The 144,179-nt window shown below is 40.5% G+C and overlaps 4 protein-coding genes, 1 long non-coding RNA gene and 2 other non-coding genes across 7 annotated transcripts; 3 read left to right on the top strand and 4 right to left on the bottom strand.

The window, feature by feature from the left end:
• Positions 1-33,209: 33,209 nt before the first annotated feature.
• LOC141588993 (small nucleolar RNA R71) lies at positions 33,210-33,316 on the top strand. Its single transcript, XR_012519955.1, has one exon. It is a non-coding gene; the product is annotated as a small nucleolar RNA R71 (small nucleolar RNA).
• Positions 33,317-41,139: 7,823 nt separating this feature from the next.
• On the top strand, positions 41,140-41,246 carry LOC141589353 (small nucleolar RNA R71). Its single transcript, XR_012520295.1, has one exon. It is a non-coding gene; the product is annotated as a small nucleolar RNA R71 (small nucleolar RNA).
• A 10,439-nt stretch (positions 41,247-51,685) lies between these two features.
• Positions 51,686-52,990, bottom strand: LOC141658818 (uncharacterized). Its single transcript, XM_074465616.1, has 2 exons — positions 52,571-52,990; positions 51,686-52,382 (listed from the first exon to the last, which is right to left on the bottom strand). The coding sequence occupies exons 1-2, from the start codon at positions 52,710-52,712 to the stop codon at positions 51,775-51,777; spliced, it is 750 nt and encodes a 249-aa protein (XP_074321717.1). The 5' UTR covers positions 52,713-52,990; the 3' UTR covers positions 51,686-51,774.
• Positions 52,991-60,764: 7,774 nt separating this feature from the next.
• Positions 60,765-63,095, bottom strand: LOC141586940 (uncharacterized). Its single transcript, XM_074408351.1, has 4 exons — positions 62,710-63,095; positions 62,491-62,606; positions 61,962-62,363; positions 60,765-61,099 (listed from the first exon to the last, which is right to left on the bottom strand). Exons 1-4 carry the CDS (start codon positions 62,849-62,851, stop codon positions 61,031-61,033), a joined length of 729 nt encoding a protein of 242 aa, XP_074264452.1. The 5' UTR covers positions 62,852-63,095; the 3' UTR covers positions 60,765-61,030.
• Positions 63,096-64,611: 1,516 nt separating this feature from the next.
• On the bottom strand, positions 64,612-67,970 carry LOC141658817 (uncharacterized). Its single transcript, XR_012549452.1, has 3 exons — positions 67,895-67,970; positions 67,187-67,316; positions 64,612-64,927 (listed from the first exon to the last, which is right to left on the bottom strand). It is a non-coding gene; the product is annotated as an uncharacterized LOC141658817 (long non-coding RNA).
• A 10,512-nt stretch (positions 67,971-78,482) lies between these two features.
• On the bottom strand, positions 78,483-88,028 carry LOC141586939 (G-box-binding factor 4-like). The gene is made up of 4 exons (XM_074408350.1): positions 87,027-88,028; positions 84,621-84,692; positions 80,720-80,749; positions 78,483-78,882 (listed from the first exon to the last, which is right to left on the bottom strand). The coding sequence occupies exons 1-4, from the start codon at positions 87,789-87,791 to the stop codon at positions 78,802-78,804; spliced, it is 948 nt and encodes a 315-aa protein (XP_074264451.1). The 5' UTR covers positions 87,792-88,028; the 3' UTR covers positions 78,483-78,801.
• A 5,783-nt stretch (positions 88,029-93,811) lies between these two features.
• On the top strand, positions 93,812-95,904 carry LOC141588278 (uncharacterized). Its single transcript, XM_074409726.1, has 6 exons — positions 93,812-93,956; positions 94,040-94,099; positions 94,159-94,304; positions 94,411-94,543; positions 94,664-94,977; positions 95,866-95,904. The coding sequence occupies exons 1-6, from the start codon at positions 93,812-93,814 to the stop codon at positions 95,902-95,904; spliced, it is 837 nt and encodes a 278-aa protein (XP_074265827.1).
• The last annotated feature ends 48,275 nt before the right edge of the window (positions 95,905-144,179 follow it).

The following is a 144,179-nucleotide window of genomic DNA, read 5'->3' as shown; positions in this document are numbered from 1 at the left end:
CTCGATAGATACGGATGCCTAGAATTCTTTGTGCCTCTCCCAGATCTTTCATCTGGAAATGGTTTTTCAACCATACTTTCACCGAAGTTAAGAGAGGTATGTCATTCCCAATCAGGAGTATGTCGTCAACATACAATATTAGGAAGACAATCTTGCTCCCACTCGACTTGATATATAAACATGGTTCCTCGACCGATCGAGTAAATCCATTTTCTTTAATCACTTGGTCGAAGCGATGATTCCAACTCCGAGATGCTTGCTTAAGTCCATAAATGGAACGCTTAAATTTTCATACTTTCTTAGGATGTTGTGGATCGATGAAACCTTCGGGTTGCACCATGTACAACTCTTCCTCCAAAAAGCCGTTTAAGAAGGCGGTTTTCACATCCATTTGCCAAATTTCATAGTCATGAAAAGCGGCAATCGCTAAGATAATCCGAATGGAACGCAGCATGACTACGGGTGCAAAAATCTCATCGTAGTGCAAACCTGGCACTTGGGTGAAACCTTTAGCAACTAGTCGTGCTTTATAGATATCTTGTTGACCTTCCACAGAATGCTTTATCTTGTAAAGCCATTTGCATTGAAGGGGACGAACCTTAGCAGGTAAGTCAACAAGATCCCATACGTTGTTCTCATACATGGAGTCCATCTCGGATTGCATGGCCTCAAGCCATAGCTTTGAGTCAGAACTAGTCATGGCACCTTTATAGGTTGCGGGTTCACTACTCGTTAAGAGTAGAACGTCATCTATGTCATGTTCCTCGACCATACCAATGTATCTGTCTGGAGGAATAGAGACTCTTCCCGACCTCCTAGGTTCCTCAGGAATATTCACCGCAGCCGGGATTGAAGGAACAGGTTCCTCCAATGGTTGCTCGGTGTTTGGTTCTGGAATCTCCGACAGGTCGAAGGTTCTATCACTCTTTGCATTCTCGAGAAATTCCTTCTCTAAGAATGTCGCACTGGCCGCAACAAAAACACGTTGTTCGGTTGGCGAATAGAAGTAATGACCAAGTGTTCCTTTAGGATAACCTATAAAGTATGTCTTGACCGATCGCGGGCCGAGCTTATCTTCAGGTCTCCACTTGACGTAAGCCTCGCAGCCCCAAACCCGTATAAAGGACAAGTTAGGGACCGTTCCCTTCCATAGTTCATATGGAGTCTTGTCAACAGACTTTAGACGGACTTGATTTAAGTATTAGAGCGGTGACAAAACAAAGATAACCCCATAATGAATCAGGTAAAACCGTGTGACTCATCATGGATCGAACCATATCAAGTAGTGTTCGATTTCTCCGTTCGGACACACCATTCAACTGAGGTGTTCCAGGTGGAGTTAACTGTAGGGCAATCCTACAGTCCTTTATGTGTTGATCAAACTCGTGAGAAAGATACTCGCCACCACGATCCGAACGCAGTGTTTTAATCTTTCTACCCAATAGGTTCTGTACCCTATTCTGGTATTCCTTGAATTTCTCAAAGGATTCACTTTTGTGCTTCATTAAGTAGACATAGCCATATCTACTTAAATCATCCGTGAAAGTGATGAAATACCTATAGCCTTCTCGTGCGGTGATTGACAAAGGACCACATACATCCGTGTGTATGAGCCCTAATAGGTCAGCAGCGCGCATTCCAACACCTTTGAAGGAAATTCGAGTCATCTTACCGATGAGACATGATTCACACGTGCCAAATGATTGAAAATCAAAGGCCGAGATAGCTCCATTTTTAATGAGCTGTTTTACGCGTTTCTCATTGATGTGTCCCATACGGCAGTGCCATAGATACGTTTGATCTTTGTCACCAACCTTTACCTTTTTATTCATTACGTGTAATATTTCGGTGGTCTGATCTAAAACATAAATTCCGTTCATGGAGACTGCCTTGCCATAAATCATATCGTGTAAAGAGAAAATGCAAGTATTATTCTCTATTACAAATGAAAAACCAAGTTTATCAAGTGCAGAAACTGAAATAATGTTTTTCGAAAGACTGGGTACGTAATAGCAATCATATAATGATAACTCAAATCCGCTAGGAAGCTGGATCACATATGTTCCCCTCGAGACGGCAGCCACTCTTGCTCCATTCCCGACACGCAGTCAACCTCACCCTTTACGAGAGGCTCGAGATTTCGAGGCCCCGCACATGATTACACCGATGAGAACCACAACCAGTATCAAGTACCCAAGTTCCGTAACTTGCGTGGTTAATCTCAATCATATGAATAAAAGTAGAAGAAGAAGACATACCAACAGTTTAACGCGACCGCTTTTATGTCCTCATGATAAACAGGACATGTGCGTCTCCAATGCCCGATCTTGTGGCGTTGATGGCATTCCATGTTTTCATTCTTGCTCTTTGTCGCGCCTGATGAGGTGCTCGACTCACCAGGCCCACTCTTACCCGAACCCGACTTCTTGAACTTCGCCTTACCTCTCGCTAGGTTTGCCCGAGCTTTGCCCTTACCCTTTCCCTTGTTTGTCACAACGAGAACATCCTGTTTCATGCTCCCACCGAACTTCATGTCCTTCTCGGTGCATGAGAGGAGGAGTGCGATTCATGGGGAGTTTTCTTCAAATCATTCATATAGTAATTCGCTCTAAATTGCGAATAACCATCGTGGAGTGAGTGAAGAATGCGGTCGATCACAATGTTCTCGCTGATCTTACAATCAAAGGTCTCCAGCTTCTCGACATTCTCAATCATGCTGAGAATGTGTGGGCTAACCGGTTGGCCCTTCTGGAGTCTCGCATCAAAGAAGCGAGTGGTATGCTCATAGGTCACGATTCTCGGTGCTTTTGAGAATTCCTTAGTGAGCGTGGTGAAAATCTTGTTCGCACCATGGGCTATGAAGCGTTTCTGCAAATTGGGTTCCATTGCAAAAATGAGTACGTTTTTAATCGCACCCGCTTCCATACAGAAATCATTAAACTTGGTGATTTCAACTCTCTAGCCGTGGGACCTGGGTTTGCCGGGATGGGCTCTAATAGATATTTGAGCTTCCGTCGGCCAGCGCGATTCCGTAATGCCGCCTCCCAGTCCGCGAAGTTTGATCCATCATTCTTCAGTCGAGTGGACTGATTCATCTGATTCATGAAGATCCGAAGCCAGGACTCACGGTCCAATGTGGCACTTGGCATTGGGTTATCAGTAGAACCAGCCATTTGATATTAGCAGTTTAAAAATTTCGTGATCTACACTGAAAAAGAAAGAAAAACAAAACGAAATAAGCAACTCATCGAGGTGATTTAAGTCTATTAAAAATTCATTTTAAACATGTAGACTCTCGCACTTGCATAATTGATCTCCCTCAAGAATGATACAAGTGATCCCAAGACTCAATTTCTGTAAACTGATAAGCCAACTGTTTAGCTAATTCTTCCGTAAGAACTCTTGGTCGATAGATTTCTGTAAATCCTATCTATAGTCCACCATAATCACAGGATCGTACGAGTGATCATAGTGTTGAGATAAAATAGGTCAATCGGTTCCAACTTACCCGACGTAGAAGGGGTCATATTATGCCTACCGACGAAGAAGGGACTCATTGGAGTTTGACCTATAAAGACCGTTCTCAATTTTTGTTTATACGAGGAAGATCCCATCAACTAAATTATAATTCATATTAAGTGAACGAATAACTAGCGTCTGCGTGAATGAATTAATTTGGGTGATGGCTTAAAAACGTGTGACATACGAGTGTCAAAGAAAACTAACTCGTGACCTCTATATGTGTCAGTTTTCATGCAATTATTAGGTGGTTTGGTTTTTAGGCGGAAAATGATGCATACTATCGTTACGATAAAATAAATAATTGAATGCAATACGTAAATAAAATTTCCTAGTGTGGCCTATCCTAGTAAAATAAAACATAAAACAACTTTGGAATCCACCGTTGGACCCGAGAAGCTTGTCTTGATGTTCCATCTTGATCCATGTAGCGGGAGTGAGCATCAGGTCACCATCTTTGGTCTTCTCAAAAATTACAATTTAAAATTACAAATATAAACCTATTTACATTCTAATTAAAAACTTGTAATTACAAGTGAAAAATCCAAAACGGAGATACGAGATCTCAAAATACAACCAAGACCGTGTTCCATCATTACGGTAACACGTTCTACTAAGGCCACACTAAGTTACAACTGATTGCAAAATAAATAAATACGTAATAAAAGGCATTCAAGGCATTCAACAAAACGACAAATAAATGCATCAACTAAAAACAAATTCATTCGTGACATAATTCCGTAATTATGTTAAATTTATCCAAACCACCTTTTAATGATTAAAATTCATGTGATAAAACTGCTTCTATCAATTTAATTTTAATCTAATACAGTCCGTTACTTTAAATACGCTTTAAAATAACTTAATGGTACGTGTGTGAACCGTTTCACAATCATAGCGAGTGTACAATATCCGTATAAAGTACATATTATGGCCAAAAGAAAATTTAAAACAAAAAGAATAAATTTTCAAAGCTGCCAGAACAAAAATCCCTCGATCCAGGGACATAAGTGCTCGATCGAGGAACAAAAGGGCTCGATCGAATGAGGTTGCCATTCGATCGAGGGGTTTGCCAATCAGGAGGTGCTCGATCGACTTAGTCGATCGAGGACCTATATCAGCAAGACTGTTCGATCGAGTACGAGGGGGTCTCGATCGAGTAGTCAGGATTTAAAAATTGGTCGATCGAGTACAGCAAGGACTCGATCGAGTCAAAACATGACAGAAAAACACTCGATCGATTGAAAAACATGTTCGATCGAGAACAAAAGTTTCTGGAAAACTTAAAACCCTCGTGAAACATTTTGTCGAGACAAAATCAATTGTAATTTCGATCAAAAACGCATCAAAACAAATTTGACAATTGACAAAACATGACATATTGTTATAATCTCTGTATAAAACAACAATATGCATAAAAACAAATCGAAAACAAGATGATAAAACCGTGTAAAACATGTCACGGTTTCAACAAGAACAAAAACCGAATCAGCCGTGTATACATGGCACGGAATTCGAGACAAAACAATCGTTTCAAAATCGTTTTTATGAAAAATCACAATGAAAATTTACGTGGCCTCGCTCTGATACCACTTGTAGGGTTATATCCGTATAAGACCCTCTAAATTTAGGACTATAACGTAAATTTAGCATGCGATTATCGTCATAAAACATAAAAACAATAGAGAAACGATAAGGAACAAGAATTAACCTCGGGTCCTTTATAGTGCGGCGTAAAGAACAGAAATCAAACGAGATTCCCTTCTAATTGTTGCACCCAAGATTTGTCCGAGATATGCCCTTGTGCTAGAAGTTGTTCTCTGATTGCCTTGCAATATTGAGAGAACTTGTTGTGAGGTTTTCGAGATGTGAGATCTAGGTTTCAGAGAGAAAAATGTCTCCAAAACCCTAGTTTTCTGTAAAATGAAATTGTCTAGGTCAAAAGGAGAGGGAGTCTCTCCTTTTGTTAACCTCGGCCAGCCGTGGGTTTTCATGGGGAAGTGGGCTTCCCCTTCCTCTTAATTTTACCTCGTGGACCGGCTCATAAATTGCTAAATGTATATGACGCGGTTTATTATAAATCGTCATCGGTTATCGGCTATTAAAACATCAACTAATAACACGGGTTAGTTGAAGTATTAATACATGTCCGACAAAGACGATATTGTATAATTAATTCAATATACATTAATTAAATATAAAACGCTTATATTTAATTTTACGAATTAACTGGTTAATTCGCCTTAGCCCATGATATCTAATCCGTATTAAATATAATATCTCAACATCACATTTTGACCAATTACTAGTCAAATAACTCGGACTAACTGGTTAGTCAGATTTGGCATCTACATGACTGTATTTTCATACCGTCACGTCTCTCAAACGTATCCTATAGGTGTGACTTTTAGGGACCAGTTGATCACCGCCATCTGTATGACAATAACGTCAAACTTATCTAGCAAGCCAACCGTTATTGATAAACGTGGATCAACTGATAATAATACCAAAAGTATGCCCTTTGATCCTTTTAGAGGTTTATAAGTCCTTGCACTAACTGTTAAGGACACCAACCCCAACAGTCAGGAGCACTTATGTAGCACCTCCCAGAATGGAAACAGATCAGGTAATTCTAGACCCTAAGTACCCTGACAGGTATGTTTTAATAGGATCTGACGCACCAGATAGTGTCAGGCCTGAACTGGTAAAATTCCTTAAAAATAAGTCATCTTGGTTTGCTTGGTCACATTTTGATATGACTGGAATTAGCGCTGATGTAATTACTCATAAGCTAAATTTTGACCCATCTTTTAAGCCTGTACAGCAGAAGAGACGCAAATTTGCAAATTTGAAAGAAACACCATAATAAATGAAGAAGTAGAAAAACTCTTGGATATGGGGATGATCGGGGAAGTAATGTACCCTGAGTGGCTGGCTAACGTAGTTGTTGTGCGAAAAAAGAATGGAAAGTGGAGAGTCCGTGTAGACTACACCGACTGAACAAAGCCTGTCCTAAAGATCCATTCCCCCGCCTCATATTGATGCCATGGTAGACGCAACAAAGAGCCACGAAATGCTTGACATTCATGGATGCTTCCAAAGTGGATTCAATCAAATAAAGATGCACCTGCCGACCAGGAGAGTACGCATTCATTACAGGCCGAGGCATATCTTTGTTACACCGCCATGCCTTTCGGCCCGAAGAATGCGAGAGGCAACGTACTGCCGCTCAACGTGATGTTTAAAGACCAGATAGGCGAGATTATGGAAGTATACATAGACGATATGGTGGTAAAATCCAAGAATGCAGAAGACCATGTGAAGCATCTAGAAATAGCATTTGAGATATTAGAAAAGTATAATATGAAGCTAAACCCTGCAAAGTGCCACTTTGGAGTCTCTACAGGCAAATTTCTTGGATATATGGTCACAAAGAGAGGCATAGAAGCCAGCCCTGAACAGATAAAAGCTATCCTAGAACTGCAGTCACCCAAGTCTGTCAAGGATATCCAAAAATTGACAGGGCGGGTAGCTGCCCTGAACCGCTTCATATCAAGATCCTCTGAGAGATGCAAAACATTCTATAACCTCCTCAGAAAAAATAAACAATTCCAAAGTGGACAGACGAGCATGAGGCACCTTTCAGATCTAAATCCTATTTATCATCTCCACCCTTATCGGCTAAACCGAGAAAAGGAGAACCTTTGTCGATATACCTATCTCATCATCGACACAAAGATCGCCGATCCTGGTGAAAGAACAGATCTGGGACAAAGAACATCCGATTTACTATGTAAGTAAAAGCCTGTTAGATGTTGAGTTAAGGTATGGACTACTTGAAAAATATGTTTTAGCTTTAATTAAGTCATGTACCAAGTTGAGACCCTATTTTGAAAGTCACCCCATTATAGTCAGGACCAACCTACCCATAAAATCTGGCATCTGCGTAAACTCAACTTTCCTAGCGGGATGGCCAAATGGTCGGTACAAATAAGCACATACGACATCTCCTTTGAACCCGGGCGTGATCAAATCGCAGCCCTAGCAGACTTTGTGGTGATTTTAGCCCTAACTGGAACCGGGACCTAATAAAAGAGGTCAACCAACTAGAAAATAAAACCCTAGACCAAGAATGGACCATATTCATAGGTGGGGCATCCAACGCCAGGGGGACAGGGTTAGGACTAGTACTTAAATCACCACAGGGAGACGTGATAGCTCAGGTTGTAAGCTGCGAGTTCAAAGCTACCAACAATGAAGCAGAATATGAGGCCCTGATAGCAGGCTTAAAGGTATGTCTAGACCTCGGTGTTCAAAACCTAAAGGTAAAAACGGACTCACTCTTAATTGCTAATCAAATAAAGGGAATTTATACGGCTAAGGATGCAAAAATGATTTCGTATTTAGAATATGCAAAAAACCTTACCGCTAAATTTGCTTTATTTGACATAGATCAAATATCAAGAGACTTGAATACCTGGTGATGCTCGCCAGCCTAGGTTCGAATTTCACCCCCACTACTTTCAACAAAATACCAATTGTGCACTTACTAGAGCCAACTATTAGCAAACCCGAACAGTCAATCCACATCATCACAATCGACAAGAATTCTGGACTAAACCTTATTATGATTGGTTTCTCCGAGGAATACCGCCTCGAAAGACATGAAGCAAGGGCTTTTAAAATTAGAGCTTCAACTTATGCTATCATCAATAACACCTTGTTCAAGAGATCGCAGGCTGGACCCTACCTAAGATGCTTGGAGCCTGACGAAGCCAAACTAGTACTTCAAGAGATACATGATGGACACTGTGGCAACCATAAAGGAGGAAAGAGCCTGGCAAGCAAAGTTCTCGTGACAAAGCACTCTGGCCTACACCGAGGGCCGACCGCCTGGAATACTCTTCAAAATGCAAAGCCTCATGCAAATTCATGCACCAATCATACATCGACCATCTCAACTCCTTCATTCAATCTCCGCACCCTGGCCATTTATAAAGTGGGGCATGGATATTGTGGGAAAATTGCCTGTAGCTCCAGGACAAAAAGTCTTCATGTTAGCCATGACCGATTACTTCTCCAAATGGATTGAGGCTGACTCTTACAGGCAAGTAACCGAAAAGGAAATAATATCCTTCATCAGGACAAACATTATTTGTAGATATGGAGTCCCATCAGAAATAGTATGTGACAACGGAACTCAGTGAGTGGGGAAAAGGACCCAAGCATTCTGCCAAGAATGGAATATCAACCTGGTAACATCGACCCCTGGATACCCAAAAGCTAATGGCCAGGCAGAGTCAAGCAACAAGGTAGTTATAAGCTGCCTAAAATAAAAGCTGAAAAGAAGACGAGGCAGATGGGCTGAAGAACTTACATTAGTACTATGGGCAGACAGGACAACTCCAAAGACTGCAACAGGCCAAACACCATACTCCCCGGTGTATGGCTGTGAAGCTGTCATTCTGCGCGAAGTACGGGTACCAACATCCAGATGCAGCCTAAACAACGTTGAAACAAACAAAGACCTGATGCAAGATAACTTAGTCCTGACAGAAGAACTAAGAGACGCTGCCAAAATCAGGATGGCATCATATCAACAAGCAGTTGCCAGGACTTACAATAAAAACGTCAGGGTCAGGGTCTTCAAAGAAGGAGACCTTGTCCTACGCAAAGTATTTCCAAATAAAACAGAAAAGTCAGCAGGCAAACTAGCTCCCACATGGGAAGGCCCTTACTTAATTGACTCAATTGTCGGGACAAGGAGCATACAGGCTCCAAACACTAGAAGGGGAAATGATCCCAAGATCCTGGAATGTAACTCATTTAAAATTATTCCATATGTAAAGATCAGGCTACAATCAGGTATAAATTCAATCATTACTCAACCCAACATGCTATGTGATGAATTACATGTTTTACATGCCTTCTCTGTATTTTATACCTGTTCAACTAACCCATCTATTTACTTTTTGAATCCTGAATAATTATACATAATAAAAGATTATATGCATATATATTCAGGATTGAGGGCTACTCTATTATACACTCCTGAAACAAAAAATTATGCACTTAACTGTGTCAAACGAGTTGGTATCCACCACCAGATACAGTAAAGAGTCAGGACCAATCAGGCATGAAATAATTGCCTGACCTGACTAGGTTTACTGCCACTTATTACAACCGGCTGGACGCAGCAAGACAGGTGCAAGGGTGTTTTATCCCGACCATCAGTCTAAATGCCCTCTAGACAGGCCGAATACCAAGCCCTCCAGCTAGGCAGGGGACATAAGCCCTCCTGACAGGCCGGATTTCTCACCCCTTCAACCATTATAGCAAAACACTACACTTGGTTGAAATACTCATGACAAATTGAAACGAAAATAATGTGCAGGTTATTTAAGCAGAATAATGTACAGATCATGCAAACGAAATATTTGACAGGTCCAACAGGATGAAACTCACAAATCAAGCAAAAACAAAAGTGAAATCAGCCAAAAGAAGGCCATCATGCCTATATTAATAAACCTTTACCTCCTGGGGCAAAGGCGCCAAAATATTCATAAAGGCCAGGGAGAGTCCCCCTGACCCAAGACAGGAAAATAAAAATAATGTTTGTCCAGGGACATCCCCCCTGGATGGGCCAAAATACCAACTGAGAATTAAAAAATATTACTGCTTCTCCTTAGAAGCAGCAGCATCAACAACCTGCTCCCCACTCTTAGTCGGCTCAGCCTCAACGTCCTGCTCCCCTGGAGAGTCAACCTCCTGTTCATTCTCCAAATTGTGCAGGTCGGGATACTTTGAAGAAGCAAAAGCCATCTCAGCTGCAGGGTCCCATTTGGCCCTGGCCTCGACAGGCTCCGACATAGCAGCCGCCCTTCCCTTGATATAGAAATAGAGGGAAGCATCATCCAGCTTGAACTCCAAGTCATCCCTCTCCTGGGTAAGCTCTTCATTCCTATCCAAGGCCTCTTGCAACAGCCTTTGCCGCTTGAAGGCGCCTCGGTCTTAGCAAAGATCCCTCTCGGCTGCACCCTTGCCAAGTCAGCAGCTTTAGCAGCCAAGTCAGCTCGCGCAAAATCCAGCTCAGACTTCAGCCTATCATAATCTGATCTCATCAGTTCAATTCTGGCCACCAAAGAAGTAGCCTGATAGGCATTATGGAGACAGGTCGCAGCACCCTGGTCAAAAAACAAGAAAAGTATGAGTAACTTATATCAACAATAGAAAATTACCAAAACAAAACAGGAGGTTAGAAATTATTCCAGCTTACCTCCCTCACAGCAGCCAGGGCACCAGCCAACAGGCTGACTGAGTGATCTACTGAAGCAACTGCCTGAGTAGCAGTCTCAACAGGGTCAAGGGTGAGCATGACATCCGATTTAGAAGCTACATAGTCCCTGATTTTCACCCTAGCAGCCTCCATATAATCCAACCTGGCTCTCACCTCCCTGACCGGGGCAGAAACATCAACATCTTCAATTCTCCTTTTAAAACACAACTTGTCTCGGCAGAAGGGCAGGCAGTGCGCGATAGTGACCTTGGCGACGGGACCGCTCGGTCAAGTCAATGACAGGTTCAGTATCCCCGCTTCCCTGAGGACCTTCCTCCTTGATCTTAGCCAGCCTGGCTGAAAGGTCAGCCATACCAAACCTGGCAAGGCGAACAGATGACCTGGTAGCTGCAACACAAAATACTGTATCAGCAATACAAACCAAACATTATCAGGAAGCCCAGGTAAAAAGAAAGGAAAGATTAAAATAGACTTATCGCTGAAGTGCTAGCACCACCCCCCTGACGCTTTAGCCGCCCGGGAGCACCATCGGCCTTCAAACAAATGAGGAAGGTGACCAACCCCGCAACAAAGAGGCTGGACCTCTCCAAAGGAGGAATAGCAAGGAAAGCGAAACATTAGGAGTGGGGTACTCGGTTTGATAACCCATCATCAATCGCACACATAGGAGGTATGATTTATTATAAATTTCATTTCATTTTTTACTAACAAATAAAATATGCAGGGCAAAGAAAGAAACCAAAAGACTTACCAGCCACGCAGGCCTCATGATTAAAGTACGCCAGGCCAGGACCCACGGAATTGGTCCTGACAAACATGTAGCCAGCAGCCCCGACCCTTATCATGGCCACTTTGTCTAAATTACTCGGAAGAGGAGTGGTAGACGCCCGACCTTAAAACTTATACGGCCAGATCGTTTGTTTTAACGAATAACGGTCTTCAAGTCATCAAGAGAAAAAGAAATATTGTGTTTTTTACAAAGGTTCTCAATAGAACATACAACCTTCCATACCATTGCCATCAATTGATAAGATGGAACACCGATCTCCTTAATAACCTCAGCCATAAGAGGAGAAAAAGGAAGCTTACAGCCTGCCCTAAAAGCCCAGTCATGGATGCAGAACCAACCAGACAAGCCCAGTCACTATAGGAGAATCCTCGAATCCGACTTCAAAGATCGCAGGATAATCCCTTATCCTTCAAAATTTTCTCGAACTCAGGCTTCAAACGGTTTGCAGGAGACTGATCTTCGTTTAAAGCCTTCGTAGGCTTGAATTGAAAAGCACCATGAGATATTGAGATCATCTCCAATGGAGGGTCACTCGGCTTATTTACTGTGGGAGATGGAGCAGCAGAAGAAGTAGGCAAAGTTTCAGAAAAAACTTCCTCAGGATTCTGAGGAGGAGGAGTTGCAGGAACCGCTGCCCTGGTAGATTTTTTATTTGCGGCCATTATTTGAAAAATTATGGAAGATTGATTAAAGATTTGGGAAGTTAGGAATTAAGAAAACTGAAGAAAAGAATTATTGAAAAGAGAAGATAAGAAGAGATTGCGTTGATGAGTTCAACATAATGAAGCACACAAATATTTATAGTGAGGAAGATTAGGATTTCAGCCGCAAAATCATTAAGGAAGTTGCAGTAAATAAACCACGCGTCAAAATTGCGAAAAAGAGCCGTTACGAAAACCGACCAGGGAAAATTTAACCGTTGGGTGATCTTATCAAAATTGAAGTTATCTCCTCATTTTTTCGTCCTGGCACTACCAATAAGGAGATAAGGGGCAATTGTTAGGCCTGGAAATCCGCAAAACGCCCTGATCAGCATTTCATCTAAACTCGATCCAGGCTCTCGGGTGCCAGCTCTCGGGCACATGAAGATAGGCGCCAGTCCATGGAGAGGACAACGGTCAAAATATCAGGATGATATTTGATCATATCCGCGTATATTAATGGAAATAAATACGCAGCATTAAGTATAAAGATCATGCAGTAAATACGGTAATTAAGAGGGAGATATTCAGCAATTATTACCAGCAATTATGGAGAATATTCAGCCTTCAATGCTTGATCATACAACCGTTCAAGATAGGAAAGCTATATAAGAGACACTTTGAAGATATTGGAGACACATCATTCGTACACAAGAAGAAATATACACATTACTTAGAGAAATACAAGCATTGTTATTATCATATCATTATTCTCCCAAATCATATAGTGAAATCCTCTCTTGGCTTGGTGCCCGAAGGATTTTCCACGTACAAAATTGTTTGTCTTATCATTGTTGTTATTTTATTTATAGCTCAATATCGTAACCTGACGACCTGACCAATAATCTAATTAGAGCTAGTTAACCCTGCACAATATCACTCTGACCTGATTTCGCCCTGCGCAAAATCCACACAAAACATCATGCAACGTTGGAAAGTGGCGGGGGCATTACAAAGACCAAAAGGCATTCTACGGTAGGCAAATGTAATACTACGTATTTATGAGTCTCTGGGTACTCTATCGAGTAGGCCTTACTCTGTCGAGTAAGGGTGAGTTGCGTTTTAAAATAGTTTCTGACCTGTTGGGTACTTGATCGAGTAACATGGGTACTCGATTGAGTAAGGGGGCACTCGATCGAGTACCTTAGCTACTCGATCGAGTAGCCGGTTTACGGGGAGTTAATTCACGGGTTTTGTTAATTATGCGATTAAAGTATATAATACTTCCATCATTGTTCTTAAACACTTTTTCAAAACCTAATTACTGTCAAGAGAGAAAACAAAGTATGTTCTTCGCTTTAATCGCTGATACCCGTCGTTGTGAGTACCAAAAATAAGATTTATAATTTCCTATTAAGACTAACCTAGGCTAGTGGTAACAGGGTCGAACCACAAGGAGGCAGATGTAAATTCTAGTTGATTTATATTCAGTCTAAGGTAACAACTGTGGGGGTTGATTTGAATTGGTCTAAAGCTAAGAGTAAAAACAGTAAACTGAAAAGATGGCTTAAACAGATAAAGAAAGGGTACTAGGATGGTCGGTTCATTAAAGCTTCGGCGGCAGCATACTAAACAGGTCTAAATCGAACACAAGTGAGGCGGGAAACAAGAGGTCCTCTCGGTCCACTCTTAACAAATAGCATCTTTCGATCTCGCTATTGGTCCCTAATATCACTAATACTGACTCTCGTCCTGAAAAGTGACTAACGGTCTAAACTATACCTATCTTTCGATCTCAGCACAGTTTAGTCGATTTAATTGGTGGTCAAATAACTTTCCCTATTTTCCGATCTAATGGGCCAGCCATAAATTAAGCATCTAACTGGTCGCATGCATTCGATTAGTTAAATACAACATTAAATTCAATTAAAACGAAGAGTAACCTCACGAGGTCAGTCGATCGACCGAAAATGTCAGTCGATCGACTGACATGCGAATCAGGCCGTGTTCAATACTTTGCCGCCTATGCTAAAACTCGCCTACATCCTAGCACAATCTATTTAGCTACTCATGCTAAGGGTGAAAACAATAATAAAGCAAATAAAGTAAACAGAGGAATTCATGCTAAAAATAGTAGAACAAATAATTAACATAAACAATGATAACGGTTGCGGGAATCTACTTAGCAATTCTATACTATTGATGAAATAAAGATGAACTAAAAATAGGGCAGGAGAATACCAAATTTGCAGAGCTAAGATTGATAAGAACCAAAGATCCAATGCTCAACAATAATCCCAAACCCTAATTAACTATAAAGAACCGTATGTGAAACTTAATGTAAAATTACTGAATAAAACTTGATAAAAGACTTGATTTTTCCCTCGTAACTGAATGTTTCTAGGTTACGTTATATAGCAATTAACGTAACTTCTTATTTCCTAAACCTAGCATCATGGGCTTGCGTTTCCTCAGTCTTTTAATTCTCGTCTGGACTAGCATCGTGGTCGATCGACGATGTGAGGGGTCGATCGAGCGCTTGGCGATGAACGAAAGAGCTTCAGAACCGAGGGTTGGTCGATCGACTGAAGGTGATGGTCGATCGACTGCTTGAGCTGCTACTTGGCTTCTTAAAACTCGTGGACTTATCTTTTGGGCCTTGAATTGCGCACCAAGCTCGTTCCTCAGGTGAATACTTCACGTCATATGCAATGCAGGATACTCGGGGACGGATTTAGCTCGATTTCCGCTGGATTCTTCACATTTCTGCAATAATGTACAAAATACGGAAGTAGACGGAAATAGGGAGAAATGCAGCATAAACTACATGAATGAACTCTGAAATGCGTGTAAAATGGGATGTAAAACATCATATAAAAGACACGCATCAAACTTCCCCAAACCAAACCCTTGCTTGTCCTCAAGCAAGAACTAGACTCGATCTAATGACCTAATGGAACGAGTTCAATCTCAGAGCGAAATGCAACATGTAAAGCCTAACCAATTTAATGCACAACCAACAATCAATCAGCAAATCAATCATGCAAACGAGTTATGAAGCCGTCAAAAACCGCTGAACCGTCATCTTGTAGAGACTTATCAAATTGGACTCTCACGGGTCGCTCAAATCACTCAATAAGTACAGGTGAATATATGTAAGATAGAAAGAAGTAATTTTGTAGTGACCCTCACCTAACTACGACCTATGAAGACATGCCAGCAATAAAATATGAAAATGATCTCTATGACCGTACATATGCATTCCAACCAACAAAATGACCATGACACATGCCGAGGTATATATGGGATATGTGAGGTATGGGTAAGAAGAGGCAAAGCATTTTATGGTAAAGTAGAGGTACAGGTGATCAAGCTAGTACCAAAACGGAACCAAATGGCAACATCCAACTTCTTGCTCATAATCAAACGAAACGGTGCTATAGCAAGCACAAAACTCACAATCTCCAAAATACTAAATCAATAAACTCCCCATAGGATATGAATGAATCATGGGAGCAAAAATCGCCAAATAATAAAGACTGAATCATACGAATTGATTTTTCCTTTTTCTTTCTTTCGAACTCCAGTCGATCGACTATAAATGGCAGTCGATCGACTGCTTCTACAGTACAGAACTCTCTTTTTTTTTCTTTTCCGAATTATTTTTTCTTCTTTTCTTTTTCTTTTTCTATTTCTTTCTTTCCTTTATTTCATCTTCCCAATAACGTCTCAATAGAGCATATGCCACCAAAAATGAGTAACAACCCCAAGAACACAGACTACTAGCTTGACAAAGGACAGGCTAAATGTAGGATGTAGTAAATGGGACAAAAAGGGATATTTTTGGCAGTGTGGAGTTTATGGGTAAAATGAGAAAAGGGGACCTCTACCACATGTGTCAACAAACCGCAAACCGAACGCATACAGGTAGTCAGTAGATCAAGTTCATATTTATGCAAATTAAGGAAGCATGTCTCATAAGGAGTACTACTCACATTCCTAGATAAACCGGTCATGAATGTCACCAGTTATAGGCTCTAATTCTCAGAATATATGATGTAGTTTGCCAATTTTCTAAGTCAAGTCTCAAGTTCAGCAAGGAAATTAACGAAAACTCGTAGACTATGCATATATGATTCTACTAATAACATGATGATAAGCAAGGCTCAGGCAAAACAGGTGCAAAATGCAATATCATCCTTGAAATACTACCGTTCCGACTCGACCTATATGCTAAAATAAACGTGCATTCTATGGAATTTTTGAAATTTTTTCAATTTTTTTGAATTTTTGTATATATAAGAGAAATGAAATAAAATAATGCAAAACAAAATTAAACGTGAATGCAAGCAAATGATATGCGACGCAAAACCCTTCCCCAAACCAAATCGCACAATGTCCCCATTGTGCAAAATCATGTAATGAAGAAAAGAGAAATGGGAATTTGCGTATATTGAAATAAATAAACATGACGTGAAGTGGAAATTGGGAACTCACAAGACTTTAAGCGCAGCGAAGGAAACCTCCCCAAACCAACGTGAGCTAGGAGGTTTCAGTAGCCAGCAGTGCTACCAATAGGTACCTGAAAGACAAGCAAAACCACGCATAAAACCGAGAAAGACAATAATGAAGCGGTAAATTGTGCACAAATGAGAAAATCAGAAGAAATAAATAGTTTGACGGAAAATAAAGTGGAGTAGAAAACTCCCTCAAGTCCGCAAATCGACCAAACACAGCAGGGGAGAAGTCGTGATCAGATACAGCAGCGTCCTTGGTCGATCGACCAAGAGTGGCAGTTGATCGACCAGATGAACAGGAACAGAAGCTCCTGGAAAGCGCAACTCAGTCGATCGACCAAGGTGGCCAGTCGATCGACTGAAAGTACTGCTGTACTTCTTATTTCTTCGTATTTGCTCAATAGCTTTGAGCAAATGAGGTCTAAAAACCTGCAAATGCACAATAATACGCGCCCAAAATTGCGCAAAACCCAGAATAAAGTCTAAAGTACTTAAAAATCCTAAGCAAGCGAAATAAAATGCGAAGTTTTCGCGCACACAAAAGCAATAAAAATAAAATGTCTTAACAAAAGCAAATAAAATGAAGTTTATAACGAACTCGATCAACTAATAGTTGATCAAGAAAGACCACGGTATGGCCCACTTCGTCGGCTTCTGGCTACTAGAGGTAGCCTCAATGGTGCTTATCTGAGCAGCTGCACCCTTCTTAGCTTCCACGTCCGTATGGCTCAACGGATCAACACTCTCATCATCTCCCCAGTCAAGGATCTCTTCGGGCTTGTCAGAATCCAGATCAGACTTTCTGGCTTTAGCCGGCTTGTCATCAACAACTTCATCAATGCCATAGCTCAGGCAACCAAGACCTCCTCTTTGAATGATCGGCTTCTTTACAGCTGGCACAACTTGCAGCGCTTCCTTCCGCAAACCAGCTCCTGCATTATCTAAAACAACAGATTCTTCCTCCTTCTTGCTCCCAATCTGGGGCGGAGGGGTTAACACAGAAGTAGTAATAGAGACAGGCAATTCAGGAAGCACAAAGTACGATTTCTTTTCAGAAACCGTGTTACACGTTACCGGCCACATGGGGTCCTTTTTCTTAGCCGGTTGGGCAAAGACAATAGAATGCTTGCCTACTTTGAAAGTCAAGGTACCAAGACCGACATCTATGACTGCACCAGCAGTGTGCAGAAATGGCCAACCCAAAATAATGGGAATATGAGCATCCTCGGGCATGTCAAGGACAACAAAGTCTACAGGAAAGAAAAACTTCCCTATTTGGACAGGGATGTCCTCTAGGACTCCTATGGGTTGGACCGCAGATCGGTCAGCCATCTGAACTGTCATGTCTGTCACTGTGAACCTAGTCAATTTAAGCTTCCTAGCTAGACTTAAAGGCATGACGCTTATACTAGCTCCTAAGTCACATAATGCCTTCTCAATAGAGAAGGTACTTATTTTGCAAGGAACAGAAAAGCTGCCCGGGTCCTCTAACTTATGGGGTGCAGTGTGAGATAGGTAAGAGCAAGATTCTTTAGTTAGAGCGACAGTGTGAACATGTTCAAGCGACTTTTTCTTAGACAATAACTGTTTCATGAACTTGGTGTATGCTGGCACTTGGTTAACTAACTCAAGGAAGGGTACCTGAACATTCAAGCTACGAATAACTTTCTCAAACTTACTGAAAGATACCTGTTCCTTTGTCGGCACTAGTCTCTCCGGATATGGGGCTGTAAGAAGTACCTTAGCCCTCTCCTCTAAGTTACGCATGCCGGCATCCGTGGACTTAGGCTGGAAGTCCACTGCTTTCTCCTTGTTGAAACTTGAACCTTCCTCAGACCGTCTCAAATGTGAGCCATTGACCGTCATTGGGTCCAACTTCGGAACCGGGACGGACCCATCAGCACTCGGGTCTGGCCCTAACATTTTCGGAGCTGTCGTGCCCCGAAACAAATGGTCCCTCAAGTTGTCGGGCATCGGAGGACGAAATTCCTCGCTATCAACAGTAACCTTGTCGATCGACCACTGTCCTCAGTCGATCGACCGTTGTCTGCATTCGAAGCTCCTCAGAATTGTAACGTGTATCGGTCGATCGGCCAAAGGTATATCGATCGATCGACTGATATACCTGGTAGACGCCTTTTTCTTTGAATTGTTCGTTGAAGCTTTCTTTTGACTTGTTTCCGGCTCATCTTTTTCAACAGCGTCCTCGACCATGGCAGGACCATCAAGGGTGGACCCACTCCTCAAAGTGATGGCATTTAAGGTCTCCTTTTGGTCAGTTTGGGTCGGTAAGTGCCCGGGAGCTCGAGTGTTACTTTTGCTAGCCAACTGAGCGATTTGGCTCTCTAGTAGCTTCATCCCGGCCTCTCATGCTTGGGACTCTTTTAGCAACAAGTTCTTAAGCTCGGAGAATTCAGACTCGATTGTTGCTCGCGGCACATACATAGGGAGGTTTCTGATATTGTTGTTCCTTTTGATGAGGGGGCACATAGGGTTGCTGCTGCGGCGGAGCTTGAGTTGGGTTCAGGACATTTTGGCTCCTCCAACTCAAGTTTGGATGGGTGTTCGGCTCATAGTAGGTGTTGGTCTGCCTATAGTGTTGAAAGGCGATACAAGACTCAAAGGGACTAGGGCGGTTCTTGAAACGTGTCCCTCAACTCCACACCTTTCACGAGGCACGAAAGGACCGTCGACACTTTGCATTTACTTGGTACATCCCACCTTTAGAAGCTCCTCCTAGTTCATACTTGTCAAATCTCGCAGTGAGAGCCTCAAGCGCGAACAGAGGAAGATTCAGCAGCTCTCTCTCCGGTTCCCTCTGGAATTACCATACTCGGCCTTGTGGGTGGCTAGATCGTCAATAATCTTCCACCCCTTGGTTGCTCCCAAATTCTCAAAGAAATCGGCCATTGGGCGCAGATCCAAAATGGCCCTCCGATCGTCGTACAACCCATTATAGAAATGATTGCACAAGCTCCATTTTTCGAACCCATGGTGCGATATGGTTCGCACCAGCTTCTTGAATTGGACCCATGCCTCGTGGAAGTTCTCATCTGGCCCTTGTTTGAAACTAGTGATTTGGGCTCTAATAGCAATCGTCTTAGAAGCGAGAAAGTACTTCTTGTAGAATGCCAATGCCAAGGAATTCCGATCAAAATCCCATGAACGGCTCGGTCCAGGATCTCGATACCACTCCTTTGCGGATCACGAAGGAGAAGATGAACATGGTCTCCTTGATCTGGTCTTGAGTCACGCCACCAAGGTGGGGGTATGGAACAATGATGTCAATAAAGGTCTCCATATGCTTAGCGCATCTTCATTTGCGCTCCCGGAATCGGTTTCTCTCAACCATGTTGATGTACGAAGGCTTTGGTTCGAACTTCCTGGCATCTCCCGGTAATTCGAACCCCTTATATAAATTTTCTACTGTCGGCTCGAATGACTAGCTATACTCGCTTCCTCGGCCATGACTGGAATTTACGGAGAAGTAATCGATCGGCTAAAGAAGTGGAAACGGGTGAAGAATGTGGGTCTTCTTGAACAGTCGTTCTCGTAATAGCTTGACAGAGTACTCGGCTCTTCCTCTCGCTTGGTAATACCCTTTGTGTTCGTCTCAACTCGCGCAAATATTTCTCTATCTCAGGGTCAAATGGTACTAGTTCACCACCCTGTGACCTGCGCATAAGAAGAAACTACAAAAAGAATATAAGAAGAGTTTAAGGAACAGAAGTCCCTTAAACTAGGAAAGACTAAAATTAAAACAACTAAAATTAGGACTATTGCTTCCCCGGCAACGGCGCCAAAATTTTGATACCCGTCGTTGTGAGTACCAAAAATAAGATTTATAATTTCCTATTAAGACTAACCTAGGCTAGTGGTAACAGGGTCGAACCACAAGGAGGCAGATGTAAATTCTAGTTGATTTATATTCAGTCTAAGGTAACAACTGTGGGGGTTGATTTGAATTGGTCTAAAGCTAAGAGTAAAAACAGTAAACTGAAAAGATGGCTTAAACAGATAAAGAAAGGGTACTAGGATGGTCGGTTCATTAAAGCTTCGGCGGCAGCATACTAAACAGGTCTAAATCGAACACAAGTGAGGCGGGAAACAAGAGGTCCTCTCGGTCCACTCTTAACAAATAGCATCTTTCGATCTCGCTATAGGTCCCTAATATCACTAATACTGACTCTCGTCCTGAAAAGTGACTAACGGTCTAAACTATACCTATCTTTCGATCTCAGCACAGTTTAGTCGATTTAATTGGTGGTCAAATAACTTTCCCTATCTTCCGATCTAATGGGTCAGCCATAAATTAAGCATCTAACTGGTCGCATGCATTCGATTAGTTAAATACAACATTAAATTCAATTAAAACGAAGAGTAACCTCACGAGGTCAGTCGATCGACTGACATGCGAATCAGGCCGTGTTCAATACTTTGCCGCCTATGCTAAAACTCGCCTACATCCTAGCACAATCTATTTAGCTACTCATGCTAAGGGTGAAAACAATAATAAGGCTAATAAAGTAAACAGAGGAATTCATGCTAAAAACAGTAGAACAAATAATTAACATAAACAATGATAACGGTTGCGGGAATCTACTTAGAAATTCTATACTATTGATGAAATAAAGATGAACTAAAAATAGGGCAGGAGAATACCAAATTTGCAGAGCTAAGATTGATAAGAACCAAAGATCCAATGCTCAACAATAATCCCAAACCCTAATTAACTATAAAGAACCGTATGTGAAACTTAATGTAAAATTACTGAATAAAACTTGATAAAAGACTTGATTTTTCCCTCGTAACTGAATGTTTCTAGGTTACGTTATATAGCAATTAACGTAACTTCTTATTTCCTAAACCTAGCATCATGGGCTTGCGTTTCCTCAGTCTTTTAATTCTCGTCTGGACTAGCATCGTGGTCGATCGACTGATGTGAGGGGTCGATCGATCGCTTGGCGGAACAAGAGCTTCAGTAACCGAGGGTTGGTCGATCGACTGAAGGTGATGGTCGATCGACTGCTTGAGCTGCTACTTGGCTTCTTAAAACTCGTGGACTTGTCTTTTGGGCCTTGAATTGCGCACCAAGCTTGTTCCTCAGGTGAATACTTCACGTCATATGCAATGCAGGATACTCGGGGACGGATTTAGCTCGATTTCCGCTGGATTCTTCACATTTCTGCAATAATGTACAAAATACGGAAGTAAACGGAAATAGGGAGAAATGCAGCATAAACTACATGAATGAGCTCTGAAATGCGTGTAAAATGGGATGTAAAACATCATATAAAAGACACGCATCAATCGCATTGTTAGCAAATCCCGGAGCTTGGAAGGTCGAATCTCACCTTTCTTTATACCGTTGTGATCCTTGCGTCGAGGGTAAGACCTATATACCGTTTTTTATAATGTTTCTTTAAAGTTGGTTAAACCCTAATTTGGGGAATTGGGGGTTTTGTAGTATGTTATGCTTGGTAGTGATTATATGTTTGTATGTTAGGAGGAGGATTCGTAGAGGAAGCTTTTTGATATCAGCTGTGAGACCGTCTGATTGTTGTGCTTTCCAGGTAGGGTTTCCCTACTCAGTAGTATTTACATAATCTGTGGTGATTGTGCTGTAGTTAGTGATTGTTGATTGATTCAGACGGTTGTTGATGTTGTATTGTTATTGTGATTGTTTGTCTCTGGTTCTCGAGATGCGTTCTCGGCTGAGTGGAGTCACTTGCGGGAGTGGCTTCACGCCCTACTTTCGCCCTCCGTGGAACCCGCCACGGGAGGGGATGTGCAGATTAATGGGACAGGGTTATCGCTCGGTATAATGAGCGGGGATTTGGTGGGTACGGCTGCGGTCCCCCACTGGCAGGGCTGGTCCAATGGACAGTCGGTGATGAAGATTGATTGGAGTGGGTGATTGTGTGTGACTGCTTGAGCTATCTTGATTACTGTATCGTTGGTTGTATATAGATGTGTGAATAGTACTGACCCCGGTTTATTGTTTTAAAACCTGCGGTTATCCATTCGGGGATGGTGAGCAGATATTGAGCAGGTATGAGTTGAGTACTGGGATAGCTGGGATGTGCCACGATCTGATGTTAGAAGTCTTCCGCTGTAGCTTAGTAGTTTTCATAAACATTTCAGTTAGATCAGTAGACTTTTGATTTGAGAACATGTATTCGTATTTTGGTTTGGTTTTTGGATTGTAACCTTTCACTAAAGTATTTCTATTTAAACGTTGTTTCATTATTGTTTATTTGATTATCATTGCCTCGGGTAACCGAGATGGTAACATCCTTATACCTGGGTGGTCCTGGTAAGGCACTTGGAGTATGGGGGTGTTATAAAATGGTATCAGAGAGACGATCCTGAAACCTGTAACCAATGAACCTAATGAATATAGGGAGTCAATTAAAATGAACCCGGGGTAAAGGTTGTAGGAGCTAATGCAAAGGCTTGGGAGACGTCCTAAAGTCGCGAACTTGCCCTACAATTTTGAACCGGTCACATGGGGGGAATATATGTCAAGTCGTATGTGTTGTTTGTTCGTTTGTGTGTGGATGTGAGGAAATATGTTGTAATTGTTGGATGTTTGGAGTAGAAAAGTTGAGAATATGAATGAAAGATTGATGAGACATATAGAACTGTTGTTGGAATAAGGAGCATGTTGGATGTTTACTATGTGGCGTTTGATAACATGATATAGTTGTTTCGTTAATCATATGAAGAGTTGAGTAGCATAGTATGCTTAACTATGATATAATGTTGTGTTTATAAAGTTGTTTTATATGTTGGGATATGATATAGCATGCGGGTAGCGTTTTTGAGTTAGCATGACTCGATCGAGTGGGGCTGACTTGATCGGGTGGGTATTTGACTATTTTGAATCCAGAATCGTGTTTTTGGGCACTCGATCGAGTACCTCGGGAACTCGATCGAGTATGGGGTCACTCGATCGAATAGCCTGGCTACTCGATCGAGAATGTTAGAGATCAGAAGGTTTGTTTGGGGTCTGATGTCGAGGCACTCGATCGAGTATGGTGGGCACTCGATCGAGTAGGTTTGAACACTCGATCGAGTGTGTGCTGGGCAGTCCGCTTTCGTGTTTTGAGGTTTTAGTGCGTATGTTTATATCTACCCTTTCTTATATAGTTTCAAGATGCCGCCCAAGAGAAACGCTTACTATGCGAGAGCTGAGACCATGAACATAGATGATGTTGTTAAGATGTTGGAGCACCAAGATGCTCTCACTGAGGCTTTAAAGAAAGTGAATAAGGATAAGGATAAGGAGGTTGATCACTCTAAGATCAGTCTCTATATAGCGAGGTTTAACCCAAAAGAGTACACGGGAACCAAACCTTCTTGACAACTGGCATCGTGAGATGGAGAATATACTAGACCTGGTTCACCGTCCTGATGAGATGAGAGTAGAACAAGCTGCGTTCTACCTGAGGGAAGCAGCTGGTAAGTGGTGGGATATGGTGAAGGTGAGTGCTAGGGAGATGTATGCGAACCAGGGCTTACCTGCTATACCTTGGGAAGAGTTTCGGAGGGCTATGAGGAAGGAGTTTGTACCGGAACATGTGAAGAGTAAGCTGAGAGAGGAGTTTGATGGGTTTAAGATGACATCTGACATGTCTGTGGCTGAGTACTACAAGCAGTTCAATGAGAAGTCTAGGTATCTTTGAGGATATGGGTTTGAGTAAGGAGAACCCGGCGCCGAGGTTTGAGAGAGGGTTGACACCCAAGATTATGGATAAGTTACCCGTGGGAGTCCTTACCGATGTTAAGGAAGCTTATGAGAGGGCTGGGAGAGCTGAGAGGTTGGTGGAGATGGCTCAGGAGAGAGTGAGTGAGAAAAGAAAGGCTGAGAGTGAGGGTGGTGGCCAATCTAGTTATAAGAAAGGCAACCACACCCAAGCTAGAGGGTTTTCTTCTGGGTCAGGATTCAGTGCTAGGGCTTCCTTTGGGCGTGGCCGTGTGAGTGGTGGTGGTAGTTGGGGGATGACCTGCTATGGTTGTGGTGGTGTGGGCCACAAGAGACATGAGTGCACGAGTGCACCGGGAGCTTTCCAGGGATCGGCTCGGGGGAGCTATTCTCAGGGACCTGCACAGAGTTATGCGAGTAACAGACCAGGTGGGTCATGGTCTAACCGGGGAAGTCAGAGCTATCAGGGTGGAGGTAATCGCAATGGCGGTAATTCCTATCAAAAACCAGCTAGGAACAACAACACCAACCAGGGGTCGGGTGCTAAGCCGACCACATCACCAAGATCTTGTCCGGGAGGTGGACAAGACCGATGGAAAGTCATGTTCATGATGGACAAGAAAGCAGCTGAGGAGGATGCACATGTTATCACTGGTACTTTTCTTGTTAACGGTATTCATACCTTTGTTTTGTTTGATTCGGGGGCGTCTCAGTCGTTTGTATCTTCGAGTCATGTTAAACGGTTGGGTTTGAGGGTATATGAGTCTGTAAGTGAGAAAGTTTTTATACCTTCGGGTGAGTCTGTATCATGTGGGAGGTTGTTTAGAGATGTATCTATGATAGTTGGGCAAGTTGATCTACCTGTAGACTTGATTGAGTTTCCTTTTGACGATTTTGAGATGATAGTCGGGATGGACTGGTTAGGAAAGTATAAGGCTAAGATAGACTGTCATCAAAAGAAAGTGTCTTTGAGAGGGCCTAAGGGTGTTAGTGTGTCTTATCGTGGGTTTCTAGTCAAACCCAATGTTAAGTTGATTGCAGCTGTCACCTTGAAGTCTTATCTGAGGAAGGGATGTCCTTTGATCTTATGCCATGTGAGATATGACCGGATAGAGAGTCCGACAGTTGATCAGATACCAGTGGTGGGAGAGTTTGCAGATGTTTTTCCAGAGAAGATTCCGGGGTTGCCACCGAAGAGGGAGATAGATTTCACCATTGAGTTGAAATCGGGGACGGGGCCAATCTCTAAGGCACCGTACCGGATGGGTCCTAAAGATATGGAGGAGCGCAGGAAACAGTTAGATGATCTGATAGAAAAGGGATACATTAGACCTAGTGTATCGCCGTGGGGAACACCAGTTCTTTTCGTGAAGAAAAAAGATGGGAGTTTGAGGTTGTGCATAGACTACAGGGAGCTGAACCGAGTGACGGTGAAGAACAAGTATCCTTTGCCAAGTATAGATGACCTGTTTGATCAGTTTAGTCGTGCATCAGTCTTTTCCAAGATTGATTTGAGGTCGGGGTACCATCAGGTGAAGATTAGAGAGATGGACATACCAAAGACAGCCTTCACGTCGAGGTATGGTCACTATGAGTATGTGGTGATGCCGTTTGGGTTATCTAATGCACCGGCTGTGTTTATGGACTTGATGAACAGAATCTTCAGACAGTTTTTAGACAAGTTCGTGGTGGTGTTTATTGATGACATCTTAGTCTACTCTAAGACTAAGGAGGAGCACGAGGAGCATCTGAGGATTGTGTTGCAGACTCTGAGGGAGCATGAGTTGTATGCTAAGCTGTCCAAGTGTGAGTTCTGGTTGGAGAAAGTTGCTTTTCCGGGGCATGTGATCTCTAAGGAGGGAGTAGCTGTGGATCCGGCAAAAATTAAGGCAGTGACAAAGTGGGAAGCACCAAAGAATGTTGCTGAAATCAGGAGTTTCTTGGGTTTAGCTGGATACTACAGACGGTTCGTGAAAGATTTCTCCAAGATAGCTAGACCTATGACAGCTTTGATGAGTAAAGAGAACAGGTTTCGTTGGGATGAGAGTTGTGAGAAAGCGTTCCAAACATTAAAGGACCGTTTGACCACAGCTCCTATCTTAGCATTGCCTGAAGGGATCGAGAACTTTGAGGTTTATACAGATGCCTCAAAGAATGGGTTGGGATGTGTGTTGATGCAGAACGGTAAGGTGATTGCCTATACTTCTAGGCAATTGAAGCCGTATGAGGAGAACTACCCAACACATGATCTAGAGTTGGGTGCAGTGGTGTTTGCTCTCAAGATATGGAGACATTACCTTTATGGGACGACCTTTAAGGTATTTTCAGATCACAAGAGTCTCAAGTACATCTTCACTCAAAAGGAGTTGAACATGAGACAGAGGAGGTGGATGGAGCTCATTGGCGATTATAACATGGATATTATCTACCATTATGGGAAAGCCAATGTTGTTGCAGATGCTTTGAGTAGGAAGAGTGTACATTCCTTGTGTACAGCTCTATCTTTGATGAGGTTGAGAGATGAGGTGGGGAAGTTTGGGATACATATGATGCAGAGAGGGGATGTTGTGGGAGATTTGACAGTGCAGCCTGATCTTTATGATGACATTTGAGGTAAACAGGCTTTGAATCCTAAGATGGTTGATACCCGTCGTTGTGAGCACCAAAAATAATATTTATAATTCCTATTAAAACTAACCTAGGCTAGTGGGAACAGGGTCGAACCACAAGGAAGCGAATGTAATTAAAAGTTGTCTAAATTTAGTCTAAGGTAACAAGTGTGGGGGTTGATTTGATTTGGTCTATAGCTAATAACAATAAAAATTAAACTAAAGAAATATATTAAATCAAATATAAAGAAGGGTACTAGGATGGTCGGTTCATTATAGTTTCGGCAGCAGCAAACTAAGTCGATCTAAATCAAACACATGAGGCTGGAAAACAAGAGGTCCTCTCGGTCCACTCTCAACAGATAGCATCTTTCGATCTCGCTATAAGTCCCTAATATCACTAATACTGACTTTCGTCCTGAAAAGTGACTAATAATCTAAACTTTACCTATCTTTCGATCTCAGCATAGTTTAGTCATTTTAATTGGTGATCTAACAACTTTCCCTATCTTTCGATCTAATGGGTCAGTCACATCCTAAACATTCAACTAGTCGTGTGCACTCGATTCGTCAAATAAAGAATTAAAACAATTAAAACGAAGGTAAAACCTCACGTGGTCAGTCGATCGACCAAGTATGGCAGTCGATCGACTGACACGCGATTTCAGGCCAAATTATTCTAATGCCGCCTATACTATAGTTCCCCTACATCCTAGCACGAATAAATTAGCTACTCATACTAGAGATGATAACAACAATGAAATTAACGAAATTAACTATTGAATTCATGATTAATACGGAAAGATAAATAAATAACATAAAACGATAAAATTGGCTTGGAATCTAACTAGCAATTTCTATACTATCAACGCAATAAAGATGAACTGAAATAGAACAAAAGGAATACCGAAATTGCAGAAGAATTGTAACGGAATGATTAGAAGTACGAACGAAAATTCGATGCAAACCAATATTCCAAACCCTAATTATTGATATTCTAAAACTGAATGTAAAACTAGATAATAATTCGATGTCTACTCTGATGTTCTAGGTTACGTTATATAGCAAACTAACGTAACTTTTATTTCCAAAACCTAAAATACAATGGGCTTCAAGTTTCCCAATCTTTTAATTCTCGTCTGAAGTAACGTCTTGGTCGATCGACCACTGGGACCGGTCGATCGACTGGGATGCAGTGTACAGTAGCTTCTGGATCCCGTGGGTCGGTCGATCGACTAAGGGGGCCAGTCGATCGACTGCTTTAGCTAGTACTTGACTTCTATAGTCTCGTGGATTTGTCTTTCGGGCCTTGAAATGCGCACCAAGCTCGTTTCCTTAAGTGAATACTTCACGTCAAATGCAATGCAGGATACTCGGGGACGGATTTAGCTAAATTTCCGTTGAATTCTTCACATTTCTGCAATAATGTACAAAAACACGAAAGTAGACGGAAATAGGGGAAATGGTAGCTTAAACTACACAAATGAGCTCTGAAATGCGTGTAAAATGAGGTATAAAACATCATATAAATGACATGCATCAAACTTCCCCAAACCAAACCCTTGCTTGTCCCCAAGCAAGAACTAGACTCGATCTAATGACCTAATGGAACGAGTTCAATCTCAGAGCGAATTACAACATGTAAAGCCTAAACCATTTTAATGCAATAACCAACAATCAATTAGCAATTATGAATCATGCAACCGAGTTATGAAGTCGTTAAAAACTGCTGAACCGTTAACTATAGAGACTTATCAAATTGGACTCTCACGGGTCGCTCATATCACACATAAGCACAGGTGAATATATACGAGGATAGAAAGAATTCATTTTGTAAAGACTCTCACCTAACTACGACCTATAAGAACATGCCTGCAATATAATATGAAAACAATCTCTACAACCGTACATATGCATTCCAACCAACAAGAGACCATGACACATGCCGAGGTATATATGTGGATATGTGAGGTATGGGTAAGAAGGGGCAAAACATTTATGGGAAAGTGGAGGTACAGGTGATCAAGCTAGTACCAAAATGGAACCATTTGGCAACATCCTTCTTCTTGCTCATAATCAAATGAAACGGTGCTATAGCAAGCACAAATCTCACAATCTCCAGTATAAAAGTAATCAACTAACTCTCCATAAGATACTAATGCAACATGGGAGCAAACATCGCCATAAGATAAAGATTTTGAATTATGCAAATTGATTTCTTCTTTTCTTTCGAACCTCAGTCGATCGACCAGAATTGGAAGTCGATCGACTGCTTTGAACAGTACAGAACTCTCTTTTTTTTTCGAATCATTTTTCTTTTTTCTTTTCTTTGAACTTCTTTCCTCCTTCATTCTTTTTATCCAACAAAATGTCAATAAGAGCAAATGCTACCAAAAACTAAGTAACAATCCCAAGAACATAGACTACTAGCTTGATAAGGGCAGGCTAAATGTAGGATGTAGTAATGGGACAAAAAGGCTGTTTTTGGCAGAGTGAAGCTTATGGGCAAAACGAATAAATGGAAACCTCTACCACATGTGTCAACAAACCACAAACCGAATGCACACAGGTATTAAGCAGATTAAGTTCATATTTATGCACATTTATGTAACATGTCTCATAAGGAGTACTACTCACATCCTAGATAAACTGGTCATAGATGTCACCAGTTATAAGCTCTAATAACTCAGAAATATGATATAGCTTGCCAAAATTCTAAGTCAAGTCTCAAGTCCAGCAAATAATTAACGAAAACTCGTAGACTATGCAAATGATTCTACTAATAACATGTCAATTAGCAAGGCCTAGGCGATAAAACAGATGCAAATGCAATGTCATCATGGAAATACTACCGTTCCGACTCGACCTATATGCTTAAAATAAACGTGCATTTTATTGAAATTTTTGAGATTTTTCAAATTTTTTTTGGAATTTTGTTATATATATGAAATGAAATAAACAATGCAAACAATGCAAAACAAAAATGTAAACGTGAATGCAAGCAAATGAAATGCGACGCAAAACCCTTCCCCAAACCAAATCGCACAATGTCCCCATTGTGCAAAATCATGTAATGAAGAAAAATGGAAAACGGGAATTTGCGAGAAAATTAAATAAATAAGACATGAAGTGAAAATCGGGAACTCACAAGACTTTAAGCGCAGAAAAAGGAAACCTCCCAAACCAAACAAGTTAGGAGGTTTCAAAGAGGCAACAGATGCTACCAAAAAGTACCTGAAAAGACAAAAGAACCACGCATAAAATCGAGAAGGCAATAATGAAGCGGTAATTACGTGCACAAGGTTAGAAAAAATAGAATAAATAAATAATTTGACGGAAGATACAGTGGAGTAGAAAACTCCCTCAAGTCCGCAAATCGACCAAACACAGCAGGGGAGAGGTCGTGAACAAGTACAGCAGTGCAGGGTGGTCGATCGACCACATCACTCAGTCGATCGACCAAGGTGAAGGGAACAGTAGCTCCTGGAAACTGCAAACTAGTCGATCGACCACATAGCTCAGTCGATCGACTGGAAATACTGCTGTAACTTCTGATTCTTCGTATTTGCTCAATTACTTGAGCTAATAAGGTCTAAAAACCTGTAAATGCACAATAATACGCACCCAAAATTGCGCAAAACCCAAAGTAAAGTCTAAAGCACTTAAAAATCCTAAGCAACAAAAACAAATGCGAAGTCTCGCGCACACAAAAGCAATAAAAAGAGTTTAAAAAGCAATAAAATGTTTGTAAGGTATGTGATCAACTAATAGTTGATCAAGAACGGCCACGGTATGGCCCACTTGGTCGGCTTCTGGCTACAAGAGGTAGCCTCAACGGTGCTCATCTTCTCAGCTGCACCTTCCTCAACTTCAGCATCCGTAGAGCTTGACGGATCAACAGCTTCGTCATCTCCCCAATCAATGACCTCTTCCGCTCATCAAAGTCCAAGTCGACTGTCTCACTTTGGTGGCTCATCTTCAAGCTCCTCATCGTGCTATAACTCGGGCATCCAAGACCGCCTCTCGAAACGATTTGCTCCTTCACACCGAGCAACCCGCGGCTCTTCCTTCCCCAAACCAGCTCTGCCGCATGTCCAAAACAATAGAATCTTCCTCCTTCTTGCTCTCAGTCTGGGGCGGAGGTGTTATAACAGGAATAGGAATAGAGACATGCATATCAGGAAGCACAAAGTATGATTTCTTTTCAGAAATCGTATTACAGGTGACAGGCCACATGGGGTCCTTCTTCCTAGCTGTTTGGGCGAAGACAATGGAATTCTTCCCCACTTTGAAGGTCAGGGTCCCAGAACCAACATCAATAACTGCACCAGCAGTGTGCAGAAATGGCCTACCTAGAATGATAGGTATGTGGGCATCCTCAGGCATATCTAGGACTACAAAGTCTACAGGGAAGAAAAACTTCCCTATTTGCACAGGGATGTCCTCTAGGACTCCTATAGGCTGGACCGCAGATCGGTCAGCCATCTGAACGGTCATGTTTGTAACTGCAAACCTATTCAATTTTAACTTTCTAGAAAGACTCAAGGGCATGACGCTAATACTAGCTCCTAGGTCACATAATGCCTTCTCAATAGAGAAGGTACCTATATTACAAGGAACGGAAAAGCTACCTGGGTCCTCTAGCTTATGGGGTGCAGTGTGAGTCAAATAAGAACATGACTCTTTAGTGAGTGCGACAGTATGCACTGTTTCAAGTGACCTCTTTTTAGAAAGCAATTGCTTCATGAACTTCATATAAGCGGGCACTTGATTTACTAATTAAAGGAAAGGTACTTGTACGTAAGACTACGAACAACATTTTCAAATTTATTGAAAGATACTTGTTCCTTTGTCGGCACTAGTCTCTCTGGATAAGGGGCTGAAAGAAGTAACTTAGCCCTCTCCTCTAAGTCTCGCATGCCAGCATCCGTGGACTTAGGCTGGAAGTCCACTACCTTCTCCTTATTGAAGCTTGACCCCTCTTCAGACCGTCTCAAATATGAACCATGGATTGACATTGGGTCGTGCTTCGGAATCGGGACGGACCCCTCAGCACTCGGGTCTTGCCCCAACACTTTCGGAGTTGTCGTACCCCGAAATAAGTGGTCTCTCAAATTATTGGGCATTGGAGGACGAAATTTCTCAATATCAGCAGTGGCCTCGGTCGATCTACCACCTTGCTCAGTCGATCGACTGAGGTCTACAGTTCCAGAAGCTTCTGTAACCCGCACTTCAGTCGATCGACCGGGTACATCGGATCGATCGATATACCCGGTAGACGCCTTGTTCTTGCTATTTTTCGTTACAGCTTTCTTTTGACTCGGTTCCGCCTCATTCTTTTCAGGGGCATCCTCGACCATAGCAGGCCCCTCCAGGATAGACCCACTCCTCAAATTAATGGCATTTAGGGTCTATTTCTGGTCAGTGTGAGTCGGTAAGTGTCCCGGAGCTCGAGTGGTACTCTTGCTAGCAAATTGAGCAATTTGGCTTTCTAAAAGTTTCATTCCGGCCTCTCTAGCTTGGGACTCCTTTTGCAACATATTCTTCAACTCAGCAAAGTCAGAATATTGAGATTGTTGCTGCTGCGGCACATAGGGAGGTTTTTGATATTGTTGTTGCTTATGATGAGGGGGCACATAGGCTTGCTGCTGCTGCGGAGGTGGAGTTGGATTTAGGACATTCTGGCTACTCCACCTCAAGTTGGGATGAACGTTAGGCTCATAGTAGGTGTTTGTCTGCCTATAATGTTGAAAGGCAGCGCAAGACTCAAAGGGACTAGGACAATTTTCTGAAACATGTCCCTCAGCTCCACACCTTCTGCAGACGAAAGGACCGTCGACACAGCATTACTTGGTAAATACCTCCTTTTGAAGCTCCTCCCGATTCATACTTGTCGAATCTCGCATTGAGAACTTCAAGTGCGGCTACGATGAGATTCAACACTCCTCCTTTGATTCCCCCTGGAATTCCCATACTCAGCTTTATGGGTGGCTAAGTCATCAATGATCTTCCACCCCTTAGTCTCTCCCATATTCTCAACAAATCGACCATTGGCTGCAGCATCCAAAATAGCGCTCTGATCGTCATACAGCCCGTTATAGAACTGATTGCAAAGACTCCATTTTTCGAACCCATGGTGCGGTATGGTTCGCACCAGCTTCTTGAAACGGACCCATGCTTCATGAAAATTTTCATCCGGCCCTTGTTTAAAGCTCGTGATCTGAGCTCTAATGGCATTAGTCTTCGAGGCAGAGAAGTACTTCTTGTAAAATGCCAAGGCCAAAGAATTCCAGTCGGTGATCCCATGAGCAGCTCGGTCTAGATCTATGTACCACTCCCTTGCAGCATCACGGAGTGAGAATATAAACATAGTCTCCTTTATCTAGTCCTGGGTCACACCGGTCGGTGGGGTATAGAGCAGCAGTAATCGATAAATATCTCCATATGCTTGGCTGCATCTTCATTTGCAGCTCCCCGAATCGTTCCTCTCAACTAAGTTGATATAGGAAGGCTTCGGTTCGAATTTCCTATCACTCCAGGTAATTCAACCCCTTGTAAAGATTTTCACTGTCGGCTCGAATGACTTGCTATAGTTGCTTCTTCACCATGACTGGAATTTCTGGAGAAGTGACTGTCTCACCAAGAAGAAGCGAAGCAGGAGATGTAGGTGGATCTTCTTGAGCAGCGTTCTCGTAGTAACTTGACAGAGTACTCAGCTCTTCCTCTGTCGGCAATACTCTAGATGATCGTCTCAACTCGCGCAAGGTCTTCTCAATCTCAGGATTGAAAGGTACTAATTCACCACCCTGTGACCTGCGCATAAGAAGAAACTACAAAAAGAATATAAGAAAAGTTTAAGGAACGGATGTCCCTTAAACTAGGAAAGACTAAATAAAAACAACTAAAAATTAGAACAATTGCCTCCCCGGCAACGGCGCCAAAATTTGATACCCGTCGTTGTGAGCACCAAAAATAATATTTATAATTCCTATTAAAACTAACCTAGTCTAGTGGTAACAGGGTCGAACCACAAGGAGGCGAATGTAATTAAAAGTTGTCTAAATTTAGTCTAAGGTAACAAGTGTGGAGGTTGATTTGATTTGGTCTATAGCTAATAACAATAAAAATTAATAAAGAAATATATTAAATCAAATATAAAGAAGGGTACTAGGATGGTCGGTTCATTATAGTTTCGGCAGCAGCAAACTAAGTCGGTCTAAATCAAACACATGAGGCGGGAAAACAAGAGGTCCTCTCGGTCCACTCTCAACAGATAGCATCTTTCGATCTCGCTATAAGTCCCTAATATCACTAATACTGACTTTCGTCCTGAAAAGTGACTAATAATCTAAACTTTACCTATCTTTCGATCTCAACATAGTTTAGTCATTTTAATTGGTGATCTAACAACTTTCCCTATCTTTCGATCTAATGGGTCAGTCACATCCTAAACATTCAACTAGTCGTGTGCACTCGATTCGTCAAATAAAGAATTAAAACAATTAAAACGAAGGTAAAACCTCACGTGGTCAGTCGATCGACTAAGTATGGCAGTCGATCGACTGACACGCGATTTCAGGCCAAATTATTCTAATGCCGCCTATACTATAGTTCTCCTACATCCTAGCACGAATAAATTAGCTACTCGTACTAGAGATGATAACAACAATGAAATTAACGAAATTAACTATTGAATTCATGATTAATACGGAAAGATAAATAAATAACATAAAACGATAAAATTGGCTTGGAATCTAACTAGCAATTTCTATACTATCAACGCAATAAAGATGAACTGAAATAGAACAAAAGGAATACCGAAATTGCAGAAGAATTGTAACGGAATGATTAGAAGTACGAACGAAAATTCGATGCAAACCAATATTCCAAACCCTAATTATTTATATTCTAAAACTGAATGTAAAACTAGATAATAATTCGATGTCTACTCTGATGTTCTAGGTTATGTTATATAGCAAACTAACGTAACTTTTATTTCTAAAACCTAAAATACAATGGGCTTCAAGTTTCCCAATCTTTTAATTCTCGTCTGAAGTAACGTCTTGGTCGATCGACCACTGGGACCGGTCGATCGACTGGGATGCAGTGTACAGTAGCTTCTGGATCCCGTGGGTCGGTCGATCGACTAAGGGGGCCAGTCGATCGACTGCTTTAGCTGGTACTTGACTTCTATAGTCTCGTGGATTTGTCTTTCGGGCCTTGAAATGCGCACCAAGCTCGTTTCCTTAAGTGAATACTTCACGTCAAATGCAATGCAGGATACTCGGGGACGGATTTAGCTAAATTTCCGTTGAATTCTTCACATTTCTGCAATAATGTACAAAAACACGAAAGTAGACGGAAATAGGGGAAATGGTAGCTTAAACGACACAAATGAGCTCTGAAATGCGTGTAAAATGAGGTATAAAACATCATATAAATGACACGCATCAATGGTTGAGTGGAGAGCTGGAATACAAAAAGGGACAGTGCCCCGATTCTCTAATCATACAGATGGTAGTTTGAGGTTCGATGGTAGGTGGTGTGTCCCTAATGATGAAGAGCTGAAAAAGACAATCATGACAGAGGCATATTGTACACCGTATTCAGTACATCCAGGTGGTGACAAGCTATATAAGGATTTGAAGAACACGTTTTGGTGGCCTGGGATGAAGAAAGAAACAGCTGAGTTTGTGGCCCGTTGTTTGACATGCCAGAGAGTTAAAGGGGAACAGCGACGACCACAAGGTAAGATTCAGTCTTTAGAGGTACCTGAGTGGAAGTGGGAATCCATTTCTATGGATTTTATCGTGGGTTTGTCGAAGAGTCAACAGGGTAATAATATGATATGGGTAATAGTGGATCGACTGACCAAGTCAGCTCACTTTATGCCAATGAAAGATACATGGACTAAAGCACAATTAGTTATGGCTTATCGAAAGAATGTGCTAAAGTTACATGGAGTCCCTAAGGACATAGTGTCTGACAGAGATGCGAGATTTATCTCAAGGTTTTGGAAAGAGTTGCAGGAATCTTTGGGAACAACTTTGAAGATGAGTACAGCTTTTCATCCTGCGACAGACGGTCAGACTGAGAGAACGATCAAGACTCTTGAGGATATGTTGCGAGCTTGTGTGATGGACTTTGGTGGTAGCTGGGAACAGAGGTTGGATTTGATAGAGTTTTCTTACAACAACAGCTATCACACTAGTATTGGCATGGCACCGTTTGAGGCTTTATATGGGAGGAGATGCAGGAGTCCGATTTGTTGGGACGACATCTTTGAGAGACAAGTGGTTCTAGGACCAGAGATGGTACATGAGATGGTTGAACAGATAAAGATGATCGAGGAACGGATGAGAGCAAACTCGGGATAGGCAAAAGAGTTATGTAGATCTACATCGCCGGGATATAGAGTTTCAGGTTGGGGACAAGATTCTTCTGAAAGTGTCTCCTATGCGTGGGGTTATGAGATTTGGGAAGAAAGGCAAGCTGAGTCAGAAGTTCATCGGTCCTTATGAGATCTTAGAGCGAGTGGGGGAAGTTGATCGTCTGGCTTTACCGGCTGCGTTAGAGAGAGTGCATAATGTGTTTCATGTATCGCAGCTGCGGAAGTATATGAGTAACCCGTCACATGTGTTAAAGGCATAGAGCTTAGAGCTAGATGTGTCTTTATCATATCTTGAGGTACCTAAGCAGATTCTTGACCGGAAGGTTAGGAAGACTAGGAGTGGTGAGACAGTTTTGCTTAAGATCCTTTTGTCTAACCACGAGACTGAGGAAGCTACATGGGAGGCAGAGGATGCCATGAGAGAGCATTACCCTTTCCTTTTTTATCAGGTATGTATGGTTACGGGGACGTAACCTTGTTTCTTTTAGGGGAGTAGGGATGATCGCAAAGAGTTTTTAAGAGTTTTTACCCCTTTTTATGTTATGTCAGTATGGTTGTTGTCGTTGAGTCGGGTTGAGTTTGGGTTAGTAACATGTTTTATGTTGAGTTTTGTTTTGGTTGTTGAGTCAGGAGTGCGTAGTGTGTGTCTTTGTTTTGTTGTGGTTTAAACTTCGGGGACGAAGTTCTTTTTAAGGAGGGAAGACTGTAATACTACGTATTTATGAGTCTCTGGGTACTCTATCGAGTTGGCCTTACTCTGTCGAGTAAGGGTGAGTTGCGTTTTAAAATAGTTTCTGACCTGTTGGGTACTCGATCGAGTAACATGGGTACTCGATCGAGTAAGGGGGCACTCGATCGAGTACCTTAGCTACTCGATCGAGTAGCCGGTTTACGGGGAGTTAATTCTCGGGTTTTGTTAATTATGCGATTAAAGTATATAATAATTCCGTCATTGTTCTTAAACACTTTTTCAAAACCTAATTACTGTCAAGAGAGAAAACAAAGTACGTTCTTCGCTTTAATCGCATTGTTAGCAAATCCCGGAGCTTGGAAGGTCGGATCTCACCTTTCTTTATACCGTTGTGATCCTTGCGTCGAGGGTAAGACCTATATACCGTTTTTATAATGTTTCTTTAAAGTTGGTTAAACCCTAACTTGGGGAATTGGGGGTTTTGTAGTATGTTATGCTTGGTAGTGATTATATGTTTGTATGTTAGGAGGAGGATTCGTAGAGGAAGCTTTTTGATATCAGCTGTGAGACCGTCTGATTGTTGTGCTTTCCAGGTAGGGTTTCCCTACTCAGTAGTATTTACATAATGTGTGGTGATTGTGTTGTAGTTAGTGATTGTTGATTGATTCAGACGGTTGTTGATGTTGTATTGTAATTGTGATTGTTTGTCTCTGGTTCTCGAGATGCGTTCTCGGCTGAGTGGAGTCACTTGCGGGAGTGGCTTCACGCCCTACTTTCGCCCTCCGTGGAACCCGCCACGGGAGGGGATGTGCACATTAATGGGACAGGGTTATCGCTCGGTATAATGAGCGGGGATTTGGTGGGTATGGCTGCGGTCCCCCACTGGCAGGGCTGGTCCAGTGGACAGTCGGTGATGGAGATTGATTGGAGTGGGTGATTGTGTGTAACTGCTTAAGCTATCTTGATTACTGTATCGTTGGTTGTATATAATTGTGTGAATAGTATTGACCCCGGTTTATTGTTTTAAAACCTGCGGTGATCCATTCGGGGATGGTGAGCAGATATTGAGCAGGTATGAGTTGAGTACTGGGATAGCTGGGATGTGCCACGATCTGATGCTAGAAGTCTTCCGCTGTAGCTTAGTAGTTTTCATAAACATTTCAGTTAGATCAGTAGACTTTTGATTTGAGAACATGTATTCGTATTTTGGTTTGGTTTTTGGATTGTAACCTTTCACTAAAGTATTTCTATTTAAACGTTGTTTCATTATTGTTTATTTGATTATCATTGCCTCGGGTAACCGAGATGGTAACATCGTTATACCTAGGTGGTCCAGGTAAGGCACTTGGAGTATGGGGGTGTTACAGCAAATGTACCATAGGAACATGTAAACGTGGTCTTCTCTTGGTCATCCGGGTGAATGGGTATTTTGAAGAACCCGGAATATCCATCTAGGTAGCAAAAGTATTTGTGACATGCCAACCTTTCCAACATTTGGTCAATAAAAGGTAATGGGTAGTGGTCTTTCTTGGTGTCTAGATTTAGTTTCCTATAGTCAATGCACATTCTCCAACCCGTCACAATTCTAGTTGGAATTAACTCATTTTTATCATTTTTGACTACGGTGGTTCCTCCTTTCTTAGGAACCACTTGGACCGGACTCACCTATTTAGAATCGGAAATCGCGTAGATAATTTCCGCATCTAACAATTTAAGCACTTTCTTTTTTACCACTTCTTGCATGTTAGGATTTAGTCGTCTTTGACCTTGGACATATGGTTTATGATCTTCCTCAAGATTGATTCGGTGCATGCAAAATTCGGGACTTATGACTTTTAAATCGTCAAGTTTATAACCAATGGCTTTCTTGTGAGACCTCAAGACATGAAGCAATTTAGTCAATTGACTCTCATCTAATTTAGCACTAACGATTACCAGACACATCCCCTCATTATCAAGAAAAGCATACCTCAAATTGGAAGGAAGGGGCTTAAGCTCGGGTTTTTGTACCTCAACATCTTGAGGTGTAGCAACCAAGCCTATAAAGTGTGAGCTCTCCTCCAATGATAGCTCCTCTCCATCCAATTCTTGCTCCAAAGCATCAATCTCCTCATTTCCAATCTCATCGTCACCTGCAAATGATTCTAAAAGCAAGAGTGCCTCCAAGGGATCTTTAGACAAAGATCGAGGTGTAGAGTCTTCTATAACAATGTCAACAACATCCAAAATTTCAATAGAATAACAAGACTCTTCTATCATAGGACTCTTCATAGCACTATTCAAGTTATATGTGACCTTATCGTCACCCACTTCCAATGTAATTTTACCGTTCTTGACATCAATCAACGCACCCGCGGTGTGTAAAAATGGTCTTCCCAAAATGATTGGGATTTGGGCATCTTCGGCCATGTCAAGAACAATAAAATCAACCGGAATGAAAAACTTACCAACCTTAACGGGAACATCCTCCAAAACTCCTAAAGGGCGTTTTATAGAACGGTCCGCCATTTGCAATGTGACATTAGTGCATTTTAAGACTCCCATATTAAGCTTAGCACAAATAGAGTAAGGTATTACACTCACACTTGCACCTAAATCGCATAAAGCTTTATCAATTTGGTAGGTGCCAATTGTGCATGGAATAGAAAAGCTACCGGGATCTTTTAACTTAGGAGGGGACTTGTTTTGCAAAAGAGCACTCACCTCGGCGGTGAGAGCTATTGTTTCAACCTCATCAAAAGTCCTCTTCTTAGTTAAAATGTCTTTCATGAACTTAGTGTAAGATGGAATTTGAGTGATTAATTCGGTAAAAGGAATGGTTACCTGTAAATTCTTCACAACTTCCATGAATTTAGCGAATTGGGAATTCTTTTGATGCTTTGCCAATCTATGAGGAAATGGCACCTTGACTTTTTCCGGAATCTTTGCTTCAACATCTTTCTTTGGAGGAGCATCCTCCACTTCCTTGACTTTCTCAACAACAACAAGTGGGTCATCCACTTTCTTGGGAATTTCTTTAATTTCCTTATCATTTGGAGAGACCTCCAACTCAACAAGTACCTCCTCATCATATTTGGGCATGGATGGCCCATCATATTTCGTACCACTTCTTAAGGAGATAGCGTTAAGGGTAGCATGTGGTTGCTCACCTTGAGGGTGTAGTTGACCCGATTTCCTTGAAGAGCTAGATGAGGCCAATTGAGCCATTTGTTGCTCCAACATTTTGATTGCGGCATTTTGAGCTTGCTCATTCTTTTGGATTTGAGTCAACAATTCCTTTTGCATACGGATTATCAAGCCCTCAAGCTTACCTCCCTCTTGGTTATTTTGTTGGGCATTTTGTGGGGGAGGTTGAGTTTGTTGGAAATTGTTTTGTGGAGGCCTTTGTTGATTTTGATACCCCGGTGGAGGGATATATTTTTGTTGTTGAGGGACATAGGCATTTTATTGTGGTGGGGGTTGTGGTTGAGGATTTAGCACATTGTTGCTTCTATAAGACATATTCGGGTGATATCTTGAATTCGGGTTATATGTGTTTGAGAATGTACCCGGTAGATAAGCATTTTGTGCATTTTGTCTTAAAGCTAAAAAGGCATTTACCTCTTCAATGGGAGCTTGTCAATGAGCGGCATAGTGACCCGCACCTCCGCAACCTTCACACACAACGATTTGGCTCGTTGAAGACATGGCATTGACTTGTTGAATAGAATCTCTAGCATCCCTTTCCGCCAATTGTTGTTGGAGCAAAGCAATTTGAGTTAGCAAAACAGAGTTGTTAGAGGATTCTTCTTTACCTTTAGATGGCACAACTCGGGAATTGACATATTGGGCATCATGGACCGCCATAGATTCGATCGTGGCATGAGCAAGGTCGGTGTCAATTTGATCAAACCGCCCATTTTTGGCGGAATCAAGAATCCTTCGGGACTCGGCACAACATCCATTGTAGAATGTTATTGCTAGAAACCAATCATCTAGCCCATGATGTGGGCATTGCCTTTGAAGCTCTTTGTACCTCTCCCAAGCCTCATATAAGCTCTCAAGAGCTTGTTGACGGAATCCGGTGATTTGGCTCCTCAAAGTTTGAGTTTTCTCAGGTGGAAAAAACTTTTGATAGAAAGCAAGAGCCAAAGTCTCCCAATTGGTGATTCCCATGGCGGTGCGGTCAAGGCTATTGATCCAAAGCTTGGCCTTGTCCTTCAATGAGAAAGGGAAAATTATTTCCCTTATTTGAGCTTGGGTGACGCCCGTTTGACGGATCATGGAGTAATAGTCACAAAAGTTTTGCACATGCAAATTGGGATCCTCCAAAGGACTTCCTCCAAATTGCTTCCTCTCCACAAGGCTAAAGAAAGCCGGTTTGTTCTCGAAGTCCGGCGCGGTGATTTGAGTGGTTGTGATTCCGGCCGGAAGCATGGCCGCGGTGGGCTTTGAGTGATCGGAAAGTTTCACTATCTTTTTGGTAGTAGATGGTGATGGTGGTGGAGATGATGAACTTGAAACCTCCTCCTCTTCAAGGGCTTCTAGATCGTCTAAGCAAGACTTTCTAGCACTTTCAACTTGTACGGGAGAAGTGGCTTCTTTCACTTCCCTCCAAAAACGTCGTCTTCTCCTAAATGTTTTCTCGGGATCAAAATCCGGTGAAAGCAATTCTCCACTACGAGAAGACCTGGGCATAAGACAGCAATTTCTAGAGAAGTGATAAGCAACGGTCTTAAGGAACAAGTGTTCCCCAAGACAAAGGAAAACAAGATAAAAATCGATAATTCAAAAAGCAATAAAACCGTTTCCCCGGCAACGGCGCCAAACTTTGATAGGTTTATCGCGTACCTATGCAAAGATAATTTCCCTAGACACAAATTAATGTAGTAATAGGGGTCGAACACAAGGAAACGGGAATTACGTCGTGAATTTTTATGGGTAGATTTTTATCAAGATCGATTACGATTTGGGTTTGGTTTGTTTGGTTTGATGATTAATGAAAATTGCAATGTAAAAAATATGATAAAAGATAGTCTAAAGGGTTCGGGTCACTCATGCAAAGGTAAACATATGAACATGATAAACTTGATATCAATAATCTTGTCAATTACTTAGGCTTAAAGATACCCACCTTACGGTATTAGTATCAACCATAGACCGGGTCCTAGAAAAACTCTCGTCCATGACTAGGTCATCCTACCACACATGCTTAGTCTAATTCAATTCCGTGCCTCTCGAGTTTAGAACGAATAAACAAGTTTTAATCTACGACTACGGCCGATAATCAAAGATTAAGCGTAACAAAGCAAACATGTGATGGAAGCAATTGATCAATATTATTATGAACTTTATTTAATCATATTATATGTTTGATTTTGCATGGCTCCCCTAGCCTTTAGACTAGGAAATTTAGTTACTCATACTAAAATGTAAAATGCAAACTAAATTATGAGAAATGTTAAACATGATTATTTGATTTATGTAAATTAGATGATATAACATGTGAAGGAATTAAAGCTAATGTAGAATGAAATGCTTAATTAAAATAACTATGTCGTAACTAAAATGATGATGTAAATTACAAACTTGCAATAAGAAATACCTTATAAGGGAGGACTTGTATGGAAGAACAAATAACAAATAACCAAAAGCTTGAATATCAAATGTTTGAGAATATCTTGAAGTACAAAATGTTGAAAGATTAACTAAAGAATGCTTAACAACTTATAAATTAAAATGAAAACTAATGAGAGAAAACTTATAATTCTTGAGGCTTATTGTAATAAACTTGGACGTAAAATCAGATATATCCCAAAACCTAAGAATACCTCTCCTATTTATAGGAGAGGAGGGTGAAACGTAAATCACCAAGGGATATGCAACCCCGATCGGGGCCACCCCACCCCGATCGAGGTCGTGTGTCTTCGGGTAATTCTCTTAATTCCTCTCTTAATTGCTTGAGGAATCCAAAGTTTATTCTTTAATGCACCTTAATCACCTGGGTAAATGCCTCATCTATCATCTTTAGAGCCTCCAAAAAGTATCCCATGCATGTTGGAATCCTAAGCTTTCCATTTTGACTTGGACTTGATCATTGGGCTTTGACTTGTTTGTTGGCATCATTTGCATTACACATATTGATCCATAAATTTCTCCATGCAAAACTCAAGCAATCTTCACACACTTAGTCCAATATTTGGCCTTATTTAGCTTCGTGAACTTGGTGTATAAAATGATAGGAAAAAGCCTTCAAATGCTTAGATTCCTACAAAATTATAACAAACACAACCATACACCTAGAACACGAGATTAGCTCAAAAATACACTAATTAAAGTATAATAGTCAATAGAAACCGAGCTAAAATGAGGGGTAAAAGTGTATATAAAATGAACATATCATCCCCGATCAGCTCCATCCATCGTCTCTGTCGCATATTAAGCTCCTTCTGAGTGTAGATATACCTCAGACTCTTATGATCTGAAAACACCTTAAAGGTTGCTCCATAAATGTAGTGCCTCCAAATCTTAAGAGCAAAAACAACTGCACCCAGTTCTAGATCATGAGTAGGGTAGTTCTCCTCATATGGCTTCAGCTGCCTCGAAGCATAAGCTATAACCTTCCCTTCTTGCATCAACACATAACCCAGACCATTCTTTGAAGCATTGGTATATACTTCAAAGTTCTCACATCCCTCTGGCAAAGCTAGAATAGGAGCTGTGGTCAAACGTTCCTTTAAGGTCTGGAATGTCGTCTCACAACGCTCATCCCAAACGAATCTGGTCTCTTTCCTCATCAAAGCAGTCATAGGCCGTGCGATGGTAGAAAAGTCTTTCACAAACCTCTTGTAGTAGCCCGCAAGGCCCAAGAAACTCCGAACCTCAGCAACACTCTTCGGTGACTCCCACTTGGTCACAGCCTCAATCTTGTTAGGATCCACGGACACTCCTTTCTTAGATATGACATGACCCAGAAAAACCACTTCATCTAACCAGGACTCACACTTTGATAACTTGGCATAAAGCTGGTTCTCTCTCAGAGTCTGCAAAACTATCCTCAGGTGTTCCTCATGTTCTTCCTTAGTCTTGGAGTAGACTAAAATGTCATCAATGAAGACAACCACGAACTTATCCAAAAACGGACTGAAAATACGGTTCATCAAATCCATGAAAGCTGTTGGTGCATTGGTCAAACCAAAAGGCATCACCACGTACTCATAGTGACCATAACGGGACCGGAAAGCTGTCTTTGGAATATCCTCATATGATATCCTCAATTGGTGATAACCTGACCTCAAATCGATCTTGGAAAACACACCTGCTCCACTCAGCTGATCAAACAAGTCATCAATCCTAGGAAAACACTACTACAAATCCAGGCAACTACAACGCCCCTTTAACAACGCTTATCCACGAAAATCACCATAAGACGTTGTAGAACGGATGGCGCTAATTTTACTAAAATTAATTACAACGGTTATGGTTCCATAACCGTTGTTATAGGTTTTAACAACGGGTCAAACATGCACAACCGATGTTAATAATTTGGCGCAAAATTGGCGCAAAGTTAGTGAAAAGTAATTAAAACGGTTATTTATAAACCCGTTGTTAATACTTTTTAACAACGGTTTACTATGGACCCGTTGTTAATATATTCTGTAATGACAATAACGGGTTTTTGTTTAACAACCGTTATCAATACTTTTCATACTATAAACCACACAAACACAGATCAGCTACAGCCACAAAACACAAACCTAACACAAACACAAACATACACAACAAACACAAACACAAACACAAACACACTTTCTCATCGTCTCTTTCTCTCTTCCTCATCGTCGCTTTATCATCTCGCCGTCACTGTTGGTTTCATCGTCTCTTACTTTCTCTAATTATCAGGTAAATATGCATGATTTAATTTAGGTTTTGTCATCTCAGTCATTATTTTCTTTCTCTAATTATTTCATTTGCATGTGTTTTTATCGATCATTATGTTCTTTCTCTAAATATTATTCGCTTAATTAGTTTTGTCACTGTTGTTTTTCTGCGTTTATTAGCTTGTAAAACAAATTAAATAAAATAAAACAAAGAAGAAGCAAGATGATAGAGAGGAATGCATGATAAACTTAATTAATTAATTAATATATATATATATATATATATAAATACATAAATTAAAAAACGAATTACATTGATAAAAATGCAATTCTTAGATATGCATAGAGAGTCTCATTCTCTTCTATGATATCCATCCTCTCCTCCTTAGCTATTTGGAGGTTTCGTTCGTGATTGCTATATCGTCATATAGCCGCAACAACTCGCGCTTTCTGTCAAGTCAAGCCATTTTTTTTTTTGCGTCCTTGAGTGCGGTCCGAGCGTCCTCAAGGTAGCTCATGTACCTGTCCTCGATGTCAAGCAACCGGCGGATGAAATTCCTGTCGTGCTCGGTCATAGTAACAGTCTTACGGATGGTATCATTCATTGTTGATGAAGTTTGGAGTTTGTTTGAAAGATTTAGGGTTTGGAGTTTGTTTTAGCAGTTAGGGTTTGGAGATATATAGTGAGATAATGGAATGGTGGTTGAGATAATGCATGTATTTATACTAATTAATGTGTCTTTTGAGTTATTTTTTAATTAATACATGTTTAGGAAGTTGTGCCATCATATCTCTGCTTCAAATCTTATAACCCTTCTCATTCCATATATTGTCCATTCATATGCAGGGATTGGCAGTAATAATGCATGCATTAGAATTATAACGGGCCGCCGTAATAATGCATGCATCTAGTAATATTTAATTTAATTTTTTTTTTTAAATAAACAACGGTTATTTAAAAAAAAACCGTTGTCTTTAGTTATAACAACGGTTTTTTATACTGTAACCGTTGTTATAACTTTCCCACCAAAATTAAGTCACCCTTTCCAAAACGGTTTTTTCTGCTTTATACCGTTGTTAATAGTTTTCACAACGGGTTTCTTAGAAAAAACAACCGTTGTTAAAACCTACTACAACGGACGCTTTAACAACGTCCGTTTTTTTATATAACAACGGTTTTAACCGTTATTATAACCTGTATCTGTAGTAGTGAAAGGATACTTGTTCTTCACTGTGACACGGTTAAGCTCCCTGTAGTCGATACACAACCTCATGCTCCCATCTTTCTTTTTCACAAACAACACTGGAGCTCCCCAAGGTGACACACTTGGCCGGATATAACCCTTGTCTAACAGCTCATGCAACTGTTTCTTCAACTCAGTTAGCTCTTTAGGTGTCATACGATATGGTGCTTTGGATATAGGACTTGTTCCTGGTTTAAGCTCCACATTGAAGTCAACGTCTCTCTTTGGTGGCAACTCCGGTATCTCTTCAGGAAAAACATCCTCAAACTCTCCCACCATAGGTATATCAGCAGTTGTATGCGACTCTACTCGACGATCTCTTACTTGGCAAAGAATCAAAGGACACTTCTTCCTCAAGCATGACTTTAAGGTCATTACAGCTATGAACTTACACTTAGGTCTCACAACAAACCCTTTATAAGACACCCTTATACCCTTTGGACCCCTTAAAGACACTTTCTTTTGCCGACAATCGATCTTGGCATCATACTTACCCAACCAATCCATCCCGAAAATCACCTCAAACCCATCCATAGGAAACTCTAGCAGGTCTATCGGTAAATCTACTCATCCAACTACCATAGACACTCCCTTGTACAACTTAACACATGACACTGACTCCCCAGAAGGTATAAACACATCATCTTTTACCAACTCAAACTCCCCCAAGCCCATAGACAAAGCATGACTCCTAGACACAAAATAATGTGTTGCCCCCGAGTCAAACAAAACAAAAGACGGTACATTATGAACAAGAAGAGCTTCCCGCTTATCCATCATGAAGAGCTTCCCGCTGCTTTTCTGACCTCCCCCTTGAACCGAAGCATTAGAAGTACTCGGCTTGGCTGCCGAATCCTGGGTGACACTGTTGTTCGGGCGTTGATGAGATCCTCCACTGTTGCGGTTAAAACCACCATTGTTGCTATGACCACCCCGATTACTCCATGATCCACCCTGTCGGTTGTTAACAAAGCTCTGACTCGGACCCTGTGAAAAGTTCCCCTGAAAAGCTCCCGAGCCTACACCAGTCCTGGCACTCGTGCAGTCGCGTCTCTTGTGGCCTATTCCACCGCAGTTGAAGCAAGAAAGGTTGGAGTTGTCACTCACACTCCAACCACCACCTCTACCCCAACCTCGTGATCCCCTAGAGAAACCAGCCCCGCCAGAAAAAGCCTTGGCATGATTGAAGTTGCCCTTCTTGTTACCCGACTGATTGTTGTTTCCACAATCAGCCTTTCTCTTCTCAGCAGTCGTCCTCTCCGTAGCTTCCTTTGAGAGATCTACCAACCTCTCAGCTTGACCAGCCCTAAGGTACACATCCTTAAGATCAGTGATGACTCCAGCTGTTAGACGGTTCATGATCTTAGCCGACAAACCTCTCTCAAAGCGAAGAGCCAAACCCCTCTGCCCTAGCTGTATGTCCTCAGCATAACGAGACAACTCAAGGAACCGGTGATAGTACTCGGTGACTGTCACATCATCGGTTATAGTGAAGGAATCAAACTCAGATCTCAACTTGTGACGGATATGCTCCCGCACAAACTACTCTCTCATATCACTCTTCAGACCCGACCATGGTATAGCCCCTAAACCCTCAGCTTGGTAGTAAGCTCTGGCGTCCTCTTTGACATTTTGCCACCAAACAGCGGCCTCGCCCCTCAGGTAGTACACTACCTGCTCAACTATCATATCTTGCGGACACTTGACCACTTCCATAAGACTTTCCATCTCACGATGCCAGTTCTAGAACAACTTAGGTTCCCCAACGCCCTCATAGGTAGGTGGGTTGAAGCGGGCGATGATGACGCTAAGTTGGGTAGCATCCACAGGTTTCTCCGCCCCCTTTCCCACATTCTTGAGAGCCTCAAGAAGAGCCTCTTGTTGCTCGATCATACGAGCAATATCATCTATGGTCATCTTAGAAGCTTGAATTTCTGCGGCAGTTCTTTTTGGCGGCATTTTGAGCTGATAAGAAGGAAGGAAATGTAAGCACAAAAGCCTATGGCTCAAAATGTAATGAACCTCCGCCAAAGAAGCACTCGGCCGAGTATGCAGCAATACTCAGTCGAGTAAGGACTACTCGGTCGAGTATTACTGATACTTGGTCGAGTAATCCACTCCAGCAGCCAACGTCAAATTCACACGAAACATACTCGGTCGAGTATAAACCATACTCGGCCGAGTATGTCCTACTCGGTCGAGTACACCTAAGTACTCGGTCGAGTAAATACATCCAGTAGCCAAAGCTACTCACTGCCAAACAACACTCGGTCGAGTGCCTGGTTACTCGGTCGAGTACCTGCCCTGCTCGGCCGAGTCATGCCAAAACGAGCTATAAACAATAAGGAATACATCCTATCATGCTTTCTACCCAAAAATCAAACACATTACGTTGTAATTCTGAATGCCACATAGTAAACACGTAACATGCCTATCACTTTCATACTAAAACCGTTTCCAATGATGTCACATAACAATTCCATCACGCCTTTTAGCAATTTCAATATCCTTCTCAATTTCATACATTACACCTTCTACGACATATTCCAACCATTCAACTTTGACACACCACACACATATATTAAACACACTCAACACATTCCCCCCGTTACCGGCTTGAGTTTGTGAGGGCCATAATGCGACTCCGTGACGTCTCCCGAGTCCTTGCGGTAGCTCCAAACAACTCTCCTCGGGTTCATTTTATTTAGACTCCCTAAGTTCGTTGGGTTCATTTGTTTAGGTGCCGGAATCGTCGGCTCTGATACCACTTTGTAACACTCCCTCATACCAAGGTACCTTACCAGGACTACCCTAGCATGAAAGGCTGTTACCATCTCGGTTGCCCGAGGTTAGTACATATCATAAGCAACTGTCCCAAACACATTTATTAAAATACTGTAATTATAAAAAGGTTACAAAGTTCTAAAAACCAATAAAAGTGAATCCGAATGCTAACAACTACAAAAACATGTGCTAAGACTCATGATGGTGACACTGCATCTGGTGTGATGACTCTCCCATGACCGCCCCAAGCTCACCAAATGCAATACCTATCACAGCATGATCACCATCCCCGAATGGATCACCGCAGATTTCATAAAACAACAACGGGGTCAGTACTGTTCAATCAAAATAAGACAAAAGCACAAGGTAACCAGCTGATCATCCTCCAACCCCAGTCTCCCGATCTCACATAGTAACCGACTACACATCGAAGTGTGTAGCCCTTCCAGATTACCCATCGCAACAGGTAATCCTCGCCGCCAGTGGGGGACCATAGCCAATCCCCACCTAAATCCCGCTCATCAACGAGCGATAACCCTGTCCCTTAATGTGCACATCCCCTCCCGTGACAGGTTCCACGGAGGGCGAACTAGGGCGTGAAGCCACTCCCGCAAGTGACTCCACCACAATCATCACAACACCACAACATCACAATCACCACCACAACACTAACACTCCGATTATCAGTAGATACAGTAAATACTAAATAATCACATCTTAATTCAATCAACAGAAACTGAGTAGGGAAACCATACCTTAGCAACAATCAGCAACGATGGAATCAAGCACTAGAACGGCTCCTCTACGAAGTCCTCGCCTAAACAATAATCGCATAATCACAATTACACATTGCATAATCCAATTTCCCCAAATTCATAAATAAAGCAAACCTTAGAATTAACCATTAACAACTTAGGGATAAGACTTACCGGCGGAAGAACGAACGATTGAATGCGATCACTACGATGTCCACACACACACACAGAGGGGAGATTTGAGTGTGATTAGGGTGTCGTAAGTATGATTAGGTTTGCAAAATGATGTTTTTGAAACTGATTATCGAATTATATAACCTCTAATTACTCCCGAATCAAACCGCTGAAATATTACTCGCCAGACCGGATACTCGGTCGAGTATAGAGTATACTCGGCCGAGTATTCATCATACTCGGCCGAGTATTCCTCGGCAGTAGCCAAACAGACTACACGACCCACACTACTCGACCGAGTAGGCCATACTCGGTCGAGTACCAGCCTATAAAATCCGTAGTATTACACCCTGGTTGACTCGAGGACCTAAATTTCGTCCTATCTCATCGGCTAGGGGAGAGTTAGATAGCAGGGTTGCAGACTGGATGCTCGAGGGACCCAAGAGGTGGAATATAGAGAAGCTGCAGCAACACCTTCTCGAGTTCGAGGTACAAGAAGTGGCACAAATCCCACTTTGTGAAGGAGTTGATGAAGATAAGCTAATCTGGTACTACGAGAAGCATGGGAAATACACGGTAAAGACGGGCTATTATTTCATTCGATGAAAGAAGGAGCAAAGGGAAGGAGGGGGGAGTTCGAGTGAAGGACCGAGTGTGTGGGGAAAGCTATGGAAGCTCCAAGTACCACCAAAAGTCAGGAGCTTTGTATGGCATGCTTATAGAGGAGCCTTACCGAGTGCGATGAATATCCAATGATGAGTAAAAGAAGCGGACCCATCATGCTTCCGTTGTCAAGGACAAATAGAAAATGATGCTCATGCGTTGGTTTGGTGTGTACATGCCCAGGCAGTGTGGGAAAAAGCGGGTATGGAGGTCGATGAGGTTTGGGATCGAATCTTGCTTTTGCTGGACGTGATCGACCACATTCTAAACAATTATAGAGAGAATGAGCAGAGCAAGCTGATTATGGTCCTATGGGCTATTTGGAACCAGAGGAACAAGGAGCTACACGGTGGGGAGGAGTGGACAGCTAGCCGAGAGGTTGAAACCGCATGGGGTTATTGGCGGGCATGGAACGAGGTTCAAGGGAAGGGCATGAAACAGAGGAGGGATCGTATGGTGGAGGTAGCAAAATGGAAGCCGCCACAGGAAGGACTCAAAAAGGTCAACACTGACGTAGAGGTGTTGGGTGCGGTCTGGGTGCGATAGTCCGTGACTATACTGGAGTAGTGGAGTGGGCAGGGGTGCAGCAAATTAGAGAACGGTGGGAGCCAGGTATTGCAGAGGCGAGAGCTATGGAGTTCGGGGTGAGAATGGCTCGCCCAATGGGCCTCGAAAACATAGTGGTTGAATCGGATTGTATGGCGGCTTGTGACCATGATGAAGGCGGAGAGTTTTCCGTTGAACTACTTGGGTAACGTGGGACGGTCGATTTTAAGTCTAGCTAGTTGTTTTAATTCTGTTGTTTTTAATTTTGTTGGTAGGGACGGGAATAGGGCGGCCCACTGCCTAGCCCATTTACTTCCCGTAGATTACTCTACTAGAATGTGGGTAGGTACGGTGCCGGAGCTAGTCTCGGATGTAGTAAACGATGATGTCGTTTTGATTTCAAATGGCGAATAAATAAAATGGCACGTTTTCCCTTCAAAAAAAAATATCTATGATTGACAAATACACCAAATTCTCCTTTGGGCTTTCTCATCTCCGATATACTCCGTATATATAGGTATAAGAAGCTTGTACGCAAAAACCAAATCGAACTTGAGCCAATTATGTATAGCAATACGGCTTTTTATCACCTTTTCAATTTCACAAAACTACATACTAACACTACAAGTGACACAATAAAAGCCCCTCCTGCGAAAAAGCAAGGGGAAAAGAACAACGAACATTTTTTCTTATTTTTTTCCATAACATTTTGGTCATCACTTCTTGTTCTATCCTCCTCATTCGTTTCATTCTCCGCTTCCCGTTCTCTATTATCTTCCCCATCTTCATGTCGATTACTTTGACTTGATTCTTCCTTTTCCTCGTGTATTTCCTCTATTCTATCACATTTTTGTGTCTCGTCTTTAATTTCATTACTATTGTTACTTCCTTGTTTGTCTTGTGACCCTTTTATTATTTCTTCCTTAATTTCTTGGATGTTGCCTCCAACTATGCCCTTTTTTAACTTAGACATGTAAATTGTCAATATCGAATCAATTTCATTAAAATTGGCCTTGACTCGATCCAAAATAACACCATTAGGAATTTGGAACACCTTGGTGAATCTTTTTATCTCAATTTCTTTCTTGTGTATCGTTAGTCCACCCATTAGCATTTCTTGCACCTGTTTTTCGCCACTAATTGTAAGTATTGCATCATCATTAATGTCGATCTTGATACTCTCCCATTTATACCCTAGAATACCAACAAATACACAAATCATACAAATAGATCGTGTAAGGCGACCCTTTGATTGATAAACACTCATTTATTACCGTCAATAAATAAAACATATAATAATAATAATAATAATAATAATAATAATAATAATAATAATAATAATAATAAAAGGTAAACATCACTGTGATTATAAGAAGTGATACCTCTAAGATGAGCAGTGAGGATAAACATGGTATCGGTCTCGGTTGATACGAAAACAATACCACCTCGATCCTTAGCTAGTCGAAAATCAGTACAGGTCTCATCTACGTTCTTTGTTATTTTTAACCCTACTTCAAGCTCCATTGTTTTTGTTTATTTGTGGAAATTTGTTACAAGTGATGGCATTGTGATATGTTGGTAAAAAGTAAATGGATTGGGGATTAATAAGTAAACCCAAAATCCAAGGAAAATGTGTGTGGAAACACAAAGGCAACGGATTAGTTGATACGCAAGGCACATGTGCATTGCTTGAAGAATCTGGTTATCTAAAGACAACAACTTTGGTTAAGGTCTATTGCTTTGGTCTTTGCTGGAAGTTAGACATGTTTTTCTCCTGCAAATGCATTTATGTTTTTGTTTTTTTTTCGAATGTGTGGAAATTTAATCTAAGACACTTTTATAAATTCGATGAAATTATTGTTCTATTTAAATTCAGTGCTGAGTAGACTCCTTAGACCCAAACTATCCGATATTGTTTTCGGAGTAGGGCTCTGTTTGGTACGACATTTCAGGTAGCTTATTTGATCAAACTAGCTTATTTGACCAAAATTTCAACTACCTTATTTTTTGCAAATGTTTGGCAAGTAGCTTATTTGGTCAAATAAGGCACCTGAAATGAAATGCTACCTCAGGTAGCATTTGAAAAATCAGGTACCTGAAATGACTTATTTTCCATTTTTTACCCCTTTATTCTAATATTAAATATTTTTTATATCTTTTTACGTCATTTTACCAAAATCAGCTACCTTTTCAGCTAGTTTGCCAAACACATTTCTATATAATCAGTTACCTTATCAACTTCTAATTTTCAGCTACCTTATCAGTTACCTTTTCAGGTTTTAGTTAGTTTTTCAATTTTCAGCTACCTTTTCAGGTTTCAGCTACCTTTTCAGATAGTTTTGCCAAACAGAGCCTAGGTCTTCTGTGAGACGGTTTCTCAATAAGTTTATTAAGAGACTATTTTACAATTTTAAGAAAAAGTGGTAATAATAAAGGTACAAAATATGATTAAAGATAAAATGGGTACATTTATTATGTAAATAGGTATAGAATTACTAGGTCACGATCAACAATAAAAGAGTCACGAAATATAAATAAAAGGGTACGGAAGACTGGTCTCTCACTAACTTATTGAAAGATCGTCTCTCCCAAGTTTTAGTATTGTTCTCAGTACCTCACATATTGTTATGAAGTGTTAACGAGCTCACCACAAATTTTAGCCCAAAATGTCGTTACATTTATTATTCGTATAATTTATAATTTTTTCTTAGTTATAAGTGAAACATCTCGATATTGATGCTTGTATTTTGTAACACAAAATCTCATTATAGACGGCACATATCCGTCTATAACTAAAGACGGGTCAAATACAATACCATATTCCTAATAAAAATTCTACCGTTCTCGTGGAGGACGGTACTTCTCACACACAAACACAATTCACCCAAGTGGAATATTATAATGGCTTGTGTGTGAGGAGTACCGTCCTCCGGGAGGACGGTAGAATTACTCTATTCCTAATAGGACAAGCAACAAGTGGGGTGGTGGGGGCCAAAAATGTCACCACTTTCAAGCTATTTGACCCGTTTTTAGTTATAGACGGATATATCCGTCTATAGCAAGAGTAGCTGATTTTGTAATGGTTAACGTACCAGTGAATATTTAATTACAATGCGCCAATCTACCTAGTATAAAAGCTAGGTTTTTTAGAGAGTTTTAATTGGCTACTTAATTTAGGGAAAGAAAAAAAAGACTTTTGATATGGGTCCACATATCCTTACCCACGTTTTCTCAAGGAATTTTATTCACATACACACTTCAAGATGAAGAATTTAACAGTATACTATACTATAGTACTATACTCTATATCACGTTAAAAAAAAAACTGATGGTTAAAAAAAAAAAAAAAACTTTTGATATGGGTACAAGTTTTTCCATATTTTTTGACATTTAAATACCCAGATCTAGATTGAATAAATTGTGAAGATGATAAGGATAAATTGTGAAGATGATAAGGATATTTTGAAAATTTCGAATGTGAACAAAGTTTATTAAAAATATATGTACATAATAGAAAATTGAAAACATTATTAGTTCGTAATTGTGAAGATGATAAGCGTATTTTAGAAAACATTATTAATTCATAATTATGAAAAATTCAAATGTACAGAATAGAAAAAAAAACATTATTTGTATATAAAAAAATGCAACCAACAGGCAACAAAATATAAAAAATTATTAGTTCGTAATTTTATTTAAATTACTTTGAGTTGATGCAACCAATAAGGAATAAAAAGATCTATAAAAATTGATTCTGATATATAGATCAAAGAAATTTTTTGAAGTTTAATTAAGGGTATGAAACTATTTACCTAGATAGATCAAATGTTGATGGATCTACATCAATACTGATAAGCATGCATGATGATTCAAAATTAACTTTGAAAATAGAAATGAAATTAAAGAGAGGAGGAGTGAAAATAGAGAACAAGAGAAAATTAAATGTAAATAGGGCGGCGTATGAAATGAACAACTAGAGTAACTTTGGTGAGTTAATTTTCTTCTAGGTGAAAATTATAGCGAGTTATTAACTTAGCGAGTTATTATTAGCGGGTTCTAGGACACACGCGGTTACGCCTAAATGTATCGGATACCTATTAACGAGGAATGAGATGTCGAAATACTGAAAGAGATTGATTAGAATACGGATTTGGGTGAAAAATGAGAATAAGAGTTATAGCCAGTCAAATTTTAGCTTCAATTATTTAAATTTAATATCAAATACATTTACAAAAAAGAAAAGAAAAATAGTACGTTAATTATAACTATAAAATATATATTTTATTAAATTTAAATAACGTATCTCGTGTTATACATTTGATGAGATGTCGTGTCACGTATTCGAATCCGTTTTGGTGCTACCTAAGTGGCTATTGATCCTTCTAAAATAGAGGCCACTACTAAATGGCCATACCCTCCTAAACGAGTCGCATAAACAAATCTTTGTAAAGAGTTAGTAACATTTTTACAAAAAAACGTATAAATGTCGGAAAAAAAAAGTATTTTACAGTAACGGTATTACCATGTAATAGTTATCGAATTTAACAACTTATTAGAGCAAAATCAAATCTACAAAAATGCTCAAAATTATAATAGGTGAATATTTTTTTTTAAAAGATACGTACTTTTGGTTTACGACAATAACATGTAGACCTATAATACATCTAAAGTAATTTAGAAATAAATATTTTAAAATTTAGAGATTACTTATCGTTTCTATACAACTTTCAGTAGATGTTATTAATTAATAGATTAAATCGAAATTATTTCAATATATATATATATATATATAGTCAAGTTCTCGAATATTCAACTTAGTGCAATTATATATATTTGTGTCGATCTAACTTTTAACAATATTTGGTATTATTATACACTCAATCACTATAGTGATAGGGCGTCACGTCACCGGGTGACGCCCAAATTGGGTGTCACTCTCTCACATCCATTCTTTATTGAAGGGGTCATCACTCATCCCACGTGAGAGGTGGCTCCCAAATTGGATGTCACCCGGTAGCGCCCTTTTATTATTCAACTTTTACTTATTCACTTAGACAGAGAAATTAGTATTAATTACCATCTAAATATCGTAAGTTCAAGAACAACCGTGCATTTTTTGCACGGGTCTAAAACTAGTTAGAAGTGATTATGGATTGGGTCAGGTTTGGGCAATAGGCATTAAAATGAGAAAATGTAATTTGCACTACCCGACAGTATAGAGTACTAGCCACACCGAGGGACATGTCCTGAAGCAACCAATATGCATGAGGCTGGGCCGGGTCAAGACACGCAAATGGACCTATTTGATGGGACCAAGCCTAGCACATGCGGGTTTTGACGGGGAGCTTTTTGGCTCTTTCAAGCTACAACAGACCTTGAACCAAAAAAAAAAAAAAAAAAACTAATGCTACATAATAAAGCAGCTCATTGTTGGAAAATTAGCGTCAATCTCCCACATGCAATGGAAGCAACCAATCGATATGTAAACTGTAAAAGTAAGTAATAATAAGATGAGACAGTAGTACTTAGCGTCAAACCTAGGGCAAAACCTTCCAAACTGGAAGTAAAATCTACTAGCCAAATATACTAGAATCCACTATAATAATAATAAATGTACAATGTAACGGTCTCGAATAAATACTAATTCGGAACCCCACAATAATATAAGATAACAACCTCTAGACCTCCGTTAATATTAGAAAATGCACGAATATTACCCCTAGAGTAACCTCCTAAATTATTGTATAAAAACACTCGTTATACTGCATCTCACCCTCAAACCCCGACTGTATTTTTATTTATAGGTCACCTTGTTTGATTATATTTTGTTTCCAAAGGAATTAATCTTTTATACAGCCATGTGAAATGACGTTAGAATTTGGAATCATAAAGCCACTTCACGTTACAAACACATGAATTAAAAAGGCACGATTAATTGAGACACTATATGGTGTTAATTCATATGTTTGTGTTGGTGGAGGTTGTTGTGTTGGTGGAGTTGATTAATTGAGAAACCATATCCTAACTTATGGAGGTTGTTGGTGGAGTTGTGGTTGTGTTGTGTGGTTGTTGAGGAGGCGTAAGGCGATTCGGGAGACCGTTTTACGCCTGGGTCGCTTATTGGAGTTTCCGACTTCAAGGAGGACGTGCATGTTTATGGCTTAAGGATGGAGGGACTCGTGTGGTGTCACGACGCCTGGCAGGGATCTGGTTAGTGCACCGGCTCGGTACCATGGGTGCGTCCCGCGTCCTTGTTTTAAGGGCTGCGGTCTGGCTGTTTGGTGGCGGCGCGCGTTGTGATGTCGTCACCGGGTTTGAGATGGATGTGTAGTTGTGGTGGAGGAGAATTGTGACTCGTGTGATTTAGTTTTGCATTGCATTCATATTCACACGTCATCTTGTGAGTGTTTGTATTATTGAAACTGACGTTTGTTAGCTATGTGTATATTGTCACCTTCTTTAATTGGGGTGGTCTGTGATGATATCAATAATATTTCCGATCATATGGGGAGCATTTTGGAGTAAAAATTTGGATATGATGATGAAGATCGGGATATGGGCGGTGCCACGGATATATGGAGTCAAGTCGAGTAGACATGTGATAGTAGATGTAGACTTGTTTAGAATGATTGTAATAGTTGAGATATTTAGTTTTGTATTATCCATTTATGCAATTCATTAAACATGTTCTTTAATAAAATGTTACTTAATTGAATTTCCGATTCACTATCTCGGGAAACCGAGATGGTAGCGCTCCCAATTACCTTGGCCGGGTAAGAGGGAGTATTTCAAAGTGGTATCAGAGTGACGATTTTAGAACCTGAACCAAAATGAACCTAGGTGTGTCTAATAAAAAGAACCCGGCATAAGTACAATAGGAGGCTGGCTTTGGTGAGAAGGCTCCCCCATTCTAAAATCTTCGCCTATTGTTCTTAACCGGTAAACTATGGGGTGGCTACGAGTACGGGTGAACGCTTATGTGGATTTTGTGTGGTCATATGTGTGGTCATATGTATGGTGAACAGATGCGTTAGTGCCACCAGTATTACCCTTGCATCCTTTCTTGCATAGAGCTTTGACCGTCAGTGGAAGGAGCCTAACCAGACGCGTTAGTGCCACCAGTATTACCCTTGCCTTCTTTTCCTTTCTTATTATTATTATTATTATTATTATTATTATTATTATTATTATTATTACCTTGAGGAAGCGACGAAAGACGACCAGGGATAGAGGAAGAGGATCCATCATCCCCGGATTTCGCATAGAGTGCCAAAGCAATAGTTGGGGCACTCTTAGGTAGCCCTGCTTCTTCAAGCGATAACATAGACCGAGCACGATGAAAAGGAGGAAGAGGAGTGTTTTGCCGAATTATTGTGACCAACCCCGTTGTAGGCTTCAGTTAAACCGGAAACAAGCTGTAGAACAAGACGGTTATTGGTTACAGGGGAACCAACGTTCTTCAACTGATCGGCCAAACCTTTGAGTCGTTGACAATATGCGGCGACATTAGGGAAATCCAACATAGCGGTGTGGGAGAACTCTTGTTCAAGAGTAACAGACCGAGAATTTTGATTATCGAGAAATATATCGCGTAATCGATTCCAACATTCCATTGCAGTTGATTCTTCTTCTACAATGGTCTCATGAAGGTCATTATTAATTGTAGCGTAGATCCATTATAGAACGGTGGCATCAAGAACATCCCACATCTCCTTTTCTTCATCGGTAGCCGGTGGTTTGGGACCACCAGATTTTGGCTTGACGACGTAGTGCAGCACTCCGACTTGGCCTGATTCGTAAAAAGTGCAACCCAAAGAGGATATTGGTCGTTATCCATCCCGAGAACGACGGTAAAGTGATTTTTGATGTTTGCCACGGCAAGAGCCGAGTGAAAGGAAGAGGAAGAACATTTCGGATTAGTCATGGCGGGTGGTGACGAGGTCTGATGACGTAAGGTCGAGATGAGAAGGCTGTCGTGACTAGAACGAAAGAGAAGGTGTAGAAGCGAAGGATCGATTAAACCTAGACAAAGCTGATACCATGTAGGAAAGTTAATCAGTGGTTATTATTGATACTTCCAAGGGTATTAATACAAGCGATATGCAATCGTATCTTATCTAATTACACGGGATACTTGCTAACAATATAAGCTATAAACAAGGATAGAAAGAATAATGAGAAATATTTCTTCACCTCCTCTTTCCACCCTCCACAACCAGCACAAAGCACTAATCTCCTCCTACTTCTTATTTTTAACTCTCATTACTCTCTTAATAATTACTCTCATTTCAAGTAAGGTCTTGCTGAAGATGGGTCACATCTCGTCACAAGCTGACAACGGGGGCTAAATGGGATCCATTTAAGACGGAATGTAACTATTTTCAGATAAAAAGTTAGCAAAATAACTTTCTAGCTATAACTGTTTGTCATTAAAATGGTCACATTTATCGTTAAAATGGCGACATTTAACCCGTTTTCAGTCAGTGATGAAAAGTGTCTCTCTTCGATGAAAACTTGTGTAACAATAATTGTAATTCCATACCACACTTTTAAACTACCACATCTTCAATAGTGCACATATGAAGCTGCTTATTTGTTTCTCAATGATCAAGGAGCTTTTTATCGGTATGGATTGAAACTAATTGTACTAATTATTTCACCGTTGCTACTCATTCACCCTTCCTAATACTCCGTATTTGTGTTTAGACTAAATAACAAAGACAATTCCTACAAGTAGAAAGATTATACTAGTGTCAACTGTCTATAATAGGCATTCCATCACCATCCGGCGGAAAGAGATGGTGAGGTAATTTAGACCTGTCAAACGGGTCGGGCGGGTCGGGTCCCGGGTCGGGTTATACGGGTCGGGTCAGAATACGGGTCGGGTCAAATATGGGTCGGGTCAGATACGGGTCGGGTCATACGGGTCACGGGTCGGGTTAGGGTCAGAATACGGGTCAAGAAATAATTTTTAACGCCTTTTTTAAACGATTTTTTTAATTTAAAAAATATTTTTTTTTTAAATTAAATATATTTTAAATTATTATTTTAGTCATATTCATCATATACAATAACTATATTGATATAATTATTAAAATAAAGTTTTTTTAATAATTATTTTATTATTAAATATTATAAAAGTTATATAAAATTGACTTTTTAGTTGAATTTTTAATTTTAAGTAATAAAAAAATAATTTTTTAACTATATTTTCAAATATAATATATAAATAATAATATTTTTAATAAAATTCATGATTTTCCCTTGACCCAACGGGTCGACCCGTTCGGGTCGGGTCTCGACCCTAAAATAACGGGTCATTTCGGGTTCGGGTCAAACGGGTCGCGGGTCGAGAAAACCGGGTTTATAACCCTAAGAAAACGGGTCGGGTCGGGTCGGGTTTACGGGTCGGGTCGAGTTTTGACAGGTCTATGAGGTATCAGTGTACCACTTCGTATGATCAAACTCGAAGTGCAGTAGATCACACATAAACGCACTTTCACATCCACGTTCACATTCATCCCATATTGAGGAAAGACTCCCTAAAGTTCTCACAGGTGACGATGGTTTCAAAGAGAAGTCCAAAAGCTCGTACTATCATTAATCACCACTAAAACTAAACATATTCTCGTTTAAAACCGTTGTAAGTTAAGGCTACACTCACAACCTAAATAAGGTTTAAAACAACAGCAAATGGAAGGAATTTTGTAAGAAGTCTTAACTTACAACGGTTTTAAGAGAAACCTACCTCTAAAGCTACTTTAACCACACTCTAGTCTAAATTACATCATTTTAGCTAAGCTACTTCATACCGAATCCCATTTTACATAAGAGAAACTTGCTCATGCCGTGACCATCATTACAAAAGCAATATATATTAAACCTTGGATAAACCCGAAAGCCTTCACTCCCTGCAAGACGTAAAAGATGCATAAGAATTTGTTACGAGTATAATAATCCGGGAAACCAAACTAACCATGTGGTGACCATCATTACAAAACCAAGATATATCCAATCTTTATTGACATGAGTTTGGGCTTACTGCACATTGATGTTATGAAGTTTCTCTAATTTAACATCATATATACATACTACATACAAGTACGTCTTGGGTCGGGTCCGATCAGGTCTTACAAGTTTAGTTCACGTCCTATAAATTCAGCACCTGAACCTTTAAGCTCTCAATATATTAGACCACACCAAATCTAGTTTGAGACCGTATTAACGGATCTCTTTTCATACTACATTGTTCATTTAATGTTAGGTATAATGCCTAATTGCCTTGCCTAGGACAGTGATAGAACGTCACCGGTGACGCCCAAATTGGGTGCTTCCCTCTCACATGCATTTTTAATTGAAGGGGTCTCACTCACCCCATGTGAGAGGGTGACGCCCAAATTGAGTGTCACCCGATGACGCCCTTTCATTTTTCCTTGCCTATAATGGTTGCATTGTAAACTTAAAATGAATTGTATTGAAAATTTTCCATAAAATAAGGATACTACACACATGCTAGCCAAAATCAAGTTCTATCCATGTAATTATGCAGTGGCACTCCATAACAAAGTAAACTAATTCGCCTTCTAAACGAGTTAAGTCTTTCTTTTGTAAGGCCAGTTTACACATAACTAGTTTAATTTACTGAAAAACAGAAAGGGAAAAAAGCGGTTAAAAAACCCAAACCCGTTGTACACGAACTCTTGTATAATTACGCACGAAATACTCATAGAAAATAGGGGACATAAAAGAGATTAGACAATGTAAATAATATACCTGTGAAGCAAGATTAGCGGAAATGGGCAAGGGCCCAATAGTAGCAGAGTCCACTTCACCAGTTGGCAGTGGTACAGCCGGGTTACTATTTATAAACGGTATGCTTCCGGCCTGACCAGATGGCGCCAATGCCGGTCCGGCCAAAACCCCTAAGTCAGCTGCCGGACCGGAAGCCTTCTCCCTTGGCTGGAACGGCCAAGGGTAAGCCGGTGATGACGAAACCACGCCTCCTGGTGTCGCTGGAGGCGGAATATCCGGGGGATTCGCAGGTTTCACTGCTACTGGAGTTGTAGAATTTGAAATTGTGGTTATCACAACGGCTAGTTTTTGTCCTTGTTGGCAAGGCTTGATTGTGCCGTTGTAAAAGGCGAAGTAGAAGGTCCCAGGCCTTGATGGGTGCCACTGTGGAAATGCATACAAGGTGTTCGATGAATTGTCTCAATGAACAATACTACTGGAAGCAGTGGCGGAACGAGGAATTATACTTAATGGGAGAATTAGTGAAATGAAAATGTGTTTGGAGACTTACTGTGTAGGTGGCTGAGTTGGGGTTTGAGAGAGGAGTTGCTTGACTGAAGTTGCAGTTGTTGTAAGCTTCATTGGTCCTGAATATGTACACATTGTACTCATTCTTGTGCTTGAAAACTGTAACATAAAAACTAGGAATTCAGTAATTATCATGTAGTGGCACATTGTAATGTAAGACCATTGTAGTAAAACAGATGAACTACCGGGGATGGTAACTTACTGATGGTATCTCCAATGTTGGCCTTAGGATTAGACCATTGTGTGATTCCATCAACTACAACAGTAGCACAATGTGATCTTTGCAACATAAGAAACAAGAAACAAAACCTTAGAAACACAGTAACCAAATCTACTACACCCATTATTTTCTTCTATTAAACTTCCAATTAATCTAATCAAGTAAAAACAAGAGTAATGTTGAGTGTTGAGAGTGAAGAGAATACAATGTATAGAATGTGGTGGTCACAGAAATGAAATGAAGTGGGGAGGTGGTTGTTAAACAAGAAGTGGTGGAGGCTGTGACTTTATATTACGAGTAGTCTTTGTCATTGTTCTTGAAATGCTGTTTCATGTGAAGAGAGAGGGAAGATTGTCAGGGTGTTACCCTTTTCACAGTAAAAGTGTTTTTAATGGAGGACAGTCTTGACACTTTGGGTTTTGTGATTATTTTTTTAGGGAAATGCTATATACAACCCAGTGGGTTGTATTTAAGCATTTAATATCCTTCCAAATTTGGTTTTAATTTAGAAATTATATAACAAATTACACATAAATCGATGCAATTAATGCATATATTAAGTATTTATTTCCTTTTTTAGTTTCTTATATACAACCCATTGGGTTGTATTTAGCATAACCCATTTTTTTAACCTCTAACAAAACTTACTTCTCTAGTCTCATTTTTTCTAATTGTTCATCATTAATATTGTGCATGGACTCATCATTACTCACCTTTAATCCTTTTTAAAATAGTGAGCTATTGCCTCATTATTCAAACACTAATTCTCATTTCGGACCTATTATTTTGTCTAAAGCTTTTAGGGGAATTATGTGACTATTTTTATGGCAAAATGTAATCATTTAAACTGGGCCACATTTTTATAGTAAAATATTACTTCCTCCGTTCCAATGAGTTGTATACGTTTACGTTTTGGGCACTGTTTATAAATGATGAGATTCTTCATTATAACTTCTAATATATAACATAGAAGATAGTTATGTGATATTTTTTTGAAATTGTCTTATCGAGTACGTTACGAAGATCAAATTTTTATAATTTTTAATAATGTTTAGCTGAAGATATGAGCAAAAGAAGACATGCATTGATATATGTGTATAAAGCATATGTACACAACTCATTGGAACCGAGGAAGTACCATTTAAAATGTTCGCATTTAGTTGTAAATGGGTTACGTATGACCCGTCAGAAGCTTTCAGGCGAAAATGACCTTCTGTTATTTAAAATATTTTAATTTTATGAGTTTTTTTTTTATAATAGAGTACTATGAATTTACGTAAATTGTTGCTTTTCGTCTCTCTGTCATTTGTTTACTTTTTTTTTTTTTTTTTGGGTATCTTAAAGTTATCTCCTTTAAATTCGGTTTAGCTCTTATACGTTCAGTTTAGAAAAATTAAGCTCTTATATATTCAGTTTAGTTCAGCTCTTATAAGTTTAAAAAAGTTAGGTCATGTTCATTTGGACTTAATTTCATTTCTTATAAGTTCAGTTCAATTTAGGTCCATTAAGTTTAGTTCAGTTGAGTTTAACTTATTATTAAGCTTTGTTCTTTTGGACTTAGTGTTAGAATTAATTCCCTCCATTATGGAGAAGTATGTTTCATGAGAAACATACGTAAATGAAATTCTAACTCAATGAAACTTACTTTGCATTGATCACATGAAATCAATATGAAGAGTTCCATGTACTTTATTATACTAGTTGTTCCTCCGCGCGCGATGCGCGCGGAGTCCCAAAGACCATCTCCGTCTTTTTAGAAAATATTTAGCCTGACATGATCTGAATATAATATTTAGTCATGTAACTTCTGCCTTACGTGAACTTTCTAAGGTAATAATTGTTAATAATGGCTACATATTTGTTTAGCGAAAACAAGATTAGATAATGACTATAGATGCTCGCTCGTTATCTAATTAGCTATAATTCACTGGTACATCTTATGTATAGCACTCCAACATTACGGTATTTGACCCACATTATACACCAAACGTGTAGAATGACTCTGAGAATGTTTCGTTGCTAAATAGTTTCGTATTTGGCCAACACTTAAACCCCAACATTACAGTATACATACCCAATGTACTACTAAACGAAAGAGTAGTACTGGCTAAATATTTTCCATTGACAGAGAAACGACTTCCGTGGTCACTCGTCATAACTCCAACTCAAGTGTTGTCCTGACCTTGCATTTTGTGGTTACCTGTGACATGGATAGAATCACATTAACTCGGGGAAGAGCAGATTCAATAGTCCTTATAAAGACAAACTACTCCAAAAATTTAGTTGGAAGATAACCATAATTGAACAAATTTTGAATCTGGAGACACAAGTGCCCACCTGCCTTTTCTCCATTTAGAACTTAGAACTGCACTCAACTGGCTCAACACTAATTGACATGTGATTAATGTAAGAGAGGGATCAATTTTAAACGACGTGAAAAAATACAAATTCCACGCTGTTAATCATTAAATAAAACCTTTATAGCAGGATCCTGCTCCTTGAGGTACCGCCGCCTTTGATAATGGTATGTGCAGCTCCTATGCTAAAGTATAAAAAATGATGGCAATGAGGAGGAAGAAAGAGGGGAGAGGGTTAGATTAATGAAGAAGTAAAGAAAGTTAACTAAAAAGGTTGTTAGTCCAAATTCACAATTTGTGACATTCAACACTTCACATCACCTGTAGATTTTATACAGTTAGTAGAAGGCATGTCCTTCTTGCTACTGACAGTGGTGCTACCATTTTGCATATAGTAACCATGCCTTGCTACTGACAAAGTGTCAATGGTAGTACCATCGTCCATGGCCAGGTATATTTGCGAGCTTTCTTGGTTTAGAATTGAATAAAGCCGTTAAGATGACCGATAAGCGTATAGTAACATACATCTGATCTCGGTAGCTTTGTCTATACTCACTTCAAAAACATTGTAAAACTACCGTGAATTATTATTTCTTAAAGAGTGTCCACCTTTTCTTCCTACACTCTTTATACTACATTTCAGATATCCTTGAACATTTACTTCAACTTTTTCCCTCTCCAAATTCCAGGTCCCATGGTTCCGTAAAAGGGTGAGTCACGATGTAGTCCACATCATCCCTCCTTTGCGGGGCTAACCATTGAACCTGCCACGTCGTCTCTCAGATGATTCACCACCATTGTAGATACTAAACAGATACGAATAATCAAAAGGATATCCAATAATTTCAAAATTAGTACTACCCAAAGAAACACTAAAAAAACACCAAACTTTACCCGAAAAATTACAAGAAATGACGTACACAGAACAAGGTCAGATCTTTTCATTTGTAACACGACGAAAAAGTTACACTTTGCTGTGAGAAATTTGAACAGGGGTTTAGTGTATCCTTTATATCAATATGGGAGTTTCGATACTATTAAAAATGACAAGCAAGCAGAGTGTTGAGGGCAATAGTGAGCTTTTCCAGGATGACTCTTACAACTACTGAGGTGACACCGTGACAGTAGGAACTGTTAAAAAATGGCTATGACAACAAGCCAACTAAATGCGGACCTGAGTGATTATCTTTCACAAATGGTTTAACTCTATTGAAAACAACCTAACCTTCAAAGAACGTAATCACCACCATCAAAATAACCTACCAACATCTCAAAACTCCCACTTCTGCCACTAACTTCAACATGAATACAATGAACAACACTCCCATCATCACCCAATCCAAGAAGAACCAATTCAACCACCCATCTTTCAAGCACCTATGGTAGATTGGTAAATCACAAATTATAGAATAAAACCGTCTTACAGCCTGACATGGTCCTTTTAGTAACAACTGAGTGTTTTCATACATAAAAGAACCGTCTTACAAGTATTACACGATTAATTACTCTTATTAGTTGATTGTACACCAAAGTTTAAATTTAATTTTAGAAATCCATGTACAATCCATGTATATTGATATTGCTAAGAAGGCAAAACTAAATTCAAGTGATAAAAGCAAAAAATTCAAGTGCTAAGAAGGCAAAACTAAAAGTGTAATTCTCAATCTTGACACCATATCCATCGACAATATACAATTCCCGATAAACCAAAACTAAATTCAAGTGATAAAGCAAAAAATTCAGCCTACCATTCACAAGAAGAATAAGCTAAACAAGACCTACCCCCAATACCCACCAAAGTAATTTATCTAAAGAACCAAACCTCCAGATCAAAAAATCAAACCCGAGCGGCTTAAAAACAAAGAAATCAGTATGTGATGAATTGAGCATACGAGAACCAAACACAAGAAAAATATAAACAAATCACAAAGTTGTTTATATTGTGGGAGTGTGGGACGGTGTTGAGTGAGTGCAAGGGAGAGCTTTTGTAAGAAGTGCAAAGTTCACACTTGTGTCGAGGGATTTCAGAGAAAGGAACTATGGCCGATAGTTTGGCACGATCCACAATAATACATGAATCAATCATCAAGGAAAAAACGCACCTGAGGGATGATAGTTGCTTCTGATTGTATCCTCAAAACTTAATAGACCGCAAAATGGCACATTCTTCTTTCTTTATTTGGTCGCTTCGACTTCCACTCTTAGACTTATCCAATATCAGTTCCTTGAAAGCTATTGTATAGTAAAGCAAAAAACAGATTTAAATAGATCGCAAAATGGAAGAAACAGATTCTAAACAATTAAAACCAAAACTATTTAAAGAAGAGCGCTTGTGAGATCAGAAATTTCCATAGTTCGGATATTAAACCCGCTACAAAATCATCAAAAAAATCGTACTCGTTGCAAGATGTCAAAGACTAAGTAGGTAACCAACATATTTCCTCAACTACTCAACATATTTTCATCTCTCATAAATTGAGACTCACCAAGTACTCAGTTGGCATAACTCAGGTTATGGAACATAAACTAAGAAAGGAAAATACGTGTTTGACGTAGCGAATCGAGTACACAACACCTATATTTTCAAACGAGATGATATCAATGTTTCATATCCATTAATCAATCCTAGTTTCATTACTCAATCCTAGTCAAAATAGAAAGATTGCAAACGGATGGTTGAATCCCTAAAATTTCAAAAAAGATTTAACAATTACTCATAAACTCATTGCAATCTCCGGACCAAACAAGTGGTGTACAACATGAATAAATGGCTGAATAAATGAATGTGAAAGGAGGAAGAAGAGAGACACCCAAATGAAATTGAAAGAGGCATGGCCGCTATTGTGTCGCAAATGACGGAGGTTACAAATACGGTCTTGTGTGAACGATTTGTGAGAATACGATCAAGATAATCACCCTAAGTGACCCACACAAGGTTGATGATTCCGGTTTTCATTATCGCTGTAAAAACCAAATCTAAAATCGTGTGAAAATCTGGGAATGGATAAGCGAGGGTCTAGAGCACCCTTCAATTGATTTACTACCACCAACATTATGATCATCTTCGTCACTAAAGCATGTACAAAGTATATGTTATCAAAAAATGAAAATCAACAACTAATAGAAAAACTAAAACCAGGTGAATGGAAAAGAGAGAAGGAAGAATCACTTATCGAATTCAACACTGCGGACCTAACTACGAGACGAAGAGTCAAGAAAGAGAAGGAGAAGGATAGAGAAGGAGGCGGGTAATTGGGTAAGGAAGAAAGAGATTGAGATTAGGGATTAAAAAAATGAGGAGGAGAGAATGAATAGGAAAAACGCTGTAGAGCTCGTGATAGGCACGAGAACACTGGCCTACTGTAGCCAACCCCAATATTTTCCAAAGTTCTTACATTTAGAAGGGTTTTAGATGTGGAGTTATAACTTGTCATTAGCTATAAAAGAAGAGGAAAACTACGTAGATTAGCATCCTCATTTCCTCATTGTTATATTTATTTGAGTGCTCAATAAAATTCCTAGTGCAACTATAGTGAGGACGTAGCCAAGTTGGCGAACCTTGTAAATATTGTGTCCTTATTATTTTTCCGATTCTTATTATCTTTATTATTGTGTGAGTGACTCATACCAAAAATCCCTATAAACTGGTATCAAAGCCCGGTTGGGCAGGTGAGGGAAGAGCGATCCACTAAAATTCACAATAATGGTAGAAGGCAAAATTTTGTTCGATATATTCGATGGGAAAGATTTTGCTTTCTGGAAAATGAAAATGGACTATTTATATTCAAAGAATCTGCATCTTAATTTGGAAGGCGCTAAGCCGGATTCCATGGAAAAAGAGGAGTGGGAAATCTTTGATAGACAAGCGCTAGTTGAGAAGGATGAAGGTGATCATTTGGCAGTGAATGTCGAAGATCCTATTGAGTCTTGGGTATTAAACTCTGGTGTATCATTTCACTCTTTTCCAGATAAAAATTATTCCTTTCATAAGTTTGTTGGTGAAAGGTGTGGTACTGAGCTGTACTGATTATGGGAAAATGTGATGTTAAAATCCGTACCCTGATTCGGGGTAGGTGGGAGCTAACATATGTCATGTTCATCCCGAACTTGAAAAAAAAATTGATATCTGTTGGAAAGCTCGATAAGCAGGCTACAAGGTTGTCTTTGAACAAAATTCCTGGAAAATAGTCAAGGAAGCTATAGTGGTAGCTCGTGGGATTAAGAGTGGAACTTTGTACACCACTGCAGGTGTTGTGACATGAGTAGCGTAACTGCGGGGGGATGAAGAATGAAGTTGTTTCACGAGACTTGCTGTGGGATCCGAAAACTATGCATAGTGGGCCTTACAGTAAGCACCATGGAAGTAAAGTTGGTGGCTTGAAGGCGGAAGGTGGTCCGAGAATGCACAAGGTGAATCTGGCACGCTCAAATGTGTGCGGAAATTCAAATAATTCTAATAAGGCAAGAAAGGGTGTTTCGTTTAGGTAGGAGTGCACGCCGCGAAAAACGATGAATAAAGCCCGACAAGTATGGTTGTCGGTGGGAACAAACTTGAATGGTGAAGGGTCGAGGTTGTGTAGTACCTTGGTTGAGCTCTTGCATTTAGCATGAGCAAAGACATGGTCGCATTAGGTGGAAAAGTAAAGTTGGTGTTACCTCCATAATTGTCGGGAGGTGGGAGATTGTTAGAATTAATTCCCTCCATTATGGAGAAGAATGTTTCATGAGAAACATACGTAAATGAAATTCTAACTCAACGAAACTTACTTTGCATTAATCACATGAAATCAATATGAAGAGTTTCATGTACTTTATTATATGTGGAGTTATAGCTTTTCATTAGCTATAAAAGAAGAGGAAAACTACGTAGATTAGCATCCTCATTTCCTCATTGTTATATTTGAGTGATCAATAAAATTCCTAGTGCGACTATAGTGAGGACGTAGCCAAGTTGGTGAACCTTGTAAATATTGTGTCCTTATTTTTTTTTTCCGATTCTTATTATCTTTATTATTGTGTGAGTGACTCATACCAAAAATCCCTACACTTAGTTTTCCAGTTCATCTCTTCACAAATTTTCCAGTTCAGTTCACTTCCGACAATTTTTGTCCAAGATAACAATGCCTTAGGGTGTGTTTGGATTGAGGTATTTGGAGGGAAAGGAAAGGGAGGGAGAGTATGTGATTTAAAATCCCTTATTTTGATAGCAAATAGGCTGGAGGAAAATGAATATGGGAGGGGAATGGAGATTTGGAGGGATTTATTTTCCTTCCTCAAAAGCAAATCAGAATCTTTCCACAATAGTCAATAAGATTTAGAGGGAAATTATATTCAAACTCCTACAACTCATTTCCCCTCCTCCTCCTTTCCTCCTCTTTCTCGTCCCTCCTTCCCCCTTCTCTCTCATTCCCTCCACTTTTGTTATCCAAACACACCCTTAAGCTCCTATAAATTTAGAAAAGTTAGGCTATGCTCTTTTAAACTTAAACTCAGTTCTTAAAAATTTAGTTCAATTTAGTTCAGGTCGATTCAACCCATTTCAGTTCATATCAATTTAGTTTAGTTTAGTTCAGATCAGTTCAGTTCAGTTCAATTCAATTTTTTAATACTTATAGGTTCAGTTCAGGTTCATTTAGGCTAGTTCAACGAGTTTTATTCCAAAAGAACAGGATTTAAAGCCTTTATAAGTTCAGTTAAACTCTTATAAATTCAGATGAATCAAGTCTAAATGAAAAGGGGCTTTCTCATTTATTTATCTTTCTATTTTGATGAACAATTTAATATACCCATTCATTTGAATGCATTTGTTATCCAATTATAATACCTATAAATGGTCACATTTGCTTTTCTAGATCTTTGTGACCCCGCGAAGGTGGGAGTATAAATATTCATCATGGATTATTTGAAAGTCGGTTCAAAATCAATTTAGCATATTCTTATGACGAGAGAACCGCAACCGTTATTTTTTACTTCGTACTTAGCTGACAAGCACGAAGTAAAAGCAAAATCAGGAGATAGATTCGAACTCTAATACCGCAACGGCTCAAAAGGGAGTGTGAGTTCCCACTTCTCACCTAATTTGTGATGAATCATGATATTAAGTTTTTTCTTTTTTTAACCAAAGCTAAAAGTACAAGTGATTTTGTTTTATTTAACAAAGAGTGCAAGAAGCGAATAGATGTGATTAATGGGATGATGGGGTTATTATCATTCAAGAATCATTGCAACTTTGATTTATCTTTGAAACCTGGACTCTTTTTAGTCACAGTGATTATTAATGTACGCAAAACTAAAGGTTTTCTTGGGAGATGAGATATAAATATGACTCATTATATGCAAATATATTAGTTTTATTTTGCTTTTAAATATTTTATCTTTCTGCTAAATAAGCTTTTAGGTTACTTTAATTAGTGGTTAGAGTCTTTTGACTTTATAAACATGTCATGATTCTAGAGTTCTGTGGCCTAAAGACTGACAGCTTCTAACTTAATCTCCCGTGCATTTGAAATTATGAATAATGCTACTAAACTGATTATTTCTGACACAGAATATACTCAAGATCTAAGCTCTGTGTGTGTGTCTAGATTTTTTAATGAGTACACTACACTACTACATGGCCATTAGAAAGGTTGAGCATATACATATGGTATTGTTTTTTCTTATTTTTTTTAGATTGGAGGGTTTACCGTCAATAATAATGTATAATTTCCTCGTCGTGGGTGCTCTCATGAAAAAGTAAACAGGTAGCCAAAGAATTTGCTCCATTTACATGTGAAATGTGATTAAATTTCTGACCTCATGCTTAAGGGATAAATGAACAACCACCACACCAAATTAAACTCATTTGGTTGCATATGGGATTATTAATTGATTCAGATTTATTGGCATTCTAGGTTAGTAAATTGTACTTCGCATAACATAAATTTTCAAATAAAAATCTTGGATGGTATGGTACGGTTCTAAATAAAAAACCCAACATATTTTATTTTTGTACTCGTATGTCATTATGCATCTTACAACAATCTTGCAATTTTTATTTTTATTTTGGTGCATGGCAGGGGCTAGCCCGAAAATAATGGTTAGCCATAAATCAAAAGGAGGAAAGTGTAATAAAGTTGGCTCTATGCCAACCTACCGCTCTATTTGCCTCTCAATAGATATGCTTCAATTTAACTGAGCCATGAGCTTCTTAAATGAGATCTTTATATCTTTTGATGATGATCAATGTTTTCAAAAATAATTTGGCAACGGTCTTGCAATTTGGCAAGCAAGAGACTTACTTATTTTGCAAATGTACTAACGATGATGATCAATGTTTTCAAAAATAATTTTATTCTATCCAGTTTAATATACACACTCGATTTTATAGCCTCCAATATCAAACTTTGATCATGTTTTCTTTGTTTTCATACTACTTTTTTGAGTTTCTCCATCAAATAATAATGTTATGAAATATTATTAGATGATAAATGTAAATATGTTTGTGTTAAGATTTTTTAAATATATTTTTAACATGGCTTTTGATGAGTTTTCAAAACTTTGGCCCTGAAAAAAGCAGCTTTTTCATGAGGTTAAAAGCTCTATTTGGTAAAATTACCTGAAAAAGTAGCTGAAAACTGAAAAAGTAACTGAAAATTAAGAGTTGATAAGGTAACTGATTATATAAAAATTGTTTGACAAATTAGCTGAAAAAATAACTGATTTTGAATGAAATGACGTAAAAGGATATAATAATTAAGAAGAATTACAAATAACCATCACGTATTTGCGATTTTTTACAAATAACCACCATGTATTTCATTTTTTACAAATAACCCCCAAACGTTTGTGTATTTAATGTAAATCGTCACTAAACGAGTCGGGAAATAAGAAAAACGAGTCTCGGGTCAATTATACGATGGTGATTGGGGAGTATACGTAAAGGTTTGAGGGTTATTTGTAAAAAATAGAAATACATCGTAAAAAACCGCAAATACGTGATGGTTATTTGTAATCTCTTATATACTAAAAGAATAGCTGAACTAACAAATTTTCCTACAAAAAGAATCTTTTTAAATAAGGAAACTATTGATAATTTAATTGTATTCACTAATAAAGGAAATTGATAATTAAAAAATGTAATTTTATTATATAATTATTTTCATTAAAATTAATCTTTTGATCAAATTATATAATTTTCACTAAACACTAAACTATAATATTTTATTTAAAGTATAAATACTATTAAATTTTAAACTATTAAATCTTTATTAATACTATTATTTGAGAATGACTTGACTCATACTATTCATGCTATGTATAAACAAAAATATAAATCGTTTTGATTACTTTTATGACAAAAAAATTGAGAGAAATTATAAATTGGAATCATTAGCTTTGTGGTATAAAAAAAACTTTTTTTAAAAAATACATTTCAACACATTACTCAATTCTCTTGAATTATTTTTCATTTTTTTACTCGAAAAAAAATACAATAACGAGAAAAATGAACAATTAATGAGATACCACTATTATTTCATAGTTGAATTTTACTCAGTTTTCTTGGTTACGGTTCAATTTTTATTTCTCATATCAAAATATAATGACATGAAATATGAAAAATTAATGGAGTGTTAATTTAGCATGATTAAGTAATACAAAAATAAAAACTCTATAAATACCGCGCATTCATTACGCGGGATCTAAACTAGGTTTTCCTAATAATTATTTAGTACAATAAATTGAAAGGGTAAAAGGTAGGGGACTATAAAACTGAATCAGGTAGCTTGTTTCTCAAATGTTACCCATGGCTTGCTTGGATTGAGGGTAAAAGGAGAGGAATGAATATAGGAGTAATAATTAAGGTGCATTTTCCATGTTTGGCATGAGAGTAATTATTCACCTCCTGAATCTATTACCCTCGTGAAAGGGTAATACATTATCCACCCTTCCCCCTAGGTAATGATTAAGAGAGTAAAACATCTACTCGGTAATCATTACTCTTATATGTCAAACCTATCATCAAGGAACTCATTACCCAAGTAATTAACTTTCCCAGTAATTATCTCACCCAATTAAAACTTACCCCCTGATTATTTCCTGGATTCCAGGCAAACCAGTAGCTTATTTGTTTACTTGTCAAACACTTGCAAAAAATTAAGGTAGATGAAAATTTGGTCAAAGAAGCTACTAGTCATATGAGTTACCTGAAATGCATTGTCAAATAAAGCCTTTGACCTAAAACTAATGTTCAACAATGGAGTAATGTTTCAAAAATTCAAAGGTTAACTCAATTATTAACCGAGTAGTTTAATATCTAATTTAAATTGAGTTTTTCTTTCCTTACTCGTGCACAATTAAAAATGAGTAAAATTAATTAAGACTCGTTAATCATTACACACACTCGCATTATCCACTGACAAGGACCTCAGCTTAACGTCAGCCACTTTTAAAAACATGTTTTAAGTCGAGGACTGTGGAGCAAGGATTTTCTCTAGGACAACTATTAATAGAGTAAATTATACTCGGAAAAACCCGAAAAAATTCCGATTTGTTTAGCAGAAAAATGAGAGACCTCGCCTCTCGCCAACACCCATAAATCCACCACTACATGTCACTTTCCTTTTCCTTAACTGGAATGAATTCAAACTACTTGAGGTAAGTATATTTTAGAGGCAAAATAAAATTAGGCCGTAAAGAAAAAGATGATGAAATCTAAAAATCTGAGCAATAGGTATGTGAGAACTGAGAAGAATTAAAAGACAGTTGCAGTAGTCCAGAAGTAAGTAAAGGTAGTGAATAATTGCACAATGATTATTCAATTAATGTTGAAAGGTGTTGTTGACTCGAGAAAGTGCCGCCCTAACCTAATTGTTGGTTTTCAACTTAGGCTTCATAATATAGACTTAGCTAAGCTATATGTGAAAAAAGAGATTTATGTGGCCTTAAAGGACGAGAATTAGAGTGCACACATACAAAGCTTTAAATACCAACAAAGTTGCATAAGAAATAGGTTAAATTATAACTTCGTCACTGATGAGAGTGAATAATATCCCAGTAGTATTATGATTTGCACATTAAAATGAATGGTGTACGTAATCCAAAAATTTATTTGAGAAGGATTCATACACCTCATTCTTTTCATTATCTGTTAACGGGTAGGATTTAATTTGGAAAAAAAAATAACAGTTTAGATTAATTTACAAAGTATGAAAATAGAGGAGATTGAAGTGTGTAACCAAATCTAGACCATTTATTTTGTCTAGAGAAAATCATGTCAATTTGTAAAAGATAGTTATGGGAGAAAAGAGAAATGGAGAGATTTTTCATGTTCCTTATGACTTAATTTCCGCTCATTTCAATTTATCACGGCTTTATTCAGATCCTCAACTCTTTTTAGCCGAAAAACCGGGACTAAGATAAAAAAAAAATAATAAAAAAAAAGGACTTCTCATCAGCCGGTAGACCGTGATACTTCTGGTGCAACCAGTGGATCAAAAAAAGTTAATCCGTGATACTTCTGGTGCAACCAGTGGATCAAAAAAAGTTAATCTGAGAAAAAATTTAAGTGAAAGTATGTACTTCCTCCGTTCCGGTCAATTATTTTCTTTGGTTTTGGCACAATAATCAAGGAAAGAGGAGATGACTAATTCTTAAATGACGAGTGGAATAAATAGGGAGTGAAGGATTATAAAATAGAAAGGACAACAATTGACTAAGATAACTCAAAATGGAATAAGACAACAAATGACCGGAACATAAGGAATATATCCCCTACTACTAAGAGAATACAAATTCTCTTAGTTTTCCCTCCAAAAAGCATCTAGCTAAATAAGGTAATAAATAAAATTTTCTTTCATTATATTATTATCTTTTCAATGAATATATTCTAATAAATAAACTCTTATTTTTTAAATAAATTCATAATTATGATGTTTTCATTAAAATAAAATAAAATTGATATTAAACTATAAAGTATAAGTTGCTAAATTTTTCAGTAATGTAATAATTATTACTGTAGAGAATAACTTGACACATTCTTACTATTAGCTTCGTGACAAAAAACATTCACTAAAATAAATTCACAACTTAAATACATTTTTTTATTAGTTTTCCATTTCCATTTTTTGTTTCATATCAAAATCTAATGGAGTGAACTGATAAATATTAATGAGATGCAAATTTAAAAAATATAAATCCTCCTATATACTGAGAGAATACAACTTATCGAAAGTTTTCCCTCCAAAATGCTCAAACTTATATATGGAAATAAATTAGATTTTATTTATTAAGCTAATTTTCCATTTAAAATAATCTATATATAACAATTGTATTCCTATTATTAATTTCGGGACGGAAAAAAGAATTTTTTTAAAAATAATTTGATGTAGTTAAAATATTTTCATAAAAAAACACAATTCATGGAATTATTCATTTCTTTTGATTTATTTTAATATTAGTTATTTTTTATAAAAATTCGTGAGATATAAATCTAAAATCTGTAAATAATGCACTAAAAATTAAAAGGCCTATATTTACCGCGCATTTGCGCGGGATCTACACTAGTTATTTACAAAAAGGAAAAAACTTGTAAATTTTGAAATTGGTTTAGCAAAAGAGAGGAGGCATGTAGGAAGAATTCAGGGTTAAGCGAGAAAAGGTGTGTGGAGAAGACAACAGGCCATTAACGTCCAAAAGAAAGCACAATTGTTAAATGAGATTATAAATCGCATAATTAGCATTCCGATTAATACTATTATAGCGTTTGTATTCTTTTGTGAGAGTCACGACAAATTGAAGCATATATGTATTTGTGGTATGAAGTACGAGGACAATAGCGACAAGACAAGCGTATAACACCAACTACTACTTGTTCACCATCCTATGCAATATCACCCCCTTTGTGCCCTACGCTTTTTTGCTTTTCTACTCCTCTTTCAACATCACGTTTTCTCAATGGAAAGAACTCATAAGTAATTGAAGATTTTAGAGTATATACTTCGTATAAATTTGATATGAAATAAGATACCCCGTATCAAACGAAGATGTCTTAGTCTACCGATTAAGACAGAAATACTGTGAACAAAAAGTTTCAGGTTCGAATCCCACTAAGTGCGCGCTTCGTTCGACCCAAAAAAAAAAAAAAATACTTCGTATCAATTATATGTAAAGAAGATTGCGCTACTCACGTCAAGTAGATGGGATGGAACCCAAAAATGAGACATAGGATTCGATCTGCTCTCCGATGACGAGATAAAACAGCTCTCCAGTGACGGGACATATTTGAATTAATCTATTTGAGCCAAACTAAATAGACCGAAGAGGTGCTAGTCTAACGAATGACGCGTTAGACTCCGCTAGATATATAATCGACGATATGTAAATGTCGGGGCCAGGCTTGAATGTCCACCCAATCAGAGTTTACTCTACAAATTTGTACCCAGCGCAAGCGAACGAATCAATTAAGGTTACAACAAACTTAATAAAGTAGAATCTCACCACGATGATTTTTAGAAGGTGAAAGGGTACGATGTTGAAAAGTTAAAGCACCACCATGTCTGAACATGGTTTTAATAGACGGAGAACAAAAAATGAGACCGAAGGACGTAATTTAGTAGGAAATCTAATACACAAGAAAGAAATAATAAACATTTTTGTTGTAACAAAATAATCTGAAAATAATATTTATTATACTGATCCGATAGAACCATTGTGTAAATATAATTTGAACTATTGTGATTTTGGGCCTCGTTCCAAGTTATTGTGATGTCAGAGTTGTTTGACCTAATAATTAGTTATTGGGGCAAACAAGTGCAGCATCGGCATATACCATAACTTGAAACGAGGCCCAAAATCACAATAATATAGAGACAAAAGGCACATACATGATATTGAACCGGGGTTGCGTTGTTTACACCCTAAAACCTTATCCCCTTTACGGTGACTTTGCACCAATAATCACTACAAAACCCCAGTAAGAACTTGTGAGTTCAGTATTGGGATGGCACTATCTATAATTAATCTATAAAAACATCAAATGCATGATTTCAGTTATATATTGACTAATTCCTCCCTAGAGTCTCTACGAAATGGAATATAATGTCACTTCTTCCACCAAGAACTATACACAAAATGGGCCAACCCAACCTACCCTGTTGCAAAACTGTACTTAATAACCATATATGGTTCACTGCCCTAAGAGTTTTGCCCATGGCGAGGTAAGATAACTTATGAGGTATGCAGCGTTCATGTATCGAACTCACAAGATTAGCAGATGACATAAAGTTGCTCGGATAATTGCATAACAGTTCTATTCCATCCGCCAATCCAAGCCTAATGACAACTCAAGTGATGATCCCTCTTTTAGGAAGGTCCCAAAGTATAAAAGGAACCAAAAGTAACATGCACACGAGGATTAGGCACAAAAAGAAAGTCATTTTCACTGATCTATTAGGAACAGACTGTTAGTAACATGAAAAGGTTTGGATTAGCATAGCCTCTTCTACTTTATAATTTGGAGAGACTTTCATTGCGAGAGTTACCTAACTAAACAACAAACTAGTACATCTACACTCCAAGGACATAAGCTCCAAGTTAGTTCTCTCACCACATATAACAAGAATGACTGCAGCCTATGCATAGGCAATCGCTGTAAATACACACATTTTTACCGGACAAGATGAGTTCGATGAGATTCACTTTGAACACAGTCAAACGGTAACTTTCACATCCTATTTACCTACCACTGCATTGAACGAACTCTCCTAAGGGTCCGTGGCGGCTTTCTCTTCTCCACCACTGGGACAATCTTCTCCATGAGCTGCAAAAGAAACCAACATCAAACAGTACAAAACGTCAGTGGAGAAACATAGTTGTTACACTATCCCTTCTGGCCATTTCCCTTGGGCTATTATGGCATTCAAGATTCCAAAATATCTATTGTTTCTTGCTATCACTGGTCAATAAAAGCAATCTATTAAGCAAAGTTCTACTGCAAAGCTAAAAGGTAAGATGTGAGATTTGAACAACAACAGAGCCTTAATCCCAAAATGATTTGGGGTCGGCTGACATGAATCATCTTTTCGAACCGTCCATGGGTGAACGCACGCCTCAAAATGCGAATAAAAAAGGGAAGATGAAAAACAAAAGGAAGAACGAAAATGTAATGGAAAGTCAAGGTGAACTTAGGGGTTTTAAAATCGAATTCCGTCTTTCTTTTATAAAAACTTGAAATTTAAATCGAGAGAAAAGATTAAAACGATTTTTTAAAAACCGAAATAGAGTTAAGGATCCGGAATGAACCAGATAAAATCTATAAGAAAGTGGTTGGTGAAAAAGTGTAATAAAGGAGAGAAAAAAATAAATAAATTAATTTCTTTAAATTAAATAAAAAAATACTAAATCTGTCAAAAAAAAAACATCAAATACTAAAAATCCACATGTATCCTTTCCCTCCATTGTGCCCTCTCCGTCACCATACTCTCCTCAAGCCCCAGAACTCTCATATCGTGCTCTATCACTCTCAATCATGTCTGTCTCGGTCTTCCTCTGCCTCTAGGGACCTTTTCTGTTCTCCAAGTCTCCAACCTCCTCCTAACTGGTGCGTCCATAGGTCTCCTTCTCACATGGCCAAACCATCTTAGTCGGTTTTCCATCATCTTGTCCTCTATTGGCGCCACTTTTACCTTTTCCCTAATCACCTCATTCCTTAACCGATCTTTCCTTGTATGTCCGCACATCCACCTCAACATGCGCATCTCCGCCACACTCATCTTTTGAATGTGACAATGCTTCACGCCCAACACTCGGGCCGTAAAGCGGGGGCGTGCCTAATTGCCGTGCGATAAAATTTTCCCTTTAATCTTTGGGGCATATCTTTATCGCATAGAAACCCCGAAGCACTCTTCCATTTCAACCATCCCGCTTTAATTCTGTGAGCCACATCTCCGTCTAACTCCCCATCTTTTTGAATAATAGATCCTAGATATCTGAAGAAATCCGAACCCTCAACAACATTCCCATCGAAAATAATACTCCCCGCTTCTGTCGATCTCAACCCCGCCACCTTAGAGAACTGACACCTCAAATACTCAGTCTTACTCCTGCTCAGCCTGAACCCACGAGATGGACGGAGTATCTTAACAAAGCATCAGAAACTAGGGACATTTTTTTCTTCATCACAGAGCAGCTAGGAGCAATGATAAAATTATATGCTAATCAGATGAACGTCCAGTCATGCTGAGTTGTATCCTCAAGTTATATTTCATGATCTATCTCAATTAAGTGTCTATAGCATAGAGCCATAGACCATCAATCCCTTTGTATGAGTTTACATCTAGAGCTGTAACAAATCTTAAGCTTCCAAGTATCTACTTTTGAGCCATGTTGTGTGATCCATCTCATCATGTGTGATGCGCTTTCTGATAATACTCTAATCTTACAAAGGTGACTAATTTTCTTTATAAATTATTCAACACGACGTCAAATTTAACAGTATTTGACAAATGACCCGCAAAGTTCATCACCTAACAAGCAGCGCTAAGGCGCTAATATATAAGATTTCCCGAGAAAGGAAAAAAACAAAAAAAGGGAAAGAAAGAAACAGTAGAAAAATATATTAGATCGAAAAAAGTTAGGAGCTCGGTGTCGCGTGTTACCTGCTTATGTCTTTCCTTCGTTCGGTCTGCCTGCATGATAAACAGAGAAAGTAAGATACTCTAAATAATAAGACCAAATATGTATTACATTTAAACGTCATCAGTAAAAACCAAAAATTACTGATAAGACAAATTATTCGTTAACCGAGAACTAAATGTCACACTAGAAAGGCATCAAATTAAGGTGATGTCGGTGTGTTACAAACACAAGGAAGCAACAAGTATAAGTGCCTTTCTAGCACCTCAAATACAAGAGGGTTCAGGGAGAATTTGGGTGTGAACTATTTAATTAAAGTAATCACACTTTTAACGAAAATACAAAAATTACTCACTAAGAGTCAAAGATCCAAACACAAGTACATACATTGATGTATGAAAGGCTTTTTGCTAAAGCCTTTCCAGTTTACTGGATCATGCACTGAAGACTGTGAAGAGATAATCTGTACATTTTTCCAATATACTGGCTCAACTTGAAATCCTCAAAACAAGATTTAGATACGAAGAAAGGCTTGCACCAAATAATACATGTATCTAGGATAACACAAAGAGCCTTTATATTATCAATGTTATCGTGGTGGGACACAGGGTTTATGCCCCAAGATAAGGATACAAGAGCACATAATTAATTACTATTTTTTGTAGATGGGCATCATCTCTATTATATCTTTTGTACATGGATGTCACTAGGGATGGCAGTGGGTCGGGGACCCGACCCAGACCCTGAGGGTCGGGTATGGGTCTCATTTTTTCAGACCCAATGGGTATGGGTCGGGTATGGGTCTTAAGAAAATATTTCGGGTCCGGGTTCGGGTCTAAGTTATGAGACTCATACCCGACCCTTAGACCCTTTATTAAAGAAAAAAAATAATCAAAATCACTTCTGAATTCATACGGGCTGTAGAAACCCAACTAAAGTCTCTTTCTCTTCCCTCATCCCATAAAGTGATAAAACTCAACCAAACTCTTCTGACAATACCACCACTCCACCACTGACACACGACTGACAACCACCTCTCTAATAGGCGGCGACCGACAACCACCATTAACGGCAGATTAATAAACGCATAATGTTAAAGTAGTATGAATATTTTTTTTTAATATTATAGACCCCATAGCTGTTAATCTTGTTACTAAAGTGGCTGAAACTCGGACCCGCGGGTAGACCCAGACCCTACCCTTACCCATAGGGTCCGGGTATGGGTCCTCAAATTTTAGACCCTTGCGGGTCTGGGTCGGGTACGGGTCCAAAGGGAAAATCTCGGGTCCGGGTCTAGGCGGACCCTACCCAGACCCTACCCATTGTCATCCCTAGATGTCACCCTCTTGGTGTCCCTTCATTAGTATTATCTCTTGTAAAAAAAGGTCACACTTAAAACTAAAATTTAGATGTAAGCTTCAAGAATTTAGAGTGTTATTCATGAGCGATCTTTAAGATACTCCCTCCAATTCACAAAGACCTACCTATTTGACCATGACCAAAAGACCGAGAAATTTCACGGTTCACAATTTCCCATCCTTGCCCTTTCCTTTTTCTACCCTTTTCCCTAACCTCCCTCACCCAACCAACCACAAACATACACATCGTCCTCTAAAGTCTAAACTAACTTCCATACCTAGCGCCATAGTTTAACATATTGGCCTCGACACATGTACACGACCAATGAGTTGGAGTCTAGCGAGTAAGACGACATTGAACGGATTTAGCAAAATTAGGTCGCAACAACAATATCGCGACCATAACCAAAATCGAGATTTAATACTATGCCTAGCGACCTAGCGGCCTAGCGCCATCACATACACCAAACACCTAGACTCACAACACAGCATCACCGGGACTCCTCTACCACCTAATATAAGCGTGGACTCTCATCAAATCACCACCACGGCCTAAACACTACCCTCATCCTACCAGCGAGCTACGGATGGATATGGATCAGATCCAACCCCGATCTAGGTACTTATTACATAGTTACTCCAAAGTCCAAACCAGATCATTATCCAAAAATTTAAAATTCATACCTGATCCATCAAATTTTTTCAAAACCATACCCAATCCAAATCCATACTCAATCCACAATATAACCCAAACTCCGGTATGACAAAAAAATGAAATTCCAAGTTTAAAAAAGCCTAAAAATTTTCAAAAAACATCGACTGGATAAGGATCAGGTTTGATTATGAGTGGATCCAACTTTTAGTTTGAAAAGGCGTGCCTCAAGTGCGCCTAAGGCGCGCCTTGGATGAGGCACTATACGAAACGCCTCGGTGCACCTTAGGTGCGCCTTTTGGACAAGGCTCACTAAGCAAGGTTCATTAGCACGTCTAAATCTTTAGATATGCCTTTTCTTTGCACCATTATTCCTACACTTTACTCCTTTAGATGTTAGTCATCTTGAAAACTCCTAAAAGGAGTATTGTTGCCCAAAATTTTATTTCGGAAATAAAATAAAGCTAAAAAAATAAGGCGCCTCGCGCCTAAAAGGCGCGCGCCTTCGCCTTGCGCCTCATCGCTTCAGCCCCTTATCGCCTCGGTGCGCCTTGCGCCTCTTCAAACTAAGGGGTCCGTAATGGATTTGGTTCGGGTTTTCCAATAATAGATTTGGATATTAGTTTTTTAATAGTGGATCAGGTATGAGTTTTTAAAATTGGGTTTGGATAGAATTTTTTCCCTTCAGGTTGATTCGATTACGATTTACGGCCTCAATTGTCATCCCAGACCCCCCAACGCCACCCTTCAATCTAGAATCTAGTCTTAGATCTCGACACCACTGTGGCACCGCTATCTAGGATTCATGACCCAATCTTACGATCTACCCCTTCCACTATTAACACTTTGAGACCAGGCTTCGTAAACCTCTAGTGGCAATCGGGTGGAGGTGTAAGGTTGCATAGGGTGGTGGTGTAAGGTTGCATGAGGGGGGGGGGGGGAGAGAGAGAGAGAGAGATAGTGGATTGAGGGTGTGGTACTGGTGAGTCGAGGAGGGAGTGGATCTAGTGCGTCAAGGGATTGGTGGTGGTAGGTTGAGTGCGATGGTGGTGTTAGGTATAAAGGGTCAAGGATTTGGGTGGTAGTGGATAGACTACAAGTGGTTGTGGCTCAATGATGTGGGTGAGGAGGTGGGTGGTCAGTATGGTGGGCCAATGGTGTATGTGTTGTGTGGCAGTAGGTCTTAAGAATTAAAGACGTGGGCGATGGGTCTGAGGGTGTGGATAATGGTGTTGGCAGATCTTGATGAAGGAGCTGAGAAGGGTGGTGTATATCATAACACTAGTTTCCTAAAATGGAAACGGGTATGTCTTTGTGAATTAGCCAAAATGGAAAATAGGTCCGTCTTTGTGAATAAGAATCCCCAAAAATGAAATGATGATGAGACATTATAAAATGGAACATAAATTAAAAATTATCAATTTATATCACTAGATAATTGATTTGAGTAAAATTCACACAATAAATAAATTTCACTAAAGTAGTAGGTATTTATGCAATTCCAGATGCAATTTTTAGTTTAGGACATCTAAATAAGAGTCCGAAGGGTTAAGTTGATGTGAATCTAAAAAGTATTATATCAGTTGTAGTGGCCAATGATTCTAGACATTAGATCCACTCTAAATTATCAATACCTCATTGCTATAACATATTTCTGATAGCGGGGACTAAGGATCGTTTGATTGTCATAAGTTTAGGCTGGAACTTCATAAACAAAATTATTTCGAAAAAGTAAAGACGCTTTTAGATAAGATCATCTATTCCAGATTCACACTCTGCCCACATTATTCAACGCAAACAATCAGTACCAGGTTTGGCAGCTTTTAGTCGAGTCCGAAATGAAGAGCAGGCATCGCACTATTGACTACATAACCACAGAAGCACGCCATATGTGTCGAACAAAAAATGTAATACCTTTTCTTTCAGAAGTTGTTCATTCTCTTCTTCCAGTTTGGCAGCTAAGGCTTCCAGTTCAACTTGATAGGCCTAGAGTCAAACAACAACAACACCACGATTATATATCAAGACTCAGGAACACAAGAAACACACAGTGCCTGTTACATAGTCATAGAAAATTCAAATACTAGAAGCAATTGCAATCTCCTTTTACATTAATACTTTGCACTCCAAGAGTCCTGTAGATGTGGAGATGTGGTAGTGTAGGGTTATCAGCTACAACAGTACAACAACATAAGAGACTTCATTCCTCCCTTCTCATTTATTCAAGAAAAGATATCTCATTGTCAGAGGATATCTTAATGGCCTTTTCCAATAATCAATCTACATGATTCCAATTACCAGCAATTGAATACCTAATTTCATCTTGTTACTTCCTAAACATACTTTCTCAAAACTCCTTGTTCTACCCATATTTAAATTTTGATTGGTAGGAACAAATCATAATCGCAGTGCAAAAAAATTTATCTATAGAGACAATGTAGGAAGACGAAGAGAGAAAGGAGTAATATTAAATTAACTTTAAGTGAATGCATCTTGTTATGTAACCATGTTTACTAGGTTGAACTAGAACAATCATTATTAACAAACTCAACACGAGAGAGAAAATCAATTGGATTCCACTACTAATCCTTTCTCTTTCCTCCCTCAATGTACTTGTTATCTCCGGTAATGACTTAATTTGAATCCAACACACAACCTCTATTCATCTGGATTCACCACATTTCTATTTTAGGTAATAAATAACACAAAAAAAATCATCTTGATAAGAGGAAGGTTAACCGCCTTCCTTCTACGCTCCATTATCCTACTTGTCAGTCAGCATCTTCGCATAACATAACTATGAGCATTTCCATTCTTGCAGTGCATGTTGCATGTTCCTTATTCGCACGCGGTAAAATTTTCATTTTACCAAATGTTTGCTTTCAACCACTTCATCAGATAAAAGACCATCACTAATCTCATCTAACTCCAAGTCCACAATTTGAAATTCAACTTATTTTCTCTCCCGCAACCTAAGGGTGTGTTTGGATAGCAAGAGTGGAGAAAAGGGGGATGAAGGGAAGGGAAGGGGAAGGGAGGGGGAATAGAGGAAGGGAGTTTCCCCACCAAATTTCTCTTTTGTTGAAGGGATTTTGATTAAGCTTGGAGGAGGAAAACTCATCCCTCCAAATCTCTGCCTCTTTATTTCCTTCCTACCCCATTGGTTTTCTAAACAAGGGATTTTGCTTCCCATCCCTTCCCTTTCCCTCCAGACCCCTAATCTAAATAAGTCCTAAAGGTCGACAACTCAACCAAGTGGCACTTTCTTTCTGGCTACAAAATAGAGCCAAAATAAGCCTGGTTTAAAAGCCTATAACTTTATTCACAGAAACCTCATCTATCTCATTTTCATTCATCTAAGATATAGCGCCAATGAGGTCGTTGCCTAGTGGTAAGGACTGAGGTACTGCTGACGATAGGTCGCAGGTTCGAATCCCCCCTCCCCTTTATTGTATAAAGTCCACCGGGGACTCTAAAAATGCCGGTCCTTCGATGTACCAAAAAAAAAAAAAAAAAAAAAATTCATCTAAGATATAGCCAGAAATACCAATTGAAACCCCCTCCACACCCCTACCTTCACCTTATTACATCATATAGCTAGAGTACCTCATCCTATATGCTTTGTCGAGATCCTTACTAAAACAAAAACAAGAAAAGAAAAGTGTCTACTCTGATCCCTAGTTATAGCAGAAGCTCACTAATGTTGGGTCGATGCGTCTTTTCTGAAAAAACTTCTGACATTATTCACATTTTAGTCAAAATCCCAACTTTATTCACATTCCACCAAAGTTTGCAATGATTTATCATCAACAAGTCTTATCTATTACTCCGTATGATTTTGTATTCTATTTAACGAATTGTCACTGCCTCAGCAATGTCTCTATCACTAAACCCCTACTAGTCTAACTCGCCTCACGTTATATTGAAATCTTCCCAATTATCCTGTAATCCACATTTACATAGTTTAACAAGTTACAAAATAGAAAAATCACAGCAACAATGAGAAAGAAACAAGATGACAACATGAAAAAGAATACTCCCTACATCCTAGTCTTTGGATCAAATCAAGTGTGGTTTATTGTTTTCGGACGACAAGTTGATCAAATTGTACATTCGTGTAAGCGGAGGGCCAATATACACATCAGAATTCTCAAAGTAAAAAGGCAAATGATCCTTGTGGTTATTGTTTTTGGATGACTGAGTTGTTCAAATTGCGAACTTTGGCAAGTGGATGACCAAGGCTCACATCAGAATTCTCAAACATAAAAGGTAACAAGTAAACAAAAAGAATAAAAAAGGTAAACAAATGATGGGGAGTACCTGCTTACGCTCACGAGACCTAGCAGCAGACTCCCGATTCTTAATCATCCTCCTTTGCCTCTGTTGAGCAGCTTTATCTAAAGGCTCCATCATAACACCACCACCCCCTCTACTCCTCTTCCTCCTCCCACCTTCACCCACCACATTCGCCGCCGCTCCCATCGGAAACACTCCTCCTCCCCCTCCTTGTATCATCCCCTGAGGATACATTCCCATTCCCATTCCCATTCCCATTCCCATTTCAATTCCGCCATCCCCCTTAACATCAACATCCTCCTCATCATCCTCCGCCGTCGCCCTCGCCAGAAAGTCCTCCAACGTCATCAACTCATCCCCCGCCTCCACCTTACACTCTTTCCTCTCACCACCACCACCACCACCGCCGCCGCCAACCACAATCTCTCTCCACACATCCTCAGCCGTCTTTCGCCGAATCGTCGATGCCTCGCCCCCGCAATCCACCGCGGATATCGCCCCCGCCGCGTCGATCACCGTAATTTCCGCATCTAAAAGACTTTCCTTGCCGATGTCGGTACCGTTATCGTTGTCGTTGGAGAATAAGCTGTCGACGTTCATCGGAGACACGTCGGGGATCATTTGAGAGCGATTAAGAAGGTGATTATGATGATTATGGTTAGGGTTAGGGAAAGAGTGATGATTAAGATGAAAGTAATTAAGGGAAGAAGAAGAAGAAGGGAGATCCGAAATAGTAGAAGTGGAGGTGGTAGAAGAAGTGGTAGTAACCATCACCTTGGATGACGCCATTTTTTCCTCCTATATCTTCGCTTATTGTTAATTTAATTTTAATTTAATTGCAATAATTGAGTGTAATTTTAATTTAATTTGGGAATTGAGAGTGAAATTAGGGTTTGGGAAGAAATGGTGTGAAAATGAAAGAGGAAGAGTGTGGAGGAGGAAGAAGAGTGGTATGAAGAAGGAAAAAGACAGAGAAACGGGGGAATGGTGAGGTCACTGTTACTTTAATGCCCAACAGTTTTGCCGGCTGTCATGTCTTCAACTGCCCCGTTTTTGAGTTTATTTACCACTTTCATTTATTTAAAGAGTAATATTAACTTTGTCAAAAAAAAAAAAAAAAAAAAAAAAGTTAACTAGTTTTGTTGCCCGTGAAATTCACGGCTTTGTTATAATGGATGTTTTTGGCCATATTTTTTGTTTCCTTTTAGTTGTCGTTTATAATCTCATGTCAAAAAGTCGAGTCAACTTTGGTAACCATCTAAGAAATTCAAATTAGATCTTTGTATATTTTCCTGGATTATAAGAGTTGGGTCACTTTTCATTCTTCATTTATAGCCCATAATTTTATTATCACTCCCTACAATAATGGATTGAGATATCGACCAAAATAATCGACTATTATCGATCAATAAATTAATTTACCATCAGATTTTCACGTTGTTGGTACATTTCAGTCGCTAATCTAAAAGAAAATGTTGCCAAAGTGAACATAATAACTTTTGATACACCTTTATTTTCTTAACAAAAGAAAATAGATAAACAACCATCCCAATTTTCAAATAATCAATAACAATTACTCAGTAAATCAGTAATAAATAACGATTGTGAATGATGGATGTCTTACCACGTGTCATTAGTTATTAGTCAGTAATAAGAGTTAATAAACCTTTTAATTAACCCGCATATTATAACGAATGCAAGAAAGTAATAAGCATACTAAACACATTTAAGGTCGTTTAGCAACAATGTCTTAGATACGTCCACCGTGTAGAGGAATCTTTTTATTAATCGTGTATGGTTTTCAAAATATTGTCCAGAAAATGAAAAAATATAAAAAAAAAGTATAAACTTAAAATATGTCCAAATATTGTACTTATAGGGGCAAATTGTACGTTCCATGTTCTTTGCATGGCTAGAGTGATCCATTAAGCATTGCCTTCCCAAGGGGACTAAGGAAACCAAGGAAAGCAGACAAACATAATCGTTGAAAGTTGAAACCCATATAATCTCGACAATTTCCCTGTAACACAAAGCGACCTTTCAATTATTCGTTTTATTAGACGCAAAGTCGTAAACTAAGATCATGATTTTCTCGCACAAAGTCGTAAACTAAGATCATGATTTTCTCTCTTACAAAGTAAGAGCCAAGAATGTTCTATTTTGCGCAGCACATTTGGAGCATGTTCAAGCTCCATTTACACAATCCAACTTACCAAGTATTATTTTGATGAAAATATTTTACAGTGAGTAACCAATTTTTGGATATCCTTCACAATGACATCTCTGCTATTAACTTGGTCACATTATCTCATAACTCTCCAAGAGTGTGGAATTAACAATGACATAATGCGAGTACAAAATACGGAGTATGTTTAACGTACATTATCACTTTATCAGCCTCTTTCCTTACAAACAACAACAACAACAAAATGCATCAAAATTCAAAATGCAAAAAAAATATTAAGTAATTCAGCAAAAAAAAAAAAAAATAGAACATGTATTACATATTGTGCATGTTGCAACCCCTCATAAATTACAATAAGTCTCCCTTGTGACGGTCACAAATAAGAGACGGCCAAATGTGACCACTTTTTGATAAAATGTAACCACTCATAAACTGTTCATAAAATGTTACCTATGAAAAAGTGGTCACATTTTCTCATAAAATGGTCACATTTGACCCGTCTCTTATTTGAGACGAATAGTACCCGTCACAAATAAGAATTTGCGCATAAATTATGCTAAAGTAAAGCATATATGAGTAGTATGATTTGTATCTTCTTTCTAATTATGCTGAAATAAAGTTTTGTGCAGCGAGATATGAAAAAAAGGGTAATGCTAAATACAACCCAATGAGTTGTATTTAATCATTAAATACCTTCTAATTTGGGTATTAATTTAAGAACTAAGAACTAAATTACACATTAACCAATATAATTAATGCATATATCAAGAATTTATTTCCTCTTTTGGTTTCTTAAATACAACCCAATGGGTTGTATTTATCATTACCCAAAAAATAAACTGTAGGAAAAAAATACGGAGTATCAAAGATTTATAAATGGTGCATCTTCGAAACCGCCTAACACATTTAAGGATGGAATGCTATAAGCGTGTGAGCGATAATGAGATGTAGTAAGAGCATCTCCAATGGTTGGGTAAAAGGACTTGCTTGCAATTTTGAAAAATTATAAGCTACTAGGTTAATCATTGGAGTTGTTCATATAAATTGGCTTTACTCAAATAATTTTGAGCTAGTAGCTCCATGGAGCTACTTGCTCAAATGGACTTATAAGAAGAACATAGCCAATAGGAAAATAGTGTCTCATTTATAAAGTCTTAATTTTATTTTTAGAAATTAAGGATTGAATAAATAAATAGGAGAGTTTGTTAGGTGGATCTTATCAAGCTAATAGTAAATTAGCTTCACCATTGGAGTAAATTGTAGCTTGAAATTGTTTTAGCTCAAAAAAATAATGTGACAAAGGTAAGCTAGTACCAACTAGCTTACCATTGAAGATGCTCTAATGGTCTATTGAAGAGGAACAATAATGAATGGTTAAACGGTTAATGAGGAAGTGAAGTTAATAGTGGACATTTTGTTTTTTCATAAAAACAAAAGGTGCATTGAAGCATGGAAATCATTACTTTTGCCTATTCAACTACTTAATCACCACAAATGAGAACAACGTATATGAGCTTGCTTTATGGTATTTTGAATGATTTATATGAATGCCATGTGTCATAAAGTTTGATACTCAACTTGTCTTTTTATAATATTGTACTTCCTCCTAGTCTAATTGTTGATTCCCTTTCTTTTGGGCACCAAAATTAAGGAAATGAATTTGGACCACACAAAACACCCTACTCCACATGGAATTGAATTTGGACCACACAAAACTTACCAAAAAAGGAAAGGAGAACCAACACCCGACTAGCATCAAAAAGGAAAGAGGAACCAACAATCAGACTAGGAGGGAGTATAGATTATCAACGTAATTGCTGAATCCTCCGCACCAATTTACTCAATCAGCATTTTGCCCCTGATATTTCATAAGTGCGCTTCGTCTTAAAATATATTAATTAGAAACAATTATCTTTCTTCTCTCTCTCTCAAAACCTAACTAATCCCCTATCTACTAAAAGAATAGGCGATCTCTCAATTTTTCTTTCCAAAAAACATCTTCTAAATAAGGAAGATAGTTACAATTAAATCCATTTACTAAATAAGAAAATTAATACTCCCTTCGTCCCGGTCAATAGTTATCTATTTATATTTTGGGGTGTTTCAGTAAATAGTTATCTATTCCTTTATTTGGTCATCTTTTGTAGGTATCTTTTATGTACATGTGGGGTTATAGATTTTGTGTGGTCCAAATTCACTCATTTCTCTTTCCTTAATTTTCGTGTCAAAAATAATAGATAACTATTGATCGAGACGGAGGGAGTAATTATATTTTATTTCATTAAATTATTATCTTTTCATTAAAATTAATCTTTTCATCAAATTATATTATTTTTACTAAACTCTAAACTATAATATCTTAATTAAAATATAAATAAAATTTATAAAATTATAAATTGCTAAATCTTTTAGTGATGATATTATTTGAGAATGACTTGACCCATATACTACGTATAAGAAAAAATTATAAATTGCATATTAAGAGAATTTAAAAATTGAAATCATTAGCTTTGTGGTATATTTTTTTTTTTAATAATACATTTCAGCACTTACTCAATTATCTTTGATTAATTGTTAGTTACAACCTTTTTTCTCAAAGCAAAATACTATGACGACAAATATGAACAATTAATGAAATACCACTTTTATATGCTCCGTGAGTAGTTAATGGGGATTGCGAAATGTCGACGGCGTTTTGTAACGAAACGTCAACGTTTTGTAACGAATCGTCGACGTTTTAAAAAAAAGACACTCACTACTCTTACTCACTCTCTTTCTACTTCATTCTCTCCCAAATCCTCTCAAATAACCAACTTAAAAAAAAAATTCAAGACTTTGTTAATCAAATTCAATGTCAAAACAACGAACAATCTAAATCAAAGGTTAACGACGAATCATCGTTAAGTTAACTAATTAACTAAGTTACTAATTTATCAAATTGTAATTTTTTTTCGTTTGAATCGGACGTTGCTTAGTATTAGTTGTTGCCTAGTATGAATCAATTATGGAAGTTGACGTATAAATGTAGTGGGACGTTGAATGTACACGTCTTGGGTGGGCTGGGACGTAAACTATTCACGTCTGGGGTGGGCTGAGACGTTGAATGTTTTCGTCTGGACTAGGCTGGTGTAATACCATGGTTTTCTGAGTCAGTTTACTCGGCGAATAGGACTAGCTCGGCCGAGTAGGGTGTCGTGTGTTTTCTAGTCAGGTTACTGTCTAGGAACACTCGGCTGAGTAGTGAAATACTCGGCCGAGTAAGGCGTACTCGGCCGAGTACCTCAGGTAGTCGACCGAGTAAGCGGTCTGACGGGATTAATTTCGGCGGTTTGATTTAAGGTGATTAGAGATTATATAAACTTTGTTTAATAGTTACTAATCATTTTATCAAAACCTAAACTACGATATTCACTTCTCTAATCACCCTAATCACTCTCAAGGCAAATTGATCGTTCATGAGTCTCTCTTTCGTCTCTTTGATGCGTGCATTTTATATAAGGTTTTTATCCTATATTTACACACATTTCTGTGTTATTTACGTAGCATCTAGCTACGAATGCCCCCAGAATAGTCTACTTTGGTTTGTCTTGTATTATTTGCAGGTATGAACCGGAGAGGAGCTAAATCAAGCCTGAACCTATCCCGTTTGCATGCATTTTGGAGATAGAAGAATTGGAGCCCTGAATTTGTCACCTAGGGATGCGTGAAGTGGCTTCGGAAGGTGTTTTGATTTCATCCATGCTGATACAGTGCTAGCTAACTCGATCAACTAAGTTGACTGCTACAACTGGTCGATCGAGCACACGTTTATGCCGAAAGCCCTTGATCGAGTATTTGCTTTTCTCGATCGAGAAGGGTGTTTGCTGAGTTCCTCAATCGAGTACTTGATTTAATCGATCGAGAGGTTTGACCTTCATTCTGATCGATCGAGTAGTTTGTTTTCACTCAATCGAGTAGTTTTGACGGTTAGAATATTCTTACGCGATCTTTTAGATTTACCTCTTGGATATTTTAGTTCTATCTTAGAATAAAAGAGAGGACGGCAGGAAGAACCATCTCTCTCTCCCCTCTCTTTGGCTCCTTACTCCTTAGACCTAAAACTCTAGTTCTTGGTCCCCCACTGGCAGGGCTACACACTTTGCTGTGTAGTCAGTTATGAGGCGTGGTTGGGAATTGGAGATGTATGGTGGAACAGCTGGTTTATCTTTGTTGCATTTGCTTATCTTTATTATTCAGTGAACTGACCCCGTGTTGTGTTTTCAAAATTGTGGTGATCCATTCGGGGAAGGTGAGCAGTTGGTTTAGCAGGTGCAGCTAGTCTTGATGCTTGCGGGGCTTGGAAGGGAATCGAGTCATCACGCTACCGAAGTAGATATCGCTGACATTTATGTTTAGTATTTCTTCTAGCTGGTTATGTTTTATCTTCATCACGCTGTTCTACGATGTAATGTATAAAGCTATTTAATAAATGTTATACTATTGTTTATTTGATCCATTTACCTCGGGAAACCGAGATTGTAGCACCTTTATACATTGGGTTGGTTTGGTAAGACACCTTGGTGTATAGGGGTGTTACAGAGATAAGCTATATAAAGATTTGAAGAAGACTTTCTGGTGGCCTAAGATGAAGAAAAAGGTTGTTGAGTTCGTTGCAAGATGCTTGGTTTGTCAAACAGTAAAGGAAGAGCACAAGACACCACAAGGTGAAGTTCAATCCTTGGTGTACCTAAGTGGAAGTGGCAGAGCATTTCTATGGATTTCATTGCGGGGTTGCCTAAGACTGAGAAAGGGAATAATATTTGGGTTATTGTGGATTGATTGACTTAGTCAGCTCACTTCATTCCTATGAAAGATACTTGGAGTAAAGCTGAGTTGGCTAAAGCTTATGTCAAGAATGTGGTGAAGCTTCATGGTGTGCTAAAGAATATTGTTTCTAATCGTGATTCAAGGTTTATATCTAAGTTTTGGCAGGAATTGCAATATTTGATGGGGACTCAGTTGATGATGAGCATAACATTTCATCCAGCTACAGATGGGCAGACATAGAGAACTATTCAAACATTGGAGGATATGATGAGGGCTTGTGTGATGGAGTTTGGTGGATCGCGGGAGGAGAAGTTGGATTTAATCGAGTTTTCTTATAACAACACTTATCATGCTAGTATTGGCATGACACCTTTTGAGGCATTGTATGGAAGGAAGTGCATGAGTCCACTGTGTTAGGATGACAGAGTAGATGCAATTGTGTTAGGACCTGAGATGATACAAGAAATGGTGGAGCAAGTGCACATTATTCGTCAGAAGATGCGTGCGGCGCATGATAGACAAAAAAGCTATGCAGATTTAAAGATGAGTGGTATAGAAGTTGTTGTGGGAGACAAAGTGTTGTTGAAAGTGTCTCCTATGAGAGGAGTGATGAGATTTGGGAAGAAAGGGAAGCTGATTCAGAAGTATATTGGGCCATATGAAATCTTAGACAGAGTTGGAGAGGTAGCTTACCGTTTAGCACTACCTCCAGCTTTGGATAGGGTCCATAATGTATTTCATGTTTCACAGTTGACGAAGTATGTGAGTGATCCCACTCATGTACTAGAGCCTGAGCATATTGAGATTGATGATCAGTTGTCTTATGTTGAGGAGCCTAAGGAGATCTTGGATAGAAAAGTGAGGAAGGCTCGTAATGGTGAGACAGCGTTAGTGAAAGTTTTGCGGTCTAATCATAAGGTGGAAGAAGCTACATGGGAAGCTGAAGTTGCAATGCGTGACAAGTACCCTAGTCTTTTTGTTTACGTAAGTGATGGAGGAACACATTTCCATGAAAAGAAGCTCACCTCTCTTTTGACAAAATATGGTGTTCCAACATAGAACCGGCTTGGGATACCATCCTCAAACAAGAGGTCAAGTTGAAGTTTCAAATAGAGAAATCGAACAAATTCTTGAGAAGGTTGTTAACAAAACTCGTAAGGATTGGAGTATGAAGCTTGATAACACTCTTTGGGCTTATAGGACGGCTTATAAGACTCCTATAGGAGCCTCCCCTTACAAACTAGTCTATGGAAAGGCATGTCATTTGCCAATTGAGCTAGAATACAAAGTCTTTTGGGCAATCAAAGCTCTCAACCTTGACCTCAAGTTAAGTGGTCAAAAGAGGATAATGCAAATTCAAGAGTTGGAGGAATTCTGACTACAATCCTATGAAAATGCAATGATCTACAAGGGGAGGACAAAGTTGCTTCATGACAAGAGAATCAAGCAAAAAGCCTTGCACAAGGGAGACAAAGTCCTTCTATTTAACTCCCGATATCGACTTTTTCCCGGGAAGTTAAACTCAAGATGGATGAGGCCTTATGTGATCACCGAAGTGGGAAAGTGCGGCGGCTTTGAAATAAAGTCGGAAGATGAAAACAAGTTCAAAGTCAATGGCCAAAGGTTGAAGCCATATTATGAAGGAGCATTCATCGGAGAAGTCGAGGTCATCCGACTCGGGCCTCTCCCACCATGAAAAGACCATCAAAGAGAGAGTTTGGTGGAGTCCTCTCCAAACCACCACTTGTAAATATAATAACCCTTCTCACTTGCATTTTTAACTATATTGCATTTATATTTAATTTCAATAAAGCATGATTTTTGACATGAGGGTTGGTGAGGGAGTGTTACTAACTCTTTTGATGAATGAAGGATATAGAAATTCAAGTGTGGGGAAGCACTCTTAAATGAACGAAATGAGGAGAAGGAAACCCCCACGGGCAGACCTGAGCCCGCGGGAACTGAAGGCAATCCGGGCGTCCACTGAACAATCCGGGCGTCTCCTAAGAGAATCCGAGCATCCTGGATCTAAAACGCTCATCTAAAACGGTTCCAATTTCCCATAAAAATTAGTGGCGACTCCAACAAATGCAAACGCTTGTTCTCTTCCTCCCAAGCGCCCCCGTGGGCCCCCGTTGTCCACAGTTTGGCGACTCCGCTGGGGATAATACACTTACGTGTAGCCAAGGGTGAAACTTGAACAAGGTTAGGGAATAATTTGTACAAGACAATTGTCGGTTTTCATAACTCGGTCTTCCTAGACCGTTTTATTCGGCCTTCCTAGGCCCAACCCAACCCATTCGAACAATCGTCCCGTCTAAACGGTTCTAATTCTTATTTGGGCCTAAGGATGGATAGCGATTGACGTCATCCATACCATGATGCTTACTCTTGTTTGTATCAAGGACCTTCACTACTTGAGGAAATGGACTAGGGATCGGCCTTACTCTTGTTTGATACGAACCTCTCCACAGACTTCGGGTTTGATTGTTCGGTATGGCAACCCACCCTTTAAACCAAAACCCTTTTAAATGCACTCAGCATCCCGTTATAATGCTTGTATGAATGTTTGTACCTTACGTGATCACCATTTCTAAACGAAACCATGACGATTTTTGTAAAAAATCAAAACCCTTTTTTTAAACAAAAATTTCGAAAAAAAAGGCCTTTGATTAGCGCAAAACCCAGTCAAAACTCTGTCCATTTGTCGAGTCAAAATTCGGGCCCAAGCCCATTTCAAAACCTCACTTCGAGTCCACTCCTACAACTACACTATGGTTGACTAGGATATACATTTTCAAAACTTTGTCTTTTCTTCAAAGCTCACTCAACACAAGTGGCACACACCCACTTCAAGAGTCAAAACATTTCTTCTCTTTGCAAGTGTCTTAGAATGGCCGATCGTGTTTTGATTCGTCATCGATCTCTTATCCAGTTTTCAAGATGCCTGGAACCAGTGACACGAACCTCCACCAACTTCAAGATGGTAATGATCGAATCCTAGCCGCACTAGCTCAAATCCAAGTTACTCAAGATCAAGTGTATGATCGCCTTGATACCATCGAGGGCCGGATCTATGCCGTAGAGGGGAGATTGCCTCCTCACGAAAGTGAAGTAGTAGGTGACTTCGCGAGGGAATCCAAGGACGAAAATCCTCTCATGGGAATGACTGTAGCTGAGAAAAGACTCCAATACTTAGAGGAGCAATTGATGTACCTTAAAGGAGATTACATTTATAGGGAGAACAACCGCAAGTATGAGGCCGTCAATTCCAAATTGCCAACCAACTTCAATATGATGGATATCCCTAAATTCAAGGGGCACGAGAACCCTTTGAACCACATCCGTGCCTTCAAGGATTAAATGTCTATCAAAGGCATCAAACCCGAGATGTTCTTAAGGATCTTTCCTTCATCTCTTGACACCATCCCAAAGCAATGGTTCTACTCTTTAGAACACAAGAAGATCGCTACTTGGAAAGATGCCGCGATCGAGTTTGCTAAACAATATGCGGATAATGCCGAGATCCAAGTTAACATGCGCACTCTAGAGGTTCTTACCCAAAATGACAAAGAAGGATTCACCGACTTCTTAAATAGGTGGAGGAAGACTAGTACCCAACTAGTTGAACGCCCAGATGAGGCTACCCTTGTGGAGAAGTTCGTAGATAATCTCAAACCCATCTATGCCAATCATTTGAGATATCAAAACATCAAAACTTTCAAGGACTTAACCGTACTAGGAACAAGGATTGAAGATGACATCCGTAAAGGGCTCTTGTCCAAAACGGTAGGTCGAGGATATCAAGGCTCAACAAGTCGTTACTACGGCTCCACTAGCAAGACCGATGAAGTTAACCTTCTTGAGCCATCCAAGAAAAGTACCCCACCAAGGAAATTCACAAACCTTGGGGATACTTACTCCAACGCTCTTAAGAGATTAATGAAGCAAGGCAAATTCCAACCCATAGGACCTACTCCTGAACCCAAAAAGAAATCCAAGTTCTGGGACGAGAACTCGTACTGTGAATATCATAGAGGCAAGGGGCATGACACAGAAAAATGCTACAAATTGAAAAATGTGCTTCAAGACATGATTGAAGATGGTCGACTACCAATACTGCCGGGAGGTAAACCCAACAACACTCAGAACCCTCTTGGGATTCTAGTGATCACAAGTGAAGAATCTACCTTAGATTGTTCACACCTCATTTCTCCAATTGAAGATGAGATCCACGCGATCTACTCTACTATCTCCCCTACCATTTCCGACTTCATCACATGGGCAAGAAGTGTGGATAGACAAGTTTGGGAATTAGAAAATGTGGTAACAACTTTACATGATCTCAACGCAACACCTAAGGAGCATGTGCCACTAATCTTCTCTCAAAATGCTACTATGCAAGAAATAGTCGTCGTGGTTGATAAACTAGTCGACCAAATCACACGACTAGAAGACGAAATCATGAGAATGAGAGGACTAGCTACAATCAATGGAGTATGGGCTGATGACGATGAGGACGAGTATCTCATTGAAAACTCCCTAGTCAAAGAAATAGTCCAAACTGGCGAAGACCAAGATGTGGACCACCTGACTCGTTCGGGGCGTCCATATCAAAGCACTACTCAAAATGGTCCAACCAACGTTGTCACACCAAATGATAACGAAGATGACTCCACTAATCATTTGCTCAAGTAATTACAGAAGACAAAGGCTGATCTTTCAGTCTGACAATTGGTAGCAAGCTCATTCCCACATCGCCAATCTTTACTGCAAGCTTTGGCCAAACTAAATGTAGCACATAACTCCACACCCGAAGATGTAGTCAACTTGGTCTTCCAAGAATCACCGAAGCTAAGTAATCCTATTACTTTCTCAGACGAAGATTTGCCACCTTTTGGCGCTAGTCACAACTTGGCTCTTTACATCACCGTCATTTGTCTAAAGAAGAACGTGCCAATGACCTTGGTAGATGATGGCTCCGCGGTCAACGTCATACCCCTCAAAACGACATACAAATTAGGCATGAAAGAGTCGGATTGGACCCTTACCAATCAAGGTGTTCGCGCTTATGACGGTACACGACGAAAGGTAGTAGGACTCGTTAACCTAACCATAGCCACAGGGCCAATTGAGCGAAAGGTTAACTTCCAAATAGTGGACATTGAAGCTTCCTTCAACATACTTCTAGGAAGACCTTGGATTCACGCTTCCAAAGCGGTCACATCCACCCTTCATCAAAAGATCAAGATCCCACTAAATGGCAAAGTGGTGACAATCACTTCGTCACCCATCAAGGCAATAATCGAAAAGAAGTCAAACAATCAAGTCCTTGTAGACCCAGTATATGAACTTGGGGGCTTCCAAAGCATAAATGTCATAGAAAGTGAATTGGCACCCTTATACTACGATCCCTACTCCAACACGGTGGTCAACCACATACTCAAAGCCCAGGAATACTTCCCTGGAATGCCTTTAAACCCTATCCGAAGAAACACCTTTGCACCATACAAGGAAGGCAACTAAAAAAGGATACCACTTGGACTAGGGTACAAACCCACTAAAGAGGAAGTTCTCGAGATGCTTGCTCAAGTTCAAAACCGTAAGTACGTAGGAGTCCAAATGCGACCCTATATCCCTACTCTAAACGGATACTTCGTTAAGGAAGGAAGCCTAGAACTCTTTCACGGATTTCCCGAACCTTGGCACTATCTCGAGAGGAAGCTAGCCGGAATCGAGATCTTTCACGATTGCTACTTCATCCCCCCAGAAACGGTTCCTACCGTCAAAGCCCGTCAAGCACCTTGCTTAGACGAACAAGCTGTTAGTCTATTGTTTGGAGAGGATCGATTTGTTAGAGCTGCGCAGGATGAGATCATTACCATGATACTTAAAGACGATCACTTCAACCCTACCGCGTTAATCACAGAAACAAACACAAATCAACAGAAAGGATGGAGAAAATCAATCAAGTGGACCAACAATCAAGGAAGACTCTTCAAGCTCACCACTGGAGAAGGAGAGATGTTCAAAGAAGAACCAGAAGACGATGAATTCGAGTCGAGTCGGAGTCGAGTCGAGTCGAGTCTAGAGAAGTCACTAGGGAGTCTCCTCCTGTCGTCATCCCTATTCCCTTTGTTTCTCCTAGCTTAGCCTCGAGTAGTAACGTGAGTTCGGGAAATGTCCCAACCATTTGTCCCTTTACCGCCGTGACCACGGATCGGATGGCTTCTTTGTTTCAACTTTTTTCAAACTTTAATATGAATAAATCGGGTTACTCGCTTACTCTTTGTGTTATCTTGAGTGCAATTCTGTTTACGATGATACTGAGGATGACCAAGACCCAGACTCAACTAAAATACCTCCCTATGTAGCCAAAGAAATACTACAGGAAGGGGAAGGGGGATCAGTAATAGAGGACACCGAACCCATCAACGTAGGAACCGAACTAGAACCCCAAGAACTTAGGATAGGGACTACCTTGAGCTCTACCGAAAGGGCCGATTTCATAGACCTCCTAAACGAGTTCAAAGACGTCTTCACTTGGTCCTACAAAGACATGCCAGGGATCGACAGGGATATCGCCGAGCATAGAATTCCGATTAAGCCAAGTTTCAAGCCTGTGAAACAGAAGCTTCGCCGAATGAGAACGGAATGGGCTCTCAAGATTAAGGAAGAAGTTGATAAGCAATTCAAAGCCGGGTTCATCAAAGTTTCCGAGTATTCTGACTGGGTAGCCAACATAGTACATGTACCCAAAAAGGATGGGAGAATCCGTGTTTGTGTTGATTTTAGGGATTTAAACAAAGCAAGTCCTAAAGATGACTTCCCTCTACCACATATCGACATATTGGTGGACAATACTGCAGACCACGCATTACTATCCTTCATGGATAGGTATGCGGGTTATAACCAAATCAAGATGGCCATAGAAGACATGCATAAGACCGCCTTTGTCATTCAATGGGGAACCTATTGCTATACGGTAATGCCGTTTGGGTTAATCAACGCCGGAGCTACATATCAACGCACCGCAACTACACTTTTACATGACATGATGCACAAAGAAGTTGAGGTATACGTAGACGACATGATTGTCAAGTCCAAGGATAGAGAAGGGCATATTGCGAACCTTCGCAAATTTTTCGCAAGGCTACGAAAGTATAACATGAGGCTCAATCCTCAGAAATGCACATTCGGAGTAACATCTGGCAAACTCCTGGGATACGTCGTTAGTCAACGAGGTATAGAAATAGACCCTTCCAAGATCAAGGCTCTGATCGAAATGCCACAACCACAAACTGAAAAAGAAGTCAGAGGATTCCTGGGAAAAGTGCAATATATAAGTCGATTCATATCGAAACTCACCATGATTTGTGAGTCTATCTTCAAGAAGCTCAAGAAAACGGATCACACCATGTGGGATGATGATTGTCAAAAGGCATTTGATCGAATAAAGGAGATATTGGCTAAACCACCAGTGCTCATGCCACCTCAACAAGATCAACCTCTTGGTTTATATCTCACGGTAACAGAAACAGCCATGGGTGCCATGCTAGCTCAAACTGTAGGAAGTGAAGAAAGGGCTATCTACTACCTTAGTAAGAAGTCCTTGGAGTACGAGTGCAAATACTCACAACTCGAAAAGACATGCCTCGCTCTTGTGTGAGCAACGAAGAAGCTACGCCATTACATGCTTAGCTACTCCGTCAAAATATACTCCAAAATGGATCCAGTCAAATACCTCTTCGAAAAACCCGTTCTCAACGGACGTCTAGCAAGATGGACTTTGATGCTCTCAGAGTTCGATCTCAAATATGTGCCTCTGAAAGTAATAAAAGGACGCGCTGTCGCCGAATTTTTCGCAGAGAATCCCATCAATGATGCACAAACAATAGACACTTAGTCATTCCCAGACGAGGATATACTCCAAACCGACGTAGACTCCTAGGACCTTTACTTTGATGGAGCATCAAACTTAAGAGGATTTGGAATAGGAGTGTTGCTCATTTCTCGTGAAGGTGAGCATACACCAATCTCTGTCAAACTCGACTTCGAGGTGACAAATAACGCTGCAGAATACGAAGCTTGTCTCATTGGACTACAAGCGGCAGTGAGCTTAGGCATTAAAAACCTCCGAGTACATGGGGATTCATCCCTGATCATCAACCAAGTTACGGGATCTTGGAAAATCCGAAGCAAAAGCCTAGCACCTTATCAAGCCAGAATAGACCAAGTTGCTCAATTCTTTGACCACGTGACATATCTGCACCTACCTCGGGAAGAAAATCAATTTGCGGATGCTCTTGCAAAACTCGCTTCTTTGATTAATATGCCAGACGACATGGTGGAAATTCCTTTATGTATCGAACGACGGTCAGAGCCAGCTTATGTCCACCAAATCACCGACGAAGAGGAAATCTGTAGATACCTCATTTCTGCACCTCCCGCAAACCACCCGGTGATGATTGGGCCGCATGTTTGGTACGCGGAACGATTTGTGACAATTCGTAAGATTATCGTCAAGTGATTGCTCAAATATTAATGTCTAACTCTTAGTTGTCATCTACGTGCCGATACGGTCGTTTTGACAGTAATTAGAGTACATTCGGAGTCCGGGCCTAAAACCGTCTCCATTTTCTGTTAACCGTTAAATCCCGAGTCAGAATGTTCTGGAATGTTCCGGATATTTCTATTCCATATTTCATAAATTTTATCTTTTAGTAAACAATTTCCCGTAATATTCACATAAGATATTAAGGAAAACCGAATTATTTCCGTCCTACCATAACTCAAACACGGAAATCTTTCTTCTCAGAGGAAACCCCTTGGGAATAGACGCAGCAGGTCTTTGCGCCTCTTCCAAGAGACGCATGGGCTGCCGCGCCTCTTCCCAGTCCTTTCTCGCATGTTTCTCGTATCTTTTTCATATCTTTCCGAGATTCACTTCCAAAGAGTCTCTGAAACCCTAATTCCTCCACGTGATTAGTATAAATAGGAGCCTTCGCTCCTCATATTTCTCACGCGAGTGTCCGCCCTTCTCTTCTCCCTTTGCATTCTAGACTTTGTTCTTACTTTTTGGCGTCTACGTGCTTGAACATTCGACCGCGTAAGCTCGGATCCTTCTGAGTACCAGCCTCCCCGTTTGCATGACCGACCAATTTGACCAACTACACAATCAATCAACTTAATTAATTAATCGTTTTCCTCTTACGAGGGCACTTTCTTTGCATTCGCGTCGAGCATCACTAATCGATATCTTAGTCCTTCTCGTTTCGTCAACATGTAAGTCTGAGGGTGTAATCTCTCTTTTATTTTATTGTATTTATTTTTTGTATCATCATCAATTGTTAGGTTTACGTCGAAAATACCATTAAAACCGATTTCTAAAACCATGCTTTAAAAACCTCTTTTTACGGATTTCCAGTAGATAACCGTCGAGAAAGGACGCAAAGAATCGCTGCGCCTCTTCGAAGGAGCGCAGCGATTCTGCTGCGCCTCTTCGTGAGGGGCCGCGCAGCTTCTCGCTTCCTTTCTTCTTCGTTAAATCCTCTCGTTATTCGTCAAATCCTTTTGTTTGTTCTTCATCATAATAGCATATAATTCACATGTATATTATTATTCATCGTTAACACGTTTTAATCATCACAAATCCGACTTAAATCCCTTATAATCCAATATTTGCGGGTTTTCGTCATTAAATTCAATTCCGGGTTGTAGAGATTCAATTCATCAATATTGGGTTTCTGGAATTCGTCTTTGATATAGTTTTCATCTGTCTTTTGTCATATCTATCATATATTCGTCATTAATCCGTCGTATCTAACTTAGTTAATTGATTTAATTTGTTTGACTCATTAATATTTTTCACTTCTATCATTAATCCATCTTATGTTAATTCATCTCATATTCCGTCTTATTCATGTTTTACTGTTTTCATGACCCATTCATATGTTACATAACATGCTAATCACTTTCATCCGAGTAAATATCATCAATCGATCATTAAAATTCACCAATTAACATTAACGGCTTGCAATTACGGCTTCACAGCCAGAACTGAGCCAAGGAACAGACGCAGCGTCTGCTGCGCCTATTCCAAAGGACGCAGCTCTGCTGCGCCTGTTCCTGGCTGAGTTCTGTCTCTGAACTCCGTTGTTGCCTTGACCTAGTTTAATTAGTCTACATATTAACTAACTATTATTCGTAGTATCACGCTAATTCCTGTTTGTTTATTTCTTTAATTTATTCCTTTATTCGTTTTCTCAAATTATCTGTTTTAAAGGTATTTTCGACATAAATCGCCTATTCCATTGTAATTATTGTAATTTTCATTATTGTAATTCATAATTATTGTATTTCCTTTATTGTTTGTATGTTTTCACATGTAATTAAACATTAAATCCTACTTCGACCCAATTGTTTGCTAATTACGTGTCAACCGACTTAGTATTAATTCTCACATGTTAGGATTAAAACTTGGATGTTGCATTGCATGCATATAGCCGACGATATATCAAGTACGAATAACTTCCCTAATCATTAGTAGAGGCCGCTATCGAGGTGGGCGGGATTAGGTGTTCGATCAAAAGAGCTTCCTAATACGTACCCTCACCCCTTACTCCAGATATCTGTGAACACCCGTGTTCATTGGCATCCACGAGAGTCATTCTAGACATAGAATGCTAAGGGTAACGATTGCTTAGTGTTCATGTCTCTACTTTGTGTCTTGACATGACACGAGGTATTCGAACGGTTCCAATTTCCCATAAAAATTGGTGGCGACTCCATACAAAAATGCAAACGCTTGTTTCTCTTTTCCAACCCAAGCGCCCCCGTGGCGGCCCGTCGTCCACGCTTTGGTGACTCACTGGGGATAATACACTTACGTGTAGCAAGGGTGAAACTTGAACAAGGTTAGGGAATAGTTTGTACAAGACAATTGTCGGTTTTCATAACTCGGTCTTCCTAGATCGTTTTATTCGGCCTTCCTAGGCCCAACCCAACCCATTCGACCAATCGTCCCGTCTAAACGGTCCTAATTCCTATTTGGGCCTAAGGATGGATAGCGACTGACGTCATCCATACCATGATGCTTACTCTTGTTTGTATCAAGGGCCTTCACTACTTGAGGAAATGGACTAGGAATCGGCCTTACTCTTGTTTGGTACGAGCCTCTCCATAGACTTCGGGTTTGATGGTTCGGTATGGCAACCCACCCTTTAAACCAAAACCCTTTTAAATGCACTCAGCATCCCGTTATAATGCTTGTATAAATGTGTATACCTTACGTGATCACCATTTCTAAACGAAACCATGACAATTTTTCAAAAATCAAAACCCTTTTTTCAAACAAGAATCTCGAAATAGGCTTTTAATTAGCGCAAAATCCGGTAAAAACTCTGTCCGTTTGTCGTGTCAAAATTCGGGCCACAAGCCCATTTCAAAACCTCACTTTGAGTCCACTCCTACAACTACACTATAGTTTACTAGGACACACATTTTCAAAAAACCTTGTCTTTTTCAAAGCTCACTCAACACAAGTGGCACACACCCACTTTACGAGTCAAAACATTTCTTCTTTTAGCAAGTGTGTTAGAATGGTCGATCGTGTTTTGATTCGTCGCCGATCTCTTATCCAGTTTTCAAGATGCCCGGATCAAGTGATGAAACAAACCTCCACCAACTTCAAGATGGTAATGATCGAATCCTAGCCGCGCTAGCCCAAATGCAAGCTACTCAAGAACAAACCTATGACCGCCTTGAGCTCATCGAGGGCCGTTGATACCCGTCGCTGTGAGTACCAAAGATAAAATTTATAATCTCCTATTAAGACTAACCTAGGCTAGTGGTAACAGGGTCGAACCACAAGGAGGCAGTTGTAAACTTTAGTTGATTTATGTTCAGTCTGAGGTAACTATTATGGTGGTTGATTTGAATTGGTCTAAGACTAAGAGCAAACAAAGATAATAAACTAAAAATACGATTTAAACAGATAAAAGAAGGGTGCTAGGATGATCGGTTCTTTATAGCTTCCGCGGCAGCAAACTAAGTCGGTCTGAATCAAACACAGGTAAGGCGGGAAATAAAGAGGTCCTCTCGGTCCACTCTTAACAAAAAGCATCTCTCGATCTCGCTATAGGTCCCTAATGTCACTAATACTAACTTTCGTCCTGAAAAGTGACTAACGGTCTAAACTATACCTATCTTTCGATCTCAAAGACAGCTTTAGTCGATTTAATTGATGGTCAAATAACTTTCCCTATCTTTCGATCTAATGGGTCAGTCACGAAATAGGTATCTAACTGGTCGCATGCATTCGATTCGTTAAATACAAGATTAAATTCAATTAAAACGAATATGAACCCTACGAGGTCAGTCGATCGACTGACAATGTCAGTCGATCGACCAACACGCGAGACAGTCCTTCTCTGATCTAATGCCGCCTATGCCATAAATCGCCTACATCCTAGCACTAAAGAATTAGCTACTCATGATGAAAGTAATAACAACAATAAAACTAATAACAATTACTGAATTCATGCTTAGAGTAAATAACAACAATGATGATACGATAATTGGCTTTGGGGACACTAGCTATCAAATCTATACTAATAACGAAAGTAAAACAATAAACTAAAATTAGGGTAGAATGAATACCGAGATTTAAGAGGAAAGATTAAGAACAATGGCAGAATTCCAATGCTAAAATCGATATCCCAAACCCTAAATACTCGAAATAAACTAGAACTGAAAGTACTGTATTGTGACAGAAACTTGGATAGAAAACTTGATTTTTAAACTGATGGTTTTATGTTACGTTATATAGCAATCAACGCAACATCTTATTTCCTAAACCTAAACTTCACGGGCTTCAAGATTCACGGTCTTTCAATCCACGTCTGGAATAGAAATCTGGTCGATCGATCGATAATCTTTGGTCGATCGATCGCTCCTCAAAAACAAGTAGCTTCGAACTCCGAGCATTGGTCGATCGACTGAGGGTGATGGTCGATCGACTGGATGAGCTGCTACTTGACTTCTTAAAACTCGTGGACTTGTCTTTTGGGCCTTGGATTGCGCACCAAGCTCGTTCCTTAAGCAATTCCTTTACGTCATTTGCAATGCAGATTACTCGGGGGCGGATTTGGCTTGATTTCCCGTTGAATTCTTCACATTTCTGCAATAAAGTACAAAATACGGAAGTAGACGGAAATAGGGAGAAATGTAGCATAAACTACAAGAATGAGCTCTGAAATGCGTGTAAAATGGGATGTAAAACATCATATAAAAGACACGCATCAAACTTCCCCAAACCAAACCCTTGGTTGTCCCCAAGCAAGAACTAGACTCGATCTAATGACCTAATGGAACGAGTTCAATCTCAGAGCGAAATGCAAACTGTTAAGCCTAAACCAATTTAATGCAAAACCAACAATCAATTAGTAATGTGAATCATGCAAACGAATTATAAAGTCGTCAAAAACTGCTGCACCTTTGACTATAGAGACTTATCAAATTGGACTCTCGCGGGTCGCTCAAATCACTCAATAAGCACAAGTGATATATATATATAAGATAGAAAGAAGTAATTTTGTAGTGACTCTCACCTAACTACGACCTATGAAAACATGCCAGCAATAAAATATGAAAATGACCTCTACGACCGTACATACGCATTCCAACCGAACAGATGACCAATGACACATGCCGAGGTATATATGGGTTATGTGAGGTATGGGTAAGAAGAGGCAAAACATTTTATGGTAAAGTGGAGGTACAGGTGATCAAGCTAGTACCAGAACGGAACCAAAGGACAACATCCAACTTCTTTCTCATAAACAAATGAAACGGTGCTATAGCAAGCACAAAACTCACAATCTCCAAACTATCAAATCAATAAAACTCCCCATAGGATGTAAATGAAACATGGGAGCAAAAATCGCCAAAAGATAAGGATTAAATTATGCGAATTGATCTCTTTTCTCTTCGAAACTCAGTCGATCGACCATGTGTGGCAGTCGATCGACCCATTTGAACAGTACAGAACCTTTTTTTTTTTTTTTTTTTTTTTTTTTCGAATCATTTTTTCATTTTTTTTTCTTTTGTTTCTTTCTTTCCTTTTTTCATTTCATTTCCCAACCATCGTCTCAACAGAGCATATGCCACCAAAAATGAGTAACAATCCCGAAAACACAGACTACTAGCTTGACAAGGGACAGGCTAAATGTAGGATGTAGTAATGGGACAAAAAGGGATATTTTTAGCAGTGTGAAGCTTATGGGTAAAATGAGAAAAGGAAACCTCCTCCACATGTGTCAACAAACCACAGACCGAATGCATACAGGTATTAAGTAGGTCAAATTCATATTCATGCAAATTAAGGAAACATGTCTCATAAGGAGTACTACTCACATTCCTAGATGAACTGGTCATGAATGTCACCAGTTATAGGCTCTAATTCTCAGAAAGTATAAGTAGTTTACCAATAATCAAAGTCAAGTCTCAAGTTCAGCAAGAATGTAACGAAAACTCGTAGATATGCATTTACGATTCTACTAATAACATGTTAATCAAGCAAGGCTCAGGCATAAACAGTTGCAAATGCAAAATCATCATAGAAATACTACCGTTCCGACTCAATCTATATGCTAAAATAAACGTGCATTTTATGGGAATTTTAGAAATTTTTCAATTTTTTTTTTTGAATTTTGTATATATAAGAGAAATGAAATAAAACAATGCAAAACAAAATTAAACGTGAATGCAAGCAAATGATATGCGACGCAAAACCCTTCCCCAAACCAAATCACACAATGTCCCCATTGTGCAAAATCATATAATGAAGAAAAGAGAAATGGGAATTTGCGAGAAATAAATAAATATGACATGAAGTGGAAATCGGGAACTCACAAGACTTTGAGCGCAGCAAAGGAAACCTCCCCAAACCAGCGTGAGCTAGGAGGTTTCAGTAGCCAGCAGTGCTACCAATAAGGACCTGAAAAGACAATTAAAAACCACGCATAAGACTGAGAAAACAATTTTGAAGCGTAAAAATTGTGCACAGATGAGACAAGAGAAGAAATAGATATTTTGACGGAAAAAAGAGTGGAGTAGAAGACTCCCTTAGGTCCGCATATCGACCAAACACAGCAGGGGAGAGGTCGTGAACTAATATAGCAGCAGCAGTGGTCGATCGACTAAGAAGATCAGTCGATCGACCAGTGGGCGTGAATGTGAAAGAGCTCTGTAAATTGCAGAATTGATCGATCGACTAATGGTGCCAGTCGATCGACTTAAAACACTGCTGCAGCATCCTATTTCTTCGTAATTGCTTAATGATTTGAACTAACAAGCTCTAAATACCTGCAAATGCACAATAGTACGCGCCCAAAATTGCGCAAAACCCAGAACGAAGTCTAAAGTACTTAAAAATCCTAAGCAAATAAAATAAAAGCGAAGTTTTCGCGCACACAAAAAGCAATAAAAATGTCTTAACAAAGCAAATAAAACGAAGTTTATAACGAGCTCGATCAACTAATAGTCGATCAAGAAGGACCACGGTATGGCCCACTTCGTCGGCTTCTGGCTACTAGAGGTAGCCTCAATGGTGCTCATTTTATCAGTTGCACCCTTCTTGGCGTCGACGGTCGGAGAGCTCAATGGGCCAACTTCGTCATCTCCCCAATCAAGGACTTCCTTGGAATCGTCGGAATCCAAATCAGACCATCTCACCTTGGCTGGCTCACCTTCCACTTCCTCATCAGTCCCATAGCTTAGGCATCCAAGACCTCCTCTTTGAATGATAGGCTTTGTCGCAGCTGGAGCATCCAACGGCTCTTCCTTCCCCAAACCAGCTCCTGCATTATCTAAAATAACAGATTCTTCCTCCTTCTTGCTCCCAATCCGGGGCGGAGGGGTTAACACAGCAGTAGTAATAGGGACAGTCGATTCAGGAAGCACAAAGTACGATATCTTTTCAGAGACCGTATTACAAGTAACAGGCCACATGGCGTCCTTCTTTTTAGCAGGTTGGGCAAAAATGATAGAATGTTTCCCAACCTTGAAGGTCAAGGTTCCTAAACCGACGCGTCAATAATCGCACCAAAGAGGTGTGCGAGAAAAACGGCCTACCTAAGATGATCGGTATATGGGCATCCTCAGGCATGTCAAGGACAACAAAGTCAACAGGGAAGAAAAACTTCCCTATTTGGACGGGTATGTCCTCTAGGACTCCTATAGGCTCGACCGCAGATCGGTCAGCCATCTGAACTGTCATGTCTGTGATAGCAAACCGGGTCAACTTAAGTTTCCTAGCTAAACTCAAGGGCATGACGCTTATACTGGCCCCTAAGTCACACAATGCCTTCTCAATTGAGAAGGTACCTATTTTGCAAGGAACGGAAAAGCTACCCGGATCCTCTAACTTATGGGGCGCAATGTGAGACAGATAAGAACAAGACTCCTTAGTAAGTGCGATACAGGTGTGCACGTTTCAAGTGACCGCTTTTTAGACAACAGTTGTTTCATAAATTTAGTATAAGCGGGCACTTGGTTAACTAACTCAAGGAAGGGTACACGAACATTCGGACTACGGATAACTTTCTCAAACTTACGAAAGATACCTGTTCCTTGGTCGGCACGAGTCTCTCCTGGATATGGGGTCACAAGGAGTACCTTGGCTCTCTCCTCCAATTCACGCGCACCAGCATCCTTGGACTTAGGCCGAAAGTCCGTCACCTTCTCTTTGTTGAAGCTAGACCCCTCCTCGGACCGTCTCAAATGAGAACCATTGACCGTCATTGGATCGAACTTCGAGCGGACGACCCATCAAGACTCGGGTCCGCCCCAAAATTTTCGGGACGGTGGTTCCCCGAAACAAGTGGTCTCGGAGGTTATTTGGCATTAAAGGACGAAATTCTTCAAGATCATCAACGATCTCGCCGATCGACCACTCTCCTCGGTCGATCGACGAGATGTACAATTCGAAGCTCAGAACCCGTGCTTCGATCGATCGATCGGGGTATATCGATCGATCGATCAAATACCCGGCAGACGTCTTTTTCTTTGATTTGTTCGTTGAAGCTTTCTCTTGACTCGTTTCCGGCTCATCTTTTCCAACAAAGATCCTGAACCATGGCGGACCATCAAGGGTGGACCTGCTCCTCAAAGTGATGGCATTTAGGGTCTCCTTTTGTTCAGGTTGAGTGGGTAAGTGTTCCGGAGCTCGAGTGTTACTTTTACTAGCCAGTTGAGCAATTTGGCTCTCTAGTAACTTCATCCCGGCCTCTCTTGCTTGGGACTCCTTTAGCAACAGATTCTTAAGCTCGGAAAATTCAGAATTCTGTGTTTGTTGTTTGCGCACATAAGGGGCTTTTGATATTGCTTTGTTGCTTTTGATGAGGAGGCACATATGGTCGTCTTTGTGGCGGAGGTTGAGTTGGATTCAAAACATTCTGGCTTCTCCAACTCAAGTTTGGATGCGGTGGCTCGTAGTAGGTGTTTGTCCGCCTATAGTGTTGAAAGGCGATAAGATTCAAAGGGACTAGGGCGGTTTTTCGAGACATGGCCCTCAATTCCACACCTTTCACGCACGAAGGGACCGTCGACACAAAGATTGACTTGGTACATCCCACCCTTAGAAGCTCCTCCTAGCTCATACTTGTCAAACCTCGCAGAAGAGCCTCAAGTGCGGCTACGAAGAGGATTCAGCAGCTCTCCTCCGGTTCCCTCTAGAATTCCCATACTCGGCCTTGTGGGTAGCTAGATCGTCAATGATCTTCCACCCCTTGGTCGCTCCCAAATTTTCAAATCTCCCGTTGGCTGTCGCAGATCCAAAATGGCCCTCTGATCGTCGTACAACCCATTGTAGAAATGATTGCACAAGCTCCACTTTTCAAACCCATGGTGCGGTATGGTTCGCACTAACTTCTTGAATCGGACCCATGCCTCGTGGAAATTCTCATCTGGCCCTTGTTTAAAGCCCGTGATTTGAGCTCTAATAGCGATCGTCCTTGAAGCAGAAAAGTACTTCTTGTAGAACGCCAATGCCAATGTATTCCAATCAGTGATCTCCTGAGCGGTCCGGTCCAAATCTCTATACCACTCCCTTGCAGCATCACGAAGGGAGAAGATGAACATGGTCTCCTTGATTTGGTCCTGGGTCACGCCAGCTGGTGGAGGAATGGAGCAGCAGTAGTCAATAAAGGTCACCATATGCCTTGCTGCATCTTCATTTGCAGCTCCCCCAAACTGGTTTCTCTCAACCATAGTGATGTAGGCAGGCTTTGGTTCGAATTTCCTGGCATCTCCTGGTAACTCGAACCCCTTATATAAGTTATCGGCTGTCGGCTCAGAATAACTAGCTATACTTGCTTCCTCGGCCATGACTGGAATTTCCTGAGAAGTAACTCGTCTCTACCAAGAAGTGGAAATGGGCGAAGATGGTGGATTATCCTTGAACAGTTCGTTCTCGTAATAGCTTGACAGAGTACTCGGCTCTTCCTCCTCCTCGGTAATACTCTTTGTGTTCGCCTCAACTCGCGCAAGGATCTCTCAAGCTCAGGGTTCAACGGTACTAGTTCTCCACCCTGTGACCTGCGCATAAGAAGAAACTACAAAAAGAATATAAGAAAAGCTTAAGGAACGGATGTCCCTTAAACTAAGAAAGACTAAAAATAAAAACAACTAAAATTAGGACTATTGCCTCCCAAGAACGGCGCCAAAATTTGATACCCGTCGTCGTGAGTACCAAAGATAAAATTTATAATCTCCTATTAAGACTAACCTAGGCTAGTGGTAACAGGGTCGAACCACAAGGAGGCAGTTGTAAACTTTAGTTGATTTATGTTCAGTCTGAGGTAACTATTATGGGGGTTGATTTGAATTGGTCTAAGACTAAGAGCAAACAAAGATAATAAACTAAAAATACGATTTAAACAAATAACAGAAGGGTGCTAGGATGATCGGTTCTTTATAGCTTCGGCGCAAACTAAGTCGGTCAATCAAACACGTAAGGCGGAAATAAAGAGGTCCTCTCGGTCCACTCTTAACAAATAGCATCTCTCGATCTCGCTATAGGTCCCTAATGTCACTAATACTAACTTTCGTCCCGAAAAGTGACTAACGGTCTAAACTATACCTATCTTTCGATCTCAAAGACAAGTTTAGTCGATTTAATTGATGGTCAAATAACTTTCCCTATCTTTCGATCTAATGGGTCACCACGAAATAGGTATCTAATCAAGTTGCATGCATTCGATTAAATTAAATACAAGATTAAATTCAATTAAAACGAATATGAACCCTACGAGAATCGATCGATCGACCGACAATGTCATCGATCGACCAACACGCGAGACAGTCCTTCTTCGATCTAATGCCGCCTATGCCATAAATCGCCTACATCCTAGCACTAAAGAATTAGCTACTCATGATGAAAGTAATAACAACAATAAAACTAATAACAATTACCATCAATTCATGCTTAGAGTAAATAACAACAATGATGATACGATAATTGGCTTTGGGGACACTAGCTATCAAATCTATACTAATAACGAAAGTAAAACAATAAACTAAAATTAGGGTAGAATGAATACCGAGATTTAAGAGGAAAGATTAAGAACAATGGCAGAATTCCAATGCTAAAATCGATATCCCAAACCCTAAATACTCGAAATAAACTAGAACTCAAAGTCTTCAGATTGTGATGAAACTTGGATAGAAAACTTGATTTTTAAAATCGATGGTTTTATGTTACGTTATATAGCAATCAACGCAACATCTTATTTCCTAAACCTAAACTTCACGGGCTTCAAGATTCACGGTCTTTCAATCCACGTCTGGAATAGAAATCGGTCGATCGATCGATAATGCTTTGGTCGATCGATCGCTCCTCAAGAAACAAAAGAGCTTCGAACCGAGCATTGGTCGATCGATCGAGGGTGATGGTCGATCGACCGGATGAGCTGCTACTTGACTTCTTAAAACTCGTGGACTTGTCTTTTGGGCCTTGGATTGCGCACCAAGCTCGTTCCTTAAGCAATTCCTTTACGTCATTTGCAATGCAGATTACTCGGGGGCGGATTTGGCTTGATTTCCCGTTGAATTCTTCACATTTCTGCAATAAAGTACAAAATACGGAAGTAGACGGAAATAGGGAGAAATGTAGCATAAACTACAAGAATGAGCTCTGAAATGCGTGTAAAATGGGATGTAAAACATCATATAAAAGACACGCATCAGCCGTATCTATGCCGTAGAGGGAAGGTTGCCTCCTCATGAAAGTGAAGTACTACGTGACTCTGACAACGAATCCAAGGATGAAAATCCTCTCATGGGGATGACTGTAGCTGAGAAAAGACTCCAATACTTGGAGGAGCAATTGATGTACCTTAAGGGTGATGACATTTATAGGGAGAACAATCGCAAGTATGAGGCCGTCAATTCCAAATTGCCAACTAACTTTAGTATGACGGATATCCCTAAGTTCAAGGGGCATGAGAACCCTTTGAATCACATCCGTGCCTTCAAGGATTACATGTCTATCAAAGGCATCAAACCCGAGATGTTCTTAAGGATCTTTCCTTCATCTCTTGATACCATCCCGAGGCAATGGTTCTACTCTTTAGATCACAAGAAGGTCGCTACTTGGGAAGATGCCGCAATCGAGTTCTCCAAACAATATGCGGATAATGCCGAGATCCAAGTTAACATGCGTACTCTAGAGGTTCTTACCCAAAATGACAAAGAAGGATTCACCGACTTCCTAAGTAGGTGGAGGAAGACTAGCACTCAACTAGTTGAACGCCCGGATGAGGCTACTCTTGTGGAAAAGTTTGTGGATAATCTCAAGCCCATCTATGCCAATCATTTGAGATACCAAAACATCAAGACTTTCAAGGACTTAACCGTACTAGGGACAAGGATTGAAGATGACATCCGTAAAGGACTCTTGTCCAAAACGGTAGGCCGAGGATACCAAGGTTCCGCAAGTCGTTCATACGGCTCCACTAGCAAGACCGATGAAGTTAACCTTCTCGAGCCATCCAAGAAAAGTACCCCACCAAGGAAATTCACAAACCTTGGGGAAACTTACTCCAACGCCCTAAAAAGGCTAATGAAGCAAGGTAAACTCCAACCCATTGGACCTACTCCCGAACCCGAAAGGAAGTCCAAATTCTGGGACGAGAACTCGTACTGTGAATACCATAGGGGCAAGGGACACGACACAGAAAAATGCTACAAGTTGAAAAACGTGCTTCAAGACATGATTGAAGATGGTCGACTACCAATACCACCGGGAGGTAAACCCAACAACACTCAGAATCCTCTTGGAGTTCTAGTGATTACAAGTGATGAATCTACCTTAGATTGCTCACACCTCATTTCTCCAATCGAAAATGAAATTCATGCAATCGAGAGTGAAGGGTTCTATTCCACTGTCTCCCCTACCATTTCCGAATTCATCGCATGGGCAAAGAGTGTAGATAGGCAAGTTTGGGAATTAGAAAACGTGGTGACAACTTTACGCAATCCCAACGCAACACCCGAAGAGCACGTGCCACTAATCTTCTCTCAAAATGCTGCTATGCAAGAAATAGTCACCATAGTTGATAAACTAGTCGACCAAATCATACGACTAGAAGATGACATCATGAGAATGAGGGAACTAGCTGCAATCAATGGAGTTTGGGCCGATGATGATGAGGACGAGTATCTCATTGAAAACTCCCTAGTCAAAGAAATAGTCCAAAATGGTGAAGACCAAGATGTGGACCACCTAACTCGTTCGGGTCGTCCATATCAAAGCACTACTCAAAATGGTCCAACCAACGTCATCACACCAAATGACAACGAAGATGAATCCACTGATCATTTGCTCAAGCAATTACAGAAAACAAAGGCTGATCTTTCAGTCTGGCAATTAGTAGCAAGCTCATTCCCACATCGCCAAGCTTTACTGCAAGCTTTGGCCAAACTAAATGTAGCACATAACTCCACTCCTGAAGATGTAGTCAACTTGGTCTTCCAAGAATCACCGAAGCTAAGTAACCCTATTACTTTCTCGGACGAAGATTTGCCACCTTTTGGCGCTAGTCACAACCTTGCTCTATACATCACTGTTATTTGTCTAAAGAAGAATGTGCCAATGACCTTGATGGATGATGGCTCCGCGGTCAACGTCATACCCCTCAAAACGGCATACAAGCTAGGCATAAAAGAGTCGGATTGGACCCCTACCAATCAAGGTGTGCGTGCGTATGACGGTACACGACGAAAGGTAGTAGGACTTGCTAACTTAACCATAGCCACAGGACCAATCGAACGAAAGGTTAACTTCCAAATAGTGGACATTGAGGCTTCATTCAACATACTTCTGGGAAGGCCTTGGATTCACGCCTCCAAAGCGGTAACATCCACCCTTCATAAAAAGATCAAGATCCCACTAAATGGCAAAGTAGTGACGATCACTTCGTCACCCATCAAGGCAATAATCGAAAAACAGTCGAACAATCAAGTCCTTGCGGATCCCATATACGAACTTGGGGGCTTCCAAAGTGTAAGCGTCATAGAAAGCGAATTGGCACCCTTATACTATAATCCCTACTCCAACTTGGTGGTCAACCACATACTCAAATCCCAGGGTTACTTCCCTGGAATGCCTTTGAACCCTATTCGGAAGAATACCTTCGCATCATACAAGGAAGGCAACTCAACGAGGATACCACTTGGACTAGGGTACAAACCCACGAAAGAGGAGGTTCTCGAAATGCTTGCCCAAGTCCAAAACCGCAAGCACGTAGGAATCCAAATTCGACCCTATCTCCCTACTTTAAATGGGTACTTTGTTCAAGAAGGAAGTCTAGAACTCTTTCACGGATTTCCCGAGCCTTGGCATTATCTCGAGAGGAAGCTAGCCGGAATCGAGATCTTTCACGATTGCTACTTTATCCCTCTAGAAACGGTTCCTACCGTCAAAACCCGTCAAGCACCTTGCTTAGACGAACAAGCCGTTAGCCTATTGTTTGGAGAAGACCGATTCGTTAGGGCCGCGCAGGATGAGATCATTACCATGATACTTCAAGACGATCGCTTCAACCCCACCGCGTTAATCACAGAAACCGATGCAAGACAGCAGAAAGGATGGAGAAAATCAATCAAGTGGACCAACAATCAAGGAAGACTCTTCAAGCTCACCACTGGAGAAGGAGAGATGTTCAAAGGAGAACCAGAAGACGATGAGTTCGAGTCGGAGTCAGAGTCGGAGTCTAGAGAAGTCATTAGAGAGTCTACTCCTGTCGTCATCCCCACTCCCCTTGTTTCTCCTAGCTTAGCCTCGAGTAGTCACAGTAGTTCGGGAAATGCCCCAACCACTGTCCCTTTGCCGCCACTGACCATGGATCAGTTGGCTTCTCTGTTTCAACTCAAATTTTAATATGAATAAATCAGGTTCTGCTTACTCTTTGTGTTATCTTGAGTGCAATTCTGTTTACGATGATACTGAGGATGACCAAGACCCAGACTCGATCGGAAAACCTCCCTACGTAGCCAAAGAAATACTACAGGAAGGGGAAGAGGGACCAGTAATAGAGGACACCGAACCCATCAATGTAGGAACCGAACTAGAACCCCAAGAACTTAGGATAGGGACAACCTTGAGCTCTACCGAAAGGGCCGATTTCATAGACCTCCTAAATGAATTCAAAGACGTTTTCGCTTGGTCCTACAAAGACATGCCAGGGATCGACAAGGATATCGCTGAACATAGAATTCCGATTAAGCCAGGTTTCAAACCTGTGAAACAGAAGCTTCGACGAATGAGAACAGAGTGGGCTCTAAAGATTAAGGAAGAAGTTGACAAGCAATTCAAAGCCGGGTTCATCAAAGTTTCCGAGTATTCTGACCGGTAGCTAACACAAGCATGCCGTACCAAAAAGGATGGGAGAATCCGTGTTTGTGTTGACTTTAGGGACTTAAACAAAGCAAGTCCAAAAGATGACTTCCCTCTACCTCACATCGACATATTAGTGGACAATACTGCAGACCACGCGTTACTATCCTTCATGGATGGGTATGCGGGTTACAACCAAATCAAGATGGCCATGAAAGATATGCATAAGACCGCATTCGTCACCCAATGAGGAACCTATTGCTATACGGTAATGCCGTTTGGATTAATCAACGCCGGAGCTACATATCAACGCACCGCAACTACACTCCTACATGACATGATGCACAAAGAAGTTGAGGTTTACGTAGATGACATGATTGTCAAGTTCAAGGAAAGAGAGGGACATATCGCGAACCTTCGCAAGTTCTTCGCAAGGCTACGAAAGTACAACATGAGGCTCAATCCTCAGAAATGCACATTCGGGGTAACATCTGGCAAACTCCTGGGACACGTCGTTAGCCAACGAGGTATAGAAATAGATCCTTCCAAGATCAGAGCTTTGATCGAAATGCCACAACCCCAAACAGAAAAAGAAGTCAGAGGATTCCTGGGAAAAGTGCAGTACATAAGTCGATTCATATCGAAACTTACAATGATTTGTGAGCCTATCTTCAAGAAACTCAAGAAAACGGACCACACCATGTGGGATGATGATTGTCAAAAGGCATTCGACCGAATCAAGGAGATATTGGCTAAACCACCAGTGCTCATGCCACCACAACGAGATCAACCTCTTGGTTTATATCTCACAGTAACCGAAACAGCCATGGGTGCCATGCTGGCTCAAACCGTAGGAAGTGAAGAAAGAGCTATCTACTATCTTAGTAAGAAGTTCTTGGAATACGAGTGCAAATACTCACAACTCGAAAAGACATGCCTCGCTCTTGTGTGGGCAACGAAGAAGCTACGCCATTACATGCTTAGCTACTCCGTCAAAATATACTCCAAAATGGATCCAGTCAAATACCTCTTCGAGAAACCCGTCCTCAACGGACGCCTAGCAAGATGGACCCTGATGCTCTCAGAATTCGACCTCAAATACGTGCCACTGAAAGTTATAAAAGGTCGCGCCGTCGCCGAATTTTTCGCAGAAAATCCTATCAATGACGCACAAACAATAGATACTTGGTCATTTCCAGACGAGGATATACTCCAAACTGATGTAGACTCCCGGGACCTATACTTTGATGGAGCATCGAACTTAAGAGGATTCGGAATAGGAGTGTTGCTCATTTCTCCTGAAGGCGAGCATACACCAATTGCTGTCAAACTCGACTTCGAGGTGACAAACAATGCTGCAGAGTATGAAGCTTGTCTCATTGGACTACAAGCGGCAGTGAGCTTAGGCATCAAAAACCTCCGAGTACATGGAGATTCATCACTGATCATCAACCAAGTTACCGGATCTTGGAAAATCCGAAGCGAAAGCCTCGCACCTTATCAGGCTAGAATAGACCAAGTCGCTCAATTCTTTGATCACGTAACCTACCTACACCTACCTCGGGAAGAAAATCAATTTGCAGACGCTCTTGCGAAACTTGCATATTTGATTAATATGCCAGATCACATGGTGGAAATGCCTTTGTGCATCGAACGACGGTCAGAGCCGGCTTATGTCCACCAAATCACCGATGAAGAGGCAATCGCGCAGGAACCCTGGTTCCAAGCAATCCTGAATTTTAAGCTTAATGGTACATATCCACCGGATATGGACAAGAGGGGACAACGTGCCATACGCCTACTAGCTTCCCAGTACATTCTCATGCAAGGAGAATTATACAAAAGAACACCTCTTGGTGTAGTCCTACGTTGCCTTGATCATTCACAGGCACGAAAGGTGATGGAAGAAGTCCACGACGGAGAATGCGGTCCTCACATGAGTGGGCCCATGATGGCAAAGAAAACCACACTTTTGGGATATTATTGGACCACAATGGAGTCCGATTGCATCAAATACGTAAGACATTGCCACAATTGCCAAATCTTCGGGAATGTACAACATGTCCCTCCTTCATTGCTCTATACAATGACATCCCCTTGGCCATTTTCTGCATGAGGAATTGACATAATCGGGAAGATAACCCCGGCCGGAACAGGAGGTCACTGTTTCATTCTAGTAGCAATCGACTATTTCACCAAATGGGTAGAAGCGGCTTCCTACACTAGTCTTACAGCTAAAAATGTGGCAAAGTTCATACAAAACAACATCATCTGTCGGTATGGTTGCCCACATGAGATCATTAGTGATAATGGATCACATTTCCAAGCTGAGACCGAGCAATTGCTAGCCAAATACAAGATCAAGCATCACCACTCTTCGCCCTATAGACCACAGACTAACGGCGCGGTAGAGGCGGCAAACAAGAATGTTGTCACGATTCTCAAGAAAATGATTGACAACTATAGAGATTGGCCAAGCAAGATACCCTTTGCTTTATGGGGGTATCGTATATCTCATAGACGCCCACTGGGGCTACTCCTTTCTATTTGACCTACGGCATGGAAGCTGTACAACCAGTCGAGCTAGAAATACCATCCTTGCGTATTTTACTAGAAAGTCAAATCCCGGAAGCCGATTGGAAGAGGGATAGATATGAAGAACTCATCCTACTGAATGAACGTAGGCTACGTGCCTTGCATAATGTCCAAACATATCAAGCACGTATCAAACGAGCTTTCAACAAAAGGGTTAGGCCAAGAAACATCAAAGAAGGAGACTTAGTGCTCAAATCGGTTAGAGCTCTTTTACCTGTTGGCCCAAGAGGAAAATTCAAACCTAATTGGGCCGGACCATTTCTAGTCAAATCCATACTCCCAGGGGGTGAGGTTAGAATCACAGACTTAGACGGGAATGAGTTCTCAAACCCAACAAACCTTGACCAACTGAAGCGATACTATGCCTAGAATGGGAGCAAAAAACGCGCCTCGCGTAAACCCACGTGTCGCTCTTGCGGCACTAAATAAACGGCCCCTGGCCAAGCTGAAATAAGCTAATGTCACTGTGCTCTTGCATTTTGACAAATTTGTCATCCTCATATCATCAAATAAACTAAATTCGCACCTTCAGAGTAAGCAAAAGCTCATGCTTCTTTTCTAAAGTTCATTACAAGCTCTTGCTTAGAACAATTATTCTTTTACATTTACTTGAACTACGCGCAAGGGTTTGATTTCGCTTTTTAAGTGAATACGTAGGCAATCCTTCACGGGATTCAACCCATTATATCTAAAATGTAAATAGAAGGACATTTGCATTGCATTTGAAATTCGACAAGAATAATAAATAGAAAATCACAACGGTTTCATAACCATTATCCTTTTTTATTTCATTCATTTTCTAAATAATAATAGTACGCTACATAATAAAAAATAGAATAGGCTAGGATTCTAAAAACCCCACTTTTTTTATTACAACCACAATAATAATAATAACCAAATAATAATAAAGAGACTCGGGCTATTCCTCCATCTTCCCCTTGCCCTTGTCATTCTTGTCATATTTCTTGTCACGACCTCGAGCCGGACGCTCTTGCGCCACTTCAGACCTAATCACCAACGGTCTTTCTCGAGGCCTAGCTTTTCCATTCTTGCTAATCACCATTTCCGCGACATGAGTAGTCTTTGGTTTCTTCGAAGGATGAACAACTTGAAACCCGACTTCTTCTTCTCCCTCTGTCAGATGCTTCTCTTTCTCTTTCTCTCCCTCGCGCACCTTGTAGTCAATGGGCTCGCGCTTCCTCAATTTCTCGCGCTCTTCCGGAGTAGTAGCCTTTCTCCATCTCAGATAAGAATCCGACACCCATAAAGCATTGGCGGAGAAACTCAAGAACCACATGTTTCTTTGGGCCCATTTAATGGCCCACTCTCTTCGGCTCTCTGTAGTAAGCGCCATAGCGATCATGGGGACGGTATCAAGCCTCGGGATCGTCTGTTTCAGAACTTACCTCATCGCCTTTCCGGAAGATGCACACCATAAACTCCAATCCAGGAATGCGCACGGACCTAGTGGGATCCAAAGAAGACACTCCAGTGACGGACTTGAGGTGCCACCACGGTACGACCCACCTGATCAATGGGCCATCATCGCTCTTAAGCTTATTCTTCCAATAATCACAGACCCGAGTGAAGTCCACCATATACAACCTAGTCCTCATCGCGATCGAGCAGGCATGATAGGAGAGTGCATGAACTGGGGGCTCGATCAATCGGAGCAGTTCCATAAGCCAAACCTACCAAAAGCAGGTATTAGACATCAAAAAAAAAAAAAAAAAAAAAAAAAAAAAAACGAAAAAAAAAAAAAAAAAAAAAAAAAAAAAAGTGTCTTTTATCTGCAAAATGACGGGACTCCCCAAATACGGTAGATCACGGTTGGATTTCCTATTATCCAAGCCCAAAATAATCTCTCCTAAGCATAAGCAAGCTGGGCTCCTGCGCAGCTCCATCTGCTCAACAAGGCCCAGAAGACGGGGATCACCTCTCAAGTCTTCATCAACATGCCCTTGGAAGACATACACATGTAACAAGCAAAAGCCAAATGCCCTCCGCCTAGCAACATGAGAAACGGTGGGGTCACCACATGTGATGAATCGATCTATGAAGTCCAACATTCTCACACCCTTTGAGGTAACTAGACGGTCCACCTCAAGTCTAGTCAATCCAAGCAAGTCTCTAAATTTGCTCTTGTACCCTTGAGAAGTAGAAGGAATGGCGGGCAAGTGTTCGGGATCCCACCCACCAATAGCAGCAATTTCTTCAGGAAAGGGGCAAATATCACCTCCAGGGAACGCAAAAACATGGAAATTCGGGTCCCAATAGTCAAGGCAAGCATCCAAGAACGGTTTAACAACCTTGATGAGTTTCAAACTCAACAACGATCCAAAGTTATAAGAGCCCATATCATGCTTCTCCATATTTGAAAATTCGTTGGTCCATTCCTTCAAGCGGATCTCCAAAGTATTCATGATGAAAAATTTATTTTGAAGAATTTTGTGTAATTAGACGAAGAAGAGACGGAAGATTTGTGTGAATAAAAACTCCATCGACGCTTCTATTTATACTAATTGCTGTTTCCAAAAATCCGTCAGAACAGACCACCTTGGGAACAGGCGCAGCATCTGCTGCGCCTCTTCAAAGGGACGCAGCTCATGCTGCGCCTCTTCCTCAGCTTCACTTCTGTGATTTTTCGCGTTGGATCTTTCCTAATTCCATAACGAATAATTTCCTATTCCTACGGGTTATTATTTTGGTAAGTACGGGAAAATTACCATGTTTCAGGTTTCCTAATTTCGCGGGAACGCATTTCGAGGCGACATCGACATTTCTGCCATTTTATCACACTTGTATATTTTCTTTTTTTTTTTAGGAAATAATTTTCATTTTAATTCGTCATTTTAGGGAAGAATTTTCGTTTTCATTCATTTTAATTTTACATTTCTCATTTATTTCAGAAAATAATTCGCAATTTACCGAATCTCAACATGTATATATTAATTTCAATTTCTTAATTTCATTTCTACATTTCTAACTTATAGATTTCTATTTTTTCTTTTTTTAGGGGGTAACCCTCCCTACCGTCCGTCCGGTCATTTCCGGCAAAATTTTTGCATTTTTGCGTTCTTTTGAGTCTCTCATTTTGCGCTAATTAAGGCCATATGTATATAAAAATGTATGCTTTGCGTGTTTTCTATGTAAATTTCGGCAGCATGAAAGCGCAAACCGTCATCTACCAAACCTGTTCGAAACTAACCTGCAGATACAAGCAACACAACCCAGCAGCAAGGGCACTCAGGCCGTCATATATATACCAAACGAAGGAAATGTACAAACTGGGGGCTCGAGCCCCAAGCAAAGTCCAAAAAAATGTTCAAAATCAATGTCCAAATGAACAAACGTGCAAAATACGACAAAAAGCCACACAAAACTACTGCTGGGCGCCCTCCAACTCTGTAACTCTCGCCACAAGAACGGCGATCTCGGCGTCCCGAACCTCGAGCTCCCTCAACAAGCGAGCTGTCTCCTCCCGAGACTGGGTCAACTCTCGCTCCAGCCCTCGGTCACCCTGTAAACCATAAATTGGCTCATGTCAATCGATTCAAACAAAACTAGAAAAATCAGAAATAAAAAAGGAAACAGGCGTAAGGCTCATACCTGACGACCTCGACCGCCGACAAGTGCCTCGACGGCAGTAGCTCGCAGCCGGTTGGCCACCCTCCACAACGCCACAAACCGAGACGGCGCAACCTGCATTTTCAAAAAGAAATTCTCAACAATTGAACAAACTCAATCAAATGTGTTCTTACACAAAGGTTATACAAGTTAGAGGCTCACCCTCCGAATCGATGTTTTGATCGTCCGTGCCGGCAAGATCCGTCACAGCTACGTCAAAGTCACGCAGCTCGGAGATCGTCGTCCTCCCGGTCGCGTCAGTGTACTCGAGGGTCTCGGGGTACTCTGGGGGCTCGATGCCCGCCGCCTCGACCTCCAACAAAGACAAACGGTTCTCATTAATCGATGATCTTTCATCATAAATCTCATAATCAAATCAAGAGGAAAAATAAAAGATGCTCACCACTACCGGCCAATACGCCAACTTCCCGTAAAGGAACGCCGAGTAGTCCTCGCCAGGAAGAAGAAGGGCGTCGCCACTGGCACCAGCCAAGTCCGCCTCCCTCTCAGCCTCAGAAGGCTCCCTAAACATCATCCTGGGAGGATCGACGGGAACCGTCAACACGTCCCGCGAGCACTGACAAGCCAAGCGCTCGCCCAAGTACCACACAAGACCCATCGACGTCCTCAAGAGCAGTCGGCTCGAGCTCCTAGGCCGAAGGACCTCAGCCATGAAAGGAGGCGCTCCAGCGTACTCCGCCCAAGGTCTGGGCCCCCACTGTGACAAGATAAAGCAAGGATCATTCCTACGATCAATTAAAAGCAAATATAAGAAGCACGAGTGAATATAAGTAAGATACTCACGCTGCTCAGCTGAAGAGCGTTCACGTCCCGCCGGTAGACGTTGTGAGAAGAACGCTTGCTCTTCGTCCGGCACATCACCCAATCCCTCACCACGGGATAGGCCCCCTCCAGCGGCTCCGTCCTCTTGGGCGCGAGGCCCGGGAAGTAGGAGTACACCCACGCCTAAAAAGCAAAATAATCAGTGACGATCTTTCGTGATCTGATAAAGAAAGGAATTTACTTTGGTCTAAAGGAAGGTTCATACCTCCAGCAATAGTCCAGGTCCGACAGCACCAGGAGAAGTCCCCTTCTCCATCAACTCCGGACGAACCATGGCCCTCATAAAGCGGATGAGGACCGCAAAACCAGCAGTGACCCAGTCCCAACGTCCTAGGGAACTCAGGTCAGAAAGGAAGGGAAGAAGCTTCGTCGACAGCCTCTCGCCCTTGTCTCCGAGGTAAATCGAAGACAGAAACCACCAGAGCCACAGACGGGCCCTCTGCTCAGCTGTACAGGGAGGAGGAGCCGTCTCCCTCCCGTCAATCGTCACCAGCGCCGGGGTCTTCCCCGCAAAGTAGTCTCGAACGTAAGAACTGGGTATCAAACCCGGCACTGTGACAGCCTTCGGCGATAAGTTCCAGCCGATCAATCTCCTCGCCTCGGCCGAATACGCCCTCATGGCAGTCTCCGGCCACTCCACCTCCTCGGTCCCACACGGCAGACCAGAAATCATGCCGTAGTCCTCCAAAGTGACTCCCACCTCACCAAAAGGCATGTGAAACGTAGAAGTCGTATCCCAGAATCGGTCCAAGAAAGCGCGGACCAGGCTAAGGTTAGCCCGCAACTTCCTCTTCGCGATATCCCTCCAGACCTGCACCAAAGGACCGAACGCTCCACGCTCGATCATGGCCCTCTCCTCCGCCGACAGCCGCTCGTAGTGCTCCATCGCTGTCGTGTAACCCGAGAACGACCTGATGTTCCCGGCCTCCTATTGTGATTTGAAACAAAGCTATCTTTAGTTTTGAATAGAATTTGAAAAGAATTTGAACAAATGAATGAAAGAGGATGAGTAGTGAATTCCTATTTACCAAACTCTTCACCGTCCTGTAGGACAGGTGACCCTCTGCAGCCCACACCAGGTGCCTGCTCTCCCAAGTCTCAGCCCACGCAGGAGCCCCTCTCAGCTGACGGCCTCCTCGTCCGACATTGGCCCGTCTCGGGGCCTCCTCCTCCTCGACGGCCTCCTCCTCGTGAAACTCGTCCCCAGCAGCCATCACCGCAGCGGTGAAGGCCTGCTCTAAAGCCTCCTCAACAGTAGCAGCGTCGATCTCCATGGGAGCTCTCCCAGAAGTAGAAGCCTCATCACCTGCAACATTAAAGCAAATTTAGGCCGCGTCACGTGACGACGAGCCTTGGTTAAGGGATTTTCGAGCCTTCCAAGCCCTGAAACCGCTCTTTTCCCGCCATCCTTGGCCATATTCCCACCAACCCGATCACTCATATGATAATTTGGGTCAAGTCAAGTCTAGTTTGAAGCCTAGTTCCGGGTTCGAGTCGAAATTTCGGCAGCATTTCGTTATAATGGCGATTATGCCCCAGAAAAGTGCCCTGAAAAAGCTGTCACAAACCAAAATTCCGAAATGGTAGAAAGTTTACCCATCATTCAAGGATCCCAAATATCAAGTCTCATCGCAAATGGGCAATCCTAAGGCTATTTTCGAAGCGATTTACGGTTTAGCTGTAAAACCGTCTCAAATTTCACTCAAAGGCTCAAAACTTGACAAAAATTCGAGGCAAATACATGGTTATATTCCTAATATTACCTACTATCCATTTCTAATGTCAATTTGACAAGGCAAATGCGTTTGGGGGAAAAGCCCCAAATTTTCGATCAAATGGGTCATAAACCCTAGACTTTTCGGCTCAAAATTGGACAAATACGGAAGATTAATGCAAGATTGAGACACATACCTCGATTAGTCATGATTAATACAAGCTTTTGGATCAAAACTTGGCGGAAATGGTGAAGATTTGAGAGAGAAATCGTATGATTTGTGTTTCGAGCAAATGAAACAATCCCTCTGATTCATCGCGTTTTTACGCAGAAAAACCAATTTGGGGAATAGACGCAGCAGGCGCTGCGCCTCTTCCAAGAGACGCAGCTCTTGCTGCGCCTCTTCCTTGTGTTCCCTCCATACGGATTTTCAAAAATTCGTTATGAATTCGTTATTTGTGGGCCCATCTTTGGTGCGCCTCTTCCCCGATGTTATTTTACTCTTTTGGTCCGTTTGACGATTTTCTTTCGTTCCGGCCCGCATTTCCAAGCCCGCAGCAGATTGTCGCACGATCATTTATTCCTTCACAGAATTCGACACACCTTCTTTATGTCTCCAGCGAGAGTAAGCGGATATACTTTCCCTCTCATGACAAGAAGAATAACTCCTAATCATGTCTCCAGCGAGAGTAAGCGGACGTACTGTCCCTCTCAAGACGTGAGGATTGACATCTACCTAAGCGATTTCCCCTCGGCGGCTCCCGCCCGTGTCCCGCTACTCGCAATTATTTCTCGAAGACTACCCAAGCGATTTTCTCTCGGCGGCTCCACCCGTGTCCTGCTACTCACAATATTTCGTGTTTCCCCGCGGAGTGCGACAAAGGTGTCGTTCTCCAGAAGTTCCCAAACCTATAGAGTTCCTATACCCAAGCTTTAGTTACCCTTAAGTTGAACTTACTTTTGGCCTCCTTCCCATCGATGCTTTCCTTTAGGGTCCCACACCCTAGTACCAATCCTTATATATCTTTTAGGTCTTACCCTTAGTTCTTACGCTTAACCTTAGCTCCTATGCAACCCCGGAAGCATCTCGAGAAGAAGTCTCAGGTATGGTCTCTTCTTATGGCTGGCGAGCCTCCTTACGTAGTCTAATGGACTTTAAACGACCCTCCCCGATAGTCGACAGACTCTAAAATGTTCCCGACGACAGGTCCTTGGCTCATACCCCTTGAGCCGCCTCGCGTCGCCATAGTCGTCAGGTTGTAATCTTCGATTGACCTGATGGCTATACTTTGACTTTTGCCTTGTCCAAGCCTCGGTCAAAGTGGGGCTCAGAGATACCTCATTTCTGCACCTCCCGCAAACCACCCGGTGATGATTGGGCCGCATGTTTGGTACGCGGAACGATTTGTGACAATTCATAAGATTATCGTCAAGTGATTGCTCAAATATTAATGTCTACCTCTTAGTTGTCATCTACGTGCCGATACGGTCGTTTTGACAGTAATTAGAGTACATTCGGAGTCCGGGCCTAAAACCGTCTCCATTTTCTGTTAACCGTTAAATCCCGAGTCAGAATGTTATGGAATGTTCCGGATATTTCTATTCCATATTTCATAAATTTTATCTTTTAGTAAACAATTTCCCTTAATATTCACATAAGATATTAAGGAAAACCGAATTATTTCCGTCCTACCATAACTCAAACACGGAAATCTTTCTTCTGTAGGAGGAAACCCCTTGGGAATAGACGCAAAGCAGTCTTGCGCCTCTTCCAAGAGACGCAGATGGGCGCGCGCCTCTTCCCAGTCCTTTTCTGCATGTTTCTCGTATCTTTTTCATATCTTTCCGAGATTCACTTCCAAAGAGTCTCCGAAACCCTAATTCCTCCACGTGATTAGTATAAATAGGAGCCTTCGCTCCTCATATTTCTCACGCGAGTGTCCGCCCTTCTCTTCTCCCTTTGCATTCTAGACTTTGTTCTTACTTTTTGGCGTCTACGTGCTTGAACATTCGACCACGTAAGCTCGGATCCTTCTGAGTACCAGCCTCCCCGTTTGCATGACCGACCAATTTGACCAACTACACAATCAATCAACTTAATTAATTAATCGTTTTCCTCTTACGAGGGCACTTTCTTTGCATTCGCGTCGAGCATCACTAATCGATATCTTAGTCCTTCTCGTTTCGTCAACATGTAAGTCTGAGGGTGTAATCTCTCTTTTATTTTATTGTATTTATTTTTTGTATCATCATCAATTGTAAGGTTTACGTCGAAAATACCATTAAAACCGATTTCTAAAACCATGCTTTAAAAACCTCTTTTACGATTTCCAAAGAGATAACAGAGTCGAGAAAGGACGCAGCAACTGCTGCGCCTCTTCGAAGGAGCGCAGTTCCTGCTGCGCCTCTTCGTGAGGCTACCGCAGTTCCTGCTTCCTTTCTTCTTCGTTCGTCCTCTGTTATTCGTCAAATCCTTTTGTTTGTTCTTCATCATAATAGCATATAATTCACATGTATATTATTATTCATCGTTAACACGTTTTAATCATCACAAATCCGACTTAAATCCCTTATAATCCAATATTTGCGGGTTTTCGTCATTAAATTCAATTCCGGGTTGTAGAGATTCAATTCATCAATATTGGGTTTCTGGAATTCGTCTTTGATATAGTTTTCATCTGTCTTTTGTCATATCTATCATATATTCGTCATTAATCCGTCGTATCTAACTTAGTTAATTGATTTAATTTGTTTGACTCATTAATATTTTTCACTTCTATCATTAATCCATCTTATGTTAATTCATCTCATATTCCGTCTTATTCATGTTTTACTGTTTTCATGACCTATTCATATGTTACATAACATGCTAATCACTTTCATCCGAGTAAATATCATCAATCGATCATTAAAATTCACCAATTAACATTAACGGCTTGCAATTACGGCTTCACAGCCAGAACTGAGCCAAGGAACAGACGCAACGTCTGCTGCGCCTATTCCAAAGGACGCAGCTCTGCTGCGCCTGTTCCTGGCTGAGTTCTGTCTCTGAACTCCGTTGTTGCCTTGACCTAGTTTAATTAGTCTACATATTAACTAACTATTATTCGTAGTATCACGCTAATTCCTGTTTGTTTATTTCTTTAATTTATTCCTTTATTCGTTTTCTCAAATTATCTGTTTTAAAGGTATTTTCGACATAAATCGCCTATTCCATTGTAATTATTGTAATTTTCGTTATTGTAATTCATAATTATTGTATTTCCTTTATTGTTTGTATGTTTTCACATGTAATTAAACATTAAATCCTACTTCGACCCAATTGTTTGCTAATTACGTGTCAACCGACTTAGTATTAATTCTCACATGTTAGGATTAAAACTTGGATGTTGCATTGCATGCATATAGCCGACGATATATCAAGTACGAATAACTTCCCTAATCATTAGTAGAGGCCGCTATCGAGGCGGGTGGGATTAGATGTTCGATCAAAAGAGCTTCCTAATACGTACCCTCACCCCTTACTCCAGATATCTGTGAACACCCGTGTTCATTGGCATCCACGAGAGTCATTCGGCTTAAATCCCTTATAATCTCATATTTGCGGGTTTTCGTCATTAAACTCAATCCGGGTTGTAGAGATTCGATTTGTTCATATTGAGTTTCTGGAATTCGACCTTTGATATATTTTCATCTGTCTTTTGTCATATTCGTCATTAATTTGTCATTGATTCATCATATTTAACCTATTTTGTTCACCCATGTCACTAATCGATCGTTCATTCATGTAAATAATCCGTTTGCATCCGTCTCATCCTTGTTTTATTGCTTTTATGACCATTAATCACATTTAAATAACCTATTAATCACTTTCATCCGAGTAAATATATTAATCAACCATTAAAATCACCAACGAATATTAACGATTCGCAGCTTCCGCTTACAAATGTAACTCACCCTTGAAATGACGCAGAAGAATCGCCGCCTCTTTCCAAAGGGCGCAGCCTCTTGCTTTGTTCCAGTTGAGTTCTCGTGGTCAACTCGTTGTTGCTTGACCTAGTTCAATTAGCTCACGTATAATTGACTATTAATCGTATTATCACCCACTGATCTGTTCGTTAAATCTTTCTTTTATTCTTTTTCTCAAATTATCCGTTTCAAAGGTATTTTCGACATAAATCAATTAATCCAATGTAATTATTGTAATTATTGTATTATTTATCGCATTTATATGATTTATTTGCATGCCTTCACATGTAATTGAGAATTAAATCCTACTTCGACATTAATTGTATGCTAAATTACGTGTTAACCGACTTAGTCTAATCTTCACATGCTAGGATTAAAACTTGGATGTTGCATTGCATGCATATAATCGACGATATATCAAGTATAGATGATGTCTCTAATCATTAGTAGAGGCCGATATCGAGGCGGGCGGGATTAGGTGTTCGATCAAAAGAGCTTCCTAATACGTACCCTCACCCCTTACTCCAGATCTTTGTGAACACCCGTGTTCATTGGCATCCACGAGAGTTATTCTAGACATAGAATGCTAAGGGTATGTAGATACCTCATTTTTGCACCTCTCGCAAACCACCCAGTGATGATTGGGCCGCATGTTTGGTACGCGGAACGATTTGTGATAGTTCGTAAGTTTATCGTCAAGTGATTGCTCAAACACTAATGTCTACCTCTTGGTTGTCCTCTACGTGCCGATACGGTCGTTTTGACAGTAAGTAGAGTACATTTGGAGTCCGGGCTTAAAACCGTCTTCATTTTCTGATAACCGTTAAATCCCGAGTCAGAATGTTCTGGAATGTTCCGGATATTTCTATTCCATATTTTATAAATATTTCATAATCTTTATCCTTTGGTAAACAATTTCCCGTAATATCCACATAAAATATTAAGAAAAACCAAATTATTTCGTCCTATCATAACTTGAACACGGAAATCTTTCTTCCGCAGGAGGAAACCACTTGGGAAAAGTACGCAAAGGTCTGCGCGCTCTTCCAAGAGACGCAGATGATCGCTGCGCCTCTTCCCAGTCCTTTCTCGTATTTTTCGTATCTTTTTCATATCTTTCCGAGATTCACTTCCAAAGAGTTTCCGAAACCCTAATTCCTCCACGTGATTAGTATAAATAGGAGCCTTCGCTCCTCATATTTCTCATGCGAGTGTCCGCCTTTCTCTTCTCCCTTTGCATTCTAGACCTTTGTTCTTACTTTTTGGCGTCTACGTGCTTGAACATTCGACCACGTAAGCTCGGATCCTTCGAGTACCAAATTTCGTTTGCATGACCGACCAATTTGACCAACTCCACAATCAATCAACTTAATTAATCTAATCGTTTTCCTCTTACGAGGGCACTTTCGTTACATTCGCGTCGAGCATCACTAATCGATATCTTAGTCCTTCTCGTTTCGTCAAACATGTAAGTCTGAGGGTGTATAATCTCTCTTTTATTATTGTATTTACTTTTGTATCATCTATTGTAAGGTTCATGTCGAGAATACCTCTTAAACCCGATTTCTAAAACCGTGCTTTAAAACCCCTTTTTTACGGATTTCCAGAAGACTAACCGTCGAGAAAGGACGCAGCAACTGCTGCGCCTCTTCGAAGGAGCGCAGTACCTACTGCGCCTCTTCGTGAGACTGCCGCAGTTCCTGCTTCCTTTCTTCTTCCTCCGTCCTCTGTAATTCGTTAAGTATTTGTTTTGTTTCGTTTGTTCTTTAATTCTCTAATAGCATATATAATTTCACATGTATATTATTTATCATTCATTCACACGTATAATTCACCGTTAATTCCGACTTAAATCCCTTATAATCCAATATTTGCGGGTTTTCGTCATTAAATTCAATACGGGTTGTAGAAATTCGATTTGTTCATGTTGAGTTTCTGTAATTCGATCCTTTAATATATTTTCATCTGTCTATTGTCATATTCGTCATTAATTTGTCGTTAATTCATCTTGTTTAGTTTATTTCATTCACTCATGTCACTAATTATTAATCATTCATTCATGTATAATTCGTTTAATTCCGTCTCGTCCATGTTTATTGCTTTTATGACCTTAATCACATGTAAATAACCTACTAATCGCTTCCATCCGAGTAAATAATTGTAATCCATATTTAAATTTACCAACGACCGAATTCAGGTCAGGAACAGACGCAGCAACTGCTGCGCCTATTCCAAGGGACGCAGCTCTGCTGCGCCTGTTCCGGGTTGAATTCTGTCCCTGAACTCCGTTTTTGCCTTGACTTAGTTATTTAGCTTACGTATAATTGACTATTAATCGTATTATCACCTTCTGTTTTGTTCGTTGATTTATTCTTTTATTCTTTTTCTCAAATTATCCGTTTTAAAGGTATTTTCGACATAAATCGCCTGATCCATTGTAATTATTGTAATTTTCATTATTGCAATTTTCTTTATTGTATTTATCATTATTTCTTGTATCATTTGTATGTTTTCACATGTAATTGAGCATTAAATCCTACTTCGACCCAATTGTTTGCTAATTACGTGTCAACCGACTTAGCCTAATTCTTCACATGTTAGGATTAAAACTTGGATGTTGCATTGCATGCATACAATCGACGATATATCGAGTATAGATGATGTCCCTAATCATTAGTAGAGGCCGCTATCGAGGCGGGCGGGATTAGGTGTTCGATCAAAAGAGCTTCCTAATACGTACCCTCACCCCTTACTCCAGATCTCCGTGAACACCCGTGTTCATTGGCATCCACGAGAGTCATTCTAGACATAGAATGCTAAGGGTAACGATTGCTTAGTGTTCATGTCTTTACTTTGTGTCTAGACATGGCACGAGGTATTCGAACGGTTCCAATTTCCCATAAAAATTGGTGGCGACTCCAACAAAAATGCAAACGCTTGTTCTCTTCCTCCCAAGCGCCCCCGTGGGCCCCCCGCTGTCCACAGTTTGGCGACTCCGCTGGGGATAATACACTTACGTGTATCTAAGGGTGAAACTTGAACAAGGTTAGGGAATAATTTGTACAAGACAATTGTCGGTTTTCATAACTCGGTCTTCCTAGATCGTTTTATTCGGTCTTCCTAGGCCCAACCCAACCCATTCGACCAATCGTCTCGTCTAAACGGTCCTAATTCTTATTTGGGCCTAAGGATGGATAACGATTGACGTCATCCATACCATGATGCTTACTCTTGTTTGTATCAAGGGCCTTCACTACTTGAGGAAATGGACTAGGAATCGGCCTTACTCTTGTTTGGTACGAGCCTCTCCACAGACTTCGGGTTTGATGGTTCGGTATGGCAACCCACCCTTTAAACCAAAACCCTTTTAAATGCACTCAGCATCCCGGTATAATGCTTGTATGAATGTTTGTACCTTACGTGATCATCATTTCTAAACAAAACCATGACGATTTTTGGTAAAAATCAAAACCCTTCTTTAAATGAAAATTTCGAAAAAAAATAGGCCATTGATTAGCGCAAACCCAGTCGAAACTCTGTCCGTTTGTCAAGTCAAAATCCGGGCTCAAGCCCATTTCAAAACCTCAATTTGAGTCCACTCCTACAACTACACTATAGTTGACTAGGATACACATTTCCAACATTCTTGTCCTTTCTTCAAAGCTCACTCAACACAAGTGGCACACACCCACTTCACGAGTCAAAACATTTCTTCTTTTAGCAAGTGTGTTAGAATGGTCGATCGTGTTTTGATTCGTCATCGATCTCTTATCCAGTTTTCAAGATGCCTGGATCCAGCGAAACAAACCTCCACCAACTTCAAGATGGTAATGATCGAATCCTAGCTGCGCTAGCCCGTATCCAAGATACCCAAGACCAAGTCCATGATCGCCTTGAGACCATCGAGGGCCGGATCTATGCCGTAGAGGGAAGGTTGCCTCCCCATGAAAGTGAAGTAATAGGTGACTCCGCGGATGAATCCAGGGACGAAAATCCTCCCATGGGACTAACTGTAGCCGAGAAAAGACTCCAATACTTAGAGGAGCAGTTGATGTACCTTAAAGGAGATGACATTTATAGGGAAAATAATCGCAAGTATGAAGCCGTCAATTCCAAATTGCCAACCAACTTCAATATGACGGATATCCCTAAATTCAAGGGGCACGAGAACCCTTTGAACCACATCCGTGCCTTCAAGGATTACTTGTCTATCAAAGGCATCAAACCCGAGATGTTCTTAAGGATCTTTCCTTCATCTCTTGACACCATCCCGAAGCAATGGTTCTACTCCTTGGAACACAAGAAAGTCGCTACTTGGGAAGATGCCGTAATCGAATTTGCTAAGCAATATGCGGATAATGCCGAGATCCAAGTTAACATGCGCACTCTAGAGGTTCTTACCCAAAACGACAAAGAAGGATTCACCGACTTCCTAAGTAGGTGGAGGAAGACTAGTACCCAACTAGTTGAACGCCCGGATGAGGCTACCCTTGTGGAGAAGTTTGTGGACAATCTCAAACTCATCTATGCCAATCATTTGAGATACCAAAATATCAAAACTTTCAAGGACTTAACCATACTAGGGACAAGGATTGAAGTTGACATCCGTAAAAGACTCTTGTCCAAAACGGTAGGTCGAGGATATCAAGGCTCAACAAGTCGTTCATACGGCTCCACTAGCAAGGCCGATGAAGTTAACCTTCTCGAGCCGTCCAAGAAAAGCACCCCACCGAGGAAATTCACAAATCTTGGGGACACTTACTCCAACGCTCTAAAAAGGTTAATGAAGCAAGGCAAACTCCAACCCATTGGACCTACTCCCGAACCCGAAAGGAAATCCAAATTCTGGGACGAGAACTCGTACTGTGAATACCATAGGGGCAAGGGGAGCGACACAGAAAAATGCTACAAGTTGAAAAATGTGCTTCAAGATATGATTGAAGATGGTCGATTGCCAATACCGCCGGGAGGTAAACCCAACAACACTCAGAATCCTCTTGGAGTTCTAGTGATTACAAGTGACGAATCTACCTTAGATTGCTCACACCTCATTTCTCCAATTGAAGATGAAATCCATGCAATCGAGAATGAAGGGTTCTATTCTACTATCTCCCCTACTTCTTCACATGGGCAAGGAGTGTGGATAGGCAAGTTTGGGAATTAGGAAATACGGTGACAACTTTACGCGATCCCAACGCAACACCCAAAGAACATATGCCACTGATCTTCTCTCAAAACGCTACTATGCAAGAAATAGTCGCCGTGGTAGATAAACTAGTCGACCAAATCATACGACTAGAAGATGAAATCATGAGAATGAGGAAACTAGCTACAATCAATGGAGTTTGGGCCGACGATGACGATGACGAGTACCTCATTGAGAACTCCCTAGTCAAGGAAATAGCCAAAAATGGTGAAGACCAAGATGTGGACCACCTAACTCGTTCGGGACGTCCATATCAAAATACTGCTCAAAATGGTCCAACCAACGTTGTCACACCAAATGATAACGAAGAGGACTCCACTGACCATTTGCTCAAGCAATTACAGAAGACAAAGGCTGATCTTTCAGTCTGGCAATTAATAGCGAGCTCATTCCCACATCGCCAAGCTTTACTGCAAGCTCTGGCCAAACTAAATGTAGCACATAACTCGACACTCGAAGATGTAGTCAACTTGGTCTTCCAAGAATCACCAAATCTAAGTAATCCTATTACTTTCTCAGACGAAATTTGCCACCTTTTGGCGCTAGTCACAATTTAGCTCTTTACATCATTGTAATTTGTCTAAAGAAGAACGTGCCAATGACCTTGGTAGATGATGGCTCCGCGGTCAACGTTATACCCCTCAAAAAGGCATACAAATTAGGCATGAAAGAGTCGGATTGGACCCCTACCAATCAAGGTGTGCGTGCATATGATGGTACACGACGAAAGGTGGTAAGACTTGTTAACTTAACCATAGCCACAGGGCCAATTGAGCGAAAGGTTAACTTCCAAATAGTGGACATCGAAGCTTCCTTCAACATACTTCTAGGAAGACCTTGGATTCACGCTTCCAAAGCGGTAACATCCACCCTCCATCAAAAGATCAAGATCCCACTAAATGGCAAAGTTGTGACGATCACTTCGTCACCCATCAAGGCAATAATCGAAAAGCAGTCGAACAATCAAGTCCTTGCAGATCCCGTATACGAACTTGGGGGCTTCCAAAGCATAAGTGTCATAGAAAGCGAGTTGGCACCCTTATACTATGATCCCTACTCCAACTTGGTGGTCAACCACATACTGAAAAACCAGGGATACTTCCCCGGAATGCCTTTGAACCCTACCCGAAGAAACACCTTCGCACCATATAAGGAAGGCAACTAAAAAAGGATACCACTTGGGCTAGGGTATAAACCCACTAAAGAAGAGGTTCTTGAGATGCTTGCTCAAGTCCAAAACTGTAAGCATGTAGGAGTCCAAATGCGTCCCTATCTCCCTACCCTAAATGGGTACTTTGTTGAAGAAGGAAGTCTAGAACTCTTTCACGGATTTCCCGAGCCTTGGCATTATCTCGAGAGGAAGCTAGCCGGAATCGAGATCTTTCACGATTGCTACTTCATCCCTCCAGAAACGGTTCCTACCGTCAAAACCCGTCAAGCACCTTACTTAGACGAACAAGCTGTTAGCCTATTGTTTGGAGAAGATCGATTTGTTAGGGCCACGCAGGATGAGATCATTACCATGATACTTCAAATCGATCGTTTCAACCCCACCGCGTTAATCAAAGAAACCAACGCAAGTCAGCAGAAAGGATGGAGAAAATCAATCAAGTGGACCAACAATCAAGGAAGACTATTCAAGCTCACCACTGGAGAAGGAGAGACGTTCAAAGGAGAACCGGAAGACGATGAGTTCGAGTCAGTGTCGGAGTCAGAGTCGGAGTCTAGAGAAGTCAATAGAGAGTCTCCTCCTGCCGTCATCCCCACTCCCTTTGTTTCTCCTAGCTTAGCCTCGAGTAGTCACAGTAGTTCGGGAAATGTCCCAACCATCGTCCTTTGCCGCCACCGACCATGGATCGATGGCTTTGTTTCAACTCTACTCAAATTTTAATATGAATAAATCAGGTTCTGCTTACTCTTTGTGTTATCTTGAGTGCAATTCTGTTTACGATGATACTGAGGATGACCAAGACCCAGACTCAATTGAAATACCTCCCTACATAGCCAAAGAAATACTACAGGAAGGGGAAGGGGGACCGGTAATAGAGGACACCGAACCCATCAATGTAGGAACCGAACTAGAACCCCAAGAACTTAGGAAAAGGACTATCTTGAGCTCTACCGAAAGGGCCAATTTCATAGACCTCCTAAACGAGTTCAAAGACGTTTTCGCTTGGTCCTACAAGGACATGCCAGGGATCGACAGGGATATCGTCAAACATAGAATCCCGATTAAGCCAGGTTTCAAACCTGTAAAACAGAAGCTTCGACGAATGAGAACAGAATGGGCTCTCAAGATTAAGGAAGAAGTTGACAAGCAATTCAAAGCCGGGTTCATCAAAGTTTCCGAGTATTCTGACTGGGTAACCAACATAGTACCCGTACCCAAAAAGGATGGGAGAATCCGTGTTTGTGTTGATTTTAGGGACTTAAACAAAGCAAGTCCTAAAGATGACTTCCCTCTACCACACATCGATATATTGGTGGACAATACTGCAGATCACGCGTTACTATTCTTCATGGATGGGTATGCGGGTTATAATCAAATTAAGATGGCCATAGAAGACATGCATAAGACCGCCTTTGTCACTCAATGGGGAACCTATTGTTATACGGTCATGCCATTTGGATTGATCAACGCCGGAGCTACATATCAACGCACCGCAACTACACTCTTACATGACATGATGCACAAAGAAGTTGAGGTATACGTTGACGACATGATTGTCAAATCCAAGGATAGAGAAGGGCATATTGCGAACCTTCGCAAATTTTTCACAAGGCTACGAAAGTACAACATGAGGCTCAATCCTCGAAATGCACATTCGGAGTAACATCCGCAAACTCCTGGATACGTCGTTAGCCAACGAGGTATAGAAATAGACCCTTCCAAGATCAAGGCTCTGATCGAAATGCCACAACCTCAAACAGAAAAAGAAGTCAGAGGATTCCTGGGAAAAGTGCAGTATATAAGTCGATTCATATCGAAACTCACCATGATTTGCGAGCCTATCTTTAAGAAGCTCAAGAAAACGGACCACACCATGTGGGAAGATGATTGTCAGAAGGCATTTGACCGAATTAAACCACCTGTGCTCATGCCACCTCAACGAGATCAACCTCTTGGTTTATATCTCACAGTAACCGAAACAGCCATGGGTGCCATGCTAGCTCAAACCGTAGGAAGTGAAGAAAGAGCTATCTACTACCTTAGTAAGAAGTTCTTGGAGTACGAGTGCAAATACTCACAACTCGAAAAGACATGCCTCGCTCTTGTGTGGGCAACGAAGAAGCTACGCCATTACATGCTTAGCTACTCCGTCAAAATATATTCCAAAATGGATCTAGTCAAATACCTCTTCGAGAAACCCGTCCTCAACGGACGCCTAGCAAGATGGTCTCTGAAGCTCTCAGAATTTGACCTCAAATACGTGCCTCTGAAAGTTATAAAAGGGCGCGCCGTTGCCGAATTCTTCGCAGAAAATCCCATCAATGACGCACAAACGATAGACACTTGGTCATTTCCAGACGAGGATATACTCCAAACTGACGTAGACTCCTGGGACCTTTATTTTGATGGAGCATCAAACTTAAGAGGATTTGGAATAGGAGTGTTGCTCATTTCTCCTGAAGGCGAGCATACACCAATTGCTGTCAAACTCGACTTCGAGGTGACAAATAACGCTGCAGAATACGAAGCTTGTCTCATTGGACTACAAGCGGCAGTGAGCTTAGGCATTAAAAATCTCCGAGTACATGGGGATTCATCCTTGATCAACAACCAAGTTACGGGATCTTGGAAAATTCGAAGCGAAAGCCTAGCACCTTATCAAGCCAGAATAGACCAAGTTGCCCAATTCGCAGACGCTCTTGCGAAACTTGCATCTTTGATTAATATGCCAGATCACATGGTGGAAATGCCTTTGTGCATCGAACGACGGTCTGAGCCGGCTTATGTCCACTTAATCACCGATGAAGAGGAGGTCGCGCAGGAACCCTGGTTCTAAGCAATCCTGAATTTCAAGCTCAATGGTACCTATCCACCCGATATGGACAAGAGGGGACAACGCGCTATACGCCTACTAGCTGCCCAATACGTTCTCATGCAAGGAGAGTTATACAAAAGAACACCTCTTGGTGTAATCCTACGTTGCCTTGATCATTCACAGGCGCGAAAAGTGATGGAAGAGGTCCACGATGGAGAATGCGGTCCTCACATGAGTGGGCCCATGATGGCAAAGAAAATCACACGTTTGGGGTATTATTGGACTACAATGGAATCCGATTGCATCAAATATGTAAGACATTGCCACAATTGCCAAATCTTCGGGAATGTACAATATGTCCCTCCTTCATTACTCTATACGATGACATCTCCTTGGCCATTTTCTGCTTGGGGAATTGACATAATCGGGAAGATAACCCCAAATTTAACATGAGGTCACTGTTTCATCCTAGTGGCAATCGACTATTTCACCAAATGGGTAGAAGCAGCTTCCTACACCAGTCTCACGGCTAAAAATGTGGCAAAGTTCATACAAAACAACATCATCTGTCGATATGGCTGCCCACATGAGATCATTAGTGATAATGGATCACATTTCCAAGCTGAGACTGAGCAATTGCTAGCCAAGTACAAAATTAGGCATCACCACTCTTCGCCCTATAGACCACAGACTAACGACGCGGTAGAGGCGGCAAACAAGAATGTTGTCACGATTCTCAAGAAAATGATTGACAACTATCGAGATTGGCCAAGCAAGATACCCTTTGCTTTGGGGGGTATCGTACATCTGTTAGGACGCCCACTGGGGCTACTCCTTTCTATTTGACCTACGGCATGGAAGCCGTACAACCAGTCGAGCTAAAGATACCATCCTTGCGTATCCTACTCGAAAGTCAAATCCCAGAAGCCGATTGGAAGAGGGATAGATATGTAAAACTCATCCTCCTGGATGAACGTAGGCTACGCGCCTTGCATAATGTCCAAACATATCAAGCACGTATCAAACGAGCTTTCAACAAAAGGGTTAGGCCAAGGAACGTCAAAGAAGGAGACTTAGTACTTAAATCGGTTAGAGCTCTTCTACCTGTCGACCCACGGGGAAACTTCAAACCTAATTGGGCCGGACCATTTCTAGTCAAATCCATACTTCCAGGGGGTGCGGTTAGAATCACAGACCTAGACGGGAATGAGTTTTCAAACCCAACAAACCTTGACCAACTAAAACGGTACTATGCCTAGAATAGGAACAAAAACGCGCCTCGCGTAACCCCACGTGTCGCTCTTGTGGCACTAAATAAACGGCCCCTGGCCAGGCTAAAATAAGCTAATGTCACTATGCTCTTGCATTTTGACAAATTTGTCATCCTCATATGATCAAATAAACTAAATTTGCACCTTCAGAGTAAGCAAAAAGCTCATGCTTATTTTCTAAGTTCATTACAAGCTCTTGCTTAGAACAATTATTCTTTTACATTTACTCGAACTACGCACAAGGGTTTGATTTCATTTTTTTAAGTGAATACGTAGGCAATCCTTCACAGGATACAACCCATTATATTTAAAATGTAAATAGAAGGACATTTGCATTGCATTTGGAATTCGACAAGAATAATAAATAGAAAATCACAACGGTTTCATAACCATTTAACCTTTTTTTATTTCATTCATTTTTTTTTTTAATAATAGTAAGCTACATAATAAAAATAGAATAGGCTAGGATTCTAAAAACCCCACCTTTTTATTACAACAATAAAAAATAATAATAACAAATAATAAATAAAGACTCGGGCTATTCCTCCATCTTCTCTTTGCCCTTGTCATTCTTGTCATATTTCTTGTCACGACCTCGAGCCGGACGCTCTTGCGCCACTTTGGACCTAATCACCAAAGGTCTTTCTCGAGGCCTAGACTTTACACTCTTGCCAATCACCATCTCTACGACAGGAGAGGTCCTCGGTTTCTTCGAAGGATGAACGACTCGAAACCCGGCTTCTTCCTCTCCCTCAGTCAAATGCTTCTCTTTTTCTTTCTCTACCTCGCGCACCTTGTAGTCAACGGGCTCGCGCTTCCTCAATCTCTCGCGCTCTTCCGGAATAGTAGCTTTCCTCCATCGCAGATAAGAATCCGACACCCACAAGGCATTTGCAGAAGAGTTCAAGAACCATACATTTCTTTGAGCCCATTTAATGGCCCACTCTCTACGGCTATCATTAGTAAGCGCCATGGCAGTCTGCGGAAAAGTATCAAGCTTCGGGATCATCTGCTTCATTCCAATTTGTCTCATCAGCCTTTCGGGGAAGATGCACGCCATGAATTCCAAGTCAGGAATGCGCACAGACCGAGTAGGATCCAAAGAAGACACTCCAGTGACAGATTTGAGATGCCACCACGGCACAATCCACCTAATCAAGGGACCATCATCGCTCTTCAGTTTGTTCTCCCAATAATTGCAGACTCGGGTGAAGTCCACCATGTAAAGCCTAGTCCTCATTGCAATTGAACGAGCATGATAGGAAGGAACATGAACTGGGGGCTCGATCAATCGAAGCCGTTCCATAAGCCAAACCTACCAAAAGCAGGTATTAGACATCAAAAAAAAAAAAAAATGAAAAAAAAAGAGAAAAAAAAGAAAGTGTTCTTTTACCTGCAAAATGACGGGACTTCCCAAATACGGTAGGACGCGGTTGGCTTTTCTATTATCCAAGCCCAACAAGATCTATCCTAAGTATAAACAAGCTGGGCTCTTGCGCAGCTCCATTTGCTCAACAAGGCCCAGAAGACGGGGAACACCTCTCAAGTCTTCATCAACATGCCCTTGGAAGACATACACATGCAACAGGCAAAAACCAAATGCCCTCCGCCTAGCAACATAAGAAACGGTGGGGTCGGCCCTGTTAATGAATCGATCTATGAAGTCCAACATTCACACTCCCTTCGAAGCACTAGACGGTCCACCTCAAGTCTAGTCAATCCCAGCAAATCTCTAAATTTGTTCTTGTACCCTTGCGAAGTAGAAGGAATGACAGGCAAGTGTTCGGGGTCCCACCCACCAATCGCGGCAATTTCTTCAGGAAATGGGCAAATATCGCCTCCAGGGAACGCAAAAACATGGTAATTCGGGTCCCAGTAATCAAGACAAGCATCCAAAAACGGTTTGACAACCTTGATAAGCTTTAAACTCAACAACGATCCAAGATTATAGGCGCCCATATCATATTTCTCCATGTTCAAAAATTCATTGGTCCATTCCTTCAAGCGAATCTCCAAAGTATTCATGATGAAGAGTTTATTTTGAGAATTTTATGTAATAAGACGAAGAAGAGACGGAAGAATTGTGTGAATAAAAGCTCTATCGACGTTTCTATTTATACTAATTTCTGTTTCCAAAAATCCGTCAGAATAGAACAACTTGGGAACAGGCGCAGCAGCTGCTGCGCCTCTTCAAAGGGACGCAGCTCATGCCATCGCAGGTACAAGCAACGCAACCGAACAGCAAAGGCACTCAGGCCATCGTATATACAACCAAAAAGGGAAATGTACAACAAACTGGGGGCTCGAGCCCCAAACAAAGTCCAGAATGTTCAAAATGAAGGTCCAAATGTACAACTGTGCAAAATACAGCCAACAAACAAACAAAAACTGCACAAAACTACTGCTGGTCGCCCTCCAGCTCTGCAACCCTTGCCGCAAGAGCAGAAATCTCGGCGTCTCGAACCTCGAGCTCCCTCAACAAGCGAGCTCTCTCCTCCTGAGACTGGGTCAACTCTCGCTCCAGCTCGCGGTCACCCTGTAAACAACAAAATTGGCTCATGTCAATCGTTTCAAGCAAAATTGGAAATTCAAAATTCAAAATTGAAACAGGCACGAGGTTCATACCTGACGGTCTCGACCGCCGATAAGTGCCTCGACGGCAGTAGCTCGCAGCCGGTTGGCCACTGTGGACAGCGGGCCGCCCACGGGGGCGCTTGGGTAGGAAAAGTGAAACAAGCGTTTGCATTTTTGTATGGAGTCGCCACCAATTTTTATGGGAAATTGGAACCGTTCGAATACCTCGCGTCATGTCAAGACACAAAGTAGAGACATGATCACTAAGCAATCGTTACCCTTAGCATTCTATGTCTAGAATGACTCTCGTGGATGCCAATGAACACGGGTGTTCACAGATATCTGGAGTAAGGGGTGAGGGTACGTATTAGGAAGCTCTTTTGATCGAACACCTAATCCCGCCCGCCTCGATAGCGGCCTCTACTAATGATTAGGGAAGTTATTCGTACTTGATATATCGTCGGCTATATGCATGCAATGCAACATCCAAGTTTTAATCCTAGCA

This window comes from Silene latifolia, chromosome 6 (assembly GCF_048544455.1).
Source record: "Silene latifolia isolate original U9 population chromosome 6, ASM4854445v1, whole genome shotgun sequence".
In the NCBI taxonomy this organism is placed as follows: Eukaryota; Viridiplantae; Streptophyta; class Magnoliopsida; order Caryophyllales; family Caryophyllaceae; genus Silene; species Silene latifolia.
Note: the sequence above shows the minus strand (reverse complement) of the source record. Positions and strands in the feature narration are given on the sequence as shown.

Coding starts and splice junctions, on each gene's coding strand:
- LOC141588278 (XM_074409726.1), top strand. CDS start 93,812: ATGAAGAAAAAGGTTGTTGAGTTCGTTGCAAGATGCTTGGTTTGTCAA. Junction 93,957..94,039: donor TCTATGGATTTCATTGCGGG/GTTGCCTAAGAC, acceptor TTCCTATGAAAG/ATACTTGGAGTAAAGCTGAG. Junction 94,544..94,663: donor TGCAGATTTAAAGATGAGTG/GTATAGAAGTTG, acceptor ATGAAATCTTAG/ACAGAGTTGGAGAGGTAGCT.
- LOC141586939 (XM_074408350.1), bottom strand. CDS start 87,791: ATGGCGTCATCCAAGGTGATGGTTACTACCACTTCTTCTACCACCTCC. Junction 84,693..87,026: donor GGTCTCGTGAGCGTAAGCAG/GTACTCCCCATC, acceptor GTTTGACTCTAG/GCCTATCAAGTTGAACTGGA. Junction 78,883..80,719: donor CGAAGGAAAGACATAAGCAG/GTAACACGCGAC, acceptor TTTCTTTTGCAG/CTCATGGAGAAGATTGTCCC.
- LOC141586940 (XM_074408351.1), bottom strand. CDS start 62,851: ATGGGTGTAGTAGATTTGGTTACTGTGTTTCTAAGGTTTTGTTTCTTG. Junction 62,607..62,709: donor CAACATTGGAGATACCATCA/GTAAGTTACCAT, acceptor TTTATGTTACAG/TTTTCAAGCACAAGAATGAG. Junction 61,100..61,961: donor CCGCTAATCTTGCTTCACAG/GTATATTATTTA, acceptor TACGTCTTGCAG/GGAGTGAAGGCTTTCGGGTT.
- LOC141658818 (XM_074465616.1), bottom strand. CDS start 52,712: ATGGAGCTTGAAGTAGGGTTAAAAATAACAAAGAACGTAGATGAGACC. Junction 52,383..52,570: donor CCTCACTGCTCATCTTAGAG/GTATCACTTCTT, acceptor TTGGTATTCTAG/GGTATAAATGGGAGAGTATC.